The sequence below is a fragment of the Lycorma delicatula genome, chromosome 2 (genome assembly GCF_047948215.1).
Source record: "Lycorma delicatula isolate Av1 chromosome 2, ASM4794821v1, whole genome shotgun sequence".
In the NCBI taxonomy this organism is placed as follows: domain Eukaryota; kingdom Metazoa; phylum Arthropoda; class Insecta; order Hemiptera; family Fulgoridae; genus Lycorma; species Lycorma delicatula.
The window spans coordinates 167170373-167308636 of NC_134456.1; the positions used below are offsets into that span (position 1 = coordinate 167170373).

Consider the following 138264-nt stretch of genomic DNA (forward strand, 5'->3'; position numbering starts at 1 on the left):
AAAAAGGGATGAAGAAATTCAAAAGCCAAGGTCAGCAATTGATTATAACATCATAATGGGTGTTAATCATGGTATTCAGCACCTTTTAAATTAACAGATTGTTAGAAAACATGGGGAAAAAGTATTACACCAAAATATTTTTCATCTTATGGAGGTTTCAGTCTAAAATAGCTTTGTTCTGTATATTAAAAATGGATCCACAAAAAATGCCTTGGAGTTTCAAATAGATTTGATAGAAAAATATAGTACGTGTGACAAAAATCAAGGAATGATCATCGTATCAACCAAAATTTATAAGAATGACAGCTTAGTATTTCCCAGACACTTTGCAACAAATTAAAAAAATTCAAATAAAAGACAACAAAATTGTAATACTTTCCTGGCATTGATTATTTATTCTTGTGTAGCAGAAAGATAAATAAATGAAAAAAGTAATTTTAAGTTGTTTTTGTATTTTTCTACATCTACTTTGTGAAATATAAGAAAGTGTAAAATGTACAATCAATAAAAAGTTTCCAAATTTTTTTGTGGCGAGGTGAATTATGAAATTTTATTGTAATATTATTAAAAGTTAAAAAAATAAAAATATAGCTTTTTTTGATTTTTTGGGAAAAGGAAATTTTGGGTAAAAATTTTTTAAAAATGGTAAGATAAGCATGCATACATGTACTTGAAAATACAGGTGGGGTTTTTTGCAAACTTTTGAGAAAATTGACTCAAAAAAATTGTCTACTTTCCGGAAGATATCTGCAGCTCATTCATTATATTGAGAGTTGACAATTGAAAATATTTATGTAGTTACAGTTCATTAGTTTAAGAATATAAATAAAATAAGACAATTCAAGAATAATAAATAACTCACAATAATAAACAGAATAATAACAATAGACAAGCAAACAATAACAATAATAAACAGTGATTACATACAAAACATAATTTAAAGTAATTGTCAGTGTTTATTTACAGGTAGTTAAATATTTAAAACCAGAATTAAGTTTTGACAAAAGACATTAACTTTAATGCTAATCTTAACACTTTAAACAACTTGTCTTCTATTAGCAACAATAATACAATAGATAAGACAAGTATAAAGTTCTTCCACTGCATATACCTTTGCTGTTTACAAATAAAACTACCCTAACAATTTATAAATGAATTTAGTACATTATCTGTTTCACTAATTGTTTTAGTAGTAACTCACTGAACCATTTCTTGTTTTCATATACTGTCCACCCTATAGTTACTTGAGAAATCACCTTAATCGCATCTAACTTGTACACACTAGAAATTCACTCCTTTTCTGACCTTGCAGAATAGTTTCACTTGAAACCCACATAATCACTTCTCGCTTAGAACTCTCTTGCAGAACTGACTATCAACTGGTCTTCCCTGGAGTATTTATACTCCTATCCTCTTTACTGTAGGACTGGACCAAACAAGTATGAGAATGATCGTCCGCCCTCACATTTTCCCATGAGATTCCTACCCTGGTCCGGTAACTCTTCTCCCAGAACAACATTTGTTTCAGTGGGCAGTATTACAAAGATGACTGTTAAACAGACCTGTTAGCTATACTAAAACGGTGTCTTTAGCCACTTTCTGAATTTCTCCCATTATTATATTTTCCACTACTTTCTTCTTAATTGGCAGGAATCTGTTACTCAGATCCATTATTTCAGTCTTGTTACAGTATTGACCCCAAAATTTAGCTAATAAAAGAATTTGTTAAAATATGGGATTTTGAAAAACCATTGGCACTTGGAAGAATTGCATTTTAGAAGAATGAAGATAATTTCACAAACTTTTGATGTACCTTATATTCCACCTAAAGTTGATGAAATTACTGACGAACAAAGTACTGATGGAAATTTGCTACCTGAGACCCCTTCAACAGGTACAACTGATACAGCAAGTAAGTTTGAGATTCATTTACGTACTGAAAAAGACATTGATGTTTAAAAACCTAATTGCAGGGAGAAACCAAAGAAACTATAAATCTAAAAGAAACATTACAACATTGGAGAAAATTGGGCCTATTTTTAAAAAATTGCCAATCTCTTTTAATATACATTTCTTATATTCTTCAGAAAATTACATTTTTTGTCAAATATGCATACCATTTTACTCCTGAGTGATAATTGATTTGAAAATATTTCTAGCTTTATATACTTAGTAATAGATAAAATGAAGGGTTTATTTAGACAAAAATTGCTTATGTTTGGCAGTTAATGGGTTAAAGTCAACTAGTAACTTTCAGATAATCTGTTGCAGAATAAAAAACCGTATTAATCAGGCTACAATTGGAAGAAAAAATTTAATTTGAAGGAAAATCTGTCAAAAAAAAAGCTAAGAGAACAACTATCTGATCATTGAGTTAATTTGTATCTTTGACTTTTTGTACAATCACTGTACAAAAAATGTAACATTAGGTCAAGGTCCTTGTCAGCGGAAATTGAGCCTACTAATCCTTACTAACAAAAAATGTTCATTTGTTGTATTATTTAATTATATAAGTGCTTAATTTAAGTGTATTATTTTTGTTTTTATACAAATTGCTATTTGAATTATAATAATTAATTACAATATTTTGTTGACATAATTCACAGGTGGTTTAGTTTTGAAAGAACCTTTGTTTTTAAAGAATAAAGTCAATTTGTTTACATTAATATAATAAACCATCTGTTTCTAATCATTCACTTGTAAAATTTGTTTAGGTGTTAACAATTAAAAAGTGTATCCAACTGATGTTATCTTCTTTTTCATGAAAGTTAATTTGTGCAATATAACATTAACTTGACAATAAACGTAAAGAGTATACTTTATTCATTTTCTGTAATGTTTGAGTTCTCTTTTTAAAAACTGAATTTTGTGATGAAACACTTCTTTATTCATAAAAGAATAATTTTAAATTTCCACTCATTCTTATTTTACTTACTTTTCTTGATACTTTAAAGGTCTCTTCATGCATTGATGAAAGCTGCTTCAAAATTATTTATAAATGTATATGCAAAGCAAAAATCTTGGTATTGTTTCTACATCTATATTACACCTTAATCCGACATCATGTCACAACACCAAAATCATATTACATATATGAAACATTACAAAATTTTATGACAAAAACATAATCAGCGCATTAAATATATTTGTTAACTAAATAGGAATTCCTATCTGTGATGTTTTTCTGATAGTAAATTAGCATATGTCAGCCTCCGTGGCTCGAGTGGTAGTGTCTTGGGCTTTTTAGCAGAGGTCCCAGGTTTGAATCCCGGTCAGACTTGGCTTTTTCACATCCTACAAAGATTGTCAGTCATCTCATCCTCTGAAGTAATACCTAAAGTTGGTCCCGGAGTTAAAAAAAGAAAAAAGTATATGCTTAAAAAATTGTTTTTTTAAATCTTAGTTTAACAACTGTATTAAACCATATTTCATCATGCTGATTATTGAATCAACCAGACAAGTGAAAATGTACTCACTTTTCATTCCATCTGATTATCTTGTTTTTCCTAGAAGTTACAATTTTTTTGTTATGAAAATTCCTTTGTTTCTTCATGGCTGAATCCTCACTCTGCCAAGCCATCAGTTAATATTAATAAAATTTTTATTCATTCATCAGAATGACAAAATCTGATTAAATATACAAGTAGTTTAATACAAATTAAAAAAAGAAACTACTTTCTAAATAGATAGAACTGTGCTTAAAAAAAAAAATATGTAGTGCTATAATGCATCTCCTGTTTTTAAAAATCATTACAGGAATTGGACTAGTGCTACAATCTTGATATGATAACACATACATAATTAGTAAAGTTTTTTTTAGATGTATCATTACAGTCACTGACTAAGCTTTTAACATTTTTTGATGCTGGTTAGGATAATTACAGAGAAACGACGGATTGTAACAGTTTAATTTAAAAGTTTGTTTTTACATTCTCAAAGTTCTACACTAAAGTAGAATTTTGAGGTGTTAAGATGTAAAGTATCAACTTCAGTAGGTAATTTAGAAATAAATTTTACTTTAGGGTAGAATTTTGCGGTGTTAGAATAACTTTGGTGTTATGATCCTGCAAAATTGCCCCATATTACAAAGATAGTTGAACATTTTAAAATCATACGGTTCATTATTGAGTAAGAAGAAAACGCACCCAATAAAAAATATACATACCCGCAAAAATGTTGAAGCGTTCAGTCTCATTCCTATAGAGCCTACAACAATGCACAGTGTTGAATCTTACTTACCTCTTTGTTGGTGGGGCTAAATATTGACTACATTTAACATTTAAATCTTACAAGTTCTTTAGCCTTGTACTTGATGTTCCAGGAATTGATTGCACCTGATTTTATGAAAGAATGATTTTGCCGAACAGTTACCAGCAAAATAAAACAAAACTAAAATTTCCTAAACAAATTTGGATGCATAATGAAACTGTTTTCATACTAATGGCTATGTTAACAAATTTTCTTTACTAGGCTGGTAAGAAAACTCGTCTTTTTTGCCTGTACTGTTATGAAATGAAAAGGTTATATATTGTCATAAAGGAATTGTAAGTCCATATTTTTTTGCCTCGTAGTTACTACAGCTTCTGAACAAAATGTGATTTTTCAAATATTTGTTAGTCATGATCTCTACAATTACCTACTGAATGATGCCATGCGTTTTTAGAGGATACAGGTACTAGAGATAGATTACGACTTTATGGTTCTTTTTCAACCCCCATCATTTCCTGGAATGTCACCATGTGACCTATGAAATCACCATTTTTTTCAGCATCTGATCTTTTTTTAAATGTTACTGTTCTCTTATCAGCCATCAATGAATAGAAGAAGATTTATTACTTATGAAGAGGTCGATAAGATTTCCAAGTTAAAACAAATTTTCATGAGTAGGATGTGTGTATCTATGAGTGATCCCTATCTCTGCCAGATTATCTTTAAGGTATTGCATTTATCAAAATTCAAGATGAATAGAGTTAGTCTTTTGTTAGCTGCTTTTCGAAACCCACTGATAATAAACGAGATAATTTTTCTGCGAGATAGTACATAATTTTATATATTAATTGTTTTGGATGGACAACTGTAGTTAAATAACTAATTCAGATCAATTTTTCTCAGTTACGATTGGCATCCCCCTCGCCCATTTTAAAAAGAAATAGTATATTTTTTCTTGAAGCAGATCTTACTTTTCTGCAATAAGCAACAATAAACATATTTGGAAGCCAGTTTTGAAAAGAAGCAGATGTAAAATGTCATCTATTTTTTCAAGTGCCTCTGATTGACCCCCGTAGGGAAAGACACTCTCTGTTCTGAGCCCTTATGGTTTTTGACATATTCCAGTCTGTCTTGACCAGGATGCCACCAGTACGAATGCCGCAAGTGACAATCCCATTGGTGTACTACTATTTAATGAACTCAAAACAAAACACATCTCATCAAGTCTTAAGTAAGACTGAAAGGACCTAACTAAACAAAGGAATTGATTTACCTACCCATAGAAGGTAAAAGTGAGTTCAAAATGAAACAATACAACACAGTAACATTGAAACAAAGGACAAAAACATAATCTATAAAACAAAACATCAAGAAAAACAGAATACATGAGAAATCCAAGCAGAGCTCTAGATCATCTCAGCATTTCCTTTGCTAAGTAGATTACAAAACTCTCCACTTTGCTCATTCAGTTTACAACGCCGACCCGGCGTTGGATCGATAAGATCAAGGCGACAGATGGACTCCGTACACATTAATTCGTACTTAGAACACTGCATTTGGAGTAAATTAATCTTTGGAGTACTTTTATTTGATGAGACATTTCATCTCTAGTGTGCAAGACCTAACTATAGCGGCCGGCATATTGCTATGCACATAGGCTGATGCCTGCCTTACCGCGTTATTAATTATCCTGTAAAACTCTGACAAGGCACTTTTTTCCTTTTTCACCTCAGGGAATTACCGTTTAGGTATTATTTCTGAGGATGAATGAGGTGTAATCTTGTACAGTCTCAGTTCGAGCATTCCTGAGATGTGTGGTTAATTGAAACCCAACACCGATATCCACGATCTAGTGTTACAATCCGTATAAGAATAACTGACTTTACTAGGATTTGTACGCTGAAACTCTCGACTTCCAAATTAGCTGAATTGGGAAGACGCGTTAACCACCAGACAAACTCTCTGACAAGGTATTGCATACTATGGTAAATATACGGAGCTATAATTAATGTTTTCGTAAAGAAATTACTATGCAACTGTTCCACCCATCCTATCAGTCTGTCTCTCTCGCACGCAATTGCACAGCTACACGCCACCCGCTGTACTATGCGTGACCAACGATTATAACCTACTGTGCATACCCAAACGATTATGTTCCACATCTAGAAGTATACTACACCGTATTTTACTGACTGACCTTAATCAATCACTTTCGCAGATCTCGTCTCGTTACGAGCATGATTACGATACGGCGGTAATTCGTCTCGTGTTTCACATTGACTTAGCTTGATCCCCCACCATAGAATCATGTAAATCCCCTCTACAGTTCAAAATCGTAGTAGGTCTGCATCATTCAGCTGGCTGATTTACGCACTGCCTGCTGTGCGGGTAGCGTGTGAGGTTAGTTAAGTTAAATACTTATAACTTTTCGTTTTTTATTTTAAGTAGTGTTGTGTTTCAAAAATTTTGTTTTTAAGTATGTGTTGTTCGATACGAAACGTTAATTTAAAATTTTAATCAAGATTAATTTCTTTGGTATATTATTGGAACGATTTTATATCTGAACGAATAAATTAAAGGTACGTAATGATTAGTTTAGGTAGTTTGTCATTTTATCTTATTTTATTAATTGACATATGATTGATTATGCATCGTCATTATCATTTTTTGAGCTTGTGAATTTTGTAAAAAGGATGAATTCTATAAGGAACTTTGATAATTATATTTCGTTCTATTATAGTTAACATTGACCGGGAAATGCTACTACATTAATTTCAATCCGTCGGTTACTGTAATTTCATTTGCTTTTACCAGGATTGGGATTTTTTTAGTCACTGTGTTAAGAAAAAAAAAATTTACTGCTATTGTAATATTTTTTCCCCTTACCCTTGTTTGTATCATGTTTAAATTGCATGAATTTTCATAGTTGTAACGGTAATTTAAGGGTCGTTATAATTTTAGAGAAGTTGTATTATAAAATTTATACTTTTATAAGGCAGTATAGGTTTTTATATGGTTTTCAGTTTTCTAATTAAAAGATTAATGTTAGCTGTAAAACAGTTGGTATATCATATAGCTGCCTATCAGCTGTGACAACAATTAACTACTTAGCGATATTTTGAAGTACTTGCATGTAGAATATATGTTAAAATTTTTGATTTTTTTTTCTAGATTACGAATTCAGTTAAACTTCTTTATATTCCTCAACTTAGTGTGTATTCTGTAATCCTTTTTTTAACTTCTTTACCTGAATTTCGCTATGTATATAAAATACATTGTTTTACTGCAGAAAGGAATATATTATTTACTGCATTCTTATTATAGTTATGATGCATGTAAAACACCTAGGTATAAGAGATACCAGTCAGTGCTTCTTTCTCTGAGAGGAAATTTACAATACTCTGTGATGAACATTTTGTATATTACTTGCATTTTGAATATCGCCTGTATTTCAGTGCACTTGATGCACTGATGTTCAATCACGTGTTATATAGCCATCAAAAGGCAACAGGACTATTTTGTGTCTTACTTTTCTTAGTAAGCCATTATTCTTGAAAATTGTTGTAATTTTTAGGAGTGACTTATGAATCGTGTCAAATTATCTACAATTATTAGTTATGGCACATTTTTAATTGTTAGAATTTTTCATATGTAATCCTGCATTTCTTGAATCATGATATCTTTTAAGAAAACTTAAAACTTGCAGTCATAAGTCATTTTATTTACTGGGACTTATTTGGATGAGTGCAACTTTTTTTCTTATGTCCATGAACAGTGATGTATGAGAAGTACTGCATTGTCCACTTTTTATTTCTTCCTTATTAGTTTAAATTGTTTTCCTTATTTCTTCTTATTAGTTTTGTTTGTAACATCAAAATGAGGTGAACTAATCTAAATAAGTATCTTTACCCAATGCATAAAAGTTTTGTGGTAAGAATATATTTTTTTTTAAATCCTGAGGACATTGAAAAATGGTACATGAAACTGCTTATCTAGACTTTCATTAAATATAAATTCTGCTATTTGAAAATAAAATAATTATATTTTTTCTGGTTACTATGGGGTGTCCAGAGTTTGGCCACCTTGTAGTGGCCAAAAAAAATTTTTTATATTTAAAAAAAAAATTTTCTTGAGTAATAGATTATTTTCAAACTTGCCAACAGGTAAAAACAACCATTTTCGTCACTTTTTCCATGAGCTGTAGCATTCTTATTTTACTTCATACAGAGGTCAAAAAGGGCTTTTTGGAAATAATGAAGATGGAACTTTCTTCATTTTAGTGGCCGCCAAATTGTAGATTTTGAAAATGTCTCATTTTTGGGGCCCAAAAACCACATGTGGGACAGGTGACAAAAATCTGAAATTTTTACAGCAGGAAGTACTTTTTATGTACTTTTTAAACTGTATAAAATAATGTATTTTGTTTCTCAAAGGGTTTGACGAGTAATGAAGCCAACAAAACCGCTAAAACACCATTCCTTCCAACCGTAAACACAGTATCTAAAAATAATTATATGTATTTTTTTCAGATTATAAAAATTACAAACAAACTCATTAGAATGAATAAATTGATAATTAATAAATAGTCAAATAAAGAATGAGAAATAATAATTACAAAATGATAAACAATTCAAATACATTAACAAGTTGTACAATTCACTTTTACCTTATTTTACTCTTGCTAATGGAAGTTGTGAATAAATCTTGCACTCTTTGATAACAAACTTTACTAATATAACTTATTGCTGCCGCCAGTTTTTTATTGAGTAGAACTTGTAAGTCCTCATTCATCTTTGGTGTAATTTGTGTCCTCTTCCAGTAGTTTATAGAGAAAGCTCTGAAGGCATGAGAATTTTAAAAATATTTTCCAGTTGAACCAAAGTTTGATTATTTCTCAACAATTTCTTGAATGAAGTACCAAGACTCTGGAAAGTGTATTTGATACTCCTCTTTATTTTCATGTGTCAATGACTTTGCCTAACCACCACTTGCCATTGTATATGCAGCAGACATAATTTTTACATTTTGGCTTTGGCAAACTAATTAAGCAATCAGAAACACTGCTTTCCTTGTGTACGGATGCTAAAGTAAATGTTTCTGATTCAGAGGTTGCCCCGACTTTCAGAATACATTTCTGACTTGTTGGAACGTAACTGTGAAAAGTTGTTGTTTCTGGGACTGTTGTGATTATCTGATAATGAGAACTGAGGTATTCTTCCTCAGTAAAGTTCCTTGAACATCTTTATTAGAGCAGAAAATAAATGTTATATTTTTAATATTTTCTTTGCAGTAATTGTTCATTTCAGAAGGTGTAACAATTTGATTGCTGACTCCCCTTTGAAGGCTTGCTTTAGTCAGTCTTTTTACAGTTCCACCAATACCATCACGTGGTCCTTTTCTATGGTACAAGGCAAAAAAATTCCATTCAGCTGCGATTTCAAAATCTTGATGGTAGCACCAATTTATGAATTTTTTTCTTTTATCATGGGTTGAGGAGCCATCAGAAAAATAAAAAAATTGTTTAACTTCTGGTAACAGTGTTTTTACTTAATAACTTGCTTTTGGAAGCAGAAGAACTATGTAGTATTGTGGTTCAAGTACTCGCTAATCACACAGTAGCTTTGGCTTTGTAATTTTCCTTCTTTTTAAAATATATGAGAAATGGATGTACTGTGGCATTATGTTTTTGACCAGTGATATGACGATTTCATCCTGTATCACAAAAGGAACATTTTGAGACAAGTCTTCCATTACAATACATTCACCCTCCAACAACTTTCCCTTTTTAATGTTGAGGAAATTAGCTTGTTTCTTTGCGATAAAATTATGCCTTTTTAGATTATTTAAATTTTCAGTAAGTTTATCAAGTACTCTTGAAATGGAAGAATTTGAATAGTTAGTTCACAATGGTCAATAGAAACCCACTGTTTTATGATAATTTCAGAATCAAAATCTCTTGCAGTAATTTGAGCACTTCATTAGTGCCTGGATATTTTTCACACTGTGACAGCATGCATGTTTCATTTTCTGTATACCGTGGTTGAAAGGAGAATTTTGTAATCAGATTTCATTTTTGGGGCAGGCGCTGTGAGTTTCACATTTTGGCAGGTGACACACACACGCAGGCAGACAGACAGACAGACAGAGTGAGTACGTGACCCACCAGCCAGAACACAAAATTTAGATTTTAAATCAGCTAATTTTGAAAAACAAATTTTTAAATTATGTTTTACTGTAAGTCTGTGTACAGTTCTTTTAAGTTACATAAGTTAAGCTATTTTTTAATATTATTTTCTTCCTGTCAGCTTGTCTTACAGAGACACAATCCTTCTTGTCTGCCATCATGCTAATAAAAATCTTGGACACCTTTAATAGCATTTCATCAATTACACGATTGGGTTTCATTTTGCCAATTTGTGGCAAAATTCCACTTGTTTTAAGTAATTTTTTGGTTTGATGGGCTAAATACTGATTAACACTACTCTTTTTGAATGCTCTTTAAACTTGCTTGGTAATAAAGTAATAAACTTAAAATATTAATTTTTTCATGGGTTGATGTAACTGTTTTCATTTTATGCTTTATTTTAATGATTGATTCTTCATATTCCCTATCTAAATCAGCATAATTTTGTGGTACTAAACTGGTTTCATATATAGCAATGTTTAAATCAAAGAAATCGTTTAATTTACTGGTAACTGACTGCTAGTTTTGTAACTTTATTTTTTTAAATTGGTTCCTTTGCACTGCTCGATAACTTTTGAACCTTAGTGGAGGAATTGCAGTGCTGAACAAGTTTTATTTACCAACTCAACTATAACACATTAAGGCTCAAATACATCTTGACATTCTGGTTTGCTTTTTGTATCATCTTGTGGTTTTTGTATTTTGCTTAAGCATTTTGTACACAGGGCTCTGCCTGGAAGTAATTTTAAATTTGGATTGCTTGTTGAAAGTTTCAAAGATATTCCTCAAAGAGGTTAAGAAAGGGATTTCTTAACCACTTTAGTGTGTAGCTAAATGGGTCAAGTGTAACTTTTCCCATTAATATGAAAATATTTATATAAATATTTGGTTTTATTAAAATTACAGTTATATTTTGTTTCAGTACATTCACTTCTTAAAGATATCAATGTTATTTGCTATTCAGTAAACTCCAAAATATCGTGCAATACTGAATGAGTGTCAATATCGTGAGTGTGAATGCCAATTGAACACTTCATAATCTGTTTTTATAAAATGCAAGGGTTCTTACAATAGCAATACATTTAGTATAAATTATAGAACCACTTATTGAATTAGTGGTTCATTTTGTTTTACCCCAGTTTCTTAAAGCTAAAATAAAAATTTCTCTTATTAATAAAATTAAAAATAAATAATATCGCATAAAAGACTACTAATAAAATTACTTTATAAACAAGTGTACATTACATAACCACGGTATTAACACTAGCAACAATACAACATATCACATTGAAATCAAAACACTATCTGAGCCTTCTACAATGTTTGCGTTCAGGATTTCACAAACATTCATGTTCATGCATGTCTATTCACTTCCATGTTTAAACATGGGTTTGTGTGTATGAGTCATAATTTAAGTAACAAACTATCTAGAATATAAGCTTTCTCATTATAGACATATCAAAATATTTTGTATAGTATTATTATCTGAAAAAATACATGCTGTGAATTTTTTGGATAGATTATTCACAGTTAGAAGGAATGGTGTTTTTAGCAGTTTTGTTGGATTACTCGTCAATCCCTTTGACTCACACAATGTATTTTCTATACGGTTTTAAAGTAAATAAAAAGTACTGCTATAAAAATTTCAGATTTTTGCCACGTGTGACAAAAATGAGACATTTTCAAAATCTACGGGTTGGCGGCCATTTTTTTTTTAATGAAGGACACTCGGTAACAGTTTTTTTTTTTATATAACATTTTTTTTTATAAGTACTACTAGTACCTAAGAGTTAAAATGTAAAATATAGGCCTGTTACCCTAAGCCCTTCATTATTTATTTTTGACCCAAAATTTGAAAAAATAATTTGTAAACGTAACTTTAGTAAACATTACAAGATTTGGTTATGTAACAAAATGTGCACACTAAGATGAAGTTCCATCTTTAGTCTGTCCAAAAAGCCCTTTTTGACCTCTGTATGATATAAAATAAGAATGCTACAGCTCATGGAAAAAGTGATGAAAATGGTTGTTTTTACTTGTTGGCAAGTTAGATAATAGTCTATTGCTCAAGATAAAATTTTTTTTTTAAATATAAAAAATAGTTTTTTGCCACAACAAGGTGGGTAGTTATCATATACCAAACATCATCAAAATCAAAAATAGTGATGCAATAAAATTTAAAAAAATTTTTTGAATTAAAATGGAACATCCCCATCGTTTTTGAATAACATTCAAAATTTTATATTTTTAACAAGCATTAATTCTTCAGTTTTAATCATTGTAAATGTTAATGTTTTTTGTCAGCTGTTAATGGTTGTATTATTGATTAAATAGCTCTTAATGAAGTATTTTACATGTATCTAATCATTACTTTTATCTTTGAAGTAAAGTGTTGTTAGCGATAACAAACTTCCTCTCATAGAAATATAATAAAATGCTTATTTATGTTTTTTTGTATGATTGTTTGATATAGGCTTCATTTTGTTACGAAGTGAATATATCCTAATCTGTAGAAATAATATATATATTTTCAAATATCATACTATTTATAATATTGTTAAATTTTCATGTACTGAACTGCTTAAAAATATGTATATATTTTTTTATATATATTTGCAATTTCAATTTAAACATTTTTAAGTAATTGTGAACCTTAACGCCTTCAACCCTAATCTTTTTCAAACTGAATTATGTTGAAAAATATGTTATATAATTAATAAAAATACAAGTTTCAAAAGTTGGAAGAGTGAAATTACCTTAGTATTCTTCCTCAGAATCTGTAATGGCAGTAGCGTTGTTATCAGCTGTTTTGGGTAACTCCATCATTCAGTCAGTATACAATGAAGCAAGACTGGACCAAAAATAATGAACTCGGGTCTTGTAGTCTCTGTATTTTCTTTTGAAATAGAACTCTGCGATATGCCCTTGCCAGTGGTGCTTACAATTTCCGTACCGAACCGAAGTGAACGCACTTCTCTCTATGTACGCTCGATTGCCTGTGTATGAGCTCCCGTGTTCAGTTGTATGAAGTTATATTTGTGGTATAGCGGTATATGTTGGTAGCCCTCATGTTGCAAACAATTATATGACTTCCAGCAATCGCTAACAATTATTGTACCGGGAAGAATATACTTTTGTATGATTGGCAATAAGGTGGTATTTTTTTCTGTTTTGTACTAGTTCGATTGTCCATCATATTCCAATATAAGTTTTATTTACGTTGAGGATGTTCAGACTCACAATTACCCATTTTTATTTTTAAAACATGAAAATATTTTTTGAAGTAAATCTAGGAAGTATATAAAATAATGCATTTTTTAAACTTTTGTTTTATTAGTTAAGTGTTTACATCAATAAATGATACACCTCTGGTAAAGTAATATAATGACCAAATACTTTAAAGTTTAATTTAGAAGAAATAATATTTATATTCAGAAACAAATGTGGGTTAAGCAAATAAAAAATTTTAATTTTTTTTTTATTGACAATGATTAACCATTTTTTAAATCCTCTCTAGAACATAATTATTCAAATTTTCAGTTGAATGATTGTTGGTTAAATTGCTGTTATTTATTTTAGATTTAGCGACAGTATATGTTTATAACATGTTTAAAATTGATTCATTAATGCCAAAAGTAATAAAAAAATAAACAATGAGAAATAACAATAATGAGGAACTGATGGGTGCACAATAATGATGATGTTCTCATTTAATAATTATTTATAAATTAATTGCTAAATTAAGCATTTAAAAACACCTAAATTTATCGTCTATTTAAAAATTTTATCAAGGAAATTATTTCACGTCTGCAGTTTTTCTCTTAAATTGATTCAAATCTGTAGACCTAATATTATATAAAGGTTGAAAAATCAAGCTCCAAAGATAGAAGAAACATTTACTGTTTGGCAAATATAATAAACAATTAATGCAAGTAATACAATTGTTGATAGGTGGATACTCTATTTTTATATAAAAAGTAATAAATCACCTTTAATTGAACAAAAAATTAAAATATCGTTTTGTCCTTTGCTTAAATGAATCAGATTTACTGTTCTGTTAATATTATAATTATTACTGATAGATTTAAAAAGAATTGCTAATTGGATTTTTTATCAGAAGATTTTTAAATTTATTTTAGAATCTTATTATTTCTACTTGGAAATAATAATGTGGAAATAATAGTGTTAGCACTAGTATTATTTAATTCTATAAAGATACTTTCCAGTAAGCATAATGAAGATAAAAAAATTACATTTACATGGAACGAAAGGAGAGCCTGCCTACCAGGATGCATTCCAGAGAGTTAAAGTGGTAACTTGCAAAAGAAGATTAGAAAAAACTACGAGTAAACAGAATTGTGCCTCAAATCCAGTGTTAGTGAGAGGTTAGGTGGAAGTTATTAATGAAAAAGTTTTAATCTTTCTTATATTTCTGGGTGTTCGGTATACTTCCTAAATTTCCACTTGATAGAAAATGAGTTGTGCATATTCACTGTTTGTAATACCATGTCTAATTGATCTCATCGTTCTTCATTGGGTGGTCATCTGTGAAACAGTACCCTTCCTTTCATTTTATTTATTTGTAGCTGCTGCATTGATATTACCATAGTCAAATTTATTATAGTACTATACCTATTTGCACTGCATGTGAAAAATTCAAATAAACACAGTACATGAGAGAACCAGAAATGCAATATAACAGAAGAAAACAACTGACTAGTGGTATCAGCCAAAGTGAATTTTTAATTTTCTGTTTAATTTTATTCAAAGTTAATTTTCCAATATTTGGGTGAATATTGTAAAGTCTTGTGGCCCATAAATTGATACTAGCAGAATTTGTAGTTTGGTAGAAGTGAATATGGATTTTACTCTTAAGTAGATGCTTATTTTTGTGAATTAATGATATTAATGTAAAATTTGAATGCAAAATAGCAAAGAATTTCAAGTCGTATGAATTTATTTTAACAATCACAATCATATTTGAGAGATATCACTTGGACTACGTTTTAAGTCTTAAATACACATTTTTCATCGGGAGTGTAACTCCAGGAGAATTATTGTGTTCTGTTTTAGGTATGGAGAATTGAATTTTGTTCCATCAACTGTTTACTTAAAATAAAAAAAGGGTTTTATCTAAGGGAAAAATAGTTCTCAAGAAATAGGTTTAAAAACAAATTGTTTACTTTAGAACTAGAAAATATTCTTAAACAACTATTAATCATAAATTACTTATAATGCCTTAAGAGAAGAAATGTTGACATTAAGAAAAACTTTACATGCAGATACAATGTTGCTTTAAATGAAGAACCTAAACAAAACCTGTCATATGATTGATTATTCTGATAATCTTAGGAAGGCCATCTGAAATAATTTAAATAAAAGAGAATGAAGGAAAAGTTACCATCTTATAACTGATGATTGACTGACGTATACAGAGTGAGCAACATAAAACCGAACCCATAACGTAACCGCTGCAGAATCGGTAGGTTATTTTGGAATGAAATTTTATGAATGATACGGATAAATTAAATAAGAAAAACATAAAGCATAATTTACATGTTGCATTTATTTACGTTGTTAGAAAATATGTTTATAATGGCCTATAAATGCAAAGGCATCGATGCACTTTTGTGCTCGAATGATCATATTGAGAGTCGTTTGACGCAAAACGTTGTCAATTGCGTTGATTTCTCTTTGAATGTTCACCTTCAGTTCATGTTCTGCGAATTAACATGGCCGTTTGAATGAAACCATGCCTTGTCTGACATAAAATACGACTTTGAGTTCTATCTGTCCACCAATAATGTTTTCGAGAAGTCAGTTGCAATAATCAAGTCATTTCGGTTTGTCTTATCTCCTTCAGTTGTTGGACAGTTGTAACACGGTATGATTTTAATTTTAATTCATAAGAATTTTAAAAAATGTGTATTTAACACCAGATTGTTGGGATAACTTGCATAGTGAATATTTTGGACTGGCAGTAATTCTCCTTTTAATATCTGTAATGGTCTGTGGAGGCTTTATGGAAGGTTGCCTATTTCGTTATGCATTTGAAACTGAACCTGTTGCACGCCATTTTTTTTGACTAAATCATGTATGCTACTGTTTGCTAGGATACAGACATTTGGAAATTTTTCTAAGAATACTTGACTTGATTCTTCAAACGATCCAGAACGAATATAGGCATCAACTATAGCCATCCTCTCCTGGATTGAATAAGGCATTTTACAAAACACAACTGTCTTTCTTTCTCTGTTTAGCCTCCGAAACCACCATCAGGACTACTTCAGAGGATAAATAAGGATGATATGTATGATTATAAATGAAGTGTGTAGTCTTCTACAGTCTCAGGTCGACCATTTCTGAGATGTGTGGAAAATTGAAACCCAACCACCAAAGAACACCGGTATCCACGATCTAGTATTCAAATCCGTATAAAAGTAACTGCCTTTACTAGGATTTGAATGTTAGAACTTTCGACTTCGAAATCAGCTGATTTGCGAAGACGTGTTCACTACTAGACCAACCCAGTGGGTTCTTTTTTTTTAACCTCCGGGACCACCGTTAGGTATTACTTCAGAGGCTGAGATGAATGACAATTTCTGTAGCGTGTGAAAATACCATGCCTGACCGGGATTCAAACGCGGATGAAAGGCCGATACGCTACCATTCGCACCACGGAGGTCGGCGCGAGTTGTAAACCCACGTGGGTTTACAAAAACACACTCACAATACTGCACTGCAACAAAATGTATACAGCACTGACACGTAACCACCTGACAAACAGCAGCAACAATAAGTTGTAACATATACATCCACTAGTTGTGTGAGAGTCTTTCATAAATAGTGTTGGGTAGTGGTTTCATTATGGCTTTGTTTTTATGGTGTTCACCTGTACATATATATATTTTAAATCATTCAATAATTATTTTAATAAATATTAATATTTTCAGTAGTATAAATAAAATGCTACCTTTTGATTCTGAGTATCCAATAGACTTCTAAGTAAATACATTGAATGAGAAGTTTTTTATTTAGATCAAATGAGCTGGTAAGTTGCCTTTTTTATAAAAAATTGCAAATTCTGTGAATTCCGTGATATGTGTGATGTTATTAAATATGCTTTTCTTTAACTAGCTTTGTTGTTTCCCATTAATGAATAGGTTCCATTTATGCTTATTCCCCAAAAGTAGCAACTGTATTTCTGTTTTGTAGCCAGATTCTATATCATACTAGATTGTATGAATACTAGATGATCGATCTGGTGTTCTTTGGTGGTTGGGTTTCAATTAACCACACACCTCAGGAATGGTATGCGGTTAATTCTTTCTTTCTTTATCTGTTTAGTGTCCGAACCACCATAAGGTATTACTTCAGAAGGTGAATGAGGATGATATGTATGAATATAAATGAAGTGTAGTCTTATTGTACAGTCTCATTTACATACCATCCTCATTCATTCTCTTTACGGTGGTTGTGGAGGCTAAACAAAAAAGAAAGAAGGTTCTGTATTATTAGGTCTACTGAGAGTTCTGATTTTGTACGTACTATATAAAACTGTTAATGTATGTAAAATCATTCAACATAAAATTTTTAATTTTATCACTTGTAAATTGTATTATATTCAACACAATATAGTTTATGGGTATTTGCATTTTAAAAAAATTACTGGCTCTTATTAAAATTAAAAAAAAAAAATTTTTTAAATTGTGACGGAGCTTATTTTAACTTATAAAGCATGATGTTTTAAGAATAGTAGAATAACTTATGTTATCTTAAGCTTTAGCGGTTTTACATTCTAATGTTTTGAAATAGATCTCTTCTGTAATCTATTTCACAGAAATAGATTTTTCTGTTAAAAAATAACATTTTTTAACAAAATTCTTTACCCTTCACCTCAGTAAATGAGCACATTAAAAGTTATAAGCAATAAACTGTTGTTACATTTTCATTTTTTCTTTTACCCCTAAAAAACATCTTATTTCTATATTTAATGGAACTAATTTTTTCCTTAGTTTTGAAGATGTGCTAGGTCAAATTTGATGACTTCTTTTATAGCACGTTAAGAGAAAACACTTTTATTAATTAAAGGAATAGTTTATTTTCTGAATCTGCAAGAATTTACATTATTTGCCTAACAGTAAATCATTTTGTTTATTAGAAATAATAAAAAAGTTGAACTTTTTGAAGAGATATGATTTAATGATCTAAGTATAACTTGTCATCATCATGATGATCCCTCTACCACACGAAGTTAGTTATACCAAAACATTATATTTATATAATTTAGTTGAGTTTGTTTCATAAGTTTATAGTTTTTTATGTATATATATGCAAATAACAGTCAGCATTAATATAGCTGTCAAAGTTAACAGTAAAATAGCAGAATAAAAATAAAATCTCTGTGGGGGAGCGATAGAGACTTTCATCCATATATTCAAATCCTAGCCAAGCACTGCAGTTTTTAATCCTCTGCTTTATAATTTTCAATTGTTTTAAAATAAATTCTTTTTTTTGACTGCTGACTATTTTTTGATTAATTTAAATTTATTATTTTATAATGTATTTATTAATGAATGGTTAGTGATATTTATGTATTCCATAGATCATGAAATTACATATGCACATATTGTAACAGAGCTACATGGGAGATAAAGGGATAATGCCGTAATACTAAAGAACATAATCATTTAATGAAATTGGCTGGGAAGGTTACATTTTTCATTGCTACTGCATAATAGCAGATTGCTATGTTAAGTAATTTTTTTTGTTGGTTATGATTTTGTCTACACCTGATGGAAATTAATATATAAAATCATGATTCACAAATCATACGACCAACTTGTGTTGTATTCTACAAATTTTAAAACTAATGACAATATAAAAACTTGCAACTTTGTTTGAATTTGGTTCCTTTTACAAGACATGATTCATCTGATATTCATTATTTTTTATTCAACTTGTCCAAGTTGAGGTTAATATGTTAGGGTGGTATGCCTATGCATGATTTTCTTGAAGCAGGTATATTTTTTTTTTGGAGGAGGGGAAACCTTTTATAGGCACCATGTGGTATCTTACCCATAATAGTGTGGAGCTCTCCCTTGCAGGCCTACCCACTAAAACCTCTCCTCCTCTACAACTAGGATGCCAGGCCCACCTTACAGTATTATCACAGCACCCCATGTGTCTTGCCTTCATTCACATGTCCATTGCTGGCCCCATGCCTCAAACTTGTCAGTATCCTGTGTTTTTTATTCTTGAAGGGATCAGTGATTTTTCTCAGTGACACTGTACGATAATTTGAAGAAAATGAAATGGTCAGTGAAAAACACAATTTTCTCAGAATAAACTAAACTTTCTTAAAAAGTAATATAGTGTTAAGCGCTTAAAAGAGTTGATTGTAAACATAATTTACTCTAAGGTTCCATAATAATATGATTTTTAAAAAGTACTTAAAATTGTATCATACGTTGTAAATATTTATGGAAGTGTTAACAAAAATAATTAAAATTAATTTTAAGCACATTTAATAAAACAGATAGATAAGCTAATTAATATTTGTATATAATTTAAAATAAATTGAGTTTTAACAATTAAAATTAATTTTAAGCATATTTAATAAAACAAATAGATAAGCTAATTAATATTTGTATATAATTTAAACTAAATTGAGTTTTAATAACGAAAAATGTTTTTTTTAAGTTGTTTAAAAATTGAATTAAGTTGTATTTAAATTGAAATTTAAATAGTTAAAGAAAAAATAAAAGATCGAAGATAATTTAACAAACATGATTTGAATATTGAAATTTAACTTAACATTAAATTTAACTATTCAAATTTTAAGTTTAAAAAAACATTTTACATTTTAAGTAAAACTTAGAATATGACTGCTTTTAACTGTGCCGTGAATTAACATTGGGGCACAGCATATTTTTTTTATTAACATTGTTAATAAAAAAAAGAAAAAAAAAATATAAACTCAAATATATAATGTAATATTTAAGTCAGTCCCCTCTATTTACTTTTAGACTGGAGAATCCTTTTATCAGAAAGTATATATTTTCTTTTTCCTAATCAAAAAAATAAAAATAGTTATTTAATTTTGTAAAGATTGACTATGTCTGGTTTTTTGTAGTTGGTTTTTTTTGTTAATTTTTATTTACTACTTGTTTTCTGTACATGTTAAAAGGTTTGAAAGCATTTTAATGCTGTATGCTATATTTAACTTTTATAGAATTTATGCTATATTTTAACTTTTATTGAAATTGTTCATATTTCTTTAAAATTTAGTTACATATATATTATAAATTAATGTATCATAGTTTTATTTAAATGTATTAAAAAAAGAACAATAATATTGCTGTTAAAACATATGTTCAGTTTTTCAAATAATATTTCTGTAGAGAATGGTGTAATTAAAGATAAACAAATGATGATGTAATTAATGATATAAAGAATAATGAATATGTAAAATAAACTATTAGAAAATCGTGCAAAATTTGCTGTGTTTTAAAAGTTTGAATCTCTGAACATAAAATGGACTTATTCTTTAATTTATATAAATAAAAAAAGTTAAATGATACTAAAGTAGTACTCAATTTAAACATAAAATTCAAGGTATGTTGTGCGTAATTTTTTTGTTTTAAATAACTTTGTTTAAGGTAATTTAATATATCTGATTAAGGTGAGGAATTATAGAGTTAATGTTGTGGTCTACAAGAAGCACATTAAACATTGCTTTGGCTGTTGACGTTTAACCTTTTTTACTCTAGGCTTTGGTCCTACTTTCAGAAATGTTCCACTTGTTCTGAATCATCAGATTATAAAAATGTAGTTTAATATAGACTGAATTGTTAAATATTTTCTTCTATTGTAAATTAATATATTTGATGTTTACTGAAAGTTTACATGCGTAGTAGATTATTAAATCAAAAGGTTCAATTTTCAGCATCCCTTCAATCAACTGTAGTATAAAACTTAGGCATCATTGGTAAGATGTGTTACATCTAGAGTTTGCCTTCTATTAAATACCATGAAGGTTGTAGAGGACATAAATCATTCCTAAAAAAAAGTTTATTATCAAGAATAACAAGCATCCTACATCATGATTATTAAGGAATGTGAGGAGTGAAGGTGGTCTACTATTGCGTTCTCTATCGGACCAAATATACATGTTGCATATCAGCACGCCAAGCTTGCTGAAATACGGGTTATTCTGTTTACTACAAGGACTGATTTTATAATAATCATCGTTACTTGCAGAGAAAACAATCAATGTATATGGTATGTAATTGAAGATGCAAAATGCAGTTTGTTATTTATTACTTGATAAATGTAACAAACATTTGCGTTTATTTCATTATTTTTTTGCAAAGCTAATGCATTATTAAAGATAAGTAATGTAAGATCTTCCTTTACAAAATAATTAAAGGTATCTATACTTTTCGTTTTACATAAATTAAATTGCTTCATTTTCATTTGTACATTTTGAATGTTCATTTTAAAATGACAATGTATAAAAAAAAATTATATTTAAAAATGCATACATCTTTGTATGGTAGTGAAATTTGGTCAATAGAAAAAATTAAGAAGAATAAAGCCATTTCAAATTTAATTCTATATGAGAATGTTGAAAATGATTCATATTAATGGGTAAAGTTAGAGATTTTGAGACGATATGGTGAATATAGAACGTTTATATTGTGTATATGTGACTGCTGTCATAACAATTGTTGGTGACCTGACACAAGAAAAGTATTTCCAAAAGTGGTAGAGCCATTCAAAGAATAATAAGCACCTCACACCAACATAATAGGGGAAAATGTGGAGTGAAATAATTTCTTTTTGGTCTACTTTAGAAAGTCAGATATCCTGTTGCATGTATAATTCATCCTTGCAACATCGTCACTCTGATCGTTGTTTGAACCGGCTATGTTATGAAATCATTTATCTTAGAAAAGCAATTATGATCGGTGCTATTTAAAACCTGATGTGATTTACATGCATCATGACTATTAGCGACGGGTCAGATAGTGTAAAGCATTAAATTAATGTGCATTAAATAATGCACAGTATATATGCATATTTAGTATACGTGTTTTAAATTAATGCGGTAAACAGTGAATTATATACACTGTCTGTAATCAGTAGGGAAATTTCATACTATAATGTTACATAAGAAAGAATTCACAATTTTTATCCTATTAATTTGTTTAATTTGATTTTAGAAGGAACTGTTTGGACTAAAAACTATGAGACCCAAAGTATATTCATAAGAAAAAAAAAATATTGAAAATTTGTGGTGTGTAATATGTTGTGATCAAAGTTAATAGAAAGAAATTTGTTAAAAGGCCTGCAGAATAAAATAATTTTAATGACATGTTATTAAAAAGAAAAATCTTTAATCGCGTTTAAATTTACAAAATCTGGAATAAAATTAAATAATGAAACGAGTGGAGGCTCTTCATAATTTTATATAATAAATTGTAGTAAATAATAATTTTTACAACGTGCAATAACATCATCTTTCATAGAAATGTAATTTCTATGAAATTAATTATATTTCTTTTAAAATTAATTAAAATTAATTTTAAAATTAATTATATTTCTTCTGAAATATAATTTAGTCGATTAATTAGGTTAAAGTGCGCGTCATTCTAACTGTCTTTTATTTTCATTAACCTTGCTCAATAACACAAGTTTCTTTCTAAAATAACCTGAGGTGTTCACAAGTGTGCCAAATTTAGAAACTCGGGGGACATGGATACAAGCCAGACAGTTGAATGCAACACAATGATTTAATAATGTTTAATAAGGTTTTAATTGATATATTTAAGTATTTTCTATTACATTCAGCTAATCGTAAACGCGTTGATTATATAAGTGTTTATACTTGATGAAGATTTATATTGTTATTTGATAATTATTTCTTAGCATGAGGTCGGTAACCTATGACAGTGACACTGGCCTTCTTTAGTGATTTTTTTTTTGCATTCAAATGTTCATTATATTAACAACTGGGTCAGATTTGTTGCTACATCATTAAAATTGTTTCATATTATTTATTATATGATTAACGTCCGATAATAATGTTAAACTGCATATTTCTTTAATTAATTTTTCGAAATAAATTAATTTATGATTGTAACAGTGTATTTGAGTAAAAAATAATTGAATAGCTAAAATTGTGAAAAATATTCGTAGCGTAAGTTCTCGTTCTAATAAAATAAAGGTGATCGTTAATTATGTAGCGCATTTTAGGTATTAATAAAAAAATAATAAAGCAGTGCACTTACATGCATGGTTTATTGTTGAACAGGACATTTCAAACAGCTTTGTTTACAACACTTTAAACAAGTTCCTTTTGTGGCTCGTAAAATGTCTCGACTATATTCAATTTCACGCCACACTTTACGAAAGATGTCTGGAGCTATTCCGTTAATTACACTTTAGGTTCTTCTTTTTACTTGATTGATTTTGACAACCTTCGTTGCGTACATCCTGTCTTTGATAAACACCCCTAACAAAGAAATCGAGTGGCGTAACGTCAGGGGATTGAGGTGGCCGAGGAAGTGGCCCGTAACGGGCAATCCATCGAGGAAATTTTTTAAGTAGTCCCTAACACCTCGGAAAGATAAAGAGATACGTTCAATCGAATTCACTAAGAAATGACAAAGACAAAAGCAAGCAATACAAATCGGATCTACAGTCTGATATAAATCAATACAAATCAGATCGAAATAGTTTTCTTCCTTTAAAATGAATGACTTTTTTATATTTTTATCGGTTACTTCACCTTGCGTTGGGGCTGCTTTTAATGTGAACACAGTCCCGAGGAAGAATTAGGGGAAATTATTCACCCCTGTCCTTTCTCCGCCATTTTCGAACGGATGATCATAACCAACATCGTGAACAGCGCGTGCCAATAACGTACGGTAGTGGCTGCAAGAATCTATCGCACACGAACTCCGTGTGTTCTACGGTATCCTCCTCGAAGCATTAGTCACATTCCGCAGAGGGTCTCAGGCCGCAGATATGCTTTTAAACAACCGTAAGCGGTAAGGAACTGGGTCACCTCACCCCCCAGTTCTCAGTCTTTGCGGTCAAGCCATTTCTGGAGGTCTGGAAACAGTCTGTAGATCCATCTGCCCTTCGTCGACTGGTCCCATCTCTCCTGCCACCTGCGGACAAGCTATGCCTCCGCATCCGCTTACTCGCCCCCCTCGGCCTCTTCCCTCTTCCGAGGATGACCTTTAAATCAGAAAGCCACCCGTGCGGAATGAAATTAGTATTTTCCACCACCTGTGAAAAAGCTATACAAGAGATAAATATTAAAAATTAAAAAACAAGACTGCTAAAAAAAAATTGCTGACAAACATTGCTCAGCGTGCGGGTGACAATTTTGTATATAGTATATATATTTTTAATTTATTTAAACGTGACAATTTTGTATATAGTTAATTTTGTTTTCTAATTTTATAAATTTATTTAAACATGTATATATATGCCTATAAAACTCCCGATAAAGTAGGGATTCCAACGCGGGTTCATACATCTAAATTTGTTCTACCGTTGAGCTGGTTGGCTTGTTGGACGGTAGTACAACTTAGGTACATATTAAAATACTAAATACATTACACTTCTTTTTGAGCATTCGTGTAAAAATAACCTCGCATTAATTATTTAACCGTTAATTGTGTGTGAATATATCTGTTTCTTTCATCAAAATTCATGTATTATAAGCAAAGAAAACTATAAATGAATTAAAATAATACAAATTTCGATATTAATTTCAATGTCAGATTGATGATAGATTTTATTATTTATATATATAAATAAAATGAAATTCAACCTTACCAACAATTCGTTCGCGTTCTCTTTTCAAGCACTTTCGGTCATTCGACCATCCTCAGGAAAAATTATTCTTCAATTTGAGATCATTAAAGTATGTAGAATGTAAATATATAAAATGTTAGTCATAACAACCGGTAGTGATAATACAAAGTTAAGTCATGTCTGTTATGTAAGAAGGTCGTAGTTGACTTTAACATTTTATAAATTTACATTTTGCAATTCTAATGATATCAAATTGAAGAATAACTTTTCCTGAGGATGGTCGAATGACGGAAAGTGCTTGAAAAGGAACGCGGACAGATTGTTGGTAAGGTTGAATTTCATTTTATTTATATATAAATAATTTTATACACAAACTGTGCCATACTTAAAAAACTTTTAAATTTTATTGTTAATTTTTCTCTCAATTTATTCTTTGTACTCTAAAGAATAATTTAAAACAAATATTAAAAAAATAAAGATCAAGAAAGGAAACAATTCTATAATATTACTTGTGTGTGTGTGCGCGCGTGTGTATATATATATATACTCATATACAATATATAACCATATTAAAAAATAGTTAACTCAATTTTAAATTGAATTGCATAATTAATAAAAGTGATTTTGTAATTTTGTAAATGGGTTGTTCCGTATCTTAATATAATAATGTGTTTTCTTAACCTAGGCCGATTTAAACGATTTAAAAATTTAGTGATTGAATTGTGAGGATGATTTTAGATATAAATTTATGTAAATAATTTATTTATTCAGTAAACGTGAAAAATAAATGTTCAATTAAATCGCAGGTAATTCGAGAAAAATGTCATTACTACATAAAATTAAATTGTAAAATTCTCTCTAGATAAAAGATATCCGGTGGAGGTACAAGAATTAAAGCAAACAATATGTGAAATAATTTTGGAACGAAACGTATTTTTAGAATTTTAGCTAATGATTCGTTTCTGGGTTATAGATTAGAACTGGTACTGGTGGATCATTACGTAAGTTTAGCTTTTACACGTATTGTTTGTTAATTTACACATGATAATTTATCTTATAAAGAAATATTGTAATTTTATGGATAATAAATAACATGCTAATCCGCCATATTCAAATTAGTTATTTTTATGTCTGATTTAGTTTTTAATTAACAGATTTGGTTTTTAATTAACAGATTTTTTTTTATGCTTGGTGATATCTTTTCTTTTTCCTGTTTAGCCTCCGGTAACTACCATTTAGATAATTCTTCAGAGGATGAATGAGGATGATATGTATGAGTGTAAATGAAGTCTAGTACATTCTCAGTTCGACCATTCCTGAGATGTGTGGTTAATTGAAACCCAACCACCAAAGAACACCGGTATCCACGATCTATTATTCAAATCCATGTAAAAATATCTGGCTTTACTAGGACTTGAACGCTGTAACTCTCGACTTCCAAATCAGCTGATTTGGGAAGACGCGTTCACCACTAGACCAACCTGGTGGGTACTTGGTGATATCTTGATTGCTTTGTACATTACGTTGAAGCTTGTGCTATATTTAATTAGTTCTATTATTTCATGAAAAGAAAAAAGAAAATTGAACATTCTTTATCTTTCTTTATGCGTGTGTTTTTTAAGAATAAAGATTAGTAATACGTGCATTATAATTAAGTAGTTCCATTTTTTATCTCCGGACCGGCAAGTTGCGATTGTTAAGTATTTATGTCGTAGCTTCAGCAATTAAGATGGTTTAAATTAAAAAACGCAATTTATTTGCCAGCGAGTTAACGATTCATAACTCGCTTGTTAATACTAGTAAAAATGAAAAAAAATATTTAATTCCCGATCAGTTTTCTGGTTTACGTGTCCGATCTATTTCATTAGTGACATTTTTTTTCAATGCTGTTGTAAACTAAAGAAAAATTAAACTAAAAAAAATCAGCTAAGGAATTAAATAAAAAAAAAGGTGAAATTAAAAAACAAAAAGATAAACAGATCCTCCATATTTTTTTTTTATTATGATTATAAATTACGTTATTAAACTACAAACTTACCGGCAAAGATAAACGCGTCTATCGTAGGTCCGAATGATACCTATGTGCACATTGATGACGATAACGCTCAATAAATACGTATTGTTCACATTTAAACGTTGTTTACATGTTCAGTTAATATTACTATTGCGTATTTCCTAATTCATATTCAAAATAATATCGCAAAGCAATTTTTTTTTCCGAAATTTTTTCCGTTAAAAAAATAAATAAAATTAGTATTGCGAAGATCTTCAAGGTTCTCTCGAATATGATCTATTATTTTTATTATCTATAAGAGATAATAAAAATAATGACTTTTTTATACATTGCATTAAACAACCTTATGTAATTGATAATTTAATTGTTATAATTAATTAACGTAATCGTTTTAATAATGATTTTTCAAAAGCATAATTATCGATAAATTTATAGTCTAGTTTAAGCTCTTTTATTTGTTTTCAAAACGAGACTGTAAAATCCAATTACAGAATTACTGGTTTTGTAAAATTGATAATCGTGCGATTATACCAGTTTAAGCATCTTAAATTGATAATTTGTAGCGAGGTTACTCAGGATTGCCAACCTAAAAGGGTGATTTGGAAAACAAAGAACCCTCAAATACCGTATGCAAAATTACTTTACTAAACAGTTAAATATTTTAAGGTTAATAATATTAAAGTAACAGAATATATTACTTATTAGATCTGCAGTTTTAAATTTTAAGTAGAGGTCTTTGCAAAGGTTTTTGAGCGTTTCTTTGTTCTCCGGTCTATTTTAATAATTGTTTAGCATCGTTCTTTCTTTGTATTAACGGTACGGTACAGTTAAGTAACTTACAACAGTATTAAGGAATATACGATCTTTTTAAATTAAATTACATGCATTTTAAATATAATCCTGAGGCCCGCTGGTAACAGAAATTTGTAAAAATGCAAATAAAACTTTTTAATCTCAAATAAATGGGCGATCATTGGACTGTTATACAATAATGTTATGTCTTAAATAATTTACAAACTATTGCGATGAAATTCCAAGCCGAGTCTGACCATTTATATTTTAATGATCTCGGCTTGTTGATATTCTTTTAACAGCCACTATTCTGTTACATTCTAATTAATAGCACATTCTTTGGTGACTAAGATTGTAACAAGTTACGTTTTACGCTCGATCAGTACCCTGATAAAAGGCGGCAGCTGCCTGCGGGCGTTGGATTCAACAAACCAGTAGAAGATCCGAAGAATTCTTCGTGCTAATTTAAAAAGTAAAATCTTCAATCTAGCAGCTGTTAAATGATCACGAAATGAAAAGGAGAATATTTTACAGTACCGATAAACGGTTCATTCCGTTTTGGACTATATTCGAACGTCAAGGATATCCCACTACTTATTTTTACTTGTATCGTATTTTTTTTACTTTTATCCATATGTTATTTCATAATATTCGTCACTAAATGAGTTCTCTTCAGGAAAGTAAATACAACAAAATCGCGTCGAACAAAAATGTTGGACAATGCTTGAATGAAATTTAAATATATTGGGAGGTTAGGCGATAGATTGGAGTTAAGAAACTTCGTACGTGAGTACGCGTGTGAGTGCGGAAACGAATGAATTCTGGAGACCTCGTAAGGAGCGGGAAAGTTATAAAGTGTGGTAATTTATAGTTCATCATGTATTGTAGTAGGAGTCTCGGATTTACTTGATAAGGATCTCAATTCAATGATGTGGTTTTTGTGCAACCACTCTATAGAATAAATCCGTAGGTAGAACGGTAACCGAGTCGCACTCACCAAACCGTGTGAATACCAAGGAACAGAAATTCCTATATCCTTAAGACCGATTCGTTTAGTTTTTATCTAACAAACTTAACATCATCTAGGTAGGAAGGAAAACGTTTGCTAGAAAGAAGAGACGATTTTCCTACAGCGGAGCTGGGAAACGAGACAAACGATCCTTTCCCAAAAGAGATTTCAGAATCCTTCCCAGATCGTGGCATCCGCTCCGCCTGCAGTTCATTAGTAGATCGGATTACCCTTATTCAAGAAAGAAGCGGCTGATTATTGATTTTGTATCGTCCGACTGGAGCTAATTACTTTCCATTCAGGTATCTAAGAAAAGGATCATCCTTCCGTACGGAAAATATTTCTCCGTTCCTAGAAAAGTGTGGCTCGTGGAAAATATCCAAATCTTTTGTATGAACTACTCGGCTATAGCTCCGATGATGGTAATGAGTATCTATCGCAACTTGTTGGGCTCCCCTGTTTTTCTTCATACGCACGTTTCTTTATGGAGTGGTGTAATAAAGGTAATGGTTTTGAAAAATAAACATTAAATTCGTCTATTTTACTAGACGCACATGCTGAAGAATAATTTTTCTGTTTCTTCCTGGTAAGGTAATGTTAAATTTCAATAGTTAGTTGATATTTATTAATCGATTATATTACTGTCTGTTACGACTTGATTGTCTGCCGTGGTGGTGAGGATGACATAAATCGAGTCATCTTTCTCGAAATTATACTATTCTTTTCAAATACATGAATCTTTAATTAAACTATTTTTCCCACTTATAATCGGTTTATCACCGATAAAAGTATCATCAGAAAAAACGGTTTTTATGACACCAGTATTGTTGTGAATAAAGATAAATGAAAAAAGAGGTAAATAGATCGTTATTATTGGAGATATTTACAATAATTACGACCAGTAAAAGCGAACAAGTTATGATAACGTGAAGTATACATTAACCTGGTCAATTGCTTAAGTTTTAAAATACATACTGTGTAAATACTGCATGCGTTAATATTATATGAAGTGTTAAAATTTCACATAAGTTATTTCAATATAGAAAATAAAACTGGCAAAACAATCGGTACAGTTGTCAACATGGTGGCTTATAAAGATCTTGTACATTTTTCCTGTCTGATTTCTGGCATCTCTCACTGTAATACTTTATCTTGCATATCAAGAAAAGAATTTGAGATAAAACTTTTTTTCACAAAAAAATTTAAATTTAAATATTAACATTAATTTTATTGATCATGGCCCGTTGGTATTGATGTATAAATTATATATATATATATATATATATATATATATATATATAATAATTTCCACTTACCAACAATCTTTAATAGCATGTTCGAGCACTTTCGGATTATTAATCCATCCTCAGGAACATTGATGATTTACATTATAATTATTTACTTCGCATATTAATTATACTAAATTGAATTTTAAACAAATATTATAAACATAACAACCGATCGTGAAAAGGTGAAATAATGTCAACGTTATCCGTCAAGTCAGTATGAAGCACTATAACCAACCTATGAATCAAAATTATTATTTAATATTTGTTTGAACAATACATCATTTTTATTATTTAACTGTATATAAATATTTGTTTTATGAAGGTTATTGGATTATTCAAGAATATTAATAAAATTATCTGGGTTGTAATTATGATTATTTTCTAAGATATGTCTAGCAAAATGGGATCCTTCTTTATTTCCCTTATTTATATAATTAATGTGTTCATTAATTCTCATCGAGAAAGAGCAGTTTGTCATCTCGATATATTCCTGTTTATAAAATATTCCTGTTTAACTAATATACTTCCTGTTTATCAAAATTAAATTTATTATTATGTTTTATTATTCTAGTAGTATCTCTGTTATTTATATAGTTAATTATTTTTTTTATTTTTCGATGTTTAAATAAATTAAACGTCGACATTTTTTGATTTCAAGGACGAAACGAATTATAATGAATTATTTTCCCCCTCCTTCCTAGATGATAAGGTTGTTAGATAGAAACTAAATGGATGGGTCTTAAGGATATAGGAATTTTGTTCCTTGGTATTCACATTTGGTGAGTGCGATTCGGTTACCGTCTACCTGCGGATTTATTCTACAGAGTGGTTGCACAAAAAGCACATCATTGGATTGAGATCCTTATCAAGTAACAGTATCCTGTTTAGTGGGTTTTCTATGTACGTCGATATGTCAGTATTATATTTTTATATCCAAAAAATTTATTCCATTATTATTTTCTCGACCTAATGTGAATTTAATGGCATTATTTAATCAATTCATTTGTTCGATTATTTTATCTTCTTAATCTTTAAATTGTTGATCATACATGCTCCACATATTTTATTTATTAAAATTTTATGTTTATTAAATATATGGTATAGATTATTGTTCTCTAATTCATTCATAAAAATGTTAGCTAAAATAGCTGAAAGTGGTGATCGCATAATGGCATTTCTCTTGCTGGTAAAACTTATTATTAAATTTGAATTAATTGTATTTAATACATAATTTTAATAGGTTTATTAATTCGTGTGTAATGCTATTTTATATTTTTAATTTAAAGTATTATTAATTATATTAATGGTTTCGTTAGTATTAATATTATATGTCTTTTATGTCTAATGTTGTGAGTTTTGTTGAGCTATTTATATTTATATTATTATGTTTAACAATTCCTATCCATTTTTTAGATTATGCTTATTGGTCAGTTTTAATGTATGTTTTTAAGGTATTATATAGAAATTTGCTTAATGTGTTTGTAGGTGAATTAATATAATTTATTACCGGTCTCATAGGCATATCAGGTTTACGTATTTTAGTTGGTTAAACTTAATAAAGTTTAATTTATTAATATACAGAACTGTAAAATATTTAAAACATAACAATATAAAATTAAACATTGAATTAAATAATAACATCAAACTATAGAACTAACGAAAACCTGATAAATTATATACTAAAAAATAATCTATATAAAAGATAATATAAAACTAATTACACTAAGATAATATAACGGAAACAAATATGCTAAAACTGAATAAAACATAAATTACAAAAAAATCAATAAAATATTTAAATCAAACTGCATATACAACGAATATAAAATAATTGACTGTATAAATAACAGATACTACTAGAATAATAAAACATAACAGTAAATTTAATTTAGATAAACAGGAAGTATATAGTTTAAAATGCGCAAATTGCGATCTGGAATAAATAGGAATGACAAACCGCTCTTTTTCGATTAGAATTAATGAACATATTAACTGTATAAATAAGGGAAATAAAGAACCATCCCATTTTGTTAAACATATCTTAGAGAATAGCCATAATTACAACCCAGATAATTTTATTAGTAGTTTTGAATATTTCAATATCCTTCATAAAACAAATATTATATATACTATGAACAAACGGAATTTGAAAATGATGTATTATTCAAACAAATATTAAACAATAGTTTTGATTCTTAGGTTGGTTATACTGCTTCATAATAATAAGCACAACAGCAACACCTTCATATTGACATGACGGATAACGGTGACATTATTTTCCTTTTGACGATCGGTTGTTATGTTGAATAACAACAATTTGGTTTTTAAAATTCAATTTAGTATAATTACTGATATGTGAAGTAAATATCATGTCTTTCTTTCTTTTTCCTGTTTAGCCCCCGGTAAACAGAAGTATTACCTGTATAAAACGGTAATATTACCTTTCAGATAACACTTCAGAGGATGAATGAGGATGATACGTATGAGTAGTCTTGTACAGTCTCAGTTCGACCATTCCTGAGATGTGTGGTTTTGAAACTCAACCACCAAAGAACACCGGTATCCACAATCTAGTATTCAAATCCGTGTAAAAATAACTGACTCTACTAGGACTTGAACGCTGGACTTCCAAATCAGCTGATTCGGGAAGACGCGTTCACCACTAGACCAACCCGGTGAAATATCATTTCGTAGTAACAAGTAAAGTAACATGTCCTTACAGTTTTGATGTTTCATAAATCTTCCCGAGTTTTTGTTTTGTGGAAATTTTTCACATCGGTAAAATAAGAAAATATCCCATCTGAACATAACTTACCTTGTAAACAAGTCTGTAGAATACTAAAAAGTAATGCAGAACTATGAAATATCTGATTAGTTACAGAATGTTGTGCTGTAGCCAATGCTCTGAAATTATTTTGAATTAAATTTTGTTAAATTGTTAAGTTCATTAATATTAAGCATTTAAATGATTATAAAATTATGTTATACAAAAACTATACTTACAAAATATGCATACTGCAGATGAAAAAAAGTTTATATATATATATACATACACACACACACACACACACGAGTCAATCGTAGTTTTGTAAAACAATAAAATATTATGTTCGTATTTAATTTTAAAATTTTGTAAATGTGTTAAACATTTATCAAATTTTTTTAAAAGTTATTTTTTTCCATTGAGTTACTTTGTTAGTTAAAATCTAAAAAAAAAACCTAAAATAAAAACTCAGCGAAGTAAGTATTTTCGAAAATATACTAAATGATTGATCCGAGTTAAGGACAAAATATGCAAAAAAACCAATCATTTACCGATAAAGAAAGAAAATCCAAGTGGTAAGAAAAAACTTTTGTAAAATTTCTATTTAAAATCTTTTTTATTAGATCCTTAGTTTTCTAGTTAAACGCGATAAACTAGCGTAAAAAGCACTTTTTCAGTTGGAGGGTCAAAAAATTAAACACCGTAATTATTATTTTTACCGTAAGGAGCAAATAAAAAAACAAATTACCGTATTTATTGGAGTACCCCCCCGCCACAGAATAAGCCCCGCACCTCGATTTGCCGGACCGAAAATCTAAAAAAAAATCGAGTATATATATCAAGCATCTTTACTCTGTACAGTTGTTTTAACGCAGATTTGAACGGTTTGATAATGCAGACATCTAGTGGTTGCAATAGAGATGTCAATCCGCCTGAAATTATTACTTGGTCTGTCATACCCTTTTTTAAAATTGTCTTTCACTTTATCAGTCGTATGTCCTCGATAACTATCCATTACTAGCATACCGGTGTTTTTTTTATTAAGTAAATCTCCTGATCGCTTTTGCCATACACACCTGATCCAATCTAAAATTAAGGTTTTGTCCATCCAACCTGATTTCTGTGCTCTGATAATAACTCCATTTACCTGTACGGTAGGAAGAGTTTTTCTTCTAAAAAAAATGTACGGAGGTAATTTTGATCCATCAGAAGTAATGCAAAGCATAACACTACACTTTTGTTTTTCATTACCACCAGTGCGAATCGTAACACTTTTTTCACCTTTTTTGTTTACGGTTTTGTCAAATGGCATTTCAAAATATACGGGGGTTTGATCAGCGTTTCCTATTTGAGAAGGCAAATAGCCTTTATCTTTTCAAAGATTTATTATGTATTTGTGAAAATGTAATATGTTTTGTTCATAAGCATCTGGAAGTCGTTGAGAAATGGTCGTCTTTCGTCTTATTGACAAATCATTTCGTACAAAAAATCGTGTTATCCATCCAGGGCTTGCTTTAAAATCAACTTTATTCAACGATTTCACGAGCATATGATTGACCCATTTCTGTCGTGACAGCATAACCGCATTTCCTTTTTTCCATAACAAAATCGTATAATTTTTTTTATGTCTGTGTATTTTGGTTTTAAGCCACGAAAAGCCCTTTTATTACCAGTGCCTTTCACCAGAAGTTGTTTCTTCTTACGTCAGTCTCGAATGCAGCTTTCATCTACGTCAAATTTTCTTCCTGCCGCCCGATTTCCAATTTTTTCAGCCTCTTCTATAACGCGCAGTTTTTCATTTACTGTAAAAGATCGTAGACGCTGTCCTTTGGTACTCATTTTAATGCCGTAATTAAAATAAATCACCGTATTAAACTTTACAAGATAAACTAAACAGATAAAATGCACAAAACCGTCCACATATACAAACAGTACAATGACTATGGCGAATAGACAAGACGACGATGGGTAACTGATTCTGTAACTGTAGTGTCATTAGAACCGGATGCAGCCTATACAGAATGAATCAGTTTTATAAAAATACCGTAACTTCGTTCCAATCGATAATATGAACAGGATGTTATTAATTAAGGATGTATTCTGTATTAGCGGCATCCGGTATTGATACGAAAGCCTAATGTAACTATATATATATATATATATATATATGTGATTGAATTTAGGTACTTCTAAGAAAAAGTTTACTTTACATAAATTATCCTGGCTAAAGGCTATGTTTCAAGTAAGCCCCTCACACTTAGTTTTTCTCTCCAATTCCAAGAAAAAAGTGCGGGGGTACTCGAATAAATACGGTATATGAAATGTTGTAAATGTTTTCCAAGACTTGAATATTTTTTCCTAAATTAAATAATCTTTGAGGTAATGAAAAAAAAGAGTGTACCCCTGTCTGCCCGTCACATTCTATTTTGCTCTTTAGGATCTCCGTTGCTTTTTGTTGAATAAACCTGACTGACGCACAAACAAAAAGTCAATGAACTGTAATGGTTTCGTCACTCTACTCTTATAATATAGTACAGTACACGCTTTCCTTTTTGTTAAGAGATTTGGAAATATTTTGATAGAGTTCTAGAAAACATTTTTTGTTCTGATTATGAATCTTGTGTAAAAAAAATTATGTAAGCGTACGTATTTTTTAGTTTTATTAATAATTAAATACTTTTAATACCGTACATCGATCAATGATTTTTTATTACAAGTTTGTATCGCTTTTACGCAATAAGGTGAATTGAAAAATAGGCTTTTGGCCTTGAATACCCCATTTTATTTTAATCGAATTTAATTTGAATATCTCCATTCCGTTATAAAAAGATTAATGAAATAAGCCGGTGAAAATGTAAAAAAATTAAATATGAACAATAAAGAGATACGTTGAAATGTGTTTTCTGTAAAACTGTTATTAGTTTATATTAGTAAGCTTTTGCTGGTTTTATGTTTTCAATCTTAAATGTATCACTAGAAGTTCGTGTATGCCAATAAAACAGTGACCGCAATCCGTTTAACGTTATTATTGTTTGTACTTGTAATTTATTCACTGTAAAATATAATAGGAGAGAATATACGAGCAGGTTTAATGCGATGAAACGACCAGAATAATTACTTTTACTCGGTTCCGTCAATGCAGTATTCAACTTTAACGAAAACATTTCAAAGATTAGGGGTCTGTCCGAACACAGGTAGACCTAAAACAAGCAGTCCGAAAAACTTTGCAAGAAAGCTTCCTGTTGTACCAGTCTTCAAAAAATTTTACATCAGAAAAAATGTACTTAATAATACGTGGTTAATCCGTAGTCTCTTGGAAGATGAGTCCCTATGTAGAATGCATTGTCGGAGTCTATGTTAAAAGTCGAACGAGAGATCCTAACCTGTTTTGAAATTTTTTTTTTCTTTTTGTATTTATGAAGCAAACTTTAAATTAAACGGCCAGATAAATTGGCTCTATTATACGTACCAACATCCAAAAACGAATCTATTTTGAAACTAACCGACCCGGGGTAGCGATTTGGGTTGGATATTCTGCCAAGTAGTGCTGGAACCGTGGTTTTTTGGAGGTATATGACATGAGAGAAGTGTTTGGAATTTCTGGTTGCATATTTTTTTTACGGCGAACAATGAGTATTTGTATTTTACAAAATTTGTACTTATAGTAGTAACACGACTTACCGCTACAGTATCCTCCTCAAATGCGTAATTTCGTTAAATCCTTCGACAGTAAAATGATTGGATAATGGGGGTCTCATAGACAGCCTACCGCAGTCGAGGTAGTTAGCAATTATACATTTACTAGCGAAATAAAGTCAGTTAGTAGGTACGGTATACAAAGCCGTTTGCGGCATTGTTTCTTAAAGCCCTTAGCGATTTGAAGAGAGTTAAGGTGGTTTAAATAATTTAAAGTAAATCATACGTTATTTTAATTCGGTGGGTAATAATTTTTGCGCCACTGGCATATTAAAGGATTTACAAGGTTCTAAATTTTGAATGGAAAATTTTTTTATCGGATGAGTGTGTTTGTAGTAAATCGTATAATAATTACTAATGACTCAGTTTACATATTTTTAATGTTATTCAAATTTATACAGTACTTATTTTAATTAGAAGTATCTTTTTTCTCTAAGACTTGTTTAGCAGATTAATACTATGTAGAAGACTTGTTTTGCGTATTCTTACTTAATAAAATGAACGACCGTGTAGGAGAGTTGTGGATTTACCGAATCGAGAAGTAGTTGTAATAGTTTTAAAAATGTACTTTGATTTCAATCTATGATTAGTTAAACTGCATAAAAACTTAATAGATCAAAAAAACTTTTATAATTTTTTATTTATTTTAATATAAGATGAAAGTTAAGTAATTTTACTCATGACCTTGAAGTTAACTTTGTCTATAATAAAATTACAGTTTCTCTAAGCGTGTAATATATGCATCATGTGTTCTGTCAAAGTACTATTATTCTGTTTAGTATTCTGATTGGTAAGGAGTGGAGGTGAGTTTTGTAATCTGTTAACATTTAGCACGGTGTCTTTCATGCCAAGGCTTTTTTGCTTTCTTATTGTCGGTTGCTGTATTAAGATTTATTTATCAGTTTAACCGGTCTCGTAAAAATCTTGTCTTGAGTATTGGGTCTATGTAACTGAATTAGTACGCATTAATTTTTGAGTTTAATATAAGTGAAAGATTTTATTCTGGAATAGATGAAAGTTTAGTTAAAGAAAGATCTTTGAATTGCCATCGAAACCGTTCATCATTTACTGTTCCCCAATTTACGAATTTGTATGAAAAAAAAATTTGGGGAGAAAAATAAGTTTATAGTTTTGGATGTGAAAGCTGCTGTTAATTCTAATCGACGGTTTGTTTCTTTGTAGAATAAAAACCGCCCTGCGAGCAGTTTGAGTGAAATGACTTCATCATCATAATCTGTAAGCAATAATCTCTTGAATATAATTATGTTAATAATCATTCTTGGCCGGATGATATTGTGTTATCAACCGTATGCAAGTCGGTATGCTTTTTGATGATTTTGCCTCGATGAAGTACTTACGTATTAGGCTTAGTGAAGAAAAGGACGGGAAATCGGTTTATTCCTTGCTTTCTTTTTTATTTTTGTCGCAGGACGCCTGTTCTCGAGCACAGTTAACGGCGAGTAGTGCGATGATATCATGAAGATGCGTAAGTAAATATCTCATATATGTACAGTATTATCGGCATCAGTAGCGAACGCATTTGTAATGTTTTCAGAACCGTAGATCTAGCTCACAATTTTTCCATTTTTTATATGTAATGACTTGATTTTAAAATAACATTAACGCTAACGTAAATTACCGCAAAAAGGCAGAGACCACTCCGTCTAGGATTACTTTTTTAAAACCTCTGTCGATCTCAACATACAATTTCAGACCCTTTTTGTATCGAATTCTTAAATCCTGGTTTATGATTTTTTATTTACTTTTAGCCCTCATATCGGATTATTGTTTCGATTCCTTTATCCATATACGTTCCATATTGGCACATGGGCATTATTTATGCATTATTTATTTTTTATTATTTATTGATTTTAAAATAACATTAACGCTAACGTAAATTACCGCAAAAAGGCAGAGACCACTCCGTCTAGGATTACTTTTTTAAAACCTCTGTCGATCTCAACATACAATTTCAGACCCTTTTTGTATCGAATTCTTAAATCCTGGTTTATGATTTTTTATTTACTTTTAGCCCTCATATCGGATTATTGTTTCGATTCCTTTATCCATATACGTTCCATATTGGCACATGGGCATTATTTATGCATTATTTATTTTTGTTACTTTTATTTTGTATGTGACCTTCATTTGCGTTCAATTTATTGTTTCACTTCGAGATATACTATACCAGAGTCCCGGTGGGGAGTATTCTTTTGGTACTCCGGTCTTGATGTCTTGCCTCTAATGGGGAATCCCTAGAGAGATTCTTCACCGGGACTACGGTCTTATTTTTTCCTCAATGGCATCTCAAGGGAGTCCCCATCCGATCATCGTAGGTGGAAGATCAAAGCCTCCCACCCCTCCCGATTGAGGCTATCCCTCAAAGATACCACGGCGTTCCTATAAAGACACAGTTCCAGATGCAGATGAAGCCGTCTTACAACCTTCAGGCGCATATCATGTGCAGGACGAGCATCGAGGTTTCTGCGTGCAATCCTCACGTAAATGGCCGACTTACCCCACGTAAAACAGTGGTGTCATTCCTTCCTACTCCGGAAAAAACTTGGCCCTGTGGCCTGAATTCCAACACCGGAAAGGTCATCGGAGGCACGCCGCATCACTCGATAGCCCACCCCCAATGCGGACGCGCTGCCAATGGGCGGCACTGCCAACGTGACCCACCTGTGTGGTGGAGCCGTAAGCCGGTCGCATTGGTAAGACAATAATAGTCACCGACTCGCCTATTGTTTTGCACTCTCGAATAAACTCGTCCTGCGACGTGAGGGTACCCCAGAACGTGGACCTTCCTACCACAGCTAGGGCCGTGGTAACGCCCTCCACATTTTCAACGACCGGCCACCTCACTATCTACCTGAACCCGGAGGTGAAGATCCTCCCCTTGGCCCTGCCGGACAGAGAGGACCCCAGTTTTCACCGGTAAAACCGCCTTCACCAAACGAAGAAAATCTGTGAAGGTCCGCCCCTCCGCCTGGTAGTCGGCGGACCCGCGGATCGCTTCTTGCCTTCAGGCATCGTGGTGGCAACACCCGTATCAAATGGACGAGAAGTTGCTTCCCCGTCTTGCTCACATCTTCCCCGTCCTTCTGCTCAACCGTCGCAACATTTGCCCGATCCGTCCTTGCGGACCGTAGAAATACTTGTCGATGCTGTCAATTCAAACCCGCGAGGTGGACCTGCAGGTAGCAGAGGCCTGCAGTCGACTGCAAAAGGAGAATCTGGCCAGGTTTCAATTTAGCAGCCAAGTCCCTAAGTCACGGAGGTCACATCAATAGTAACTGACTCACCTATTGTTTGCGAAACTCGAATAAACTAGTCTAAAACTAGTCCAGCGACGTGAGGGTAACCACATCCTGGTAAAGGACCAGCCGCTCTTTTCTTTTTTTCTTTTTTTTTTTCTTTTTTTTTTTTTTTTTTTTAACCGCCCTGGACTTCTTCCCCTCTCAGGCCGGAGGAGAATCCCGTAGTTGACGCTTCCCTGCATGCTTAGTCTGCCTTTGCCATCATCCTGGTCACCACCCGATCCTGCCGGGAGAGAAGGAAAATCTACTTCGAAGTCCCTGCCGGACGGAACAGATGAGCCGACAACCTTCTTCTGGTGCCGAGCCGAAGTTTCTCCTGTCTTCACCTTACTTCTGGAAAATAAGCAACTGGCACGTCGAATCTCTTCTATAACCATCTGTCCAGTGCTGTCACCATCACTACTATCGGACGTAACTTCCTGTATGGTGACCTTCGATGTTCCCCGTCTGTTGGCTCTCCAACCCACAAATGGAGAAAAACCCTCCTCATTGATCGGGACCTAGTCCAAGGTCTAACTGAATCAGCCATATATCAGTCACAAGTTAATATAAATTAAGAAACGATAACCGGAAAAATAATTTATTAAACTCACAAAACACACAAAAATTCAGCCACGAAAATTATTCAAAATTTTCCTACCCAGCTGATATAAATTATTTAAATAAAATTATTTTTATGAAAGACCACTCTGTAAGCTGAGAAAGTACATTTCTGTTTTATTTTCTGTAAACAGAAATATAAAATATAAATAAACACAGCTGGTTTCCAGTCAACAAGCCTTGACAACCGTAGGCTAAGAAACGTTTTTATAAAATTTTTGGTGTTAACGAATACGTTAATTAACGGTACGGTACTATAAAACACTTATAATAGTGCAAATAAAATAACACTTAATAACAAAAACCATAAACAGAAAAACAACGAAAACGAGTACTGATTTCCGGAGTGAAGATTTAGTCATCTGTTCACACCGAGAGCTTAACGACTTTCTTGATTTGGTCTAACCTCACTTACAACCTATAATATTTCTATGTATTACCGAAGCTAAACAACGCTGGATAAGAATCTTTCGTGCGCGCTTTTGGAATTTATTTATAATCATATGATTTATAACTACGTATTCGGATTATTTTAAGAGCGTTCACAGGTAGGTTATTTTCTCTAAAGTAACTACAATAACTGAATATGAGGAATGTTACGTTTGATATTTATATTACAAAATTGAATATCAGCTGTTGGAAATGTTCTTGGATTTTTTTATAATAAATAAAGCGAATAAAGCGGTTATGTTGAGCTGAAGAAAAAATATTTAAGTTTTAACAGTTAATTCGCTAAAAAAAGAAAAGAAAAAAGCCATTAAAGAAAATCATTTTTTTTTTACCAAAATTATTCTTTTCTCAGTTTTTTCATAAATTCGAAAAAACTTAAGTCTATCGTCAATGTTCTTCAAAGATACGGAAATAATAATTTTTACTACTTTTAGTTATAATTATATATGATTTCCAAGTAAGTGTTTTACGTTACTGCGATTTTTATTTTGCTGTCCCTTGATAGATTTTTGTCATTGCATATTTATATAAAACAAGGGTAGTTATGTATCAGATTATTTCCCCTTCCCAGTTACCGTACAGTATATAATAGGCAGTGATAAATTGAACTGTATTTTTGTCAGAAGTTTATGTGGTTTTATTTGACGTATGGCATGATGTTTAAAACGGTTTTTTTATACAGAACTAGCTATGATGTTTTCGTTGTAATTTTTTAAATGAATAAAACTAGAGAAATAATGTTGTTAATTTTTATTTAAGCACGAAAAATATAGTAGTACCTTGTTTGTTAATTTTAATGAAATAAAAGTACATTTTATATTAATCACTGTATTTTCATATCTATGAGCAACACAATTTAAAGTATGTTTCCTATGATTATTTTTTTTTTGGAATTAAAAATGAACTTATTATTAGCAAATAATAACATACATTTTATAATTAAACTCGATGATCTCTTATTGCTTAATTATTAAGCACTTAGGGATTAAAGTGGATAAACTATATATAAACTATATATCTAAAGAAGAAGTCACTTTCAATAATTGTTAATTTCTTAAAATTTATTCATAAGACTGACCGACGTTTATGTTGATATTATACGAGGTCTATTAATGAGCCTGGTTCAGAAAAACGTTTTACTTACAATCCAGTTATACATGGACTCGTATCACCTTCGAAATTGTTCCCTTGGGAAGCCACGCAACGCTTCAAACGGTTTTCCCACTCTTCATAGCAGTGTTGGAACTCAGAAACCAGAATATCCTTAAGATGGTCGGTTACATTTTTTTTAAATGTTTTTACTGTTCCAAAATTATGTCCTTTGAGATGCTTTTTTAAAGTTGTTAACGGGAAAGAGTCGCAGGGACTCAAGTCAGGGGAATAAGCTGGTTGAGGAACTACCGGAATGTTTTTTTTTTTTTTGCCAAAAACTCATTAATTGAGAATGCAGTGTGACAAGGTGCATTGTCATGATGTAGCAAACAGTTGTCTTTGATGGCTGGTCTCACACGACCAGCTCTTTTCCGGAATCTTTCATGAGCTTCTCGGTCAACATATCTATTTACAGCCTGTCCTGTAGACAAAAACTCCAAAGGTCTCTGATTCGCTCAACATTTCAACATTATCATCACTTTTTGACGTTAACGGTCTTTCAGAGCGTGGATCCTCCACAACTGATTCCCGGCCATCTGAAAATGCTTTAAACCATCTAAAAACATGGGCTCGTGACGGAGCACCATCTCCATACGCCCTTTTCAATTTTGAAAACGTTTCAGTAGCTTTCTTACCGAGTTTAACACAACTTGATTGCACAACGTTGCTCATAATTAGTATCACTCATTTTTGTAACGCACAACAAAAACTCGTTTCACGAAAATTTTGTTTACGCCTCACGTAGCAACAATAGACTAAAAATATTAATACCTAATGTAAATCAACAGTTCATATAACCATATGTTTACTAGTAACTTTACAGTGTTGCCACTTTGGCTGCCAAAAAAAAAAACTAGTCTTAACTTTATTTACAGACCTCGTACTTCACAATCGATTTGTTGTTTAGAATATCTAATGTAAACTTTTTTGGTATAGAGATTTTATACTAAAAAGGTATGATCCATGAGAACTTTTCAAGTAGTATATTTAAACTAGAATTTCATAAATGATCTTCAGTAACTTTAATTATATTTTTAAATTATCATTTTTCAGTTGAAACTTTTTAATAACATTTTAACCGGTTTAATTCATTAATTAAATCGGTATGTAATAGTTTGACGTACGGTCAAGTTAGTCTAACGTACGGTCAAGATAATTATTATGTCGTCATCCTTGTTAATAAGTCATAAGATTGGTGTGGTTATACGTTTATATGTTTTTCCTTGAGCAAGTCGACCAGCCGGTTACAAATCCTCGTAAAAAGCCTTGACATCGTGAGTGTGTACTTTGTTGTGAATTGCATTTTTTGAAAGTACGAGTATACTGCTCTTCTTAACATAAATTTTCATTATAAAATAAGCGACTGATGTTTCGCTGTATTTAGATTGTCATTTAAGTCATTTTATCGTAAAATGTTTTATCGGAAACTCAATTGAAATAAAAAACCACAATGGAGTTAATTCGATGCGCATAATTATGTTTACATTTTAATTAAACAAAATATTTTTTTTAAATTTTTATATCAGTAATTCTCCTTTTTGCGTATTATGCATGTATAGGTAACGTTATCGTGTACAAAATTTCTTTGATTTTCATTAAAGTTACCACATAAAGCTTAGACTGAATTTTTAGGTAGTACTGTGCCAGGTGTATGGTGATATGGTGAAGTACGGGGTGTAATTTTTTTCAGAAACATATTACCGTAATAATATGACGCATTAACTGGGAAGCAAATACAGCACTGGATAATTCTATTAATATGCTCTATTATATTCTATGATTGTTCTTTAATATGTTTTCAAATAAATTTACGGGGTTTTTTTCTGAAGAGTTTTGTGACCTAAAAATAGGTCAACAGTTGATCTTTGTAATAAGTTATAGTGTTGGCTATTTTTAACTTATTTAATAAATGAATTATAACATTTTCATTGTGACACGCGCACAGATAAATTCACCTATATTTTACGGATCAAAGCAAACGTGTATAGCAACATTATAGACCGCAAATAATGGTTTACATGGTTCAGTTTCTTCATCAAACAAAATTAACAGCCGTGTCGTGTCAATGTTAATTAAAACGCGTAAATTAGAATTTAACACTACTGATACGACTAAAAAAAGATTTATTTATTTTTTTAAAAAGTATATTGAGTGTTTCTTCTTATTTAAATAATCATTTAGCCTAGCTGTATATAATAATTGTTGATTATAACTGTCTTAATAGTAGAAAATGATCATTTGCTAACAGCGCAGTGAACAGTGCATCGTATATTAAACTCCAAAACGTTGTGACATAACATCACTTTTTGTAAAGCTGCTTACCCTTCTGAGCGGTTTGGTACTTCTACTTGTCATTTGATTTTAGAGGTGCAAAATAACTTTACTTAAGAAAATGAGTCCTTTTTCAAATAGTTCTTATTTGAGAGAGAATGATACATTTGAGATGATCAGTACGAAATCGATAATAATCACTAATGCGCTGTTTTCAACAACAACAAAAAACCCAGTTATTTCGAGGATAGAATCAGTTTTCATTAACTTCAAGGAGTGCCTTGAAGCACCCTTTTAGATGGGTTTCGCTAGAATAATATTCCCGCTGTGATCGTTAGTCCTTTTCATCTTATCCTAGATCTCTTCCTCTAATGGCGTTAAGTAAGTTTTTGTTAACCGTCCATTGGATCGGTGCTAAGGATCTTTAGAATTATTCTTCCCAATATTTATTTACTTTGGTAAAGGCTGGGTCCGCTTAGGTATTTTATCGTTAAAGCCGGATCTTTTTATAAAGTACAATACGTACAGGTACAAGACATGTCACAATATGTATGGACATGGCAATATGTCCATCGGTCTCTATCTTTTGGAGTAACATCAAAATTACTAAACAAACTTTTGTTCGGTATCAAATTCAAAGTTTAATTTACCTTCGCAATGAATTATCAGATTTGCTCGGAAATGTATGTTCTCATAAGAGAATACACGTTATTTGGATCATAAAGAGTCTGCTGTGTTTTTCAGAAGTCTAAAACTTTATTTTATATCTAGTTACAGTTATATATTTTATAATCTAGAAATATTACGTATTGTCAATTAATTAATTATTAACTTAAGTTAAAAATAATATTTTAATTATTTTATATATACATAAAATGGTTAACAGTGAAATAATTTAATGGGCAGAGACTGAGGAAAATGAAATGAAAGAATTAATATTTATTATAAATTCGACAATAAATATATCTAGTGATTAGATAGTATACTAATTGAAATTGGATTGGTTATGTCTTAGCGTTTCATCCGGTAGGTCCCGGGTTTTAATTCCAGACCCGCATTGCATTTTTCATACGCTACGAAATTTCCATTTCACATTCTCACGCACAAATTTCGGCCTTAAATGTGATTTTTTTTAGGTTATTGTTTGTATAAACTTTAAATCTTTTTTATTGTAGCGAAAATATTAAAGATAATAATTTGTTTAAATTAGAAAAATGTTTAATAAATTAATGAATATGATTTATATTAACTTTATTTGAAATTTATTTAAACGGTAATCTAAAGTAAATATTTAATGAATTATACTCGTAAATCTTTAGAAAAATAGTTCGAAATTATTACATCGAAGAAACGTAATTTGTGGATAAAGAATAATTATAAAATACAAGTATTTGAGTTATTACTCAGTCAAAATTATTAATCAATCATAATCATGAAATATTGAGTTATTGATGATAAAAAATTAAGTTAAAGCGTTATTAATTGATCACAAAAATAATTTAAATTAATTTAAAAATCACTGAAGAATCCAATAAAAATAAAGATAATAATTCATTAATAAAGATAATTAATTTCTATTCTTTCCCTTTTTTTTGTTGAACTGTTCAATATTATTATTTCATGACAAATTTTCCAAAAAAAAGAAAAAATGAGGAAGCGTAAAGAAACTGAATAAAGAATCGGTTTAGATTGCTGTATAACCTAATTCTTATTAACGCTCTCTTGAAACGCAAAAAAAAATTCTAAAGTTTCTGTATGGCTTTACTGGTGTTTTCTCGTTCTCGTTAAAATTAACAGATTTTGGTTAGACGTTTTCTGGGTTGCTGTAATTTTTCATGAAATTACCTGTTTCAACCAGGAACATTTTAAAAAATGTTTATCGTAATTAAAAACAACTTTTTTTATTATTAAAAACAAATTATTATTATTACGTCGCAAATCAAATGATAATAATAAATATGAATAAGACAAATAAAAATAATTTGTCTCACGAAAGCGTGCAGTAAACCAAAATGATAATTCTAATTTAATTCTATTTAGCCCATTCCATTCGAGAAAAACACTTCTGTTTACTTTTAACATAAAAATGGAGTAAAAATAACTTTTAATAAAAAAAATTGTGATAGAATGATGTACGTATTTACCTTAAAAATAAAAATTTTAAGAAATTACATACCAATATATTAAAATTTCATGAAATAAAATAGAAAAAATATTTGTTATCTCAATGTATTTTTTTAATACCCGTTAATTCATCTGTTGAACTATTGTCATAGTTCCTCAAATCACTATATCTTCAATAACATTTTTACACACTGTCCATGTTTTCCATGTCCGCTTCCCATGTTTTCCTTCTTTAATTGCATGGTGTATGCAATTTTTTCAAGAATTTGCATTTACTTAAACGCCTTCCATTAATAAATCTTTTACATCACTTATTGTTCTGTTTTTACTCCCAATGTGGCCTTTGAATTGTGTTTAATCAATTCTATCGGGTTAAAATTGCAGTGGCATGGAGGAAAACGCAACACGACAAGATTTTTTGATTTTGCTATTTTATCTACTTGATAATGAATATATTTTTAATTCATTTTAATATTTTTAAAAGTTTTACTTTTAACATGTCTTCGGTGTACGCAATTTTAATTATGTTCGGCAGTTTCCAATTTTCGGATCCGAAGCGTGTGAAACTTTTTCAATTTTAAGGTTATCTTGTTTTAAGATTGCCGATGATTTTTTTTCGGAGATACTTAAAGAAAGGTTTTCCCGGTTTATGTTTCACGATAGAAACATGAAACATTCATTGTTAAAACCCGGTTGGCACAAAAACATTGGGTAAATTAAAATTAATGAAAATATCATTGAATAAAACTGTTATAACAATGAAATTTAAAACTGTATCGTACGAGTAACACGTTATCTCAAGCTTTCTTCTAATTATTTAGTTAAGTGGAAGAAAGTATTTCAACTTTCTTTCACTGAACTGAATAATTTTATGAAGCGTGTTAACGATGGATTTTATATTTATTAAATATCAGGCAAAGACGACAAGATTTTTAATTCCTTATATGGGACATGATGTCAAGCGGTATCTTACAGTACATTATTATACGCATAATGCAATAATTGTACTTGCACATGGGAATGACTGAATGATTCAGTTTAAAGTCCTGACATGTTACTCATACGTGCTGGATTCACATTTATATCTGCTGCACCGTTTCGTGAGACAAACTATACAGTAATTTTCGCAACTAAATTATCAGCCGGTACCTTGATTATAACCATCATTCACCTTCGAAGGCTGTTGTGTGGTATTTGGTTATTACATTTATATCCGCAACAGATATGAAAAATTATTTAAAAATAGGAAGAAGGTCAAATACTTTTCATCATGTTTGGTTTTACTTAAAAATAATAATTGTTGACTGAGATAGCTGCTATATTTTAGCAAATATCTAATGTATTAAATATTTATATATTACTATATTTTTAAATATAAATTGGCAGGAAAGATTGGTTATTAGGCAATTAATGGAATACATATTTTAATTCTTACACCTTTTACGCCGATATACGCTTCAGTTTCGTCAAAGTGATATTGATGAGATTCTTTAACTACGCAAAGAAGCCGTATAATTGTTATTTGTGTTTATTCGTAATTTAAATAATTCATAAAAATTTTTGTTCAGCTTTGACGAAAAATCCGAATATTTTAGTAAAATTACTAACACAAAGAGAAAAGGCGGGAGAATAGATAGAATCAGTCTTATGAAGTGATTTTTTTTAAGATTCACACTCATGATTCAACGTAGCAATAGTATGGCTAACAAAAATTAAATAACTGAGTTTTAGCTATAAGTTTTGTGACTAAAAATTAGAAAAAAATTATTATATTGTACATTTAAAAATAAATCGTATTCTTTTAAAATTATTTTATTATTTAAACAAGAAACGCGTCGTTTATGATTGTGTTTCTTCCCCTTTTTGGAAGTGGGTAATAGGGAAATTGAATTTATAAAGGACGTAAAAACTGTGTTTTCCCAAATTTTTGGAAATTTAAACTACCCGTTCGTTATTGTTTTAGTTGTTAATAAAATAATATTAAACAAATGGCTTTAATTAGTTTTGTTGCTACAAAAATCAGTAGCTCAAATTCGAGTGTCTGTCATTAGTCAGCCTATACGGTATAGTATTGGATACAATATAGTATTCATGAAGCCCTGTAACCATTTCTGGTTAGAACATCCAGCTCTCGCATGTATTGTCTTATTCTGTTTACAGTAAAACTTGTGAAATACACAATTTTTTACTTATACTCTATAAGCATTTTATTTATTTTTTTAAATAGTTCGTAGCCTTGTTTGTTTAATTTTTTACATTCTATTTGTAATTAGTAAATCTTTTGTAATATCAGTTAATTAAGAAATGGATGTTTTGATAACAGTTTTAGTTTTTTTATTCTTTTGTGTATGATAAAACTTGCGGGATGTTCGCCAAATAAATTGGATTCTGTTGTGACGTTTTTCTTCGGAACTCAGCCAAAAAAAAAAAAAACATTACTAACCGTTGAAAAAAAAAAATTTTTTTTCTTTTATTAAACGCGTAACACTATTTTTTTTTATTTATAAAACGCATTTAAGCTGCACACATAAGTTTTTTATAATGAATCGTTTTCACAAATATACTTAGGTTTAATTTTTGTTTATTTGTTGTTCCAATACCATTTTATACCAGTCAGCTATTTTCAGTCTATGTTTGTCCTTATTGTCCTTGTCTATTACGGTCATTGGAATTCTTGTCAAACTAAACATGCGGCTTCTAAAATATTGTAACCTAAATTTATAACGTCAATCATTATAGTTTAATTTTTGAACGTTAAACTTAACTTATTTTATTAATTATTAACTACTGTTTCGTAGGATATTATTTAACTAAACATTTTTATTTTATATTAAAAAAATAAAAGTTTTTCGAGAATATGATTTTTAGAAAACATAAGCCAGAAATTATACAAATCAATTGAAAAATTCGTTTGTGTGTAGCTATGTTTTATCTATTTGGCTTAAAATCTAAGGCACGTTAAACTTAGTTCGTGAAATTTTACGTGGTTGTTTCCGCATTAGGATTGATTGTTTTAAATTTTTGAAAAATTGGAGTGAGGGTACAGGAGATATTGAAAGATTGTTGTATTTTTAAGAGGATTGGATATGATAAAAAAAATTTATTTTGCGTATTTTTTAACATAACAAAAAACTAATTCTTGCAAACACATTTCACAGTAATAAAATCATTCCATTTCAAATACATTCCATAGTTACATATCGAGAATATATTATTATTCTCGTACAATATTTAAATAACGATTCAGTTTAACCGAATAAATTTCGTTAATGATATAATTAATTATATTGAAATAATTAAATTTCAATCGGTTTGTATTTGTGATTAGTCGTTCAATTATGTTAAAAAAATGTATGAGATAAAGAAAAGTTCCTTGAGGAAGGCCAAAATTTGTCAAATTTTTTTTTGATTGTAAAAATCTATGATCTTTTTTAAATACTTGTCATAATTTTAACGTTGCACCACAAATTGCACAATTGTATAATTTATTGAAGAGAGACATGTGAGGATTAGGATCACAAAGGTTTTGTTGGATTTATAAAGACCTCCAGCTAACAAATTTTTATTATTTAAGTGAAATATACAAACGTTATAATTAATGAAACTGTGCAAGGTCCTTTTCAAAAGTTTACTCAAAAATATAAACTAAACTCGCAGTCCTCTTTCAAACAACAAATCCGTGATTCGATTCGACACTGTATTCTAACAGCATATCAAGAATGTAGATAAGGATCTATTGCTTGGATAATATGAATGACATAAAAATACGCTTAATTAAATGAATATAGATAATATTCCGATGGTATCATTGTAATTTTTAACTGGAATGTTTATAAAGCGATGTTTTTGAAGATTTTCAAAAAAATTGATTTTATACGCGATTATGTATACAGTTCTATTTCCGCGTTGTCACTAGTTTATCACAGCGTGAATGAACATCAGGGGAGACGTATAGGTAATATTCACGAGACACAAATCATTCTCATAAACGGCATAGCCATTCTCAACATTCATCCTATACAACAATACCTAGGAAAAGGAAGAATGAAGCGTTTGCGTATTGCCTTCTGTTTGAAACATTGTGGCATTGTGTTGGTTGTGTTAAATCAGGCGATAATAACCTTAAAAAACCTTTGCCTTCACTACAATGTTGCGTACATCAGCATGCCAATCCATCTTATTGCATGTGCTGTTCAGTCTTGCATGTGCTAATTCTTCTCAGGATGTTGTATACAGAACAGCATTACTATCATCTGCAATTGTATCTCAAATGAGATGCAATGCATCTGTTGTGCAAGTCGCAACCATAAAAATAATCTAGAATTTAAAGGTATAATCTAAAGCGGAAATGTGTACTACCTTTCTGTGGGGTAAAGATCGTTAAACACTGCTTTTATTCTGTAAATGAAACGAAAATCTCTCGAACCTAATTGAGACGGAGTGTGTAGGTCCTCTTAATGGATGAAGGTATTTAAGTAATAGTGTTTCATCCTCTAAATTGGTGATATTAATCTTATTATTAATTAATGTCATAATTATTATATTTTTTGCAAAGACAATTAATGTCAACAGTGTATCTGTTAATAGACGAAATTTAAGTAGGTAATTTAGGTAGGTTTTTTCCATGGGTTTTTATTGTGCTAGTTGATCTGTAATCTAAAGTACAGTATAGTATATTTATCTATACCTTTCTTCGTTATCTTTACTATGTTTTTATCAGACGATATTGTTATAATTTTTACTAAATACTGCGAACGAAGTACTTATCTTTAATTTAGTGTTAGTGACGTATATAATGTTATCGTTTATCATAAAGTAAAGAATATCATAGCAGCATTAACATTTCGATAACTTTCCATAGGATCGATCGTTAATAAAGCCGGTAAGCATTACCTCTTAAAAACAGAAAGAATTAAAATACTAAGTCGATCGATGTATTAATAATCACTCCAGTCCAATTTCTAGTTCGACCTTAGAATGTTTTTGTCATTTACAGTTCATTTTCATTTAGTAAATATTATGCTTAATATTGATTCCTACGGAATTCAGAAAGTATCCGGATATTTTGCACACCCTTGTTAAATCAGAATGAAAGCAGCTGCCTTGTTAAATCGTTTAATTAGTAATATTGATTACCGTTTCATCTGTAAATTGCCACTCACCATGGAATAAATAACTCGGTGGAGTGAGTAGATAATAACGTCAGTAGTTATTAACGTTAAAGTATGTTTTGCTCGGTTTGGCCCGTACTAATCTTCTCTTTCGAAAAGCAAGCCCTAAATTATTGCGCAATCTAAATACTACGGATAAGTAAAACAAAATACTTTATCGGTTTACGTAATCGATCGATTGTAACAGAATTAGAAAATTTTGTTTTACCTAATACGGCACGTCAGTCGTTCGTTTGGCTTTTTATAAGACTCCCGCGTGGGAGAAATAATGCTGCCAATTCATTAGGGGGAGGCCTCACTGTTTTGTGGCTTCCTCTAATAAATTGGCTACAAAGCAGTAACGCCGCTAACCGAGTCCGTGCAGTGACTGATATCGCTGACTTGACGACAGTCCTTTCCATCCATTATACTTTCCGTTCTGGATAATGACAATTCAACCCCTTCTTTATATTTTCTCTTCGTCTTGATCCCGTCATTCATCATTTTGGACGCAACCTTATAGTTGCGAAATAAGGATGCTGGAATTTGTATTGCCAATGTATTTTTAATGCGAGCTAGTGGAGAGAGAACACTTGCTGATCGATCCGGGTAGTCAGTTTCTTGTTCGGTCGTTAGATAATAAGCCTGAAAGAGGCAAGTGACTTTCGGATAGACGAGGCCTCCCAATCCCTCCTAAACAAGTGCAAAAAAATTTCCAATAGGAATAAAAAACACAGTAGTCTCCGTTATCAGAGTCTGTGATTATTGTGTTAACTAAAATCTATCATATAAGGAAAGAGTTCATCCAAAATATTCGCTTGACTGTGGTGTTACTGCACAATACGCTTTGTTTAGCGTATTGTTTAGTTTTAGCTGGTAAACACTTTCACGTGACCGTACATAGAAACAAGTCACGTATCAGAAGTTATTAGGGATGTCTATTATCCTTTTCCCACCACTAAGAGATAGAGGCAGATTACTCTTGTGAGTATATGCTGTGCGAATATGAATTTGTGTGTATGTATGTTTGTTTGTTTGTTTGTATGTATAAAAGCTATACGGAGATTCATTTGCAATACAGAAGGAAATAAAATGCTGTACTGTTATGCATCCTAAGCTGAACTAGTAGATTTTTATTATCCATCATTGTTTTACTTTTTATAGCAATCAATAAAACAATGTTTTAGCGGGTGTAAAATACATTTTACATCAGTGGCAGAGATGGTAAATAAACTTTCTGTATATTTTAATTTTTCAAAATGTGTTTTAAATCACATTTATAATGGGAAGGAAAACGAATGGAATGATGGCATTATAATTTTTTTTAAATAATACATACTATATATTATTTTAATAAAATACTACTGCAGTATTATATTGTCACGTGTTTGTGGTTCGACCAGGATATTGAAAGACTACCAAACTAAAACTTCTTATGAATACAATTTATTACTCTTATAAACAAAATAAATAAAAAATAACAATTATAATAATAAAATGACAGTACAAAAATATAACATACAAAATAGTAATTCAGATAAAAAGGACACTATTTGTTAAAGAGAGTTAAATTATTATAAGAACCAGAATACAGTCTAATTTACTAAAAACGTTACAATGACCGCTAGAACTTGATATTGCATTAACTACTAGAACACTAGTAACACTAGAAAAGTCTAAAGATTATACCATTTAATTTTACTTAAATTATTACTTATTTTCTGCAAATTAGAACTGCTCTACACTTTTGAACGAGTAGATTACAGCCACTTTCACTACTGTTACAAATAATTCACCGAACAACTCCTTGTATTCACCCACTGCCCACAATGGAATACTCGTGACTTCATTTGTTTTCGCTTGTTATCACCATTCTGCCGAACGCGGCCTCGCAGAACTACTGACCCTCTGCGCTGGTCCCTGGCAGTATTAATATTCCCTGGCTTGCAAAACCAATACCCGCCTCATCCCTTTAACTGTTGAAGCGTAATACTTTTCATCGTCCGCGCCAATACGTTTTTCTGCAATTTCTTATTCCGGTCCGGTAACCCTTCTGGACGAACAAGAGCTTTTGGAGGTGCCATTGTCTGTATTACAAAGAACAAATTCTTGAACGGACCTGTTACTCTGGAAAAAAGATCCAGATCCTTTTACTTGTTCTGGATTCTTCTTTTTATTACTATTTTCTCTCTTTCTTCTTAATTGTAAGAAATCCGCTACCCTGGTCCGTTATGCTCGTCCTGTTAAAATGTTGTTTATAACTGAACTAAGATTCCCTTCCCAGATCCCGAACATGGGATCTGGGACAGGAATTTTAGTTTACATTTCTACAAATATTTGTAATAAATATGTTTTCAATTCGTGACTTGCTTGAAAGGTTTTATATGTCCATAAAGTAACCGCCAAAAACCTGTTTTTTCTGATAGGTGGACTTTGACCGGGTTGAAATTAAACCAAACGTTATTTTGGGTAAATTTTGTTACATTATTTTTTTCGTTAAGAAAAATTAAATCTGTCAGTACAATAATAGACCTCAGTTAAAATTAAAAGATAAAGTAAAACGTGTTTCTGATTTCCTCTTAAAGGATTTCCTCTTCTTAAGGTTTATCCCTACGCCAACAGAGTAGTTCTTGTACGTCCCTAACTGAGATACAAAACTGTTAATAGGATAGGTATTAGGATCAAAAATGAATTGGCTGAAGCGAAATTTGTGTCTGCATTATCCTGTGAGTAAAGATTACTTGTTCGAGTTAAGGGAAATATAAATAAACGAGCAGTACGATCGACTCTTCTGTATAGATTGGAGTGTTGTACGATACGAGAAGCTGATGAACAAACATTGCATTTCATTCGAGATGCGATTGTTGAGACGGGCCAGACTAGTTAAGAGGTCGGAGAAGAACAGAAATGAATCCGTTGATCGTCTAAGTCGCAGAGAAAGATATGGTGACGGCAGAAATAAATCCTGAAGTTGTTTAAGATGAGGAACAATAGTGTAAGATAGCTAAAAGGGCCGAACCAAATGAAATTGGATAAGGCCAGGACAAAGAAGTGGGATTGCCTCGTAGAAAAGGAATACAAAAACAAGAATAAAATTAAAAAGGAGTGTGATTGTTATTTAAAAATTCATCAACAGAGCAATATTGTTTCTGTAAAATAAAATTGTTTAATTATATTTTAAGTAAATCTATGACAATTTTTTATGAGGTTTTTTAATTTATTAAAAACTTTCAACAGAAGTATAATAAGTCCTTTCTCATAAGCCGAAATATTGTGTTGAGTTTTTTGAAAAGAATTTTGTTCTCTGGTTGGGTAAAGTCGGAATGGATATTGTTATTTTTTAAGAATAGGTGACTATTCTTTTTAGCAATGGTTAGCACACTCATAAAAATATAAATACAGGGTTGTTAATCTAATTTAATCTTCTAAATAGCGGTTTACGGGATTCATAGCTGTGGGTGCTAAAAAATTATATGACAACCATTTTTTGAATCTTGAAAAAATGTAGTAATTTCTCGTTATCTTCTTCAGAGTGCTGAATCTGCTTCAGGTTGCCAAGTCCACGGAAGTGTGATATTCAGCCCTATCCGTAGCACTTTCACTTTGACAGAAAATTACTGCGTAGTAGTGAACATATTTCACTCTTGAGAAAGATTATCTGTACTATCTCTTTTACCCCACGTGCTTTACACATGTCACAGCCTCAAGAATGACTTAACGGATAGTGCAAAGAAACAATTTAACACACACACACACACACACACACACACACACACACACACACACACACACACACACACACACACACACACACACACACACACACACACACATACACACACACACACATATATATATACATACATATGATACATGCCTTAAGTTATAAAACGTTCTTAAGTGTTATAATATACTGTCTGTACTTGAAGAGATGTGGGAATATTTTGATCCAATTTATTAACGATGATGTTTCACATTGTTAAAAAGTTGTTTTCCACCGTATTTTATCTAATGTAGGTAATTAAATTTAAAGTGTATTTGATTATGTAATTACGTGACATACGGAGGGAGAAAACATATTACGTTAACGTGCTTTTGGGGAAGGGAAGACCTTGTGGCGCACGGCTGTTTGTTATCTTCATTGATAGCAGCAGAAATAACTTAAAATCATAAAGATAGATGGAATATTCATTCCTAAAACTCGCCAAAAAATGAAAATGAACTTGAATACGCAATATAAAGTAAATTTTATTTATCTGAATTATTACTGATATATTTTGTTGCTTGTAATATGTATATTGCAAGAATTTTTTTGTAATCGGAGTATGTAGAAAGTATTTAGTCTTAGTTTACCGCGGTCTGTGGAAGGCCACCAATTTAAAATATTTTCTTCGGTCTTTTTAACCATATTACGTGAATTTCCTCATTCTCATTTTTGTTATAATTCTTGTGTTTTTAAAATGTATTCGGCGAATGTAATAAATACATTTTATGTAGTATATAATACGATATATAAATATCGTATTATTTCTTATTTTAAAAAAAACGTTATTTTAATAAAAGGTTTCTTTTATTAGCCCGTCTTATAATGTATGGCTTAATTTGGTTTTATTAAAATCACATTAATGGTTTTTTAATTAAAATAGAAATTTTATATTACATTATGTATTAAACACGATCATTGTAATTGTAAAAAAATTGCCTTAAATCGTAGTATTAATAAAAAGCTAGTATAAAAGTAGATCTTGTTAAACATGACTCTTTTTTAGGATTTTTATATTTCTCCTTGGTTTTATGTCTTGTAGTTAAAAAACTTTACATTTTGCTGCTTAAAGTATTGTATCAACTTTTGTACTCTTTACTTAGCTTTATACCTCAAGAACGTAATTATGAAATTTGGTATGGTACAGCAGTTTTCATGATTTTTTTTTAAACTGGTAAATATTGTAGGGGTGATTTATCTTGTAAAGATTGGACTTGTCACATTTTATTCGTGTATTCTTACTTTATAAAAAAACTATTACCATTAAAAGTAATACAATAATGGATTTTTTTAACAAATTTTCATGAAAGTGCTTTAAAAGTGAATGCTTAGTTTTTCAAGGTTCTGACAGTTTTGACAAAGTTGGGCATTAGTACCAAGAGCTGTAGGCGAAAAAGTGGTTTGATCTTTTGATGGACGAAATTTATTAGAAATCGATATATTACTAAGGTATGTTACGGATCCGAGCGGGCTGACAGTTTTGTTACCTGGTTACTGTACCAAGACCGGTGAAAGGTGCCATTATTCCGGGAAACCTTATCCATCGATGTCGTGCTTGAAAATTTTTACAATGAAAGTTAACAATGTACTAAACTTAAGTTCGAAAGGGCTGACAGGTAAGTTGAGGCGAGGGGTTGGCGGACAGTGGTAAAGTTGGCCACACTGGTACATTAGATGTAGCTAAATAATGCGGGCAAATTGAAATATAATCGACATATGATTTGGCTATTGTTAAAGTGGCTTTACAATTACAGTTTGTAGAAGGGCCACTTCTTCATCGTATTTTTATTCATCCAAGTGAATTTTATTTGTTTATGTATTTAAAGAAGGCCCACCAGGAAATACATTGACGGCTGCGGCCTTTCGACTCTTATGGTTTCGTCTGGGCTTTTAGCCAGTGGCTCGTTAAATGAATTTCTTTTAACAGCTGCAAGCGTCTATATCCGATGATATTCGGTTCTGGAACGGCTCTGGGAAAGCATTGAGGTGAACTGTTTTCTAAATCGAGGCCGGTGTGGCTTCACGAAAGGGGTTGGCACCGAGGATTGCATATTAAATGCTCTTGCCGAGGCGGAAAGCGCCGACGGTAAATATATTTTGGCAATTTTTATAGACATAGAGGCAGCATTTCCTTGCTTGTGTTGGAGTTCTGTCCTCTATGAGTTGGAACGCTGCAATGTTCCCGTAGCTCTGCAGGCCGTAGTACGTGACTGTTTGTCTAATCGTACGGCTCTTTTTAAAGATGCGCACCTAGCTGTGGAAACGTCCGTCACCAGGGGAAGCCCGCAGGGTTCCGTTCTTGGTCCCCTGCTGTGGAACCTAGTATTTGACGGGTTTCTTGGATTGACATTCCCAGAAGGGGGTCACGGCCCAGGCTTTCGCCGGTATCTGCCTCCTTTTAGTTCGTGGTAATTCACGACCGCAGCTGGAAGATCGAGCGCAAGCGACCTTATCGACCGCGGAGGGCTAAATGGACATTCAACATTATAGATTTCTGTGCCCAAGACGAAGTTGTCAAGGGTGCAGACAAATTATCGAACAGTTGGAACCCCACATTAAGTATAAAGGTTGTGTAATCAGCTGCGGTTTCGGGCCGGACCAGTACCGGAACGGAACGGTGATCACAATGCACCGGATCTAAATTTCGTTCAATTGCCCATCTCCCGCCTGCGGAAGAGGCTGCAGAGCCTCGCGGTGGAAGCATGGCAGCTGGAATGGGACACCACGACTAAGGAAATATCCCTGTGCAAGTTTATACGGGATCTGGTGGATGGTATGCTTCGAGTTTGTTTTTAAGGGCAACGGGTGCCCAGGTGCTCACCAACCGTGTTAATTTGAACCAATATCTGCTTCAGTTCCGCCTGGCAGCGGATGAGCTGTGCGTCTGCGAGGAGGTCCAGTGAAATGAACACCTGATGTTTGACTACCCTGCTCTTGCGAGGGGGCGCAGAGACCGGGCATCCTGGAACTTAGAGGTTAAGGGAAAAATTGGCCACTCACAGGCGGCGAGAGCCGCATTGTCGGACCGTGTGGAAGTTCCTTGATGCGGTTGCTATGTTTCAACCGACATTAGTAGTTTACTTAAGTGAAAGACTCCTACCGCACTGCTGTGGGAAGCTAACCTAGAGATATATGGCTGGCCACCAGCCAATTAAGGCTCCAAGCGCTTTAATATAGTGGACAGGTACTTGCTGGCATTCAGCGAACTAGGCGTGGCAGCGAATTGCTGTCTAAATGAATTGAATTTTAATCTATGGATGTCATATATATTTTTAGTAGTTGACGGGGTACGCCTACCCATTTTAGTAAATAGTAGTGCGCGGTTGGGACTCGTAAGCCGGTGGTGTATGGCACCGTGCTTAGTCCGCTCACGCTCTAGGAGTTTATTTAGGAAACTGGTCGCTAAACTGTTTCGAGGCTCAGTAGCCGTTTGTGGCACAGACATTCGGTCTTATGCTTTAGGCCGACTGAATGGAGTGGTGGCGGGAGAAATGCCAAGCAAACCAATCCAATAATACTCGCAATCCTACAAATGCTGCTTTTTGAACAGTTTTTAATAGATAAACAAAATATTAAACAGTTTTAAATCAATTGCATCAAAATCATATAAAACTTTGCAGTCTTGACATGTTTGCCAACTAAGTATCAGGTTTGTAGGCTGAATATTTTAAGCAAAAGTCTGCTAATTCTGTATTTTCAAATATTTCATATAGGCAAATAATTCATATAGTACAAACTGAAAAAGTATCACCAGAAATATTTGAAAATACAGAATTAGCAGACTTTTGCTTAAAATATTCAGCCTACAAACCTGATACTTAGTTGGCAAACATGTCAAGACTGCAAAGTTTTATATGATTTTGATGCAATTGATTTAAAACTGTTTAATATTTTGTCGAAGCATTCTCACGGGTGATCTTGATACTTAAAAATTTATAATACCAAAACTAATTTGTTCTTTATGTTCAATCAGAGAAATTGGGCTCGATGGCTTGCACGATATCACGATAATTTATTGAAAATGGAAATTTCTCATCCACAATTTTATAGGGAATTTGAGGGAGGGATGTTTGGTATTAACAGAACGAGCAATCCATTTTCAAGAATTTCTGTCGACCTGATCTTAGACCAAACAGTAAATGCAGATGTTGCAAGACGTTTAACTGGTATTACCCACTTTACCAACACAATTTCAACTCGACAGCGATGGGAAAAAAGTAGCAGTATTCGTATTACAATTTCCCACGTGTGCGACGTAGCTGGCCTAAAAAAACTTGGACACAACCGCAGATTTAGAAAAAAAAAAATTAAGTCAACCAAACAATAGAAGCTTTGAAAAATACTATAAATCGGATCATGAACCCTTTTAAACATAATGAATTCGAAGTGGTATAATATGGCCACTGGTAAAGCCACTTTAGTTGTTGTGGCTGATTTTCTTTTGAACGTTGAAAATAAGGAAATAATTTTTGTAAATAATAAGTACAGGAATTTCGGCTGCAAAGAGATCTTTTGTGTTTATTTGCTTTCTCAATGACAGACAATCAAGATAGCACAAAAATTCTAGCCTATCCCATTACACCTGTACTCAAGTCAGGGAACTAGGTCTAAATTTCGTTGCGGTCAACACTTTTAGTGGGGAAGTTGTTTTATTGCCTCGAATTCGAGACATTCATGAAATTGGCTCATTAAATTGTTAGAACTAGGCGCGGGGTCTTCGATCCGCGGTTAGGTTTCTAGCTTAGTTCCCGAGGGCGACGTGGTAGCTTTAGGTGTCAGTTTTCTTCTTCGGAAGGGATAAATCTAAAATCTACTATCGGGGGGGAATTTACTGATGTAGATGTCCCTCGGGGCATCTGCATCGGTGGCATCTCACGTGGCCTGAACTGAACGCTGTGGAATGTGATCAGTTTAAGGGCGAGAAGATGTCCTCCGTTAAAGCCATTGTTGGCAAGGAACGGAGGAGGTGGTGTAGCGACCTGACACGCTACGAGGCGGGATCTTCTCCCCTTGTAAGAGATATTAGAGAGCATAGAATATCAGAGAGCATTTTATACTCTCGGAGGTACAATATATCATTAAGAGGAGGTGTTAGAAACATTTATATGCAATTTGTATGGGATACGTGTTACGAAAACGAAAATACGTATCGCTAAACGAAAAGCTAATGATATTCGGTTTGCACTATATAATCGGCAACATAAAGTGCGTGATATTGACGAACCATTCGTAAATAAAAATTGAAAAATCTTGATGCTTAGAGCTTGCCGCCTTGTCACTCTGAGTTGTAACACCTTTTAAGAGCACGTAACTAATATTTGGTCGAATGCACATAAACAAATTCCAACTGATCTTGATCCCAAAGAAAATGAATGGTGCTCGATGAAAATTTTTAAAAATATAAGCGGTTTGAAGGTCCTCAGCTGCCAGAGTCTGTTTGGGAAATTGCACTCGAGAGTGAATCTGATAACGATATGAGCGTTTCTGAATGAATGTGAAAGCGATGAAGATGACGAAGATCTATGCGATAGGGAACACTCTAAGCAATGTAGTGATAACCTTGTAAACGACGAGGATGGATGGTAATTCAAAAAAATATATCTACGAATTTACATAATACTTTTTAAATAAAATGGTATACTGTAATATGGCAATAAAAATTAATCTTTTCAGTATTTCCCACTTTGTCAAAAATTGTTTTATTTAATTTCATGGATTGTTGCTAAATAAATAGCTCATTACTATTAAAATAGTTACTGTATACTATTAAATAATACTAGTATAATTACTATATAAAATACTAATTGAATTAACTCATGCTATTTTTATACATAAACTAGCAGACCCGGCAATGGTTCGCTATTGCTAGTTTTTGATAAAACATTAAAAAAATGAACATTACGGAACATCACAAAATTTAACCTTTCTCTTGATCCAATTGGTCCCTATTTCCCTTTTTTCCTTTTTCTCTATTTTCCTTTTTCCTATTTCACTTTTCCCTTATTTACCTTTTTCATTTTCTGATTTTTCCCGCATGTAAATCGGTCCAGCAGTTTTTAGTAAGCGGACACACATACGAAAATTTCCTTTTGTATGTATAGAAGAAGAAAGGCTGTTTGTATATTTTTTTATTTCGTAAATATTTCGACACCGGCGTCACGTAGCGGTTATATTTTTGGCAAAAATTTGTCTTTTCACATAACTAATGTATATTTTGAATATGAACTAAATCGGACCATAAATATAATTTTTCCAAATATCTCAACCCCACCACCATCTAGCCGGTCCATTTTTTGCAGAGGCATTTCTTTCCGCGTAAGTAACACATATTCTGAATACGTGCCAAATCGGACCACAAATACAATTTTTCGAAATTAGCTACCCCAGCGCCACGTAGCGGGTCTAAACTGATTCAGAAACCTTCGCAGGCGTGCGCACAACAACTCACCAAAGTTTCATCTCAATCGGATGAACGGTTTAGAAGGCATAAGAGACATACAGACAGACGAACATTCATTTTTATATATATAGATAGTAAATCATACACGGCGAGTATTCTCTCGTAAAATGAGTATGTGAATAGGGGACTCTAAACTATTGTTCAAGATATAAATTATTTGCAAAATTAAACTGTTAAGAATTAATGAATATATAAAGCATAAAAAAATGCATTTACGTAAGTTGGGTATCTGCAATATACAGCGCGTATCTGAGTGCCCTGCGCCCATAGTGCATACATGGACGCGCGCGTGATAATATAAAAACCCCGTTTTACTGCCTTATGTACCACCCAAGCTGTCATCTATTTTTTCACATGCATTGTTAAATGTTAGGAACAAGTGATTCAATTGGCTGACATATCCGCGATGAAATGTTTTTGCAGAAATTTTGGCCAACTTTACCCCTGTTCACCAACCCCTCGCCACAACCTACCCATCAACTTAAGTTCGAACTTAAGTTTAGTACATTTTTAACTTTCATTGGAAAAATGTTCAAGCACACTACATCGATGAATAGGATTTCCCGGAAAAATGGCACCTTTCACCTGTACCAACAAAACTATCAGCCCGCTCGGATCCATAACATGCCTTAGTAATCATCGATTTCCAATAAATTTCGTTCAACAAAAGATCAAACCACTTTTTCGCCTATAGCTCTTGGACTATATAGTAATGTAAAGGGTTTTATAAAACTATAAATATATTAATAATTGTACAGTTTTTACAAATTTTTAGGTTTTAAATTTTGTCAAACAGTGGTCGTGTCTAAGGGGCTGCTAAAATAATAGTAGTAGTATAAGTAAAGGCTTATCGGACTATTTTTTCTTTGTTTCGGCGGTTGTGGAGGGTTTTGCATTAGGGTTATGTCATTATTACGGTGACGCCTCAGTTCAGTCGAGTTTTTTTGTTAATATTCAAAATATTAATCCTTCTGAGTTTTGTAAACGTTTTATTGATGGAAGAATCAGAAATCTGGTTCAAAATTATTTCTTCTACTGAATTTTTTCTCCGTTTAAAATCGTTTATTTGAAATTGTATTTTGATAGATGACGTGTCGTTTTGGTCACAATTTAATGCTTAAAATATTATCTAATAATGAAACAATTTTACCAAAAATAGAATTTCTAAATTATTAATGATTTAAAAATTACCGCGGCCACCAGTTTGAAATTTAAAAATATAAAATCTTTATTGTAATATACTCCTTATTTCATACAGAAAATAGATTTAAACACGCTTAGTGAATTTTATTAAAATACCCAAACCTGTTCTTGAGATTGATATTTCTGTTAAAAAATTCACTAATAAATTATAAACTATTTGTCATTGGACCTTTAATTTAATGTTTTAAATTTGATGTAAGAAATGCGTATCCGAAATATTTTAAGTCATTTTGAGCAAATTCTTTTTACGTAATTTTGCCGGTTGTTCCCCACGCAAATCTGGAAATTGGCGAAACATTAATTACCCAGTCTGGTTACGCGTTACATAAGTTTGGGAATTTCTCAGTTATCTTTTAACTTTATCTTTAAAAAAAAGTTTTAATTTCGACTGATTTTAGTAGAAATTAAAAGATTAATAAATTGTGACATATTGCTGGTGCCATCTTCATTTACAATGCTTTTCTCTGTATTTGGATTGTGTACATATACGCATTTCTTGTATAATGGGAAAACCGATTAAAAATGCTTTTAGTCTATCGAAATCTGATAAAACTTGTCTTTTCTGATACTCATTCGTCAGTTAGAAGTTCATAGAACTCATCATTTCTGCAATGTAGTTTTCCGTGAGGGAAAAGGTCACTCCTAAATTGTATTATAGATAGTTAATAAACATTATTTTTGCTTATCTAATAAAGTAAATTCATCAATTGAGGAAGAACTCGATTGTCGACTTATGTCATAGCATGTAATATAATAAAACCAGATTGTAGATGAGAGTGACTATCACGTGTTCATTAAATGGCCGATTTTCCTTGTATTTTTTTTTAGCAACCGGTATGTACTAGTGCTAGTATGACGTAACTGGCCGTGCTATTTGTATTCAGTTTGCGATCTTATAATACAGTAATAGAATTGTCTAGTTTTCTTAAAAGTAACAAATTTTTAACACTCATGATTAAATTTTCCAAATTTTTATTTTATTCTTAATACAGTCTGGCGCGAAAAGAAGTAATGAAACGGATTTAAAAATGTTTGCAAAATGTATTGAATTGTATGAGCGAGCGTACGCTTACAATCAATAGACTGATTTTTATAATTCATTTTATGCTTGTTATTATTAAAAGGTATTATTTGTAGTTTTATTTATATTAAAATCAAATCTTAAGATAAAATATAATGCATCAAATCTTCTTTCATAGATTTTTATTTGAATTTGGTTTAAAAAAAAGAAGAAATTTGTAGGTTTCCATTTGTGCAACTGAATGTAAATTTTTTATTGAAATGTTAACTTTGTTTAAATGTAATGATGAATTGGTTAATGTTATGCAACGGAGGATTTGACTAATTTATTTTGTAGGGAAGATCAAGGTCTTTTCTAGTTACGAACTAAATGACCTTGACCTAACAATATTCATATATTGTATTTTCTTCTATATTATTATTATCATTTATTTTACATAATTTACTAATCGGATGTGGTTAATTATTTATTTATTATTTAGCCTGTAAAATCATTTTTATTTTTAAAAAAATTATTTTTTTGTAAAATAATACGATCTGCCTATTAACAGATAATAATCTTAGCAGTTAATCTTCTCAGTTAATCTTAGCAGGCTAATGATTAGAAAAGCTTTAATTTTGATCTAAAAACTGTATCAGTCATATTAAGAAACATTCTGGTAAGAAAGGAGCAGTGATACTAAATAGAATTCAGAGGTATTTCTGCTGAACTTACTGGCAAGATTACAGAAAATCATTGCAAATTTTTATTTATTTATACTCGACCCTTAGCCGCGATCCAGTTTTATACGCCTATTTTAATTACAAAGAAAGCTCTTTTATTAGGGATATATATCTTGAGATTAAATAAATACTTTCCTACATTATTTTAAAGTAGTTGAAAGAATTTTTTTGTTTATTATTGAAGGAAGTCATCCTGTGTGAACAGCACGCTATTGATCAACGAGCCTTAATTCTATTGGATATCTTCAAGAAAAATTGGGACGGATAATGTAGGAAATAAATATGCTCCTATCTACAGCAAATTCTGAATATTCATACACAATCTTTACTCAGTAAAAGAACATAAATTATAATAAATGATTAATATACAGTGTTCGGAGGTTGTCGTTTTCAGTCTTGGTCAGGTAGTTATTCATATACCTAGTTAAAAATAACAGTTACTTTTACTACAGATTCTTCTGTATCACTAAAACACTACAATAATCATTAGTGATGAAACTATTTATCATCCAATTCAGATATGTGTTATTTTGGGATGTATAGAAATCGTTTTTCTTATTCTAGCAAAATTATTTGTTTTTTTTATGTTGCTAAATAGAATATCATTCTTCTTTAAGATTCAATATATGATTACCTCACTTCATCTTTAATACCTTTTCCACGACAGTGAGAAGGGCAACGATATTAAAAAAAACATGACTATACAATTGATAGTAGAAAAATGTTGGATTGAATTTTTAACAAATTTTTTATTGGATTATAGGATTGATTTCTCCCGGTTTCCTATTTATAAGTTAAAAAAAGGTTCTTCATGAATTTGAAGGAAAGAACAAACTGTTCTTCATCACATGTTAATAAAGCTGTACGTAAATAAAAAGTTCATATTTCTGGTATGAACTTATGTGTAGCTTCTCTTTGGCTAAGAAACTGAATTTTGTTAGCAATTTATTTATAATTAACAACATTTAAAAATTTTCATAATTTTCTATTAATTGAAATGAAATAAGTGGAGAAAATACCAGAAAATTATAGTACATTTCACAAGAAATTGATAAGAGGAGAAATGCAAACTGATTTCCTTGCAGATTATAAAATTCAGATGATTATTAAAACAATAAAAAATAAATTTAAAGTAAAAAAATTGTGATTTTCTTAACGCTAATATTTTTGTATTTTACGTAATGGTCAGTTATTTACATTTTGTTTTTTTTTTTATGAAGAGCATACAGAAAGTTGAATAGTCCATTTGTGATCAGTATTTATGAGCACACACATGTATGTGTTTGTGGCTCCTTTTATTGTATTATAAGAAACAAAATTTTAACTATTCAGTTATAGTTTTCAATTTATTGGTTCACAGGTATGTTGTGCTGTTTCTTCACCTTAATTTTGTTAATCTGTATTAAATTTGTGTTTAATTATAAAACCAGAGTTTATTTTATAAGTTGAGTTCACATAAGTTGAAAAATGATAATATACAAGCGATTAAAGCTAATTTGTATATTTTGGTGGTTCTATTTTTAGTGAATCCATTTTTTTAATAATAAATGTGAGTAATATTTATTTTCTTATTTAAAAAATTATATAAGTTGCTTAATGTTTATTCTTCACTTTTATTTAAAATTAGCCTACTAGTTTCACCTTTACACATGCATGCTGTGCTTGTTGACATTGAACAATACTCTAGTCCCTTTTATAACTTTTTTCATTCTTTCAATTAATTGACAAAGTTGCATTTGTATCCAGAATAATTGTTTAATTGCATCCAAAACAACTATAATTTTGACATAATAGCAATCCCTATAATCTATAATATTTCTTCAACAATTATCTCTATAATAACAAACCTTTGAAGATCGTAACAGTTTTCATTATCTTCACTATCTGATAGTGATAATATCTTTCTCACAACTTTCCTGAAGATCTTATCTCACAATCTCTTCCTTCATATTCTCATTTACATATCTTTAATATCTTCTTTGGGTAAGAATCATAGGGATTTATAATAGGTAGGGCATTGCCAAAGCAGAATTGACAGTAGCAAGTGTAAATAGTTGTTTTCTTAATGCAGGTCAATTCACTTGTGAGTTGAGTTGTGTGTTTGAGGGTTTGATTTCCTATCCATTAGATGTATGAAGACCCTAATTGTACAGCTGAAATGTTTGATGTATAAATGCCGTCCATACTATACGTAACCCAAAGTAACCAAAAATATAGGGTGATGTGAATAAAACTCAATAATTACTTTTCTTGACGGTTTTTTAAGAAATTGCTTATGAATGTGAGAATAAAGTATCAGAAATTGATATACTTTTATCTTATCAGGTATTTCTTTCTTTTCCTTATAAGTAATTTCTTATAACTGCACACAAATGCTGATCCTGCATAAATAATTTCTTAAAAGGGACAAAATACTTTCTTATAAGAAATTAATTGATTTTTAAGGTACCTTCCAGACCAACCTTATAATCAGTTATGACTACATTTATAAATGTTCGTGATAGAAAGAATTACAAAAAGAGACTGTATATCAGTCCAAGTTGATGCAAAGAGTTACTTCGATTTGAGGAAGAATCAATTATCGTTTATGTGACATTTTCCTACTGGAAGAAGTAAATGAGAAAAAAGAAGGAGCATTATTATCAAAACAGAAAATGAAAATATTTCTTCGATATCTTGCAGACCCAGGCTTTCAGACTGGAGTGGGGAAGATTTTGGTGTTCACCGGACGACAGCAAGTAAAATAATCGATTATGTTTTGGACAAAATAACGTCAAAAGCAAATGACTGGATTCATTTCAAGCAAAATGTGCAGTTTTCATGCTGTTTTCACCTTCTTTCTGCAATTTTTATACTCAGTAATTCTCTCTGCAATTTTATTTCTTCTTTCTTATTTTCACGTCTAGTTTCATTTGCCTTCTGATGATTGTAATTGTTCATTGAGAATAATTCTCTGTAATTCGCTGTTTGACAAGGGAACCATTTCATCAGTGTCACCTGTTTTTTGTTTCAAAGTCTGCTTGGAATTATGATTATCCGCATCAGTTACAGAAAGTACTGGTGTTTCACATTCTTCTGGAGTATATTTATTATTCCCATCTCTGATTTCAGCATTTGCTGCCCCTGGAACTTGTTTGAAATTGGGATTTTCATATTCTTCTAGGAGGCTTAACAAATCCTTCTCCCAATTTAATAATTTTATCACATTGTTGCCTGTTTTCTGCTTGTCTGTTTTTTTTTTTAATTTCATGCTTCATATTGTTAAGCATTTTCTTTATTTTTGCAAGTGACATTTTCTTTCACATGCACTGTTCAAATTCTTTCAAAATGTTTGCCCATGCGTTTTCTGTAGCATAAATAATTTTAAAGGCCAAAGACTTAACAACTTTATGATTTTCTTAATATGTTTACTAAAGTTGCCCTACCATCAGCCACATTATTTGTATTCTCCAAAATCATGAAAATTGTGTTTCTTTACTCGATGGCATGCTTAACAATCCAGTTGAAAAGTAGAGTTGACTAGCAAGAAATGCGTGATATACTTTTTTTCCTGTTTAGCCTTTGAGAATCACCGTCAGGTATTATTTCAGAGGATGAATGAGGATGATATGTATGAGTGTAAGTGAAGTGTAGTCTTGTTCAGTCTCAAGTCAACCATTTCTGATATGTATAGTGTGGTTAATTGAAACCCAACCACCAAAGAACAACATCAGTATCCACGATCTGGTATTCAAATCCATATAAAAGTAACTGCCTTTACTAGGATTTGAACATTAGAACTCTTGACTTGAAAATCAGCTGATTTTCGAAGACGCATTCACCAGCAGACCAACCCAATGGGTAATACATGATATACTGAGATGATTAACTTTAACGGAAATGACATCATCATGGACGGACATGAATTATCTGGCTCTTTACGGTTTTGTACAAACAAGTTTAAACATGCAGATTTGTTTGATATCTAGACACCATCAGCAATTTCTTAAGAAAAAGAAATACTTTACTTAAAGTAAACTACATGCAAACTCTTAAGAATAAAAGTAATTACTTATAAGAAAAAGAAAATGTTTATCCACAAACTTTTAAGAGAATACTTTTATTATATGTAATAAGTAATTACTTTTCTTAACAAGTAATTACTGATCAGTATTCAGTATAGTTTATTCAAATCACCCATAGCTTCAAACAATTTTTTCGTATTCAAGAATTACTTATAAAAACTACTTAAGATAATATTACTTATAAAAAACTATTTTGTAGATAATTATCATCAGTAGTTACAGGTGAATTAGCAAAAGTAAATATAAATACAAAACATAGTCATAGTATAATAAACGAATAAATAGTATAAATGAATATAAACGAAATATTTACTCTAAATAACTGTCAGAACAAAATTTATTCTAGAAACTTGCAATATAGTGCTTTTAGTAGAAGTGCTTGCTTTTAGTCGAAGTAATATAGTGCTTTTAGTCATTGACTTAATTGCTGTTGTTTCTCACCCCAGCGTTGTTGTTATTGCTGGAAGAGTTAAATATACTTAATATAGATTTGGTCAAAATGGATATTAACTTACTTACATTCTAAACAAGTTTTTCATAACTGCTTTTTCAGATTGCTTTAAAAGCAATTAAGTGTTTATGATGTGAAAATGTTTTAAATCGATAGTTTTTACTGCAGACCTTTAAGGACAAAACTGCAAAATTGTTGCATTCTAATGATTGTCATTCTATTAATGAAAAATAATTTTTTCTCTTATCTTAGTTTAATCTCTTGATCAGTAATTTCTATTATTTGTACTTTGTTAATTTTTCATCCAGCTTTTTACTAGACTGCAGTAGAATTTCAGTATATTTAGATATTCAAGTATGTATTTTAAACAATTGAAAGTATTTTTTACTTGTTTTTCTTCATTACAGATTAAAATATGATGGCAACTCTGAAAAAATTGTGTTTGGGAGGAGCTTCTTTTAGTGCTGGAGCTTATTTTACAACATGGCTTTTAACAGGAGAAACACCATTCCTTGTATGTCACTTTTTTATTGTTATTATTTGAGTTGTAACATTTCTTTTATATAAAAATATAATACATTTATTTATTTAAAAATTTGATTTTTGTTTATGTTTTTAAAAAAGTTTGTACTTTTAATCTTAACACAATCATTAATGAAATTATTATTAGAAAATATGTTATATTATTAGCCCACCAAGCTGATCTAGTGGTTAATTTGTCATTGCAAATCAGTTGTTTAGCTGATTTTCAAATTCAAAGGTTGTAAGGTTTGATTCCTAATAAAAGCAATGTCTCAGGGAAAAATATTAAATTTTACAGTGTAAGTATATATTTTCTTAAAACAGTTTGGTCTGGGATAAAAGGGCGAGGAAGGATGTACTATAAGATTATTGGGATTTAAAGAAGTATGCGAGATGTATAAAGTTCTTCATTTTTGCCATCAATAAAATTAGAAATAAAAAAATAGTAAAAATAATTTTTAAAAGTTTACTTAACTAAAACTATATTGCCATTTTCATTGTTAAAAAATCATCAGTAGATGCTGCGGAAATAATATAGATAAAAAGTAAATAAATATATATTAGGATAATTAAATATTACTGAACAAATAAATACTACTTAAAAATTATTATAAAATTAATATTTCTAATGGCATTAATAAGAAAAACATTTTTCAACAATTATTTAACAATCAAAACAGCCATTTAGTACTATGTGATTTTTTTTTTGTGAGCTATTTTTGAATGTTTTTTTGGTTCGTAATTTATTTCAGTAGCCATATAGCAAATTTCTTTTTAAAATGTTTAATTCATGCTGATTAATATCTTTTTCAAAATATTATATTTTAAACTTACCTATTTTATACCAACAATGAATAGCTTTTCATGAGCTATTATGAGTACCATAATTGAATAATCTTACAGGTGGGCTTGTAATTTGTATTTATTCAATTGACAGAATAATAAAATTTGATAAGTTTGTAAAATTTCAATGCAGTGTGCAGTAGTCTGATGGTGTTGTGATATTCGTAAGTCATTAGCATTAAATTAAAAAAATGTTAATAAAAATATAAATGTTAAGATTCCTAAAGCTCATATAGTAGTTATCAGCAGTAAAAAAACTCCAAATATTTTTATTACTTCAGAAGATTTTTTTTTACTAAATTTTTTGCATATGAACAATTACACTCATAAGGTCTGCATTATCTATATTACATAATATGAGTGACTATTGATTTGATTTGACTATTAATTTCTTCTATTGATTTGATTTTATTTTTTTTACACGGGATAGTTTCCAAAAGTTAGTACTTTATAAAACTACTTCACACAGTACGTACTAAGTGTATATTTATTTTACAGAAACTTTACATAAAAAATACATTGCATGTATCTTTTGTGTAGTTTCCTTTGCCATACACACCTTTTGCCAACATTCATTAATTGTTTGCAAACTTTCCTGAAAAAAATTTTTAGAAACCTCCTTCAGTCACATTTGTGATTACATCATTGGTGCCCATATATCTCTTTCCTTTCAGAATTTTCAGTTGAAGAAGTAAAAATTTGTTGATCTTCCAGGTTAGAAGATTACAATGGAATCTCTTGACTAGTCAAGAAATTCCTTTGTATGAGTATAGAAAAAAATATTTTTAATCAAAAAATTTGTCACATCTAACATAAGTCAGATCAATATGTCAGAGTAGGAGCTGTGAATCAAAAAAAGAATTTCCAAGATAAATGATCCTTTGCTTTGGTCTAAACTAAATTTCTATTTATGACAGAATATTGATTTCCATTCTGATGATTGAAATTTTGTTTTAGAATCGTAAAAGGTCATGTCTTCCTAGTTGATACTCCCAATACTCCTCTTCCTAGTTGATACTCTCAATACTCCTCTTCCTAGTTGATACTCCCAATACTCAACTTCTGACATTGTTTCATCGACAGATTCCATTCTTTCACTTCAAAAGTGCTCAATGTTTTGATCAATAGTAAATGGATGCCCAATATAAACATTATCACAAACCAATGTGATCCTTATGATAACATTTACCAACTTAGGCATATTTTTCATTGTTGTTTGACAACATTGTTATTGTAATTGTTTTTACATTGTTGCTTTTGCAAACAACTTTAATGTAATCTCAGATGTGAGTTTTGAAACAAAATACAAATTTGGTGCTTTGTTCAAGGAGAACAAACTGTAGCTACACTGTAGCAATGGCAATGTGACTCATTCACTTAGCAGTGACTATTGTTGGAAACAATATCAGAAGGCATCAGAAGGCATAAATTGTGGGAACCTACTGAATCTAATTCTTAAAATTAATGATTGATGTGGATATTATTTCATAATTTTTATTTATATCCGCATTTTTGATTTGTTGTTGCATAGTACTTTGAGAATTAGCTGTTTACTAAATCAGTGTTTGACTTTGTCTCTTCAATCCAATTTTTATCATTCTCTCATAGCTCCATTTTTCAAAAGTTTTTCCTTTATTTTCTGACTTTGTATTTTTGATTACATTGTGAATCATTAAATTCCCTGTTAATATTTTTAAAATTTCTCCCTGATTGTCTTAATTATATTTATGATAATAGTAGATTCCATTTCTGAATAAAGCTATTGTGACACTACTTTTTATGACTTCCTAGCTATATTCACCCTTTGTAATTTTATTGCTTAAATAATGAAGATAACTCAAATCCTGGTTTATTGATATTGGAACACATTTCAGTTCTTTATTCAGTTATTTTTCTTTCTTTCAAATTTCATTACATTTGTTTTCTTGAAAGTGGATATCTGTCGTAGGTGATCTATATTCTTTGTTGAATTATCTAACATATTTTTGTTTTGTCTCAATTTGTTTTATTCAATCAAAAGAATCAAGAACAATTAATTTTTTTTTTTTATTATACTTTGTGTTCAGATCTTTACTTTTCTTTATTTCTTTGTTTCTTCTACAATATACAAAATCAAACCATTGGAGATAGTCTGGAATTAGGAATATTTAGGATTATCGGTATCAGAAAGAGGAAGTTTTACTTAAAAAATGTAATACCATGCAACATTATCAAATTCCTTTTGAAGGTATATGAGGCTCCATCAACCTCTGTGGCAGAATGGTTAGCATCTCTGTCTTTCACTCAGAAGGCTCTAGGTTTGAATCTTGGCAGACTAGACTTTTTCTTGCACTAAAAATACTCTACATCATATTCCCCTGGATTAATTCTTTCTTAGCATTAATATGTGGAATTAATCATCTAAGCAGTCAAGTGCCCGTGTAGATCTTTTTTCTCTTAAAAATGTTTAAAATTATCTTAAGGGTTAAAACTGCATCTATTTTACCCATGATTTTTCTAGAACCAAATGTATTATATCTTTTATTATTCTATAAGTAGAGAATACTTAAGTAATAATAAGATACATGATTGTGAAAGTTGTAATAATTGCAAGTGTAATGAAAAGTTGAACTATAGTTCTTGCATTTATCAGTTCCTTATTTCTTTGGCTATAACATTATAAATATAATTGCCCAATAAATACAGTTGAAGAATGGTAATAAATAGATTGAAAAAATAATGCATTAAGAAATTTAATTTTTTTTAATAAACCTTTAAAATGATGAAAACTTTAATTTGGTTTTTAGTTAGGGGTTTATCATGGCCTGTATGGTGACAATTAGAAACTGGTTACGTAGTTACCATTAATTTAAGAGAAACATATAGCTTGCTATATCTTTTAAAAATAACAATGAAAAAACTGTTAGCATCTTTTTTAATTAATCTACAAAAGTTAATCTAAAACCCGATGCTCTTTTACTTTAATCAGTCTGATGTACCTTTTTTCATAAATTTTGGAGACTGTGTTGCTTAAAAATTTGTATTTGCAATTATAATGTAGTATATAAAGTTGCGTTCATAGTTTGATATAAATCATTCAGATTAATGAAGAAAAGCCTCATTTTTTATTGGACATCAATTTTAGTATTGTGTCCTATGTTTAGTGCTAAGTTTTGTCTTTTGATTGAAACACAATTATTATGTAAATCATATTGTGTTTGATGATTTATTTAATTAAAACCATTCAAGCGTGAAATTCGAAAATTCCATGTGCATAAAACAAAGTATTTTGTAATGATGGATATATTAGAAAATATACCTTTTCAAAAGTGTACTCACCATGAAAAGATTATGATCTTGGAGAATTTTTTTGTGTAATTTATTAATTAATAGTTGTCTATCATGGTTAATTTTCAACTTTATTGTGGTGGGTGGGTTTTCTTAGAAGTGATTCCATTCATTACACATGATTTATCTTATATTTTGTAAAATTAAATTTTTTGTATATTGATATGATTTTATATATTACATAATTTCTGAAATTCTTTATTATCTAATCTGTAAATATATTACAAATATTAAAACTGATGAATAGTTTTTTTTTGTTTTAAGCCTACAGTTGTTGTTGCAAAAGAGACTCCTGGCAGTAAATCTAAAGCTAAAAGACATCTTCCAACTCGGGATGACCAGATTAAGTCTCTTAAGTCAGAATCTTTTGATATCCTCATAATTGGAGGTGGTGCTTCTGGAGCCGGCTGTGCCTTAGATGCTGTTACAAGAGGTTATTATTGTTATATTATCCATTACATATTTTCATTAATTAAGTGAACATTAATTGAATATTAATTAAGTGAGCATAAATGAGAAGGGTTGTTGACCAATGAGGAGAGTAATTTACATTGTGTAATTTAAAATTAAAGTACTGTATTGTAGTCACTAATTTACAGATCTATTTTACAGTTGATCACTCAATACATATTTTATGTTGAAGGCAAATTTTCAAATACCATCAGTACAGATCAATGATGTGGAAACAATTTCAAGTCATTGTGTAAGATGAAGTGACATTTTAATTGTTGCCAGGTAAATGACTGACAATTTTCATGATTCAGCTTCTTGAGGACATAGTGTGATGCCAGGTCAAAAAAATCAAAACCTTATAAAATCTCATAATACTGTTCAATTTCAAAAATCGGTTTGAAGAATTTTTCTAGCACGTTGCTCTGTATTAAATATTTTAGTGTCTGTAAACTGTATTTTAACCTAACACAGTCTCTGAATAGTAATGAATTTCAGTTGCATTTGCAATTTTTAGTTTATGCTTAGATTTTTTTACTATTTTTTTTTACACCATTTGCATTCCATAAAGTTTGTATTTATGGTTTTTTGTCTGGCTTTTGAACTCTTAAATTAAATTAAAATTGATATTTAATTGTATTAATTTTGCAGTAATTAATAGTCTAATTATATAATATTATATTTCTTTTAAACATGAGTCCTAAAATTATCTTATTTAGGACGTCATTTCATATCTAAATTATATCAGCGTACTCAGTAATTGACCCCAGACAAACTAATAGGTCCTTGTAAACTAACAATCAGTTCATTATTATTTATTAAAACTTTTTTTATTAAAGTTTTTAATGAATTTGCTAATATTATATGATGATTATTCTCCTTTTTTATTATATACAATTAAACATTGTACATTATAAAAATGTTTACTTATGTATTTCAAAAAAAAATTACTTCCAATATAAGACATTTTCATAAATATTTTTTTTTTACAGGCCTTAAAACTGCATTAGTAGAAGCAGATGATTTTGCATCTGGTACAAGCAGCAGAAGTACAAAGCTTATACATGGTGGTGTTCGATATCTACAGAAAGCTATTATGAATCTTGATATTGAACAATATCGTATGGTAAAGGAAGCATTACACGAACGATCAAATATGCTTTTATCTGCCCCACATTTAACGAGACCATTACCTATTATGTTACCTGTTTACCAGTAAGTAAAGTGTACCTACCCGTCCTCATATTTTAAATTATTTTATTTTGAAAAGATAATAAGATAAAATTAAGGGGGAAACCAAATTAATGATTTTTTTTAATAAGTTATATAATTTGTATCTCTAGTCTGTTTTGTATACAACTTTACTCAGATTTATAAATTAAGAAAATACCCTAGACCTACCTACTATTCTTAACCTATTGTTTTCTAGGTTGATGATTATCAGGCATATGGTATTATTAAAAGTTCTACCTGTTATTTACAATCTACTTTTTAAAGTTATTTTTTTTTTGTTTGCATATTTATCAATACTCCATCCCTATAAACTGCTTCTTTTTGTATTAATTAAATTGTTATATATATAACAATTGCCACGCTTCGCTGTGGCACATTGTGGTTGCATGGATGAGAAATGAGAAACAAAACAAAGCATACGTTTCATAGAAGTTTAATTTTGAAATACTTGTGGATATACAATATTTTTTTGTTTTTCCACTGTCTGCGTAGATATAAAGGCTATCTGGTTTGCCGACTCGGGAACACGCACATACAGTTGTCCATGTGAGAAGAAATCCGCATCTAAATCTAAACCACACAATTCTAAAGATTGACCTTGCGGTTTATTGATTGTGATTACAAATGCCATCGAATTGGGAATTGAGTCTTTTAAATTGAAATGGTGTATCGGTCGGGATCAAGGGTATTCGAGGAAAGAGGACATCTTCACCTTTGAAAGGTCCCGTTAAAATCGTTGCTTCCACTACGTTATTCATCAATTTCATACTGCAAGTCGCGTGCCGTTGCAGAGTTTTGGCTGATTAATATTCCGCAACAGGATAATTGGCACACCTATTTTCAATTTTAATATGCGTGGTGGCATCCCTGGCAGATCAAGTGAGTTTAAAAATTCCGTTGGATAATTAACTACTTCATCTACTTCCACAACGGTGTCTATCGACTTATATGTAATTTCCTCACTTTGAATGCTGGATTGAATAACATTATTAAGTTGATAGACATCTTTATTCTTTGCGGCAAGGATAGCTCGTTCACTGAGCCAATCGTGATTTCTATGATTAATTTGAATATCAGGAAATACTTTTTCGATCAGTTCATCTTTCGATGTTACTAAATTACAAAAATTATCAGGAAATGATATTCGTCTAGACGTCTCATCGACTGGCAGCTGTCCGTTTCCAATGTCCAGTAACTGTCGTGAGAATACCTCAGCTGATGGATCATTCTGCAATTGGACACGCATATTCGTAGTCGACTGCAATGTACGTACGTGTCGCCACAGTGTTGAATGTTTCAGGCAAGCATTTATTTCGTCTGCTGGTGTCGATCGAGAAATTACAGGCAATGTTTGCCTAAAATCTCCTGCGAGCAATATCAAAGCATTCTCGAATGGTTGAACGTTTCCACGCAAATCTCGTAACGATCGATCAAGAGCTTCAAGCGATTTTTTACGTGCCATCGTGCATTCATCCCAAACAATGAGTTTACATTTTTGTAATACTTTTCCCATGCCGGATGCTTTGGAAATATTGCACGTGGGAGTCTCGATGATTTGCATGTTTAATGGCAACTTGAGAGCTGAATGCGCAGTCCTTCCACCTGGTAACAATGTCGCAGTTATTCCAGACGAAGCAAGAGCTAAGGCTATGTCATTTTTTGATCGAACAGTTGCTAGAATCAATCTAATGAGGAATGTTTTCCCAGTTCCTCCTGGCGCATCGAAGAAGAAGGTTCCCCCCCAACTCCGTCATTTATCATTTGCATTATGCGATCATAAATGCCTTTCTGTTCACGCGTTAATTTGGGAATGTTTGATTGGACATATGACTGAAGAAATTACCAATGTTGTAACTCTGTTCACGGCGTAAATCCACATCAAATGAAGCAATCCCAGCTCGGGTGGGTGCTGGCATTCCCAATTGACTAAGAACTTTATTTGCAATAGCTAAGCACTTGTCTTCAATATTTATCAATGCTTCGTTGTAAATGCCTTCTGTAAATTTCATGGTCATATTGGCATTTTCTAGGCGTACTCTATGCAAAATATCCTCAGCCATATGCGATCGATATCTTTCCCATAACTCTGTGGGAAATGAAGGGAAGCAAGCGGTCAATATAATTGCGAATAATGCGCGAATTTGGTTTGGATGTGCAGTGTTGCACGCGTCATTAATTCATATATCCCACTGTTGGTCGTTTTCTAATAAATTCAGAGCTTGTCAAGCAGCGCGGAAAGTGGCATGTGTGACGCCGTCAACAATTTTCAATTGTGAAAAGATCTAGGACCAAGCACATTTACCAATAGCATGCGAAGGAAAAAACATTCATCTTGATTGGGATGCACTGTATATAGTCTACCAATTGTATTTTTTCTGAAAATGCCAGGTTGACCGTCGACTGGCTGCGTTCATTCCGTTGAGAACGAACCAAATCTGTTACTGCAGAACGCGACGATGTACTCGCAATCGTGCATCCTCAAGCCTGGCTGCTCGTCTTTCTCTCCTTTAAAGCCACTACTGGCTAGGAACAGAGGAGGTGGTGTAGCGACCGGACACGCTACGAGGCGGGATCTTCTCTCCTCGGGGGGGAATCGAGATGCTCGTCTTTCTGCTGGTTCCATGTTACGTATCTGGATGGTGCTTAATCTGTTCCTCTCTCGTACGAATGCCCGCTCTTCCTCAGTCATATTCGAAAGCAGTCTTCTTGATCCTTCTGTGTGGCGAGTGCGACGACCCAAATTCGATTTTCTGCGAGGCATTATTTCGGTTTTCACGGGAATAGAAGGTAGGGATAAGATTATAACCTCTTATCGCTCTCCCAGCTCTAGATTGAAAACCAAGACAGAAAGGACAAAAAGTTTAATAACGAAAAATTTTCATTTTGAAAAGACCAAAAAAATTTATTTTAACTTTTTTCACCTATCTCTCATGGTTCTCATTGCTGCAGCTTGACAACAATGAGACACAGGACAGACAGTATTGAAAAGTGACTAAAAATTAATAATATTAACTAAATACATGAATTTAAATAAATAAGTAAAATATTAGTTAAATTAAATAGTTAAATAATAATTATAAAAAATTAGTATTATAAAACATAACCTCTACTTACGATTTGGTGAATTGCGCAGCTCAATCACGACACGATCACACAAAAGTACCTCGATTAAAGTGAATATTTAATTCAGATTGTATAATAATCTGAATCAGATGCAAGTGAATACGTTTTTTTTTGTTTTTTTTTTTGTTAATAAACAATGTAATTGGGAACAGGTGGTATTGTTTCAGATGTGACTGCGGTTGTCGTTGGCTAGTATGGCGAGTGTTCCCCTCGCTTCCGGCAGATTGCACGGTCACTGGTACGCACCTGACCGTTAAAAAAACTGTTTTCTCGCGGTCGCGGAAAATAGATAAAAACAATCTTTGATGCGGGTTATATATCGTGCTAAAATTTGAGCTCAATCGGTGCAGAAAATTTTGAGTTTTTGAAGCATACACAAATGACCTTAACATTTTTATATATAAAGATATATATATATATATTTATTTATATAAAAAGTTATATATATATATTTTTCTTCCCTTATCCTACATTAATATTTAGTTTTTCTTTTTAAGTTGATTGATGTGAAAAAATTTTCTTTTAATTATGGGTAATTAAAAAACACCATTGTTTATGTCATCCATACTGCTTGTTGTATAGTTAGATGAGCCAGGCAAGCTTATCCATAGGTTTCTGTGATACTATGTCAAGCACTTTTAAATGAGTATCCTCATGTTTTCACTAAAGCACAATCTAATCACTTTACATGATCTTCGTGTTACTCAACATGTAAAGTATATTTCTGAGTGCACCAGTAAGTTCCTAACAGAAGTTGAATCCTGTCCATACACTGTAGGTTCTTCCCTCAAAATGCTAAGTGCTTTTTCTTTAATTTTTATAATATTCTATAATAATAGTCTTCCTTGTTCTTGTGAAAGACTGTAAAATTTCCTCTTTTCTCTTTAGCCTATCTCATAATGATTTGTCCATTTTATATACATACCCTATTCATCCCACTTCTTTATCCTTGATTCTTTCTTTCCTGGATAAATGTAGTAGAATTTGTGTCAACTTCTGCACAGCCTCTAGTTTTGGTAGTACAGTACCTGAATGTGGTTCCAAAACCATGGTTATCCACTGTGTTTGTCTCTTCCTTACTGAAAGTAATGACTGTCTACTTGCTTGTCTATAAACACTTTTCCATCTGCAAGTTTCTTGAAATACCTAATTACTAGTTAAGGAACCTTTGGTAAATATGGGCCTTCTTCTCCATAGCATATGGGCCTTCTAATCTATAGCAATAACAAGCATGGATATTTCCCACTCACTTTACTTCAGGTACTGCCTTCGGTGGAGTTAAAAATGAAGAGTGATTACTTGATTAATAGATTTATATAATAAATTTGTAGAACAGTTACTAGATTAATAGAAAATGTAAGTACAGCACTAATTTGAAGCTTCATTTGCAGTTGAACTTTGGTGGCTGTAAGTCAGCATTAACTTGAAATAATGAACTATTGGATTGTTTGTTTCATGTTAGTAGAATACTGTTATTAAAGCATTTATTTAATATATTTTAGTTGCAAAGTTTTTTTATGGATTTAAATACGGTTTTGTGTACAAAACAATTATGTTTTGTTTTCATTGTTGCCTGAAATTTGTTGTAAATTTTATGAAAGGCATTTACCCAATTCATCAATTAGGTTATATCCATTTAGAAGTTCTGTAATGCTATTGTAGAACCTTGGCTGAAAACCAATGAAAGCTAAATCTATTTTGATCAGATTTGAATGCCCATGCTGGTATACTTTGAGTTCAAATTAATGGCATGGTACATGTCTCAGAAACGTCAATCTGAAACTGAACCACACCAACTGGAGAACAGCTAATGAGTTTACAGTAGTCATTTTTGAGACAGCAAAAAAAAAAAAATAAAATTCACATGCAGTGTGGTAATTATTTTTTTCATGTCTGTAAAATTAACACAATTGTTTGTTTTTTCTTATAAATCAGAATTTCATCTGCTAGTTTACATTGGTGTTCCTTTGAAATTCAGGATTTTACCGAGCTGACCTGAATAACTCTTTACTCTTTTGTCAACTTGTGCAATGATTTAAAGCCCAAAATTATCTAGGTATATCCATCTTGGCTTAACTATCCGTTGATTGGATATCATTTTACATGTAGTAGTAATATTGTATGTTTAACTCAATCATATGCAGTAAGAAAAAGAAAAATATGCAGTGTGAAAAGTTTCACAAATAAAAATAAACATGAAAGAACTTTTTTTTCATTTTTAATGATGAAATAGATTCTTTTTGCCTTCCTTTTTAGCATGATTTTTTTTAATGATTTACTAGTTGAGGATGAATTTAACAAAAAATTTCAAACAAAATGTAAAGGATTTCAAACAATATTTTTGAAATTTCTAATTTTTCTGTGATTTTCTTTGTTGGGATATACAAAAAAATTAAGAGACATGAATTAAAGCAAATACAATTACTAATAATTTTCCCATGAAGTATTATTATTTTTTGCAACATTCTTGCAAGCAGAATTAGTCTACAGTGATTCAGTTTGTATTGCATAAAAGGAATGTAAAAACATAGAATTATGTTATATTTATGTATTGAAAAAATTTAACTTAGAATTAATATATTTATCTATAACAATAATTGTGTTTCTATTATGAACTACATGCTTTACTTTACTTACATAGCAGTAATAACTAATATATAAATGCCTGATAGTAAAAGAGAGAGAGAGTGTGTGTGTGTGTGTGTGTGTGTGTGTGAAACACACACATACTTTGTTTTTCAGTTTCATCTATCAACATAATTTCATATTTTTATCATATTATTTTTGTTGTTCCTGCAGTGAAGCAAAAAAAAAAACAATAGAATATTGAAATTTTAATGGTAATAAAATTTTAATTAAGTATTTACAGCTTGAACAAATTAAAGTAGGATTTTTTGTGTTAGAAATTTTGTTGAAATTATATTTGTTAGTAATTATTGTAATGTAGTTATAAAATGTGACAATTCAGATTTCATACATTTTTAAAACATTTTCATTTTAATTTAGCTGTATTTTATCACAATGACTTTGATAGTGAAGAATAAAATGGTATTTTTTTTTAATGATAACCTTGAGACAGTTTTACATAACATTTTTGTTTTTATATAAATCTAAATGTATGTTATATAAATCATATTACACATACTTTCACAAAGGTTTTAATATTTAAGAGCTGAAGTGATTTAAATTAATTAAGAAAAAAGAAATGAGAAATTATCTGAGTTTTGCTTCAATAAATCTATCTTTCGCTCTATTTTTGTGATTAATGTTGTGAGTTGTATTTCAACTGGTAGTTGAAATACAACTCTGATAACTTAATGAAAAGTTGTTACCACTGCTTTTAATTTAATTGATGTGTAGTAATGGTGTATATGTCAGGCGTCTTAATAAACTGTTAAGTAACCTACATAAATCACTCATGAAAATGATATCTTTTTCAAGGATAGCAAGCATCTCATCTCTGAGTTACTTGGAAAAGTGAAGAGTAAAGTACTTTCATCACACCATTTTCATGGAGTCCATCAAAGTGCATTGATAATCAGCCGTACAAATGACTCCTTCATTATGTTCACTGCAGGGGTTGACTATATAATATAACAGAAATGAGTACAATTTTTTTAAATTAGATAATTTAAAATTATATAATTCTTACACAACTTTTTCATAAGAAAGGGTAAAGAAAGAATGGTATAGCCTATCATTTGTTCACATGCACTAATACATATAATTAATAATATTATGAAATGTTATTTCCTTGTTAAAATTGCAGAATCATTTTTTTATTTATTTATTGAAATGAATTTTTCTAATATGTAAACACTGTAGCAAATTATATCAAGTATGAACACACAATTTAAACTGAATAATTATAAAGTTATTTATAAATTTGCTGATAAAAACGATTGTTAAATAACATTTGCTTTGTACGTACATTCTGAACAATATAATAAATTCTCCATTTAAATAAAAAACATATAGTAGCTGCAGCATCTTATTAATTTCTACAAACAAATGTTGCCATGTATGGGCAAAATATTTTTGTCCATGCATAATACATGGGCACAATGCACATAATGGTTCATTTCATCCACCATTATGCATTTGATGCAACTGCCGCTTGACTGTGCACCACATCCTTAATGGACTGCATATGTTATGTGGCCTTATGTCGCAAATTTAAATTACCGAGGAAATTATCCTAGGAAATGATAAGAATGTGCTAGATCAGGTATTGTTACTTCTAAAAAGAATCAGTATACTTCATAAGATTTAATGAAAATCAACCATAAATTTTATTTTGTTATTTGTGTTACATATTTTATACTAATGGTTACATCTTAATCCTAATGCCATCATAACGGTATTAATGATCTTATCCTAATGGTATTTTAGTTTTAATCTTATTACTATCTTAGTTTTAACCTTTCTTTATTAATATTTTAATATCTGAGAAGGGGTGTATTTGTTACTTTTTGACCCAGGTGATAATGTGAAAACATTTTTCACCACAAAAAAAAATAATAATAAACGAGGTGTAAAATTCTTTGAAATTTTGACTCCAGGTTCAGAGATGCAACCCTGTCAAAAACTCAATTGTTTAATTTGGCTTGAAAATTTCAAAGTGGTCATGAGATGCCATGGAGAATGAAAGTCAATGATGACAACCCAGAGAAGTACAGGCACAGAGAAATATTTGGAAAGACATTCTGTCAGTGGCTTCTAATCACTTTGAAGAAGGAGAGGTATTTTTTGCAATATTGTGACCTGTGATGAAAGACCATTTTTTAGACCATTTTGGACTTGCGTGGGTTCACTCTACATCCCAGAAAGCAAGAGAACAAGTATGGAACTCTTGATAGCTGAAAAATTTCTGGAAACTGTGTTTTGGAACTCAAAAGGTATGCTGCTGATTGATGTCCTGCATGAATGGAGAATGGCAAATACTATAAGGCATACCATTGCCAGTTGTTGGATGATATCAGGGCTGCTTATTACAACAAAACACCAACTGATTCACAACATTCTCCCTCTCCATATGGCTGCATGCAGCAGCTCATCATAAACTCACTAAAATTCATTGGACCTCTTTTGAACATTCACTGTACAGTGTAGACTTGTTACTATGTGATTTCCATCTGTTTGGTTTGCTGCTGAAAGAAGCTTTAGGAGGGGAAAGATTCGAATATATTTATATTTGACTGGCCCTCATATTGTTGGTTATAATAATAAAATCTACTTGACCAATAAAATTCTGTGTTGAAAAAATGTGTAGACTAAAAATGTATTTATGAATAAAAGTTTTTCTTAATTGCTATATATATATTTTGAAATAATTAAGATAAATCAGTATTAATTGAAAAAGAATCATATGTTCTTTTTCAATGATAACCCTGTAAATTATGATATATTTTATAGACAGTGTTAGAAAGGGTATATTTGCTATTCTAAGGATAACAAAAGGAACTAAACATTTGCTAAGGAAAGAGGATAAATCCACATCAGAATAGCAAAAAATACAAAAATTAAAAATTAGTAAAAGAAAGAAAAGTGAAGTGTTCAAATTATGAACACTTTATGTTTTAGCTTGTTTCTTAGCTGATCAGCTTTCAGTGTTTCATGTTTCCTGAATGGGAAGATGGGAACATGATTGGGAATGATGACTATATGTCATCATTCCTTTTCATACCACTGATTGTTAAATGAGATTATTTTTTTTGACTCAGTATTTCACCGTTTCTGATTACAATCATCAGCTAATAACTTCTGATCTTAACTGAATGTGGATATTATTATTCGAAAAACATTCAGTTTTTTAAAAACAAAAAATGCATACCTAAAGAGATTAATCAATTATTATCATTTCTTAATTGATCTAATTGCAAAAAAAAAATACTGTTTTAATTGTTGATCAGGAGTGAAGTGAATTTGTAGAACTCATGAGAAATGATTACTTTAAGTGAATTTCAGAGTACAGTTACAAATTCTGATAGCTTTAAAGGAAAATTTATGTATACAATTATTAAAAATATAGCTGTAATAAAACCATTGACAGTTTTAATTGTTGTTGTTAATTTAAATGTTGGCTATCAAGTTTCACCAGTCAATACTCTGTTTACATATAAAAGTCAATGCTTCTGCCTCACAGGACATTGATATTTATTCAGGAGTTATAAATATGATATTTATGCAGGAGCATAAATCAGAGCACAGTGCTCTAAAGAGCATTTATTTTTATTATTAATCTTTGTTTTTATCCTTCACTTTTTAATGATATTAATCCAAACTAAAAGTAGACTTGCAAAAAGTAATTGAAAAATTGACTTTAAGCATGTGACTGCGACCGGTCATGTTTATACATAGATTTTTTCATCTGTTCTATATGCAAATATTAATCAATTTTGATGTGGGGGTGATGTAAACTTGTTGATTTTCAATCAAAGTGGTTCACAGGAAGTGAAGTTAAAACCAAAAAACAGGGTTTTTGAGTACATTTTCAGCATTTTTCTTCTGGATACAATTTTTAACAGATTTTGATGAAACTTTGTAAGATGATGTAACCTAGTACAAATAGAACTCTGTTGAAATTCAAGCAAATCGGTTCACAGAAAACGGAGTTAAGAGACAAAAAACTTGCTTTTTGGATACATTTTCCAGGAAACTAAAATCTAAATCTACTCTTCTGATGCACTTACTGAGTTTTTTATTATGACATTTTTTTTTCTTCAAAGAAGAAATAAAGGATAGATTTTTGTATATGGTAATTAAATATTGAAGCTTTTTTTTTAGAAATGTTTAATATGCTTATATTTGTTTAAAGATGCTCAATTTCTTTTTACAATTATAAATGAGTATTATAAATATTTATGTTTTAGGTGGTGGCAGGTACCTTATTTCTGGGTAGGTATTAAAATGTATGATCTAGTTGCTGGTTCAAAAACTGTTAAAAATTCATATTATTTATCAAAGTCTACAGCACTGGAACTTTTCCCAATGTTACGTGGCGAGTCATTGGTTGGTGCACTTGTTTATTACGATGGTTAGTTAAAGCTTATTCTCCTGTTATAGTGATTGATTTATTTTTCTATAATTCAGTTTTTACTTAGTTAAAATTTAAATCATATTTTGTACATTTTACAACTTTTGTTAAATTTAGACTACTTGAAGCACTTGTAATTTTAAATTATGTGGTGAAAATTTTTAAATTGTGCTAAATTTTAAAATTAAATTTTTTAATTGGTAAAAATAAAAAAAATTACCAAAAATAACAATGAAGCAAAAACTGAAGGTTGGTAGCTTACAAGCTATGCTTGTAAAGTTGTATACAGTTTTTCTTAAGAACCTGTACACAAGTTGTAACCAATAACACAATTTCATACCAATCCACTTGGCTGATTAATAAATACCAATCAGATTGTGTAATGTTTACTAACTTTAAAAGAATTGGAAATGGAGATATCTACGCTAGATGCTATAACTAAGCAGTTGTATGTGATCTGACAGAGACACTTCTGACTCCTAAAAATGAGCTGTACAAAGTATACCATTTCAAACTTGCTGGAAAAATTGATGGGTGAAATTCTTTCTTCACCAAGCTAAATGTTCTGTTCCACATCAGCATTTCAAGTCCATTGAAATGCATGTGATATTCAGGTTTGCAAATAACTGTTCACTTTAGGAATAGGTTATTTATTTAATACCATATATTTAGAAAAACCTGAGATTTTACTTGTACCCCTAGTGTGTCATATATTTATAGCCATTAAAAAGACTACAGCAGAAAATTTTAAACTATATTAACGTACCACTTTCTGTGGGTAAAAATCACATAGATTGTCTCCATTCACAAGGGGAATGGAAGTTAGAAAAAAGTAAAATAAAATTAAAAAATTTTTAATTCAATGTTTTGCATTTCTAAAGCAGAATGTAAATCCAACATATTATGTATTAAATTAGTAAAAAAAATCTTTTATTTTAGATCTTTTTCTGTAGTGACCTAATACCTATTTTCATTTACTTGTTCCACAGTGAGGGAGATTTTCAGTCGTTTCCATTTTTAGGAGAAAAGGTTATGTGATGCTTTCCATCCCTATTTCCTTTCTAATTTATTGCAGACACATACGTTCATTTAACAACATGGTAAATCATTTTTGTATAAACACTTAAATTTAATTCTCCGGAAATAGATGCATTTCTTGGTTTTTTTTTCAGTTCTGTTATTAATAATAAAACTGAAAAAAAACAATGTATGAATGAATATATATGTTTTATATATTTATTCGTACAAAAAACTATATAGTCTCTTAGCCATTGATATTATTACCCTTACTTCAAATACTTAAATAACAATACATTTCATTCTATAAAATGCATTATGAGGTAAAACTTTACTATTAGTATATAAAGGTAGACCTGTGCATTTGTTAATGTCAATTGTTGATAGTTCTTTTTGTTATAAAATTTGTTAATTATTTTGTAAAAATGCTCCTTATAGTAGTACTGCAGATTTCTACTGTGGATTTTTATTAATCCAATCTATTTCTTGCTTTATTATAATTGCCATGTACGTAGAGTATTCATTTTTTCCTTTTTAGATTTTATTGAATGACTTTTGATTTTTCTGTACACACTTTTCATGTTTTAGGTCAACAAGATGATGCTAGAATGTGCTTAAATATTGCACTGTCAGCTACGAGACATGGTGCCACTGTAGCAAATCATGTTAAAGTTACTAATTTATTAAAAGATGAAAATGGTATACTAAATGGAGCAACATTAAAAGATGAAATATCTGGAGATGAGTGGCCGGTTAAAGCAAAATGTATTATCAATGCCACTGGACCATTTACAGATTCAATTAGAAAGATGGATGACAATAATGTAAGAGAAATATGTTGCCCTAGTTCTGGTACACACATTGTTCTACCTGGTTATTATAGGTAATTTTAAAATTTTATTTATTGTGCATTAAAATGAAATTTATGTAGTAACAAAAGCATCATTTACCATAAAATTTTTATAGGTAGTAGGTAATAGTGATAAAAGAACATTTTCATAATTGCAATTGTGTAACTTATATCATTGTTCGGAGCTAATAAATAATATTATTGATATTAAGAGTATACTATGACACATTCTGTAGATTAATCCATTACAACATGAAACTTTTAATGTTATCTCGGCTTCTTGTGAAATCATCAAATATTGATTGGTTCAACCTTGGGCATGCATAAGTTGATACTGAGGGTTACCCTGGACATGAGATCAATGTCAGTCATCTTTAATACAATCAATAGGTAAATACAATAGTATGTAAAGGGCTTTGTTATGAATGAGAATAGTTCGTGATCAGAATCCTATCACTCACACTGAGTGGCATATCTCAGTTTGGAAATCATTTCAAAGTGTATTTCTGTTTATGTTATTTATTCTGGGTCCATAAAATTTACCAAAAGGATAAAGATTTGTGTTGACTGAGTTTGCTTTTTGTTTTCTTTTTTTATCAACAGTTCAGATGACATCACCACATGAATCGTTTTTACTCAACATAAAGGCCCTTTTTCATCATTAGTAATGAAATAGGAATAACATTTCTTTAATCCCTCATTCCAGTTCTATATTTGTCCAGAACTGCTTACGAAGTGTGGTCATTAAATAACAAGAGTAATGTTGTAAAATATTTTATTTTAAATTTATACATATTTAGTTACTAACCCCTTCAATATACACCCCTCCTGTATCCCTACAATTCTCCATGCGAATTCTGTGAGTCTTCTTCTGTGAGCTATTTCTTGATGTATGCCGCTTTTTCTTTCACAGCTTCAACAGTCTGAAATATTGTTCCTTTTAATGCAGATTTGCCCCTGGGGAACAGATAAAAGTCACATGGTGCCAGGTCAGGCGAATAACATGGATAGTCTAACACTGGGATGTTATACTTGGCTAGAAACTTCTTGACAGACAATGCAGTATGAGTCGGTGCATTGTCCTGATGAAAAACCCATGACTTGTTCTTCCACAAATTCGGGTCGTTTTTTTCTTATTTTTTCATGGAGTTGAGCAAGAACCATGAATAAAAACAAGAATAGTTAACCGACTGCCAGATTACCAATTTTTTCAATATTTTTATCTGTTTTTGACATGGAAGAGTGACCCGGGCAAACATCATCTTCAATGTCTTCTCAGCCATCTTGGAAATGCTTAAACCACTCAAAACCCTGTGCACATAATAAACATTCATTGCCATATACGTTTTTTCTAATAAAAGATAAGTTTCAGTAGTGGTTTTTCCAAGTTTCATATGAAATTTCACGATAGTTCTTTCTAATAATTCTAGTGAAACACTTATGATTTTTTGACAAAACAAAAAAAAACAGATTTTATCTAGACGAAGGCCATGGTCAGACTAATATGTCTACAGAAACTGGAATGGCAACAATCGAAAGAGAAGGCTTCATGCTACACAGCTGTCAGTCATACAAATTTGGCGCATGCGCAGTTCTTCTGTAGCAACATTAGTCTCTTTATGTAATAGTCACATCTCATAAATAAATTCTGGCTTCCTTGAATATCTGTGTGCATATGTAACATTTGCAGGACCCACTTTATACACAGATTATGACTGAAGTTTCAAATGATCGAAAGCCGTATGCAACTGAACAATAAACGACTGTTTTCCATAATTTTGTGAAATATTGATCGTAAGTTTATCATGTTTTCACTTTGTCATTAAATAATGACAAAGTGAATTTGTTGAGGTTATTGGGATTTATTTTCATGTTGATTTTTGCTATTTTTTTTTTTACATTGAAAATTGACTATAAAGAAAAGGAAATCACATTTAAGTGAAAAGAGCTGTTAGAAGAGAATTGGAAGAGTATTAGCGATAATGTTTTGTCAGCTGTTGATAGTAGTTGTGACATTCAAGTGATTATGTAGATGACATTGACAATAATTCCAATTATAATCCTGAAGCAGACATCAATCAACCATCAACATCAGGTAATTTCAGTCAAAGAACATGATTCTGACTATGATGAAGGTATTTTGTCAAGCTCTCCGTACCACCTAGACCCAAAGGTCAGCCACATAAACAACAACTAGTCAGTAGCAATTCATCCAGTAAATCAGAATATGAATGGACAGAAGTAAACGAAGATAATAATCCAGGATACAATCATAATTCTCAATTTAAAAATTCCAAGGAATTTGCCCTTCCCCCAGCTGAAACCTGTTGAATATGTTTGATTATTTTTACTACTGTCTTGTTGGAAACCTTTGTCAAATATTTAAATATTTATGCTGCAAAAATTTATTAATGAAAATGTGCACCTTTTACTACAAAAGAATGTAGTAGGTCCAGAAAGTGTAAACCAATTACGCTGCTTGAAATTCAAGTATTTATTTCAGTTTTGATAAACATGGAGATCAAAGAAAGCTTGCAATATACTGTTATTAGTGGAAATATCACAGTCAGTATATTCCCTGTTTGGACAGATGTTTAGTCATTACAGATTCCAAGCTATTTTCAAATTTTTTCATATGGTAGATACAATAAACTTGCCTAAACCACAAGAAATCAATTATGCGCATGGTTTCAACTATTGGTTGATGATCCTATGAATCGAATGGCTAGATTTCATTATACAGTAATTTCTCTATTGATGAGAGCATGGTAAGCACAAAGACACTTAAGTGCACTTGCAATATTTACATTACATTTTACATTTTAGAAACATAAATTATTTACAACTAATTATTAGTATATTAGCCAAGTAAGAAAGTATAGAATAAAATTAATATTCCTCCAGCAAGCGTAATTGAGCCCCAGGTTCATGATCTAATAATTAAAAAAAGTGTGTATGTGTTTATACATAATGGAGTATATTAGTTTAAAATAATATGAACAGAACTTTAGTATTTATAGTGTTTTCTTTATTTTTAAAGTCCAGACCAAATGGGTTTACTGGATCCAGCTACTAAGGATGGACGTGTCATCTTCTTCCTTCCATGGCAAAAACAAACAATTGCTGGAACAACTGATCTTCCTTGTGAATTAACTCATCATCCTAAACCAACAGAGGATGAGATTCAATTCATTTTAACTGAAGTTAAGAACTATCTTAATCCAGATGTTGAAGGTAAGTTTTAAAAATGTAAATTTTAAAATAAAATTTAAAAAAAATTAAAAATGTAATTTTTAATTTTTAGTAAATTTTTTACATACCCTTTTAATCATTCAGTCTTTTTCTGAATTTTTGATTATGCCTTTTTTTAATAATACAGGTTTTGGTGATATAAACTATTCTCTTCATATTCAGTATTAAATATTTAATATTCAGTAATACAAATTTTTATTCTAAACTTTTTTCACTTTTAAAATACTATCACTTTTTAAATACTATTTTAAAATAGACCAGCCTTAGTTAGGAATTTTTGTATAAAAGCTAACAACACAGTTACAGGACTTTCCCGTCACGCAGCTCACACACACAACTTACACAACTTAATTATACAATTTCTGTGTTACTAGCGCTCCTTGTGGTGATAGGGAGTACTATTGTCGCAGTATGCCTACTTAGCCACTAGTTTAGAGTATTTTTTGGGGTGGGGGTGCAGTTTTACAAAGATGTTTTTTTTTGCAAATATTGTTTTTTAATTGTAAACAAATGTGCCTAAGAAAAATAAGAACTTAATTAGGCAAAATATCAAGATGCTCAGGATGACCTTGCTCTACAGCCTCACCCCTTGACCTTTTAACTTGAAAATTTAATGACATCAGTGTTATACATATAGAAATAATCTGACCGAAGTTGGTCTTGTAGTTCTGGAGATATAAGGTGATTTAAAGTATGAAACCAAACACACATGTACATATGACAATCCAGAAAATTTCCATCTGGTTTTTTGAGTTCCTTATGTGTCAAAACGTCAAGATCCGGTGGAATGGCATATGTTCAAATTGAACTGATTACAGTACTTCCCATTCTACAGCTATAGCATTAGACAGGAAAGTAAAATGTTTATATGCATTAGAGTTTCTGTTACATTCAGGATTATACAATTAGTATTTTAAAAAAAGTTGCATTATATCCAGTTGTTATCCAAAATTGACAGTCTAACTGAATTAATTACCTGGAAAAGCTATAGCATGGCGCATAAAATGATCCAACATTTGGTTTTGTTAAAAAATATTTATTTGTATCACAATACATAAAAGTAAAATACATTGTGTTTCCTGTATACCTGGAAATTATGTTCTGCTTATCATGTGTTTAATATGACCATCATCACATCTAGCAACTCCAACACGAACTCCTATGTTAATAACTCAACAACACATATCCTTTGTTATCTCATTGCACATCTCAATGATCAGCTATATGAGGATAAGCTAATCATCACTATATGAGGATGATTAAGGAAAATATTTTCCTTTAGAAATCCCCAAAGAAAATAATCACACTGATTCAAATCAGAACTGTTCGGGGGCCAGTTCTGTCCACATAGTAAACGATCAGGAAATCTGTTTGAAATGACATTTGCATTAAAAGTTTCATGCAGAAAGTCTAAAACAACATTAGCTGTGTGTGGTCTGGGTCCATCCAACAAACTAAGGAACAAAATTATTACACAGCATATGTTTAGATAATGTTCACTGTTCACTGTCAAAAATGAATGGCCCTATTACCCTATGACTTGAAATAGCAGCCGTACCGTAATTTTTGAAGCATGTTGCACCTTTTCATGAAGCAAGAATGGATTTTTGGAAGCCCAAAAATACACATTTTATTTATTTACAACAACCTCGCCTAGGTGAAAACCGAACATTGATCAACAGTATGTCTTTGTAGACAGCCCGTTCAGCGAATGCCATTCTTTGATGTTTGTTGTCAACTGTTAATTTAGACAAAACTGTTATTTTTTTCAAATCCTAATAAAGGAAGTTACGTTTATAACGGATTTGAATACTAGATCATGGATACCGGTGTTCTTTGGTGGTTGGGTTTCAATTAACCACACATCTCAAGAGTTTTTGACCTGAGACTATGCAAGACTACACTTTATTTACATTCATACATATCCTCATTCATCCTCTGAAGTAATATCGTACGGTGGTTCCAGAGGCTAAACAGAAAAAAAAAGAAAAATTGTTATTTTTTATGGATACAAATCAGTTTATAAAATTTGCTGCACAGATTGCCTAGAAGTCCCTAGTTGTGCTGCTGCTTTTCTTGTTGATTTGCCTGGGCTCTTCAGCAATGCTGCTCTTACAGCTTTGACATTCTGTGGAGAATGAACATCGGCAGGCCGTTCACACTTACTCTCAAATATTGAACGATCACTATTAAATTTTTCATAAAGTCTATGTATTATTTTAAATGAGGGCAACCACCAAGTAGGAAAAGGGGAATGAAAATGTCTTTGTGTAAGCATCACACTTTTCGTTTCATTTAAAAACAACACAGTCTTTATGCACTGTTCAACAGTCAGTCTTCCTTGTCTGTATATTCCTTCCTTGTTTGTATATCATTCCAAGACAGTCGTCTTGGAATTATATACAAACATCACACTCGGAAAGAGAAGAAACTACTATTCATAAGTTAGTGTCACTTCTGCCAACAAAAAACACAATAATATAAATTCATATTAGCAAATACATATATTGGTAAATTCATATATTAACCTAAACAATTATTGCCAGAACAAATGTTGAGTCATTTCATGCACCACTCTGTATGATAATTAATCTTTTATTTCTAAATGAATCTTGAGCTCAACTAAGGTAAACTCTCTAATAATTCATATACATAACTAAGAAAAATTAAATGAGTGTTTTTTACAAAATAAATATACGCTTTTGATGTTATTTTATTTTTATACACATTACTTCAATTGCATACAATTCTAAAAGCGTGTGTTAAGTAATGAGTAAAATGCAATCATCAGTTTAAATAATTAATGCAATAGGTTTACTTTCTTTTGGATGCAGATATTTCTGTTTGCAGTGCATAACTTTGTACTTAGAACATTTTGGCCAAGTAATCTCTCTTTCTCTCCCTTTAGTCTTCAATAGCTAGTGAGTACCAAGTAAACTGAAATGCAGTTTATTAGACAACACGAAGTAAAACCTGTTAACTGCATGATATGATAGATTTTCAATATTTTTTTCAGGAAGAAGTTAAATTCACAGTACTCTTTTTTAATTTGTAAACTATAATATATGTGTGTATAACTAATGTAACATTATAAGTAATGAAATAACATTAAGATATAAATATTTACAAACAAATAAAAAATGAATGTCATTGAGTGACATGACATAAAATAATCAGATTTGTGAAAGTTTAACTAAAATATTAATACAGTAAACGTTGTACATGATGTATTGGAAATCTGCTGATTTCCTATCCAGCAGTTAGTTTATAATCTGTTTATGCATTATGAAAGTTATTTTATTTGTAAATAGATGTTGAAGTCTTCTAAGTTTTCAGATTTCATGGAAAATATTTGATGGATAAAATTCTGTCACAAGCTCTAGTTTTGCTGTATTATAATATACTATTTTGTTTTTCTTTGAATTAAATTGTATTTTATGTAATTTTTCAGTCAGAAGAGGTGATGTATTGTCAGCATGGAGTGGTATCAGACCTTTAATATCAGATCCAAATAAAGGAGATACTCAGTCACTGGCTAGAAATCATATTGTTCATGTCAGCCCTTCTAATTTAGTTACAATAGCTGGTGGCAAGTGGACAACATATCGAGCTATGGCTGCTGACACAATCGATAAAGCAATAAAAGGTAGTTTCCTATTTAATAATAATTTATGATCCATGATATTTATTAACCTATAGAAATTATTTAAACATTTTTATATGGGAATTTTTTTTCTCAAAATTGCCTAACAGCATAATGACCCGTATGAATGTTACCACATCAGTCAGTAGTTAACCTGAATATCCCTATAGCTAAGTCAATATTATCAGTGACCTACAATCTTTGGTATTTGTATACATTTTAAGAACAAGATTGAAGGTCAGATTGCTCCTTTTCTGTACAGATCTTACAATTTAAAACAAAGATGCTGGTAAACCAGTTGACACATCAACTATTTGCAAGTAATTTTTTTAGTTATGAAGTTCTCTATTTAAAACTAAAAAATTTTTTAAATAAATTTTAAATTACTTAAAAATGTTATCAGTGACTGGTGCAGTTGTTCCCACCCTGGCATCAACTAACGTTATTGTTGGTAATATATCAAGTTTATAAAGTTTAGTCAGACACATAGAATATGTGTCAAACACATCCAGAATATGATTGAAAGGTCTGTTGGATTTAAACATTTTAAATATATTAAATATTAATTTTTTGTATTTAAATACAATACTCCAGTGTTCAAACATAAACTATATACTAAATTGATAGAATTAAATTTCTTTTCTGAAGACACATTTTCCAGATACCCTGAAGTATCTACCTAACTCAAAAAACTGCCAGCAATAACACCAGATGATGCCAGGATGAGAGCAGCAACAATAGTCCCTGAAGATGATCACAGAAACAACTAAAACTGTTGTAATTTTCATCACTGATCATAGTAGGTTTCTATTTAGTTTAAAAATTATTTAAGTTCTAGGCGATTGAACCAGAACAAAAGTGCTATTAAAACAATGAAGTTTCTTTTACCCTATTTTTGCTTTGGTGGATTTTCATGCCGAACTTGTCATTATAACTGTGTTATTATAATTTTCTCTAATCCTTATAAAAATGTTTTAGGTTAGTAAATGCTATTTTAATGTTTTCCATGCTTTTAATCACATGGTATTGTTTACATTGTAATGAATAGAATCTGCCATTTGCAGAATTCACTTGTATATTACATGAATCGTGTTAGTTTAGTTATGTTTCTTAAAAAAGAGGGGGAGTGTAAATATTTTATTTTAAAGAACCTTTTGTAATAAAATTAGTTTACACTCGGAACAGGAGAAATAGTTCATAATGCATGTACGGCGTTTAAATAAAAAGGTTTCCTAACACAAAAATGTTTAAATATCACTGTGAGGCGAGATATAGAAGAGGATGTAGAAAGCGACTTGCATGCCTTACACCTTCCAGACAGGTCATGTATATTGAGCTCCATTCTCTTCAAATTAGTCGATTTTTGACTGTATGAAAACAGTTACAGCACTTTTTTTACCATCACATCAATTTTCTTAAATTTGTACTGAAGTTTAAAACCAGTAACTGAAGAAGAAGAAGAAGAAATATTATATATATATATATATATATATATATATATATAGTTTTCTTCTTATAGTATACTATACTATTTATTCATTTAAAGTATTTTATCAGAAAGTTGTAAGCAATAATAAAAAGAATAGGATAGTTGAAAAATATAATAATAAAATAAAATTTAGATATTACAGAAAAAATGGATAATTGTAAAATCTACAATAATCAAGTTTCTAAACTATATTTATCAGAACTTCAACATCATGTTAACTATACGTGTAATATATTTAATTTATAATATGAATCAATCAAAGGCGATATAATTTATAATATGGATAACCTATTTTAGGTGGGATAATATGATTTAAGAGAATTTCATGATAAGAAGAAATCCACTCATATTAAATCATAATGTTTGTAATTAAATTTTATTTCAACTACTTATTCTTTCATTATATTAGGTTATGTATTTTATTTATTAACATCTCATGGTATTTTTAGCAGTAAGTAATGTAGTAGTTTGCTAAAATTCTTTTAATTTTAATTTTTTAAATATTGTAAATTAAGAAGAATTTTAAAAAACTACATTGATAACACTGATTGACAAAAAAAATTTTTAATGTTTCTCTAAGTGTGATACCAGTTCTTGAATTCCTTTTTTGTGTACATTACCGATGTGTAAATACAATTTTTCTATCACCCTTAGTTTTAAATAAATATGCTTAAAAAATAATTAAAGGAAAATATAGTTAAAGTCTGTAAAATGTATAATTTTGCATGGCCATACCTGTGTTAGAATGATTTTGCTGATGCTTTTCTATGATTTAATTCTTTGGTCTAGTATTGTTTATTTATAGCATATAAATTATATTAACAAAGTTAAACAATAAAAAATAAGCTAACAAAATACAATATAGGAACTTAAAATGCTAACTATATGTTGAAAAATGAAAAAATCCTTTAATTAAAATTTAAAGAATTTTCAGAAATGTTGGGTGATAGAAAGATTCTGAGTTCATATTTGTTTTCAGCATCAAAAAACAGATTAAATTCATGTATTGCATGTTAGGAAACAAAAATTATGTTTGTCAGTCTACTACTTGTAGACTGTGAAGTAAAAAATTAAACTACTTGGATGGTAAAAAGGATTGAAGGATGGGATCATATGAAACAAAAGAGAGTTGAGAGGAGGGAAACCAAAAGGCTCAGTGTCCATAAGTCTGCATAGAAAATTGCGGCTACAAAGTTATTACTTGAATTATTTCAAGCATTGCCTATTACTTATTGTAATTCTGACATTTATTCACTAAGAGTAGAGATACAGATTTCACATAGCATGATGAGTGTTCACATCATTCATTAGAATTGCCTGGTAGATTCCTTGATTGTCCAATGTTTCAGATTCCATGGATTTTTAAATATGAGTTTTCAGTTTTTTAACATTTTAGAGATTTTGCTGTCCATTGTTTGACTGTCCTTGAAATAACATCTGCCAGAATGTATCACTGAGTAAGTTTATAGTTTTATATTAAAAAAAAAATTCTGATTAAGACTTTATACTGCAGTGGTTGTAGATTTCCCAATCTTGATTTAATCCTGGTTGCCAGTTTTTTAGTGATTTCAGGATTCAAGAAAATGAAACTACTATTGGTTTCAGTTGTTTCTACAATTCAAAATATACAATGAAAATGGAGATAAATAAATATAATTAAATAGGTATTGAATGTTTGAAAAATATTCTATTCATTAAGTTCGTGAATCTGCTTTTGAAATAAATATAAATACGTGGTTTTTGTGCAAATTATTGCTTTCCAGGACTAAGTCAGTTTGTTCCCTATCCAGTGAAACAAAATTGTAGACTGGTTTTTAACTTTTACATTTGGTTTCTCTATAAGTGTTTGATTGACATTAATGTACAAGGACTGTTCAGAAAGTAACCTCAATTTGACTATAAATAAAAAACCTGCATAGATAAAAATATTTTGTTATATACAACGTAAAACTACAGATTTTAACTATTTTTAAATATAATCACCATTTAAACTCAAGCATTTGTTGTAACTTTTCTCTAATTTACAAATACCTTCTTCATAAATTTCAGTCGCCTGGATTCCTACCCAACCTTTCGTGGCATTTTAATATTCGTCTTCATCATCAAAGTGCTGCGACGCAAGCCATTTCTTCACATGAGTAATCACTTGGCGCCAAGTCCGGGTTGTATGGAGAATGATCAAAAATGTCCCATTGGAATTGATTCAGAAGTTTTTGGGTTCTTTGAGCACTGTGAGGACGAACGTTGTTATGCAACATCATCAGATCGCAGCATACCGCGTCGTTTGTTCTGGATGGCTTGTCTAAGTTTTTTCAAAGTTTCACAGTAGACTTGCATCAAATGGCTTGCATTGCAGCACTTCAATGATGAAGACAAACTTTGAAATGCCATGAAAGGTTGGCTAGGTACTCAGGTGGCTGAATTGTATGAAGAAGGTATTTGTAATAAACTAGTGAAATGCTATGACAAATGCTTGAGTTTATATGGCGACTGTTTAAAAATAGTTAAAAGCAGTAGTATTAAGTTGTATATAATAAAATATTTTTATTTATTCAGTGTTTTAATTGTAGCCAAATTGAGGTTACTTTCCGAACTGCCCTCATAGATAACATGGATGGAAAGAAAAAAAAGCTAAACTTTGAAATTCTGTCGTCTAAAAATGGCTGTTTTCTAATTCCTTTACTGTGCTTATGTAAATACATTTGCCTGCGATTCATAAATTGTGTAACGTTAAGGAGTGTGTAATGTTTCTTCTGTATTGTAGATGTGTTGCAAAAGTATGGTATCAGTTTCTATTACAAGGGAAGTTTCTGCTGGTTTAGTTCTAAGGGTTATCAGTCCTCATATTTCCAAATTGAGAACCCAGAATTAGACAATCTTTTCATTAGTATAAAGTATTAAAATATTCTAATGTAATATCTTATTTATTGAATTTCTTATTGATTGTTAAAAATTGCTTTTATATTGCTGAAAAAACATTTAATACAAAACATTTCTTCTTATATTTTTATTTATATATATTTTAAAGCATTTAATATTGAATTTTAATTTTTGCTGTGCAGTATGCAAATTAAAAGCGTCACCATGTATAACTGATGGACTTCTAATAGAGGGTGCTCATGGCTGGACTCCAACAATGTACATTCGACTTGTGCAAGATTTTGGTTTAGAATGTGAAACTGCACAACATCTTGCAAATGCTTATGGAGACAGAGCATTTGCTGTTGCAAAACTGGCTTCTCTTACTGGAAAGCGCTGGCCTATCATTGGAAAGAAAGTGCATCCAGAATTTCCATACATAGATGCTGAGGTATTAATCATATTATAATAGTATTTAAGTAATTATTTTTCAATATAACAGTATTTTTCAACAACATATTGATTAAAGACTGACTTTTCTTTATTTTATTCTGTTTCCACTTTCAAACGTACAGCATCATAACAAACCACTATTCTAGCTTACCCTCTCAAATTTTTTTGACAAATGAACACTCAAGAACCACTCAACCAATCTTAAAAATTTTCACATATATAACTTCAGATGCAGTACTACAGCTTACCTAAATTTCAATGAAATTGATCTAGTAGTCTTGGAGATCTTTGAGCCACAAAATTTGAAACGTAGGTTTATATACATAATAATATATATAGAGAAGGATGACTTACCTTATTCCACTATACTAGGTCTGTAAATAAAGTAATGAGACGAGTTTTTCTTGGCAGCCAAGAAAAACTACTAAAGTAAACTGTAAAGTTACTAGTAAACATATGGTTATATGAACAGCAGATTTATATTAGGTATTAATATTTTTAGTCTATTGTTGCCACATGAGATGTAAGTAAACAAACTTTTTATGAAACGATTTTTTGTTGTGTGTTACAAAAATGAGTGATACTAATTATGTGCAACGCTGTGTAATCAAGTTTTGTGTTAAAACTCTGTAAGAATGCTAACACTGTAAGAATGCTACTGAAAGTTTTTCAAAATTGAAAAGGTATATGGAGATTACGCTCTCTCACGGGCCCAAGTTTTTAGGTAGTTTAAAGCATTTGCAGATGGCCGGCAATCAGTTGCAGACGATCCACGCTTTGGAAGACTGTTAAGGTCAAAAAGTGACAACAATGTTGAGTGAATCAGAAACTTGATATGGAACGACCGGCGATTAATTGTCAGAATGATTGCAGAACAATTGAATTTGAACTGTACCACAGTCTATTGGACCAAGCAGGGTGCACCCTATACAGAAACCAACATTAAGAAAAAGGTCCATCAAATTTTGATCAATTTTTGGGTCATGAAAAAAGTTTGTATAAAATTGACCCCAAAAAACCTCACTGTTAAGCAGAAAAACAACAAGGTGGAAGTACGCCGCTATCTTATTGGGCGAATTGAAACAGATTCTAATTTTCTAAAAAATGTTATTACTGGTGATGAATCTTAGATATTTGAGTACGACCCAGAAACAAAACGCCAGAGCAAGGAATGGCACACTTTAAATTCACCACGTTCCAAAAAAGCAAAAATGAGCAAATCAAAGCCATGCTAATTTGTTTCTTCGTTAGTAATGGCATTGTTCATAAACAGTTTTTGCCTACAGGGCAGACTGTAAATCATTATTTTTACCAAGAAATTCTTGAAAGACTGCGGAAAAGACAGGCGTGCGTGAGACCAGCCATCAAAGGCAACTGAATGCTCCATCATGACAACACACCTTGTCAAACTGCACTCTCAATTAATGACTTTGGCAAAGAAAAACATTCCTGTAGTTCTTCAACCATCTTATTCACTTGTCTTGAATCCCTGCAACTTTTTCCTGTTCTCGACTTAAAAGAAATGTAACCGACCATCTGAAGGATATTCCAGTTTCTGAGTTCCAACACTGCTATGAAGAGTGGGAAAGCCGTTTAAGCGTTGCATGGCTTCCAAAGGGAACTATTTTGAAAGTGATAGAGTCCATGTATAATTGGATTGTAAATAAAAAGTTTTCCTGAACCAGTCTTATTACTTTATTTACAGACCTCGTGTATGCAGGAGCACTTTTGCGATTTACTCGCATCATCAGCTGCAGTATATATTCATGTCAAATTACATTACAGACTTCATAAAATATAACATATAAAAAATATATATATAAATATGATCTCAAAGCGTAAAATCAAATAAAAATAATTTTAAGTAAAGCAGTTATGCATGTTGTCCATTTAACTGAACTTACTTTACTCACTTCACTTCTTAATTGATTTAAAAAATATATATATATATATATATTTTAATTTGATTACATCAACCAAAGTACAGAATATATATCTAGATCTAATAAAATAAATATATTGTATTTAGTACAGGGGAGTATGATTCTTAAAAGAATTGATTTTAAAAATAAAATTAAAAATATTTATAAAAATTTTAAAGAACTATTTTTAAAATATGATTCTTAAAATAATTGATTTGAAAAAAAAATTATATATATATTAAGTTTATTAATGTTTGCAGTCTCGGCTTAGTAGTATTTTTTACACATACAGAAAAAACTGTCTGTAAAATTTTTGCCTGTGAAATATTATGCCATTTGCATAGAACTATAATTAGTGTGGACCATTCCAGAAATTATGTGACAAATAGCAGAGGGTTAAGATGTTTTGTTGCATAATAATAATTATGGTATTAAACTCTTAATGTGATAAAAAAGTTTTTGTAATTCATATTGATTTTATTTCAATTTTAATCACTGATTCACAGTACCTTTCACTTACTCATTTATACATTTTCATAACTCATGCAGTTAATTTCAAACTTTTTTTGTGTAATCTGACAAATTGTATAATTTTTATTCATGATTTTCATACATTAATCATTCATTTACACATTTCTTTTTGTGGAAAGAAAAAATATATATATTTGTATGATACAGACAAACATGACTTCTTGATGAATATCACAATCAGGGTTTTTCTTTTTGTGAATTAATGAATACAATTATTAAAATATTTTTGTTTGCTTTTTAAATATTTGTGTGGTTGAGTTTTATGTGTGATCGTTGAAGTTGCTGTCTACCTATAGGTATGGGTCTATTTGGGGGATAGTGCTCCCTGGGTTTCTCAAAATTAAATACTTACATAAAAAAAAGAAGTAAATTGGCCTACACCCATAACTCAGTTGTACTCTTGAGCAGATCAGATATAAGTTATTAAATTATTTTCTGTACTAAAAACTTGTACTGTAGACTTGCCTGTTAAAACAGTTTTGAATACTCATATGTTATTACAGAATCTCAAACTTCATATGAATGATCTAAGTGTAGGTGAACTATGTTGTTGTTTGATAATAGTTATTTATAATTCAGAAGAATCTAATTTTCTGGTTCTTAACTGAAATATCGCTCCCCTTGCAAATAAAACAATTAATTAATTGTAATTATTAATGATTGTTTTAATTTTTTATAAATGTAATTTTATCTCTCAATACTTAATATGATGCATGATTTAATCAAAGTTATTTATTAGATAAAATAATAAAAAGTGTTTGTTTTATTCTACAGGAATTGTACATAAGGAGTATTTATATAATTACTCGTATTTCATTTAGTGAGTAATAGATTTTTTTCTTCGTCACTTTTTTTTTGCTTTTTTTATGTTGCATGTAGTAGGTTTTAAATCACTGTAAAGGTCATATGAAAACTAAATGATTCTAGTAATATTTTCAAGCAGAATTTAGAGTAAGAATTGTGTATTCGATATTGAACTAAGACAGATCAAAATTTAATAAATTGATTCAATTATTTCATAAAAATTGAGAAAATACAGTATGCCAGTTACTGAGGCTGTTTTCATTTAATCACACATGGGTGTTCCACTTAAAATATTTGACTTACAAGCCCTGAGCCGCCACTCCTCCCCCAAGAAGGGGTTGAAATTCTCTTTCTTGTCAAAATGTAAAGTAGTTGACTGATACCTTATCCCGAAAGTTACAGTATTCTATCTGGAATGGTTTTAAAGTTTGTGAGGGGTTCCATGCTCTTGATTCACTCTGTATAATAGTAGAATGAATAGTCCAACTGAATTCCAACTTACCTCCAGAATGTAATCATTTATAAACAATTATTTTTCTCCTTTTTCGTTTTTGCTTGATGTTTATTCCTTTTTCAGAGATCTCTTCTTCATTCGAACATTATGTAGAAATTAAATTAAAAATGCAAGTAAAACATAAAAATGTAGAGTAATGTTTACATCTCAGTCACTGATATAAAATTAATTATTCTGCTTATGTTATATACCTTTTAAATTATAATATTAATGCAAACAAATATTTTTTTTTAATTTGATTATAAAATGTTCTAATTAACAATAACAAAATTCGATTAAATAATTAATAACAAATCCAATTTTTGTATTTGTAAGAAAGCAGGAGTGTACAAAATAGAATATAGAAACTTGGTAAAACATTACATAGGAAGAACTACAGAAAATTTTAAAATGCTTTCAGGAATCTATTAAATATAAAAGTACAATAAATGAAAATCTAACCCAAATCATTATTTGATGATTGTATTAGAGAAATCATTTAATGTAATTTAAATTCTTCAGGTTATAATTAAAATATATATTAAATTACGTTACTAAAAACAACACTTCCATCATCAGACACAGATTTTATTATAAGCAGAATCGTTCATTTTGTATCAATAACTGAGGTGGCAAATATACATTATATTTTTAATTTAATTTTGCACAAAGCATTCTGACAGAGCAAAGATATTTGAAAAATATTAAATTTGGAGCAAAACAGTAAAGCAGTAAGTGGAAAAATTAGTTTTTTATAAAAGATATTGTTTTAAAATTACTTAAACGTATATATTTTTTTAATAGTAAACTAAACCAAATTTGATAATTACAAAGTTTTATTTGGTTTGGTTTGTAATTTTAATAATTTATAATTTTAAATCATTTCATTACCAATTGTCGTGGACAAAAACTGCATATTTAAAATTTTAACATATATATTATTATTTAAGATATATACAATAATAACACAATTAGAATGGTTTTTTAATTATTTAAATCTAGCCACTGATAACTATCAGTTAATTTTCAGTGATTATACATTCAGATGCATTTCATTATTCATTCTGCACATTTACATATAATACTGAACAAACCTTTTAGCACGGTATTACTTTACTTTCTTACAATTTATTAGCATGATGTAGTTCTGAGATTGTAATAAAAAAGTTTTTTTTTGTCAGTTAATTATAATTAGTTACTTTAGTATTTTTGTAAGGTTTTTAGCTTTACAGGATTTTTTTATTGTTGTTTCTTTTAGTTTATCAGATTAGAATCATACTATCATTTCTTTTTTAATAATTATTTGAGGTCTGCATTAATATATTATTATTTATTATTATTGGCAAATAGCACTAAATATAATATAGTTAATATCTTTTAAAGTGCAAGTGTGCTTTTGTCATTTGAACTTTTCTTCAAGGCAAGTAAGATTTCCAAATAAGAAAAATGATAAGTAGATTAAGATGTCATAATATAATATAACCAAAACATCAGAATTGAATTTTTAAGATAATATTTAGTGGAATAGTCTACTCATGGTTTTTGTCAAAATCTGTTTGGTATTTAAAGTTACAAATACTGAAGAGAATCTCTGTAAAACTAGGTTAAAGACTTTGTCTTACTTAATGGTAAATCATAATCTTCATGAGAAGATCCAACCTAATTAGGATGAACATTCCCTCAGTTCTAAAGGCTGATATGCTGTAACCAAATAAAAACGTACTTTGATATTCCTAGAAAGCTTAAACCTTAATAATTATTTCAGTTCTGAAAGTAATATTAAACAGAAACTATTATTAAACTGCCAATTACAAATGTAATTTTGTTTATTTAACTACATTGATTTTTTTCTGTTTGATAACTCTTAGTCAAGAGAGTTTTCTTTGACTAAATAACTGAGTAGAACTCCTATTTAAAGAAGGCTTTGAATAGCATTTGTGTTAAAGTTGCTGATGTTTTTGAATAGCCTCGTGTTAAAGTTGCCTGATGGTAGTAGCAATAAGTAGTTCAAACCAGGGGTATTAAAAAACTTCTTTGCGACAAGTACAAATCAGAGAGATGAAAAACAAAAGGATGAAAGAGAATGAAAAAGCAGAAGTGGAAGATGACAGACAGCATATAGAGATGAAAAAGAATTTTAATGTGATAAATTGACCAGCATAATGGGATTGACGCCAATGTCCTAAAACTTACAAAAAGAGAGACTGTGCAGCAAATCAAGTTTTTCAACAGTAAAATAAACAAAGACCTCAAATTCTATTAAACAAAACGAGGATTGGCCAAAATCAGTAGGAATAATTTTATATTAATGTGTAGTAATTATTTTGTTTATTTAAGATCAAAACATAGCACTTTCAAAAACAGTAATTAAATTATAATTAGTAATGTTTAGTAATTAGTTTAAAACAGTTAAATTATATAAACAATTAAAAACAGATAATCGTAGTGTTTAACAAACAAACAAATTCCATCAAACAGAGCAAATTCCGTCATAATTATTAGTAGGCTGAAATTATATATAAAATTTTATCTGATAAGTATTAATGTATAGTACCTTAATCCACTATTTCAGTTTAATAGTTTACAGAAAGCTACTTATTGTAGCTGTTATTAAAAGGAAAATAATTTTCTGGTTTAACAGTGTTTTCGTGGCTGACTACATTTCAGTCCCAACCAATTCTATACAGAGATCTATTCCATACATACATACATACATAGCTATTAATCTTTTAATACTGGAATGGTATATAATTTTTGTATACTTACATTAATTTTTTTCTGTTTAGATTCGCTATGGTGTAAGAGAATATGGAATAACTGCAATAGACATGATTGCCCGTAGATTAAGATTGGCTTTCCTCAATGTGCAAGCTGCAAGTGAAGCTCTGCCTGGTATTGTAGACATTATGGCTGAGGAATTGCACTGGAATGAAGTTGAGAAAAAGGTTAAAATAACCAGTAAATTAATTCTTATTAATTTTAATTATAAGAATTTTATAAAATGAATTAATTATTCAAACTATCATGTCGGAAATCATTTCACATTACAGTATCTTAACGGTTTAAAGCCCTAATTTTAATCAGAGAAAATGATCACAGATTTCTCAACTTTGAAATACATCACCATAAATACTAAAAGAACTGCAAAGTGTCGTGCCCTCTTACTGTGCATTCCTGAGGTAGGTATTAATGATTTTTTAAAGAATCTATTAGGATGCATCAAACTTATCAAATATATGTTATCAATAAAACAAAAAATTATTAACTGAATTATAGAATATCAGTACAGCTTAATAATTAGTCAGCTTTTGTATAATTACATTACTTTAATCAAATTCAGATTAATTTGACTGTGCAGGTAGTATAATAAAGGAGGTTTGAATTTCTTACCTTATTATTTTTATTATTATTTTCTTATCATTTTATTTATAATTTATGCATGAACATTGTTTATTACAGAAACAATTAGATACTGCAGCAGAATTCTTGCAGAATGAAATGGGACAAATGGTTAACAGAGCATCTCGTGACAAGATTCCAATCAATTTGTCCAAAGATGAGGTTAACCTTTACATTAAACGTTTCCAGATTATTGATAAGGATCGTAAGGGTTATGTGTCTATTAATGACATTCGTAGAGGCCTGAAGGTAACTAGATTTTTGTTTTAAGTTTTAAAGCATACTATTCTACTTAAACTGCATTATTATTTTTAATTAGTATTTACATATTTGTTTCTTGTACAGATGCCATGTAATTTATTTATATGTTAGTAAAACTACTTAAATATTGCTTTTATCATTTTTATAGAATATTTGTTTTTATCTTTAAAAAACCTTGCAGCCTTAGAAAAAAAATCATTTAAAATGGTCCTAATATTAATAAAATTATATATAACCATATTTAAAATGAATAAAATTACATTTACTTAATTTTGTTGCCATTTGAATACAATGGAAGCAAGTAAATTTCTTGATGTCTATTGCTTGAATAAAGATGATGGCAGATTATCATCTTTAATTAACAGTTACTACATAAATTCTCTCCTGCAAGTTATGTAAAATGCTGAGTGGCTCTACAATGCTCTTTGTTGAACCATTTGTTGATATAAGATTATACTACTGTCTTTGATCAGGTTGTAAGCCACAGTTCTTCAGTTTCAGACTGATCATTGTTGAGATGTACTTTATTAATTGATCCCAACAGCCAAAATACAGCTTTAATACAGGCAGCCATAATTTATATTTAACTGCATTAAAATTATGGAAAACAGTTGACATAAAGTTGATCTACAATGATGCTAAAACACCTAGTAAACAGCTGGTATTTTGCAAAGTTGTTAGTTAATATATCAGTAAAATGTTTTGCAAGCCGAAACTTGTTAACAAACAGTTTTCTGACGTATGCATATATGACCTTATTTTCGGCTATAGGATCATCTCTCAAGAGATTACCGTGCAATTTTGAATCATCCTATATATATGTGTACATATTAATATGCATAAATATATATAAGTTGCCAAAATTTGATACCTAGCAAGAGTGAAAAGAAGAAATAAAAACACACCATAAGTCACCAAAGTCTGGAGGAATGATTTATGGTAGTGAACAGATGACTGATAGTGGGAGAAACAGAAAAACAAATATTAGAAGCTTCTGAGATTTAATGTTACATTATAATGTTGAAAATTAGTTGGGTTGTAAAAGTTCACATTGAAGAAAGTGAATTGAAGCAAAAAGAAAGTTTTGACAAAATCATGTAAAAAGAAGCCAAGGATGGTATACAATGTATTAAACATCCAAGATGTAACCAATTGTGTGTATTGCTGATAAAATTTATATGAGTAATGGACTTGTTCAGCACTATGATATTTATTGTTACAGAACTGGTACTTCAGTAATTTTTTCCTCTTACACTTGTTGGATCAAAATGATTATGCATAAATTTGTTAAATATAGTAGGTTGTTGATATTTTAATTAATTAGTGTACCTAATTTATAAGCGTGTATGTCAAAAATTTCCCTAGCAAGGAGATCAGTTTAGTCAGTTGCCCATCTTAAAAAAAAATGATTAGACTAAGTACAAAGAAAAGTTTACCAGGTAAAACTGGTTCCAGAGCTTCTAGAAACATTTGGCTGATAGTTCTTTTGGATGCTGAATCAATATGGAGGCACTCAAAGCAGATGGTAAAGAATATTCTTTTTCTTTGTATTTCTGCCTGTCCACTTCTCATCTGTACTTCTAGATTGCCCCTGAGATGTATGTATGTTTCACTCAGATTATCTTTATGGGCCATGATTTTGGCTATGTTTCATATCAACTAATTGATTTTAGTAATGCATTTTAATTTGTATTAATTAAAAAATTTGTTTCATGATTATCAGTATGCTTACAAACAGCTGACAATACATTACATTCTTTGGAACAGAGTATTATAGCATCCTCTGATTATGGAAGCAAACAAATAAAATCCGTCTGAAAACATAAGAAAAACTCACATGCCGTAAAAAAAGAAATTCAACTGCATATATACAGTGCAGGTGCTATGATTAAGGCAAACATTGTAAAATATCTGATTAATTTCTTTTCCACCTTATTTAAGTAGATTATTGTACAACAATTCTGTGGACTGTTTGATACTTGTTTCAACCTTTACATTGATGCTAGAGTAATCTTCTGTTGAGCTACGTAAATAGCCTTAAGACAATTATGCATCAGTTTGGATGTCATTAATGATGTCAAATCAGATCTCTTTCACCTTCAGTGGCAGGTGTAGGAAATAGTCATGAATAGACAGATTTGACAAGAGTAGGGATGGTGCAATGTCACAACCTGTTTTTGTGCCAAAAAAGTAACAAATTGTTTTCAATTGAGGCAGGTCATTGTTGAGCAGGAAGCAAAAAAAAAATCACTTAGTCTGAAACAGAATACATATCAAGTGACTGAAATGCTTCAAAACACCTTTATAATTTTCTGTACTAATTATGCAACCTCTCTTTACTAACTCTTTCTCCTTGTCTGCAAAAAAAAGATAATTATAAAATAATTACAATAGTCAACGTCATCTTAACTTACAATTCCTGGAAACATAGTTTTCTTAATCGTTGAGAATTATTGCTGATCTTAATTTTTCACAGTACTTACTTTCGATATCATGTGAAAACACCAATTTTTGTCGCAAATAAAGATTTTGTCTGGCGGCAACTCATTCATCTGTTTGCTTTATTGACAGGAAATGAAAGACGAATTATGTGCACAGTTTTTGTTCATTCAAATCTTCCAAATATATCTTTCATATTCAAATAATATTCATTGATTCTTTTGTCCAGTTTGGCAGCAGCAGTTACTTTCTTATCAGTTCAGCTTGTTGGGCAGTCACTATCTCTCCTTGCAAAAGCACACATTCCATGAGAAATTGTGCTTGAATCAAGTCATGACCCTGTAAGCCTTTTTAATCTTTGCACTGTCTTCATGGCGAAAAGAACTGACTTTAAACAAGCTTTTTATTGCAACATGTTCTTTTTCTTTGTATCAATCATAATCTATGACATGTTGCATTTGTACCTATCAAGTTATACATTTCACATGATACTTAGTTGCACAAAATGACATCACTTGACAGCAACTGAAACTGCCGGCATTAATTGCACTTGCTACCTCTTTGGCTACCAGTGTTTATTAGTATTTAATTTTGATTGTAAAAAATTTGTTAGTAGTCTTATACAATACTGTCGACATTTACAACCATAATTAATTGAAGATTATATTTTTTTCTGTTTGATAAAAAAAAACTTTCACTAAATATCAGATTTCAGGTATCATTAAATTCATATCCAGTCTTGTCAGTTGTGCGATCTAATATGCATGTTAATTTCCTATTTTATTTGATTGTGCTTCTAAAAATATTGTAAAAAGATACATTTTACTCTATCAGGATAAAAATAATTTTTTGATTAGAAAATTGTTGCTTTTCCTTTTCTTTTTTTTAATTTGAACATGTTACTTATTTTTCAAACTGTTTATTCAATAGAAATTAGAACTTGATTCATCTGAAGTTCAAGTGAAATCATTTCTGGATGAAGTTTTAATGGAGTATGGTGGCGCACTAGAATTGTCAGATTTTTTGCAGGTAAAGAAATGCATTAAAATCTGTAAAAAGTGGTATTGTCATCTAATTGCTTACTACATAATTTTTACTTCAGTGCCAGATGCCAATTCAATTCAAGCTTTTATATATGTATAAATTTTATTGGGTCTTGTTTATGTGTATGGTATTTTTATTTTTTATTTATGTGTGTGCATACAATGTAAGAATGTTATTCTTTTTTTTAATTAATATTTTTATAAAATAGGTTAATTTATAAATCTTTTATTATAATTTCTATGCATATAATTTCATGTTTTTTGTATATTCATAATTTCTATATGTTTTATTACTTACATGAACAAGATTTGATGAATTTTATAATAAATTATTTACCTCTGTTTTTCCAAAAAAGGATATGAGGGGTCATTTAAGAAGCTAGTGTGCAGAAGCACAATCAAAATTGTTAATTTTAATGAAATTATAATTTCTAAGTTTTTAATAACCATTTTAGTTACAATTTGCGAAGTAAATGTGTATTTGAATTTTTCTGAGAAGTTTTTGAAAAGTAAGCATTTTAAATTGAGAATACTGGTTACTCTAAACTACACTCCTTCAAAATTTATCCCTGAGAGCCAGTCCCAATCACATTTTTTCTTCTTACATCTTTCACATTTATTACATAGAGGCTTTCTCTAACCATTCTCTTTAACTAAAGGATACTCCAGTTCCAGTTTGTATAAATTTATAATTTCAGTTAATACTCTGAGTTGTGATTTTGTAAGTACTTTAAACATGTTGATGCTATAGCCCATTGCCTATATAGCTCTACTGGATGCAAAAATGGCATAGTCATTTTCAAAAAAATAGTATAATCTATATGTAGTTTAGTAGGCAGAATTTGGAATGAAGATTCCCATAGGTCTTCCTGAATTAGGTGAATTTCTGTTGCACATCAAAATGCTAAGCCTGTTGTGAAATGTATCTGATATACAACTGACACCTTTCACTCTGTTCACCAGAGAGCTATATAATGAACACCATTACTCTGAATAGTACCACTTGTGTACCTTGAATGGTTTAAATTCATCATAGTCATCAGCAAAATTGGAACAAATAAATATTTTCTTTTCCTGTGGGAAGAAATGCATTACATATCTTTATTCTGGTCAAAGGGATATTACTATATTATATTAAACAATAAAATAAACAATTTAATAAATAAACAGATAAAACATGATAACAATCATAAACACTGATTTTGAGATAATATAATAAATACTACAGACATCAAATTTAATAAGGAAGAGATTAATATCATTAAACATGCGTTTGAATTTAATTTACCAACCTTAAATAAGAAAATGATTATCAAAAACACGATTATTGATGTAGAAAATAATTTATTAAAAATTGATAACATAGATAATAAAAACAAACTAAGAATTAATTTTGTTAATGTAATTGATAATATTAAAAATAATAAAAATTTCAATGACAAAAATGAACATTCCAATAAAAACTACAACATTTACAGACGAATAAAAAACAAAATAAAAAATAGTAATGCATTTATGGTCAAATCAGACGAAACTAACACTCCCATTATCATTAATAATAATGTATTTATAGATAAAACATACAAATTTATAGAAAATAATAAGTTTAAAGAAATATAAGATCCCACTAACAAAATTAAAAAATCTGATTTGGACAACACATGACTTCCTTGTACCCCTGTTAAATTACAAATAGACATTTTTTTTAAATGAAAAGTACATAAAATTTTATTTCATTAAAAACTGATATTTTTTAATATTTTTTTTTTTTTTTTTGTTATTGAATATTTATTCATCATAGAATTTTTTTTTTACAATGAAAGGTTAATAATTATTAATAAATCAATATATTTATATTAAAAAAAATAAGTCTGATTTGAACCGATATGCCTTTCCCCTAAGATCCAAATATTTCATTAATTAAAATTTCATTTAGCTATAACTCTGGTACCAATGAAAATAAGTACCACTTATATCATTGAAAAGCTCTCAATGAAGACTTATTACTGTAGTTAAGAAAAAGTCTAAAATCCAAATTTTTTTGGATTTTGGGCTTTTTTGGACACCTTTGGTTCAGTCAATTGCAATCAAAAGGTGAGGTGCACAACTAGATGTTACAGCAGTCCTAAATCCAAAATTTCAATATCCTACGGCTAACTGGTTTTGAGTTATGCGAGATACATCTGTAGATACAGACATCACACTGAAACTAGTCAAAATGGATTCAAGGATGGTAAAAATGGATATTTCCATTGAAATCTGGAAACTAAAATTTTTTGCAATCAAATTACTTCCTTTACTTCATACAAGGAAGTAAAAAGATTACATCTAATATTAAAAAAGTAAACACATATTCAAGGATGAATACACCAAACAATATTTTAAAATAACTAATACCAATGCTCCAGTACTAAAAACACTACCTAAAATCCATAAAGATAATATATTTATGAGACCTCTTATAGATTATATTCACGCACCTACGTACCAATTAAGTAAATTTTTATCTAATACATTAAAATTGAGTATAAATATAATTTAAATAATTGTTACGAACTAATAAATATAATTAATAATGTAAATGAAATAACACAACAAAGTTTATAACACTTGATATGAAGGATATTGACACAAACAAAACCATAAATATAATTATGTTCTCTGAACAAATTAAAAATAAATAAACTTCTAGATTTATGTATTAAATATAAATATTCTAAATTTAATAATAAATATTACAAACAAGAAAAGGGTCTAAGTGTGGGATCTCCACTCTCCACTATTTTAGCTAATATATTTATGAATGATCTAGAAAATACATTTCTACCCGATATAATCAATAAACATCAAATTATTTTATATAAAATGTATGTGGATGACATTTTAATAATATATAATCAACATTTTGATAGTGAAGAAAACATAATAATTGAAGAAATGAATTCTTTAAATGATATTAAATTTACTTTAAACAGGGAAAATAATAATAGCATTGTGTTTAGGCATAAAATTCAACAAAGATTTTATTAATAATAAAATATATGTATAGAAAGATAACCAAACAGGATACCATTATACACTTAAACTATTTTCATTCTTCAAATCAAAAAAAGACAACTTTTACTCATTAATCTACAGAGCAGTAAAATACTTAAAACACAATAATATAAAATTAAATAACAAAATAAAACACATTAAACATATCGCCCTAAATAATGGATATGATATTATCTTAATAAATAAATTATATACAAAAATAAAAAATAAAATATACATAAAAGACAAAATAAAACTAATAAATAATAACACAACAAATGAATATGCCAAGATTGAATACAACATAAACTATAATAGATTTATTAAAACATTTAAATTAAAAACAGCCCATGCAACCAACAACAAAATAATAAAATAAATAATTAATGAGGATCCTTCTATAAATTATTCATTCTATAAAATATGACAACAAATAAAATTTAGAAAAACAAGGAGTGTATAAACTGCGAAAACTGCGATCTTAAATATATTGGAATAATAAGTCGCTCATTTTCTATCAGAATTAAAGAGCATATTTGATACATAACTAAAAATAATAAAGAACACTCTAATGTTGCTAAACACATTTTAGAAAATGGGCATAATTATAACCCAAATGAATTTTTTTTAAATATTAGATACACTAACAATTATCATAAAAGTAGCATATAGAAGAAATTGCATATATATTTGAATAATAATAAATTAATGAATGATCAATTCAGATTTGATAATGATATACTATTAAAACAAATTATACAATAATTAATAATCAATAGGTTGGTAATACATCCTACTGACATGAAATTTTATTTAATTTGGGTTACATAACATATAACTTATTTTAATTATTGACGACCAGCTGTTATAAAAATAACGATTTTAATTTCATTCTAATTCTAATTGAAATCATACATATAACAACACTATACGCATGGATGCAAGTTCAAAGTTTTAAATAATCCCTGATGATAGAGAAATGACTTAAACAATTTGATAATACATTAAAAAAAATTGTTCGTAAGTGGAAATATATTGTTTATACAAATTATAAGTAAATCAGTACAAATGTTAAGAAAATTAAATCGAAACCATATTACTATACCTTTGTAAAAGTAATCAAAGTATCATGATTTTTAAATGAGGTTGATTCTGATTTATCCATTTAGTAATAACAAACATTATAATGCCTTTTATCTTGATTTATAGGTAAAAACTTATTTTTCATGCCAAATTTTTTTTAGTATTAAAATAAATTTTTTATATTACCAGTGAAACATTCTTTAATTGTAGTCACATGAATTAATTCTACAATATATTTTATTAATGCAATAAATAAATAGTGATAAACGTGTTAACGTATGCAAAGTACATGTTGTGATTGGGTGGTGGGTGTGTTGATTGTGTATGGGGCTAACTGTAATTGTTGCAGAACTTTGGCGAGGCTGATGTTTCTGGGGAGGAACTGCACGAAATTCTCAGAGAAATTGATACAAATATGAATGGCCAAGTAGAGCTGGACGAGTATTTGCAGGTAGATAAAATAATAACTGCACATTAACAGCACTACTGTCAATTAGTTATTTGCTTTACTGTAATTATTTTTATTATTAACTTTAATTGTAATTTTTAATAATAATAATAAGGTAATGGATTTTTATACTCATTTTAAGCTACTTGGCAGCATATACTTTTAATTCTTTTTTAACAAGTGATTGGTTTTTTTAAGAATGAATTATAGTTTTGTTTTATTTTGTTTAAATTAACATATGCAAAGTACATGTTGTGAATTGTTGGTATATGTTATGAAAGTTTTAAACATAACTTATAAACTAATATGTAACACCACTTTTAAAGTAATTCTAGCCATTCAACTTTTTGCAAATTAAGAAATTTTAATTTTACTTCTACTATTGTTAATATAAGTTCTTTGTTTTGATAATGGATGTTCACTAAATATTTTTTACTGAATAGACATTATTCCTTCTTTTCTATTCTTTATGTTTAAAGTGGCAATGGTTCCTCTATAATCAATTAAAATCTTGAAAGCTTTTTTTAATATAAAAGTAACAATTTTTTTCTTTGAAATGCATATCAGCTATAGTTATATATGATAAAGAGATAGAATGGCTTTTCTCTGTCTAATAAATAATAGAAGAGAATCGTGATATTCTTTTTTGTTTGATGTTGTTGCTAGCATGAAAGTTCTTGTAATCGAGTAGTTTTATTACTTATTGTATATAGACATATTTATGCTTAATTTTTTTTTATGCATGTCATGTTTTGACATAATAATGTAATTAGTTTCTGTCATGAATATCTATATATTAAAAGTAATGTAAAAACATTTACAATTTATGTTAAATGCATGAAGTAAATATACAATTAAATTCAATTGCATGCACTTGTTTTAAATAATATTATTCTTTAAGCTAACTACTACAAAACAGATAAACAAGTTTTTATAAATAACAATAATAATTTTTTTTCATGAGTATGATTGATAGAATTCTAATTTATGATTTCATCAAAAAACATGGTAATAAAAAACAAAATAATAATGTACAATTAAATTTTTAATAAAGGTAGTATATTTCAGAATACTGTAAAAACTATTATTTGCATTACATAAAATTTACTTATCAAAAGATTCTTTAGTGGCTGCTTAAATTTTTCACTTGCTTAATATTTCTTTGTTGTTTATTTTAAAATATTGTAATCCTCGAATCAGGTACAATTCTTTCTTGATATTAGAAGCCTTTTCTCCACTTGTTTGATATTGGGCATATGTATCAGAAAAACACCCATCAGTACTCAACTTTTACTAGTATAATTATTTTATATTCATATAAGGAATGTAATGTTAGTAAAATTCTATTGTTTTCAAAAATTTATTGCATGATTTTTGAAATTTTAATTGTTAACTGCATTCATGACACTTTTCTGTCGCACAAAAGCTTGTATCTTTATTTATTTGTATATTTAACCAACTGGTTAATAAACACTTTGATTAAAAAAAAATTACTGCTAATGACAACATATTAGTAAAAATTTTAAAACAAAAAATTTAATTAAAATAATTAGAGTTGACCTATTTATACCAGAGCTAAAATTAATTTTGTTAATTTTTCCAGGTTAATTTATTAAAACAGATAATTTAAGTTCTTTAACTTAAAGTACTGGCATAAAATCTAGTGAACAGTATTTTTCATCAGTGTTATCATTTATTAAGAAAAAAAATTTGTTGATAATGGTTTACTAACTTATGGAAATAAATATTTAGGGTTCACTGTCTTTGATTTTAAAGAAAGTCATTATTTTATTAGACTAGATTTTATACAGTTCTCTTTATTTTTCTTCCACAGTTTGTGTCCCCTCTATTCAACTGTACCGTACCACTCGGTTTGCTACTATATGTCTTGCACTGATTTATATAATGATATAGTTTTTTCTGTTAAAAATAATAACAAAAGTGGTATATAATTTAATTTAATCATAAATGGTCGTAACCAGTAGATTTATTTTTAAAAATGCACTACAAGAAATGTTGAGTTTTATTGATATTAAAATTCAGATTTATATAAATGAAAAGAAGTCTTATTTATAATTTATTCTAGAATCAGGTAGTAGTTTTAAGATTAGCAAAGACAAGCTGTGTGATTCAGAAAAGAATAAGACAAGATTTGCAGTCTGTCCCTTTTGGTTCTCGACTTTTACAGTGATATTCACAACAATGATATTTATGTGTAATTTACTTCAATTCATACATATTATTTTCCCATTAAATAAATTGAAACTTGAAACTGTCAAGAATACCACAGAAAAAAGGACAAAGTTTCATTTGGTAAAATACAGTTTTAATTTACAAGATGTTTCTGTATGATGAAATGTTTATGATTGAAATGTTTCTGTATGATGAATACTACAATAAATGTCAACAGCTGTGGTGAAAGTTCATCAAATATCCTTTTTTAATCAGTTGTGCGTAGTAACCAATTTATTTTGCACAGCTTAGCTGTGAGTTGTTGAAAGCGTCTTTGAATGCATTATATTTTAAGAGAGTAGAGTTAAAATTTTAACCAGGTTTCTACCATTTTGCTAGAACTGTAATTAGTTGCGAATGATCTGTAAGATTGTACTATGATACATTTTTTACATATAGACCTAAAATAAGATGTACAACTGTAATAAAAAATCTGAGCATTTGTGTCGTACTGAATTTTTATGACTGGGAGCTACCCCATCAATAGCTTTCTTTTAAACATTATTAACCAGATTAAACAACCAAAATTTGTAAAATAAGCCAGAATAAACATCAGAAATATGCACCTTTAAAAAAATCTAAATGATTTGAAATTATTTTATAATGCATTTTAAACAAATTTGTTACATTTTGTTAATGAAATTGATGTCATTTTTTGTAGATGATGTCAGCCATAAAATCAGGACATGTTGCATATTCAAGATTCGCTAGAATGGCAGAAATGGAACATGAGAAACATGATAAAGAACAATTGAAGAAGACCATTTCTGTTGAAAGAAGTGGTGGTGGATTATAACTTTCATTAGTGGTTTAAAATATATATATATATATCATATATTTTATTTTATTCTTAAACAGATTAGTTACAGTGTGTTAAATAGCAAGAAATATTAACATCATTAAGTCATTATTTAATCTAAAAATATATATATATATATATATATATAAGTAGAAATTTTACCATACAATGTACATAATCAATTTATAATCAAAACTATTTTTAGTAAATTAATTCAATCTTTTAATAATATATGTTGAGACCCAAATCTTTTTAAAACTGTCTTTTTTTAAACACTGTTAAATATAAAGTAAAAATGTTTTACTTTACCTTTAGAATATCAGAAATATGCTTCATTATTCATAGTATGCTACAATTTATCTGTATATTATCATACTTGTTAACTTTTAAATAAAAGTTTATTTTACATTACTTATTGTTTAATCATTAATAATTGATATTTATACTGAATATACATTTTTAATTTATTATTTATGTAAAGATTTAACATTATTGTTGTTAAATCATAAGATTGTATTAAAATGTTATTTAAAATTGGTATTTTATTTTTACAAAAAAAAATTATTTGAAAATATTTATTATTGCGGTTGTTATACAATATAATTAACGATTTTTATTACTATTACTTTAAAAGAACACCAATTTATGTTTAATGCGTGTGTGTATATGTATAAAATTATAAATATATAATTTATAAATTGTTATGTATAAACTTTAATTATATATAATCTTGTTTATTGCTTTTTTAATAATATTAATGACTGAATTACGCTAATGAATATAAAAATAGCATAATAAATGATAGTAAATAAGTCATCATTGTTTTATAAACTTTTTCTTAATCGTGTACATGGGTATTTGTAATTTAAGTGTGTAATTTCAAAAGTGAGATAATTGTAATCATTTTTAATAGGCTTCTCCATGAAGAACTAGAGTTTTTATTATTACATATTAGTGATAACAGTTAAGTTTTAATTGATAATAAGAAAAAAAAATCCTTTCTCTATTCTATTTATTGTGCCTCTATAAACACAGTTTCTTATGGAATAAGGCTGAAGATAAAAAAATATTATTTTAAATTTATATACTAGCAATTCTTAGTTTAAGATATGCGGTGTTTTTATTTGCAGAAAAAGTATATTATCACAAGTAATTAATACTTACAATTTTAGTTATTTATTTTTATTTGGTTTACTAATTTAATAATAATTAGTAATTCATTTTCAGAAATACGTGTTTAATTATTTTTAACATAACCTAAGATCTTTCTAAACCAGACATACATTAGCTGGGTATTTAACTTTATATTGTATTTTTAATTTATTTTGAATTTTTTTACTTATTATTTTGAACAAACTGAAAAGAATTATTTTATTTACACCAAAGGTGTACAGAAATTTAGGTTTTTTAATAATTTTTTAATTTATTATTTCAATAGTTTTTCATTATGCAAAATAGCAGTACATTGAAAAATTAATTATTGCATTCTACTTACTCCAATTTTTTGCACTAAGTAAAAATTTTGACCAAAATTGCATTATTGCTGATACCAGTATTTAATAGTCTTTATTGGGAGAGGCTGTTCTTTAAACAAAAACATCTACAAACAGTAATAAAAGATTCGCTTTCATGAAACTGTAGTACGTGTAGTCACACTGCTTTCTCCTGCATTGTAGCTATTGCTCAATTGATGAATACCCCTGTTTTACATCATGCCAATGTGTCCATTCAGTTCATTATTAATTTTATCATTCCATTCTTTCTTAAAATATGTATTTTTAATCATTTATACTCGTGCTGAAATAAATAAAATTACTTTATATTATTACATATTAATTTCATCGCTTAAAACAAAAAGGAATGTTATTAGTATCATAAAATTCCAATTAAGAAAAGTTTTTTTTTTATATTTATTAAAAATGTTGCCAATAACAAAAATAGTACACATACAAATAGTACATAGTTCAGGGTCCCTGAATCTTGGGACACCACATCAGGGGAAGTACCAGATCTTTAGTTTGTATTGTAATAAAAAATAAAAATAGACTGTTTTTTTTTTATGTAGTTTACTGTGGTATCTAGGGCACTACGATAGCACGCTTGACCATTATGTTTTTAAAAATACATGTATAACGAATAAGCGCTCCTTTAATATAACTCAGGGCATTTGTAAAAAAATAAATTTTCAACATAATTAGTTTGTATGTTTTACAATTATATATATATATATATTTTAATACATTATACATTGTTCGTTTATTTATGTATTAAATTTTATTTTGATGTTAACTATAAAATATAAGGGTTTGACTGAAAGTAAATGGGGATCAATTAACTGTTAAAAAGTGTTGATATACATTTATGTATGTAGGTGGTATGTTAATAATAAATTAACAATTTTTTTTTCATTCAAGGTAATAATTTTTTCAAATTATGAATTTACTTGTTTAAATAAATTATAATCGTGTACATATATTAATGTATATATGTATATTACTACTGTACAGGTATTTTATTTATTTATAGTTAATATTATTATTTATTTTATTGTTTTATAAAATATTGTTAGGCTTGCTGTTACTTTCACATGACTACATTTATAGTTTCCATTTGTATTTTAATTGTTACAATTTTACTATATTTATTTTAAAATGTAAAAATTATATATATGCTTGTTATCTAAATTTTGTTATAAATTTATCTTTTCTTGTTATTGTTTTAATTTATTACAAAAGGTTGTTTTGTTGTGGTGTACCATACTAGTATTAAGAGTTGTTTATGCAGGAGTGTTTAGTTTTAATTTTAGAAAAATATTTATATTAGCCTGTTAACTAGTCCTTAGTTATTGATTTAAATACTGTGATTTTTTTTGTTTATTTAATTTTTATTTTAATGTTCTTTAAACATGACTAATATCTACAGTAATAAAATATGTATCATAAAAACTATATTGTTATATGATGTTTTAGTTTTTTATTTTACGAACATTTTCATAACCGTTTGGAGTAGGATTTCTTTTTACTCAGATTGTAGCTTTTCAGATTATATATTTCAATTTTTACTAGATTGTATTCTTTTTCATTAGAAAATTCATTTTCATTTTTCACTTCTAATACTTATTTTTAGCCACACTCTAATAACATACTCATATACCATTCAGTTACATAGCTTTTCTATAACTGATAATTTTGAATGCTATAATACAGATTATTTCTAATACATGCTTATCTTAAATTTTTACTAAAAACCCAGAAACATTTTTACCTTCATACCGTACTCTTGAAAACAAAATCATTCATGACTTATGTAATTTCAGTATCCCAGAAGGTATTAAAAGATCTTTAAATTACTTAAGAAAAATCACTGTAAAAATAATTTGTAAGTAGATTTTTTCTTTTTCAAATATTAATTTTGTCATCTGTTGGCAGAATATATAATATTATACGAGGGCTGTCTGAAAGGTTTTGAGCCTCAACATGAAGATGGCAGCACTCATCAACAAAAGTTAGGGAGTGTATTCACGCATGTATTGAAAGGTACTCATTAAAATTTCAGCCGTTTTGGACGCTCAGGAGTTGTTTGATAATTGTTTGAGTAAGTCATTCTGAATTTTTTTGTGAAAATGGGAAAAATTGAATATCGTGCCATGATTAAATACTTGCATTTGAAAGGCAACATGCCTACACAAATTAAAACTGAGTTGGATGCTGTTTACGAGGACTCTGTCCGTCATTTGCCACTATGAAAAGATTGGCAGTTGAATTTAAACATGATCATACCAGCTTGGTTGATGATGAATGTTTGGGATGCCAAAAACTGCAATCACCACCGATATCATTGGAAAAGTTCACCAAGTGGTACTGGACGACCAATGAATTTAGAGAGATAGCAGAAGATATGGGGATATCGAAAGAACATATTTGTCACATATAAATGAAGAATTGGATATGTGTAAGCTATCTGCGTGTTGGGTACTATGTTTGCTCACTTTGGACCAAAAACGCATTCGAATGAACATATTCAAGACACTGCTGGAGCACAGTTTTAAGCAAAACAAGTCAGATTTTTTGTGTTGATTCTATAAATGAAACATGGATTCACCACTATACTCCTGAGATGAAATAACAGTCAAAACAGTGGACTGCAAAGGATGAATCTGCTTTGAAAAAGGCAAAGATGGTTCCATTGGCTGGGAAGGTAATGGTGACTGTTTTTTCAGATAGTAACAGAATTTTGTTTATCGATTACCTTCAAAAAGGTAAAACAATTGCAGGACAATATTATGCATCATTACTTGACAAACTGAAAGCAGAAATTGCAAAAAAAAAGACCACATTTGAAGAAGAAAGTGCTACTTCATGAGGACAATGTGCCTGCTCACACTTCGATGGTCACCGTGGCTAAAATTCATGAATTGCACTTTGAATTGGTTGACCACTCACTGTATTCACCAGATCTGGCTCCAAGTGACTTTTTCTTGTTTTCTAACCTTAAAGTTTTGCTTGGAGGAAAGAAATTTTCATCGGACAAGGGGGTTATCACATACGCTTATTTTGCAGAGAAAGATGCCAACTACTATTTGGAAGGGTTTAAGAGGTTAGAGCGTTGCTGGAAAAAGTGTATCGACTTGAAAGTAGACTTTGTTAAAAAATAAAAAGTATATTTGACAGAAAAAATACGCCTTTTTATGCAGGGATCAAAATGTTTCAGACAACCTAGCTAATGTTTTTTAATTGCTTAAGGGAAATAAAATAAAGTCCAAGCAAAACAGAGAAAAAATATAAAAAGTTGTTGCGATCAAAAATGACATTTTTAACTATTACAGAAGTGAAATTATTAGTTTATTATGTTTGGTTTTGTAATTTAATATTTTGTTTTATTTGGGATAATTTTTCTATGTACTATATAAAGACTGATGTTGTAAAATCTATTTTTTGTCGTAAAGAATTACTAGTGACATAATTAGCAAAACAATAAAAACTAATGTGTTTGCTTAAATTCATGCTCTGGTAGTATCTGTGTTATACCTTTGATTGCAAGTGAATATTAGAGTGCTCTCAAAGTGGTCAAGGTACATCGAATGTTTAATTTTCAGAATATTATGTTGCATTTGCCGAATAGCATGAGGGATCTGTATCCTAAATCTAACAGTTATGACTGTTAACATGACCAGGAAAGTAACTTTTGCAGAGAAGATTTACTTTCTCTAAAAACACATTATCTTTGTTCCCTTTTTAATAAGAATGCCCATGGCAAAATTGTAATGGTATGGTTTATCATCATCTTCAATTGCACACACTGACTGAATTTAATATCATGAAATTTTAGGCACTTTTGTAGAACCTTCACAATTCTCAATTGTGGTATTCCTAGTTCTAAACTGTGCCAGTACCTTTTTTGTCTACTACACTTCCTGTATCTTTAAACTGCTGACAGCAATATTTTAATAGTTTTTATTAGGAGGCCATTCTTTAAACAAAAACATCTGCAAACAATAATAAAAGATCTGCTTTCATGAAACCGTAGTACATGTAGTCTCATTGCTTTCTCCTGCATTGTAGCCATCACTCAACTGATGAATACCCCTGTTGTTACATCATGCCAGCGTGTTTTCTTTCAAGATTATCAGTAACTGTAGTACCTATATTAATGTTTGAAAAAAAATCAATCCACACCACATTGCTTTGTTTATTTTTTATTAACCCCAAAGTATGCTGAATAATTTATGTTAACACTTTATAATGCACATATACACTGGGATGTAAATTACTGTTACACTGAGATGTAAAATACAATAAATGCTGTAATTATTTGAAGTGGAATTTTTAAAAACTAACTAATAAACTAATGTTTTAGTAAATATGCTGTTCCTGGGTCAGTTACGTGCAGCCCTGCCTGATTGGATCACTATCTCTACAATTCCTGATATTCAATACACAGACATATCCTAGGTACTCTTGCCTACACCCAAACCCAAAATATGGAAGAAGGAAAATATGATCTTCACATGGAGAACCCATATTGAGATACAAAAGCATCAACCCCATACAGAGAAAAACTGAAAGCACATTGCAGCTGCCTTCCCTGTTATGTTGACCAGCTTAACTATGTGCTGCAAAAAAAATTGCTTTTCCCCAGAAATTAAAGAGCCACTCAAAAACTGTTGACTTCTGCCATCCACTCTATTGAAGAACAAACCATTGAGCCAGGACTGTACTGTGAGTGTTGTACTGCTTTATCTTTGTCGACCTTTAAGCATTCACTTATTTAAGGCTTTGGGTGATGGTATTTTGTACTTGGCATCTTACCTTTTATGTTCACAATAAAAGGTGAGATTTTTTAATGTGGAGAATTACAAACTGCTTCTCTACTACCAAAGCACTTGAGTACTGTCAGTCTAGCTCAACTGGCCTAATTGGAGATGGTTCCGATTTGCTTGTTGTTATATTCTGAATTTTTTTAAGGTATTCAAGAAGAAAGAGTTTTTTTTTTTAATTGTATAAATGATCGCTCCAACCAGATGTAGCAGTCTCTGCTCGAGAAAAAAAATAATTTGATGTTTTCAATAATAAATATTTTTGGCTAGTTCTTTAATTTATTGAGGAAAAGCAGTTTTTTGTTACCAGTATACTGATCAATTCAAAATCATACAGTAATATATTGCTTCCATCTGGGAAAAAATGCCCTGAGTCTCTAGGACTCTACTCTCTATTTTCAGTATTTTTAGATCGTGCCCTTGAGACAGGAGGAACTACTAGGAGAAGCTTCCTGTATATATAACATTATTTAAAGCTTATATACTTAAGTATAGGGACAAGGGAAGCAATTTTAGGCCTCCGATTAATAGTAGAAGGAAGATTAAAGAAAAACAAACCAACATACTTGGTGTTTATAGACCTAGAAAAGGCATTCGATAACGTAGACTGGAATAAAATGTTCAGCATTTTAAAAAAATTAGGGTTCAAATACAGAGATAGAAGAACAATTGCTAACATGTACAGGAACCAAACAGCAACAGTAATAATTGAAGAACATAAGAAAGAAGCCGTAATAAGAAAGGGTGTCCGACAAGGATGTTCCCTCCGTTACTTTTTAATCTTTACATGGAACTAGCAGTTAATGATGTTAAGAACAATTTAGATTCGGAGTAACAGTACAAGGTGAAAAGATAAAGATGCTACGATTTGCTGATGATATAGTAATTCTAGCCGAGAGTAAAAAGGATTTAGAAGAAACAATGAATGGCATAGATGAAGTCCTACGCAAGAACTATCGCATGAAAATAAACAAGAACAAAACAGAAGTAATGAAATGTAGTAGAAATAACAAAGATGGACCACTGAATGTGAAAATAGGAGGAGAAAAGATTATGGAGGTAGAAGAATTTTGTTATTTGGGAAGTAGAATTACTAAAGATGGACGAAGCAGGAGCGTTATAAAATGCCGAATAGCACAAGCGAAACGAGCCTTCAGTAAGAAATATAATTTGTTTACATCAAAAATTAATTTAAATGTCAGGAAAAGATTTTTGAAAGTATATGTTTAGTGTCACTTTATATGGAAGTGAAACTTGGACAATCGGAGTATCTGAGAAGAAAAAATTAGAAGCTTTTGAAATGTGGTGCTATAGGAGAATGTTAAAAATCAGATGGGTGGATAAAGTGACAAATGAAGAGGTATTGCGGCAAATAGATGAAGAAAGAAGCATTTGGAAAAATATAGTTAAAAGAAGAGACAGACTTATAGGCCACATACTAAGGCATCCTGGAATAGTCGCTTTAATATTGGAAGGACAGGTAGAAGGAAAAAATTGTGTAGGCAGGCCACATTTGGAACATGTAAAACAAATTGTTAGGGATGTATGATGTAGAGGGTATACTGAAATGAAACGACTAGCACTAGATAGGGAATCTTGGAGAGCTGCATCAAACCAGTCAAATGACTTAAGACAAAAAAAAAAATATATACTTAAGAATTCAGCTGTACTCTTAAAAGTTGATTTTGTTCCTTTATAATACATTTTTTAAAAACTGTGAAATTTTTTGTTCAATTTCGTGTACATTTTCAATAAACCACCCTGTTTGTTGAATGTTGGGTTTGTACAATTCAAGTGTTTGATATGATCTAAGTAAGATTTCAGAAAATATTTTATATCTATAGACTATCATTTTTGTTTGATATTTTGTATTATATTAGCACAATTATTACAGTTACTCCGTGATTGTAATCAGGTCGGTCATTCAAATGAATTTCTATCAATTGAAGCTCACCAGCCGACTTAAATGAATTCATATTTCTATCATTTTTCCTGTCTTTTCTGATTTTAGCTGCTTTAGTTTAAGGCAAATTGGGTGGAAAAAATGTAAAACATAAGGCACAAAAGGTACCAGAATTGTGTTCTCTGGAGAGCATAATGATGTTCAGTGTGCAACCAACACCTACAGTGTCATTTGTAAAGCTGTGTGAATCTTGGTAGTTTGATATTCTGTTGTGGAATATTATAATCTTTTGTAAAGAAAGCATTAGGAAACTGTTTACCCTAATGTGATTAAATTTTTTTCTTAAGAGTAATTATACAGGATAAATTGTGTTACAAATCAAATCGTCTATAACTGTTACTTCATTAACATATTATACTCAAATCCGTACATTAAAGGATATATCTGATGCTGTAATTTAAATATTTTTAAATTATACATTGTATTATATTAAACACTTTGAGTGCCATGTGAGTCCAACGTGGATTCACAGAGTCACAGATCTAATGGCTGCGTGAGTTGAATGTGTCACTACATGTTAGGTTTAGTTATATGGCCGTGTAACTCCGCTTTGGTTTCATAGTTCCTATTAAAACACATGGCAAGTGAAAGAGCATGGCCAGTATGTCATGAAACTGTTATTGGCCTGTTGATAGCGAGTCCACACTGGTGTCACATGGCTATTACTGTTTGATAAATGTAATGAAATAATGCAGAATATCAGTTTTACAATATGATGTTATTTTTATTGACAAAAACTATACAAAAGCAATTGCAGAAAATCTGCTTGAAAATAAAATATAGATAATAAAATTTCAACTTGAAAATAAAAAAAATTAACTTTTCAGACAAAATATTTATGTACACCAAAAAAACAATCCAAACAAAAGTGTTTTTCACACACCACCATTTATATTTGGTTTGAGTAGTTTTTCGCATGGCAATCTTCCTGCCTTCGGCCTTTGACTTTTTTTCATAACGTTTATGACATCGCCTTCTTCCTTGTCTGCCAACATCGACAAGGCGGTGAGGTTGGTCTGCTGGTGTCGGAGGAGGAGGAATGGCACTAACGTTGATTCCTGTCAGTTCTTCGACTAATTCTTCTTTGAATGCGATGATTTGCATGTTTCCATTTGTAAGCTGATTGTATAACTATAGCGCATTTACTACACTGGTTCCAAGAAGCAATTCTACAGCAAGTTTTCTGTACCACTTCACTCCACGTCTCAGAGGTGAGCAATAACTCTTGATTTGGTTTTTTTGTCAGAATCTGTTAAATCTCTTTATGTAGTGTAATTTTTTGAAATTTTTTTCACAAGAGGGTAAGACTATGAAGGGTGGCAATTGGATACCAACATATTTTCGCATAGCGCTAATCAACTGCGGATCATTGTGATGGGAAAAGGTTTTAACTGTTACTGGCCGCGTGAACCCAATGCGTCACCACACAAAAAAACAATCGCTAAAAACGTATTTTTTACTGAAATGAGTGACAGTTATTACTAATACATTTTTTTTTTGTGATACTGAATGAAATTATATGAGAAAAAAAAAATTGGCCATTAAAATCATTTTACTTCCTGTATAGGTGGCACTCAAAATGTTAAAAAGAATGGTTATGAATAAGTATTAATATTCGTTCATTATTCTTATTATAATATTAATAGTTATATACAAATTAGTTGTCACCCATCCACTCACTAATTACAATAAATTGTAAGTTTTATTTTTTAAGTGTCATGAACAGTAAATTAATATATAAGTAACATATGAATTCAGTACAAAATAATAATCTTTTCAATCCTCATGAAGGATTTATAGTTCAGTTAGATTCTTCTACACACCACATAATTCTGGGATGGATGGTGTCTTTTTCTTAATGATGAATCTCTTCTCAGGTAACAATCTAGTGTATCAATGAAAGACAATTTGTTTCAGCATGTATTTGAACTGATCAACATAAAATCATTGATGTTATATATATGCAACTTCTGTCCTGAGTAAAGATACGCCAGCTTTTTAAGGGATTATGGGTAGCATGGTCAAATTATATTAAAAGCCTTGAAGCATACCGTGTGTGGGATTTTTTATCTAGTTTCTTTGTGTTTATATCATCCCTTTCCGCACCATCTAGCTGTTCTCCTTTTTCTTAATACTTCCTCTTCAACACTTCTGTGAGTTTGACTAAATGCAAGCCAAGGTTGTTGCAGCCTTCGTGGTGCAAGTGGTAGCATCTCGACCTTTCATCTGGAGGTCCTGGGTTCGAATCCCAGTCAGGCATGGCATTTTCACACACGCTACAAATCATTCATCTCATCCTCTGAAGCAATACCTAATGGTGGATCTGGAGGTTAAACAAAAAAAAAGCGAAGATTGTTAGACCGTATCAGTTATTACATCTTTGTATTTGGTGTGAAGGGTTGCTGTTTATGGCTCTAACCATAAACTGTTTTCTACTAGTGGATGTGCAAAAACCCCAACCTGGTGTGCTAATTGAGTAAAGCATAACCTATTATCTCCTAATATATATGTATAAATGCAATATATTTTTTCAACAGTAATAACTTTTTTCTTTATTATAAAAATTGACAAAAAGACACTACAGTAACTTTGAACAAAGATTTGTACTAGCTGTACCTTCATTGTATAACAGTTAAAAGAATATTTTTAATTACTGCTGAGGAAAGTATTATATTCAATCTAAAACATTGATTACATACAAATATATCTTAAAGCGTCTACTAATATTTTTCTTGGGTAGGTTATAGTATAACATTGTATCGGCCTAAAATATGTAAATATTTTTATATACAAATATGAATTATTCAGTATGTATTAAAAATTGCTTCTCAAAACGAATGTACTAATTTTTTAAATAACTTTAAATAGTTGCTGTCAGATAACCGATAACTGGTTGTCAGAAAACATAATAATTGGACGAAGACGATAAAAACAATTATTAGGAAGAGCATATCTTTTTTCATTGTTTAACACGGCTATGAAGTCAACGAAGATTAAGTTTTCAAAAAAAGGGAGTTTCGTTAATTCTTTTTCAGTTTTTTGACGACAATTTTACAAAAGAAATGAAATCGGTTAGGTAAACAGAAATAAAAATAATGATAATTTTGTATTATTATTATTATTATTAATATGAAGCAGATAATTAAGCTTCAAACATTTTATTTATTATATTTTTCGTCAGTCTTTTGTATTGACCGCTGTCGTGACGTCCTCTTGTAAAATTTAGGCAATCATCATTTACGCAGTAAGTTTCAATCATTTTAATTAAAAATAAATATCTAGCGGATTACCTTTTTCTGTTTAAAAACCACATTCGATAATTCTGTTAAAGAATTTTTGTCGATCCCTAAAAGAATTTAAGTAAAACAATCCCGAAATTCAAATTTGAGTACGCTTATGCTCTCTCTCTCTCTCTTTTCCTGTTTAGCCTCCGGTAACTACCGTTTAGATAATACTTCAGAGGATGAATGAGGATGATATGTATGAGTGTAAATGAAGTGTAGTCTTGTACATTCTCAGTTCGACTATTCCTGAGATGTGTGGTTAATTGAAACCCAACCACCAAAGAACACCGGTATCCACGATCTAGCACGCTTATGCTAGGACTAACTTCTATTACTAACACATACATCTTCATAATAGATGTAGACCTCTTGCAACCTTATATTTAAAAGTAAAAAAAAAATGCCCTTTTCAGTTAATTTTTCAATCGGATGTAAAATGCCGCAGGTATTTGACAAAATATATCACGCAAAGGAGGTGCGTAATTATGTTTATTCTCAAATTTGTGCAATTGATATATTAAAATTAGGAACTCGTAGAACTTGTTTTGAATTTGAAATGTTACAGAATTTAAAAAAAATAAGTTATTTTGTTTTCTGTGACGGAATAGCTTTGGTATCGAAGCTGTAAAAAATAAAAGTAACAATCAGAGATTATAAAGAAATACAAACCGAAAGTTGTATCAGAATAAACATCAAGCAGCCAGTTGTATTTTTTTTTTAGAGTAGGCGTTACTTTTTTATTATTTTTCTGGAAAAAATTTATTGAGAATATATTCATGTAACGTGTAAATTAAAAGAATCACTTGAATCGGAATCAAAAAATTACCAGAATTAAAAAATTCTTACAATTTAAAAGTACTACTCCAAACGTAAATTATTTTTAACGTGCTGTAAAATCCTATTTTAAGAATAATGTATATTTTACCCCTTCCTTCATGTACTCTGATTTTCTTAAGGCGTTACTCGTTTTAACATACTAAATAATTTATGTTGAGTAGCAGATTTAAAGTATAATTTGTTAGTAGTCCGAAGTAAACTTGATTATACCTTGTCAATATTATGTATTATCTATCTTAACTTTTTATTTTTATGTACAGAAGAATCAGTCAAGTAAAAATTTAAAATTAAGAAATATACTACGTATATTTAAAAAAAATCCCCTTCAGCACGCCGAAAGGTAGAGGTAGATTTCACCGGTGCGTAGGGGTTAAAAAAGATTTCCACCTTAAAGTTAAGAAAAAATTCAAATTTACTCAATACGACAATGTTTGCATGCGAAAAAGTTTCACATGTTTAGCATACGACAAGTCCCATCTTATAATTCCAGCAATATTTTGGTCATCCCTTGCCATGATTGGTCATATCAAAAATTGTTTCAGACAAAAGTTTTAGGTAATGTTTAGAGGACTAACGACCACTTTAAACCGATACGATACTGTGCCTATTAAGGGAGATAAGATTTTTTGTTTGTCTTCAAAACCTCATAACCTCATCTTTTCCACCCCCTGGGCCAATGGTTGGTGATATCAAGAAACTGTACTTACATAAGTTTTAGGCCCTTATCCAAAGAATAGTAGGAACTTTAAACGCATTCGATATCTTACTTAATAAGAAAGTTATAGCGATATTTTGTTTTTTCGAAACCCCCAATTTCCATCACCGTAGTCCGATCTTGGCCGTTAACGAATTCGACCGAGATTTTTGGACGATTATTTTAAATGAAAATTTGAAAGTGATAAGCGCAAAATTACGGCAGTTATTGTGTCCACAAGAAAGTGAAATATATATATATATAAATTTGTATATATAAACTTTTGAGCTGACGGTGGTTTTGGGGGATGTGAAACGCGAAGATATGTCGAAATTTTCCGGAAGTCGAATCATGGTACCCATTATAATCTACCTAAAACGAGATTACTATTAAACCTAAAATTAGAAAGTAAAAACATCGTCTAAATGGTAGTAAATTTAAAAAAAAATAGTACGTTTGAGTTTTACACAGTTGAAATATTTTGAAAAAATAAAAGCAAGATAAGTTTTTATACGTACTAATCGGAAATATATTTGACGAAAATAGATAAAATACTACATTTTCCCTTTGTTAAATTGCAAGCAACTTAAAATTTAGCAAATCATTCATCTAGTGTTGAAATTTTATTTTAACTGATGAAGTGCTCTGGCAATCGCGAAATGTGTTGCTTAAAAAAATATTGTAATTGTTGAAATGTTTAATTTTGATTTTACATTTTAGGAAACTGTTTATTTGATTTCTTTCAGAAAAGAAATCGGTAATTTTTTCCTTAGTTGATTTACAAGGGGCTTAAAATTTAATAAATCATTCATCCAGTGTAGAAATTAAAAATTATTACCCTTTTGAGCTTACTGATTTTTATTTAATTATCCGTTTACTTATTTTATTATAAAAAAATTAACAAAAATCCTATGAAAACAAAATCATAGATATTTGTTTAAATTCTAATGATTTAACAACGCATTCATTTGTGCTATTAAAAATAGTATAGTATATGTGCGACGATAAGTTGGTTTTTTAACGTAGTTAAAAACACCTTAAATGGCAAACACCTATTTTTAGATATTTGCAATAAAAATTAATTTTTAACCAAATTGTTAACATTTTTACCGCTACCCTTTTGGTGAAAAACTATTTCCTTTCCTAATAACGTCTCATCAAAAAAAAAATAATAATAAAGTACGTATGTTGTAACAATCATTAGATCGATTTTTTAACAAGTTTAAAAACTCCTAAACTTGGGTTTATTACTCTCTGTATCTGTAACCCCTTCTGATGATAGAAAAAATATAAATGTTGTTACTGTGCTGAAAACGCCTCATTTAAGGAAAAAGTAATAAAGAAAATTTTAAATCAGTAGTTTGAAAACGTTTTTGAAATGTTGAAAATAATTTTTTAACTGCTCAGTACTATGGAACTTAAACAAAAATTATCAATGTGAATATGTAATGAAATTATAACAATATTATTTTATTTTTAAGTTAAAAAGATCTATGAATAAAGTCTTCATAAAAATTTCAATCCCTAACGTACAGTTCATCCCCAATACTTTCTCGACATGTGATAAAAATAATAATCATAGTATTAGATCTCTAATGCGCAAGATATTGAACCAAAATTAGGGATTTTTTTTCTATTAAACCATTACAAACGTAAAGCCTAATATAAGCCAACACATACAATTTTTTAAATACAGATTTTTGTTTAATTTAGAGAAACAAAGAAAAATAAAAATTTCCAGCTGTACATTTTTTTATAGTAAAATTTTAAACTTATTCTGTTGTATAACAAAACCGCGAAGAAAGTAAAACTGGTTAGAATAAAATGTATTGCATTGCATTGTATTGTATACTAAAATTCTAAATAAGTACAACCTATGAAAATGCTTAATAACCTGTAAAAATTGTTATCTGTAACAACGTATGCGTTGACATTAAATTCTCGTAATAACAAAAACTTCTTCCCATTATTTTTTTTTAATGCCGAATTAATTTTCATCCCGTGTAGTCTTAATTATAAATAATTTTTTTTAATTATCTCACTAATAAATAAACTGCTGTAACGAAACTTGAAAATCTTTATTTTCAAAAGCCAACCAGTCGATCTTAACCACTACTACGTACTAAGTTGTATTGCATTATATCCCTTTGATTTCAATATATACTATATCTACGCTTCTCCGCCCTCAAATAGGACCGTTCCAAAAACGAGCCGCATAGGCGTGTCAGCCGCGCCCTCTCCTACCTATCCCCTTCCCTTATCTAAGTCGATATATATGTATAGTGTGCTGCATACAGCTTGTACTCTAGTTAACAACGGTGGTGAAATAAGTAGTAGTGATGGCGTGGACCTCTTGATCGCCACCGTTCAAATTGTCTTAAACTCTCCCTTATTCATTTCTCTACTCTACGTACTTCATTATGTTAGGCAAAATTATAACTTAGGAGATTTTTTTAATATATGGTTGACTACATATTTTGAAATTTCGTAAAAACACTAATAATTTCTTCACCGATGAATGAATTAATTATCTTTTAATGAGATTGTACAGAAACATGGTATTTGTAGCACGCGAAAATGTATCCACGCTTGATTCGAACTGGTTTTGTTTTTGATTTTATCTCTTAAATATGACTTTTTATTTTAAAAATTAGTCTTAATTAAAAATACAGATAAGAAATTATTCGAAAACAGTAGTTTCGAATGACGGGAAACTCCCTCGGGTAATATATATATATATATATATATATATATATATATATATTAGTATATATATTATTATATATATTATAATATTATATATTATATATTATAATATATATTATATTATATTATATATTAGTGGAAGTATATATATATATATATATATATATATACAATGCATTCTTCTAGGGCTTGCTTGTGTACGTTCGTGTGCGAACCTACATAAGAATTAACAAATTAGAAGCTTATTAAAATCTACTGAACCGAAATTTTGGTGAAATTTAACGTTGAAACTTTTATGAATCACGGTTATAGCTATATTGAAAAAAAAGTCGCGTTTAAAATTTCAGATACTGATTTTTCAGCAGAATATGTCTTAATCATTTTTTTCTGACATATTTTTGTAATTTGCCGACAGCAAGGACATCTAATAAGTAAAAGAAATTCTTCCCGTTAAACTTACAAAACTTGGGAGAATGGGCAAAAAAAAATGGATAATATTAAATATAGTAGTATTATTAAATGGGTAAATTAAATTTATGTTAAGAAATCAGTAGAGAATTTGTCATTTTTAGCTGTTCATATCTTTTTTTCTTTGTAAGAAAAAATCAAATAATAAAAATAAAAATTTAGTATCCTAACTTTTTTATTTATTAGCAGAATCGTTTGAGTAAATATAATAGAGTTAAAATTATGATTGTTTTCTTTATTAGAAAACTTTAAGTAACAACATTAAAAAAGATTACGATTCCTAAAATAGCGTAAACCGTAATTAGTAATTCACGTGCGCGCCCGTACACACATACATTTCTATGAAATTAATAAAAATGAGTTCAAGGATTGATTAACCTTTTATTTGTTTTCAACATTCATTCCTATTATTTATTTATTTTTTTAAATTTATTTTGATTTATGCTACATGTACGTAAAACGTATTTACCTATTTATAACAACTTTCTTATGATTACGTTTATATAGTCAATATAAATAAAGATATTTTAGAAATCGTGGAAGTAAATTTCCATAGAGTTATTCTTACGTTATATAAATTTATTTTTTTTTTACAAATTAATTGAAGATATTACTGTTCAGTATTTATTTTTTCCTTGTACTTTGGCTATTTCAATTTTCTATGTTTTACCTAATCCAAAATATGTTTCAAAATATTAACATATATACTCCCATGGTAGAATCCTTAAGAGTATTAGAAAACGATTAACCATGTATAATTAAATTTTATGATACAATGTCAGCTCAACGTTACAGAATTCCCTTGACAACCTGTCTAATGGAAACAGTAATATGATCGTTGATATTACAGGTTATAGGTTAAATCAGATTTACGATTACTATGTAATACAGAGCTGCTGTTGAAGAAGTGCAGGGGACGAAATAAATCTCTTCCTCCATAATATACTGGTGAATTGATTTGAGTTAAACGTCGATAAACTGTTTAAATTTGTTGAAATAGAGTTACAGTACAGTTATGATATTAGATTAATTAATGTGAACAATTTGAGAACTTTGATTTATATCTGTGCGTTGAGAGCATGAATGACTTTAATGGTAGGAACATAAGTTTTAAATTTAAATTAAGGTATTCATTAAGTTCCTGTAAGTAGGATGGGTCCCAAAAATACTTGCAAAACGCACAGTAGTTCATTTGTTGTTTACTTTATAATCGGTTTACAGTCAGCTGTTAAATCTTTTTTTTAAGAAAAGGGTAAATTCTTAGACAAGAAAGTAAACTGTCATTGCATTTTGATTATATAGAAGGAAATATTTTTTTATAAACAAATATTCCCCAGCAAAAAGATTACAATCTCGGTATACCGCATTAATCTCTTGCGTTTAATTGACGATAACCTTCAAACGGTTGATAATATTTCAGTAATACACTTTATTGGATTAATTCTTGGAAAAGGCTTGCTTTTATTTCACGAATGGAAATTAATATATAATTTAATTATGAGGAAAGGGATTTGTTCCCTTAAGAGACAATCATTTGAAAGCAAAGAGATCGGTGACCCGGGAGCTGGTTCCTATCTTATCTAACTGTGCACTGCTTACAAATCATACCCGCTAATATTTAAAACAGAAACATTACACCACTAAAAATGTTACCCGATATTCACCACTAGAAGTTACATAAACAGCAATTCTTTGAGCTTTTTTCTTTTCATAAAGTAGAAACGGAATAATTCTTTTAGAATCCTGGTTGTTCAAAATCGTAAAGTAATCAATCTTCCATTAAACACTCTTGTTCTTGGGCCGAAAGCCACAAAAATGCCAAACGATTCGGAAACTAATCGCTTTGGTGGACTTTGTATAAGTCCACCAAAGGTATTACAAAAATGATACCTCATAACATTCAAAAATGGTGTCTCAATAATAATTTTTAATAGGATTACTATTTTTTATCAAATAGAAGATAGTTTAGTAGTCGCTACTGAAAAACCATTTGCCTGTTTTAATTTTCATAAAGGGAATAGTTGTAGGCGGTCTGATATAAGTCTAATCACAATCAAAATAAGTATATCAAAAATTCTATGTTAGGAGGCGCTCTCCTGATAACCCTACTCTTTTACTATACTACGGGGATCATTCACTAAGAACATCCTAATGAAAATGAAATTGCAAGTGTTTTTCCTGTTTACCTACTTCTTGACTAAATATGTATATTATTAGTCTATTGATATTAGCCACCGGGTTGGTCTAGTGGTGAACTCGTCATGGCAAATCAGCTGATTTCGAAGTCGAGAGGTCTAAGGTTCAAATCCTACTTTTATTCTAGGTAGTGGATAGTGGATTTTATACTAGATAGTGGATACCTGTGTTCTTTGGTTGTTGGGTTTCAATTTACCACTCATCTCAGCAACTGTCGACCTGAGACTGTACAAGACTACACTTCATTTATATTCATACATATTATCCTCATTCTTCCTCTGAAGTAATACCTTACTGTGGTTCAGGAGAGGGTAAACTTAAAAAAGAGAGATATGTTACTGTAATACAATCCACTTAATTTTAAAATGAAAAATAACAAACGATGTACTAACACATAAAATACTGCTTATGTATAAACCGTGTCCTTTCCACAACCTATGTTGTTGCTCTTCGAAAATAATTACCGATTATTAATGTAATTTAAATAAGGAATTTAACTTAAAAATTAAATTCTGTTAAAATAATAAAAGATGTTTTCGAGATAGATTACGTTACCATAATAAAAAGTCATAGTCACAGGCTATCCTCTCTAGCCAGTGAGGTGCCTGTTTTTAGTTGCTTTATCTTAACTCGCAATGCTTTTTCAATTTTTTTTCATGTTTGTCCTCAAATCTTGCATCCTTAATTTAACATACTTTCTGAAAATTGCCGATTGATGAAATTTTGCACAGTTACTAAGGTCGGGTGATAATACAATATTCCACCATTACTTTTGCAAACATCCCCCCGTACGGGGGTAAAGTTTTAAAATGTATATAAGCGACAAAAAAAAGTTTTTTTTTTTAATTTACAATTGTATTTCAATAATAAAAGACTTCACTATTTCGTTAGTTTGTATAGTAAATGTTTGTTTGAAAATTTGTTTGATATTTTATAAATATATTAGAAATTTCAATATATGATGTTATGTTTTGAAATCCAAATTAACCTACTAATGAAATTCATAAAATGTATGATAATAATTTGATTAAAATATAACTAAAAGGTATAAAGCAAGTTTTTAAAAATATTTAAAATTTTTTTGTAATATTATTTTACGTTTCCTTACCGTTCAACTGGACTGTTATAGGTAATGATTAGTGCCTGTGGTATTCTATTAAATAGTAGTTGGCCGAAGCGCACTCTACACTTTACTTAAGGCGCTCTGAAAGAGATTGTAATAATGAAAGATGTTTTTTTTAGTTTCAGGTAACTCAACGGTAACTGTGGCGAGTCATTTAAAATATTAACCTTTTATTTGGCTGATAACACAAGAAGTTGCTTTGTGGTTGAATAAAAAAAAATTCTTACCGATTAAATTGTATAGAATGGTTGCTAATAAAATGACAAGTTTATCTCACTAAGAACGCAGCTGATGTATTTAATATGTTTTATAGTAATTTACATTTTACCTGTTATCACTTTTGAATTAAATTTCAATTTGTTATACAAAAACTGGTTCTTTTTTTTACTTTGGACAAGATCACCTTTCCACAATACTTTTTAAATCGATCAAATTTCATTATTTTCCTCTATATTCTTACTACAGCGGAATAAAATAAAATTTGCTAACATATCACATTATTTTCACTCACAATCACAGCCCATAGATACCTTACCGCCCATAGATA

General features: G+C 30.1%; 1 protein-coding gene across 3 annotated transcripts; it reads left to right on the top strand.

The window, feature by feature from the left end:
* The first annotated feature begins 6559 nt into the window (after window positions 1-6559).
* Gpo1 (glycerophosphate oxidase 1) lies at window positions 6560-121078 on the top strand. 3 transcript variants are annotated; one of them, XM_075356668.1, is made up of 14 exons: window positions 6560-6788; window positions 26202-26229; window positions 69951-70057; window positions 74500-74668; window positions 75678-75900; window positions 85914-86077; window positions 87683-87977; window positions 90985-91178; window positions 94648-94842; window positions 99391-99638; window positions 106177-106335; window positions 106850-107038; window positions 110420-110518; window positions 117993-121078. In XM_075356668.1, the coding sequence occupies exons 3-14, from the start codon at window positions 69959-69961 to the stop codon at window positions 118125-118127; spliced, it is 2169 nt and encodes a 722-aa protein (XP_075212783.1). In that variant the 5' UTR covers window positions 6560-6788; window positions 26202-26229; window positions 69951-69958; the 3' UTR covers window positions 118128-121078. The 3 variants fall into 3 exon arrangements, with proteins under 3 accessions (XP_075212783.1, XP_075212781.1, XP_075212782.1); XM_075356666.1 differs by lacking the exon at window positions 110420-110518 and adding an exon at window positions 115001-115102 and having other exon boundaries at window positions 6563-6788; XM_075356667.1 differs by lacking the exons at window positions 26202-26229; window positions 110420-110518 and adding an exon at window positions 115001-115102 and having other exon boundaries at window positions 6563-6788.
* The last annotated feature ends 17186 nt before the right edge of the window (window positions 121079-138264 follow it).

Coding starts and splice junctions, on each gene's coding strand:
- Gpo1 (XM_075356666.1), top strand. CDS start 69,959: ATGATGGCAACTCTGAAAAAATTGTGTTTGGGAGGAGCTTCTTTTAGT. Junction 74,669..75,677: donor CTTAGATGCTGTTACAAGAG/GTTATTATTGTT, acceptor TTTTTTTTACAG/GCCTTAAAACTGCATTAGTA. Junction 94,843..99,390: donor AATCGATAAAGCAATAAAAG/GTAGTTTCCTAT, acceptor TTTGCTGTGCAG/TATGCAAATTAAAAGCGTCA.